The sequence below is a fragment of the Hemicordylus capensis genome, chromosome 3, assembly GCF_027244095.1.
Source record: "Hemicordylus capensis ecotype Gifberg chromosome 3, rHemCap1.1.pri, whole genome shotgun sequence".
In the NCBI taxonomy this organism is placed as follows: domain Eukaryota; kingdom Metazoa; phylum Chordata; class Lepidosauria; order Squamata; family Cordylidae; genus Hemicordylus; species Hemicordylus capensis.
The window spans coordinates 48,630,565-48,774,743 of NC_069659.1; the positions used below are offsets into that span (position 1 = coordinate 48,630,565).

Below are 144,179 nucleotides of genomic sequence, written 5' to 3' on the forward strand. Positions count from 1 at the left end.
CACAGCACCCCTCCAGTGGTTGTTTCTGGTGTCTCCCTTATACTTCCTTTTAGATTGTGAGCCCATTTTGAGCAAGGAACCATCTTATTTTTTTATTTCTGCATAAACCGCTTTGGGCACTTTTATAGAAAAGTGATATATAAATATACTGCTTTTGAACAAAATATTCAGTTTCATTGAATATTCAATTAAAATATTGGTGGTGGTGGTGGTGGTAGAATAGCGGCATCAAAGAGCAGTATTTTCATCCAATTACAGGCATCCAAAAACTTATCTTCAGTTGGTTCCCCAGTATGTAAATCAAACTGCAAATTACACAGCTGTGGCCGTTCATACCTACACACCTCTCTGGATACAAGCAGGGTCAGAACTACCATTGTGGCTCCATATACAAGCAGGGGTGGAGCTGCATGGCTCCATTTTTGAGAAGCTTAGCCAGCACCCAGCCTGGCCAGCTGGAACACGTCTCCCTGCCTTTTAAAGCAGGGAGAGCCATTCCTGGCCATGCTGCAAACAGAATTTGCTTGCAAACGGGGCATGCCGCCCTGTTTGCGAGCAAAACCACACACCCTGCATCTGACATCAGATGCACGGGGCATGGCTGGGGGGAGGGGTGCTGAACCGGAGCTGCCACTGGCCTCCCTACGCCACTGGATACAAGTATGTGCCACCATTTATAAAAATGCAAAATGGCAACTGGTTCTTTCATCTGATGTTTGGAGATAACTCCCCTACAGAACTTTTTAACCCATAAAACACACAGAATATAGCATGCTACAGAAATGCATCACAGTGATATCATTATAATTATTCTCCTTTATTATCATTGTTCAGTTTGAAAAAGGAGCCAGGAGTCACAAGTAATGCTAATTGGCACATTTGCTTTATTTATTTTTTTTAAACAAACTGGGGTTATATTTTCATTCTGGGTTTTTTTTGTTTGTTTTTTTGTGGGGGTTTTTGCTTTGTTTTCTTTTGTCTCCTTTAGTTCATTCCATCATCACATTGAAAAAGGGAGAAAAGAAAAAATGTTTGTTCTTTTCTGTTTGTTTTTCTTAACTCACTCAACAGGTTTTGGACTCCTCAGATGAATGTTAACATTGCACACACACTTGGAACAGAGAGAGAGAGAGGGAGGGGGAGAGAGAGAGAGAGAGCACGTGCGCACTCGTGGTAGGCAGACAAACACACGCACGCGCAGATCAAAGAATTCTGATACAGTGCAAGAATTTTCCCAAAATGATTGGATCATCATTACCAAAAAACTCGCCATAACAACACCAAGAAACAAAATGTTTAAGCCACACTGTTTGACTGGGATTTTTCCTGCTTTTTTTTTCTTTAAATGTTTGCCACACAGAGAGAAAAAAGGTTAAGTGGGGGAAAGAGGGGACAAGGAGGACAGACAGACTCACAGGCGTGAGTGGGAAAGGGGAAAAGTGGTACAAGGAAGGGAGGAAAGGAGGGAGGGAGGGGCAACAGGGAGTCATTTCTTAATGTTCAGGCATTTTCTTGGTCCGCCTTGCTCTCATCTTCTTTCACTTCTTCCTGCTGGGCACTTTCAGAAGGTTTGGTTTCTTCTACAGCATCTAGGAGGTACAATGCAAAACTGTAAGGAAACGTGTGGATTAAAGTTCATGGCTCTTGTTATGAAGAAACTGGAAGGCATAAATTGCATGAGGTTTGGGAAGTTCATGTTTGCTGTATCTAGACTGTCCCAACTGTAAATAGTTTCACATTGAGCATGTTCTTGCTTCCCTGTCTCTAACCACCTGGCCTGATGCCTCACCCACTCCCTTACCCTTTCTAGGCACTGCTATGAATGAAATGAGGGTTTTAATATAAACAAGGGGTTATAAACCCAAAGCGGCAGGGTGATTCATTACCTTGAATGAATTAACTATGCTAAGTAAAATTAAACAGAATACATGTGATGTGACTGGCAAATAAGACTGGAAGCAGAGGGCATTCACAGCACCGCAAACAAATTAAGCAACCAGTATCGGTGTTGTATAGAAAAAGGAAGGAAGGGAGCAATAGTGGTGTGCCCGGACCCATCCGGAGCCATGGAAAAGGCCTCCGGACCGGTCCGGAATTTGGCCGGTCCGGCAGTCCGGCAGTGGGGGGGAGTGTCACTTTAAGGGCAGGGGGTAGTACTTACCCCTCCCGCCGCTCTTCCCCCTCCGGCGCTTGTTTTTAAACAAACATTTTTGGGGCAGCAGGGTTCCTCCCTGCCGCCCTTGCCCCCATTGTTGGCTGCAAAGCTCTAAAGTAAGTAGAAGCTGGCGCTACGCATATGTCACATGCACACGCCGCATACGTCACACACACACACACACACGCCGGCAGCAACAATGGGTGTGCGCACGCCGTGCCGGGTGCATGCGTAGCGCCAGCTTCTACTTACTATAGAGCTTTGCAGCCAACGATGGGGGCAGGGGTGGCAGGGAGGAACCCTGCCGCCCCAAAAACATTTGTTTAAAGACGAGCGCCGGAGGCGGAAGAGCGGCGGGAGGGGTAAGTACTACCCCCCCACACCCTTAAAGTGACACTCCCCCAGTGCCGGACCACACCTCCGTGGTTGCGTGCACATCCCAGGGAGCAACTGAGATAAAAGAAGCCTGAAAGTAGTCTGGGTCAAATAAGAATCCAGTCAGAGGAGCCCAGAGCAGTGAGAGAAGTTAAGTCTCCCTGAACTATAGCAAGAGGGCATTTCTTGCATTGGTACCATTTACAGCTCTCCTAATGCATAGTAGTTCTTTAGGAAGCCCCTTCATTTTGCTGTACAGAATTCATTCAAGGCAGTTCATCTGTGCACATAGGAATTATGATGTTTGTTCAAAATATACAGATATTTGTCTTGCTCCAGCAGGGCGCCGCATTTTTTTTTTTATGGCTTTGTAATTGTTGATTGTATCCAAAGAAAATAAATCGTTACTAAGCACCGATGAAGTCAGTGTGATAAGCTAGTCATGACTACTTTAAGTGCCATTAATTTCAGTGGGCATTAATCATGACTAATTTTCTTTGGATGCAATCCAGTGTTTCCCAGATGGTGGTTTGTGGTAGAATTGTAATGCATTACAATGGAGCTGTTTGCTCCATATCTGGACATCAGACAAGCTTTTGCTCCAAAAAGAACAGTAATTTATTGAAATTCAGTGGTAGAGCACATGCTGTGCATATAGGAAGTGCCACGTTCAGTCACTGGCATCTCCAGATATGGCTTGGGAAGACCTCTGTCTGAAACTTTGGAAAACGGCTGCCAGTCAGTGTAGACAACATTGAGTTAGATCAGGGCTGCACAACTTTGGCCCTCCAGCTGTCACTGGACTATGATTCCCATCCACACTGCTGGCCAATAGTCAGGATGAGGGAAGTTGTAGTCCAACAACAGCTGGAGAGCCAAAGTTGTGCAGCCCTGAGTTATATGGACCAAAGATCTGACAGCTCCCTATAAACACTTCTTTTCAGAATCCACTTTTTAAAAAACCTCCCCATCCATTCACAGCTTTCGCAAGCTCTACATTGCTGCTTCCCACCTGCTGCACTATTAAACCAGAAATTCACAGTCATTAAAGCTTATCTGAGAGTTGCATGCCCCTCAAGAGTAAAGTGCTGCGAGGTTCCAAGCACTAACGCTCCGAGAATCACTGTGCAGTAGGGATGAGCATGATCCGGTTCGGTGCTCCTTTTCTGGAGTGCAGAACCAGTTTGGAATGCTGGCGTTTGAGCCGGTTCAGAGGCAGGGGGCACTTAAGGGTCAGGGAGGGTGCCCTTACCTCCCCCCCCCACAGGCACTCTTCCCAAAAGTGTTGGCGTGGGGCTGCAGCATACCTCCCTGCAGCCCCGGTCAGCATTGTACCAGAAGTGGACAGTGGACAGGCATGCCGTGCGCAGAAGCATCAACCACTTCTGGTACAACGCTGACCAGGGCTGCAGGGAGGTACACTGCAGCCCCACGCCAAGGCTTTGGGGAAGAACGCAGGTGGGGGGAAGTGGCAGGGGAGGTAAGGACACCCTCCCTGCCCTTTAAAGGACCCCCTGCCTCCCAGGAGTGCACAAACTAGTTAGTGTACATTCCTAATGTGCAGACCTCTAGGTAGATAAGATATAAACTACAGCACATACACCGATTTCCTGGCATGGTTTCTGAAGAACACCTGCTGCTCGGTGCATCATGTGTTTCCGTCAAAGGGCAAGGATGGTGTACAGAACCATTTATCAGTAAATGAACGAGTGCTATGAAGAAATACAGCTGTAGTTGCTATAAAACTGAGCCAGGCAGGAGGGGCAGCAGTTCTGAAAGAAGGCAGCGGTCCCAGCTGCCTTCACCTATGCTATGCGCTAATGGCTTGTAGGCTTTGCTCCAAGTCCTTCTAGTGCCCTACATTGGTGAAATTAGGTTGAGTGGATTTCCGGGTAAAAGACAGTCTCTTGGGATCTGCCCAGTTCTCTTTGACTTGCCAAGATTAATTAAATTGGAGCAGACAACAGCACATTGCCACTCATCTTTTTCCTTTTTTCTTTTTGGGCTGGTGGCTTTTTTGCTTTTGCTTTTGCTTTTGTGGGGTTTTAAAATTATCAACCACACTGCCAGTGAAAATAAATCATATCAACACTCTGGATTCCTTATAAGAGCCTCGGGAGATTTGTCCTAGACTGTTTTTATATTTACTGCTGACACCACTCACTCAGAAACAACCATTTAATTCCCTCAACATTCTGCATCAACCACTTGATTAGCTTGTGACATGTTCACCTTGACCTTTGCACTGGCTATTAAGACAGGGTCTGGTCTAAGAGTAGGTAAGGCAGCTACTTTGCTGAAGCTAAGCAGGTCTGGTTCTGGCCAATGTCTGGATAGGAGACTGCCTATAAACCCCATGTATGCTGCTTTGAAAGGCAGAATAAGGACATAAGTACAGCCCTGCTGGATCAGGCCCAAGGGCTATCTAGTGCAGTATCCTGCTTCCCACAGCAGTCCACCAGATGCCTCTGGGAAGCCCACAGGCAAGAGCTGAGGGCATGCCCTCTCTCCTACTGTTAATCCCCTGCAGCTAGTGTTTAGAGGCATCTTACCTCTGAGGCTGGAGGTGGCCTATAGCTAGCAAGACTAGAAATCATTGATAGACCTGTCCTCCATGAATTTGTCTAAGCCCATTTTAAAGCCATCCAAGCTAGTGGCCATCACCACATCCCGTGGCAGAGAATTCCTTAGCTTAGTTATGTACTGTGTGAAAAAGTATTCCTTTTGTTAGTCCTAAATTTCCTGGCAATCAGTTTCATGGGATTAAGGAATAACAAAATATAACACTGGCTGACATCTTGACTAACAAATCACTGGTGCAACAGGAGAAGCCCTGGTGTAGCAAGAGTTCTTGAAGAGTTCCAGACTTAACATTGCACATTTTGTGTGTTTGTGTGCATGCATGCATAAGCGCAAGGGGGATTTCAGTGACCTCCCCTCCTCTAGAAGCCGGATGTTACTCAAAAATATGTCCCTGAGGGCTGCATGACCCTCAGGAACATATTTTTGCATGGCGTAAAGCACTTCATGAGGAAGAGAAGGTCATTGAAATTTGCCCCCACCACTGAGGCAGCAGTTAGCTGGATTTTTCAGAAGCACCAGTGCTTTTCCCTTTGCATTGGTGCTTCATTAGCTAGGTTGTCAGCCATTTATTCTGCAAAACTCTCTCCTGTACTTTGATAGACTTAGTTTAGGAGGCTGAAACCTAAAGAATGACAAATCTAGCAACTCCCACTAACACTTTAATCAGGATCCCCCAAAGGCAACAACATGGCCAGAACAAGGACAGAGATTTACTGGGGGTAGTGGATCATAGATTGAGTGGATGGCTAGGGAGCTGCCCATGTTATTGTGATTCTGCAGTCATGTGTTTGCAAACATCAAGGTAGGAAGAGGGGAGAATGCTTGCGTGGGAGCTGAGTAGGATGTTTTTTCGCCCACCCTTGGTAAAATGTTGGGGACATAATATGGGCTGGCCACACACCTGTCCTATCCAGCTCCCAGCTCCCACATGACCGCTCTTCCCTTCTCCAGCTTGATCTTTGCAAATACTTGGCCACTGATTGGGAGCATGCACAGCTCTTCTACCTTGGCTGAGTGCTCCTCTCCGACCCGTTTTAGGATTATGAGAACAGTCCTACTGTTTTCTTAGTTGATCACTATCATCTGGGTTCCAGATGTCTTTTTAGTCATGGTTGCATTGCACAATGGGAGGATAGTCTTAGAATGGTAAGGCTACTGAGTCATTCTCACATATACATATGTGGTCTTGATGTAAAATAATATATCTCAGTATTTAATGGGAGAACAGTTAATAGTTTGATGTAAATAGATTTTAACCCTTGTGCACCAAACCATCTATAACTGTATTCTAAAGGCAGCCCTTTTCAGACATTGAGGCTATTCTCACGACCAGCAAAAATCGGGCTAGGAGAGCCTAGCCCGATTTTTGCTGCTCATGTAAACCACCGGGCTCGCAGGCCCGTGGTTTACAAGTGGCTAACCTGCTTGAGAAGCCCTCCCCTTAGCCCATCTGGGGTTAACGGATCATGTGCTGCTGTGGTGCAGCTCTGCGCTGCGGCAGCTCACAAGGAGACCCCTGACCGAGAGGTTAAAAAGCAGCTTCCCGGCTCAGGGGTCTCTTCAGCATGCTTTGCGTGCTCACGCAGGGCATGCTAGAACTTCCGGGGGCTGCGCTGTCCCGGAACTCCCAAGCCCCCGCCGGCTCCATGATGGAGTCGGCAGTTGGGTGGGTGGCGAATCTGGCCACCCAGGCAGGGCTTGCTGATTGTCTGTGGGTAGAGTGGGCTTAGCGGGAAATCCAAGACCTTAGAACTATGACCATGCAAGCCAACATTACTGCTGCTTACATCAAATTTTCCTCTCAGTTTTCTTTGATTCAATATTATCTGAGTCCAAGGTAACTATAGACAAGCAGGACTTCTATCTCTATCTAGTTTGATAAAAATAAAACTGTGCTAAATGAATATTACCCACTCTTACAGGATATTTCCTTGCCTATACTAGATTTTTTTTTTTAATTGCCAGTGAGATTTTACAGGAGAATCAGCGCAAAGGTAATCTGAAGCATGTTAACATGTTTTTTTTTAAAGTAGGAACTAAACTTTGAATGAAACATTATATGGGAAAATGTCCACTGGGAAGGTAGAGACATTTCCACATGAAGAAAAATATAGAGGGGCAGGACTACAGCTCAGTAGTGGAGTGCATTGTTTGAGTCCCAGTTAAAGGGACTCAAATAGCAGTATTATTTTCAAATGGCATTTAAAATGCCCCAATATATTTCCTATCAACTGTGGAAGAGCAGAGAAGTTTGCCAAAGTTATTTAAAATTGTAGAGTTATTTAAAATTGTACTGTGAAACCGCTAGTCACAGTACTCAAAGACTGGAGCAGATGGTCCATCAGTCTGATCTTGTTACCTTGTATCATATTTATTGTTATAATAATTTTGTTGAAGTACATAAAATAAATTATAACAAAACATACAAAGAACAGCTTACGATATAAGATAAAATTCCCAAATACCCATGAACCATAGGACACGTACTCAATTATAGCAATGAACCTACAGCAAATACAGACAGACTTCGCTAGAAGGCTTTTTTTGCCCAAATTATATTTGAAGCAGCCCATACCTATTAAAGATAAGATGGAACTTGTTTACCAAGCATATATCATTACTGATTAACATAGCACCAGTGGGCAAATATGACCTGTATTGTATTGTTATAGTCTTGGGAATCATAACTCTGCTTTAAGTATCCCTGGGGATTTCATCATTGCAAGGAATGAGCTCTTTCTCATGATTGGTGAGAAAGGGCTACAGGGTCAGCAAAGAGAATGCCTTAAAAAGTGTGCCTCCCTATAGACGATCAATTTCTGTTTGTTCGGCAGGCGGATCGGACACCCAGACGATTGCCTGTTCTGCTGCCTGCCGGTAGCTCGGAGGGTTGGGGTACTGGGACATGTGGCCCCAGGTCAGCCCCCAGAACTCCCATAATGCACTGCGCAAGTGTGTGGTGCATTATGGGGATCCCCCTCCCCTCTCCAAAACTGGCTGGGAGCCCCGCAGTCTGCCAGACCCAGCTGCTGAGCTGAGACAGCACCATCCGCTCCATCCCTTCAGCCTAGCTGGGACTGACTGCCATTTGGCTCCTCTCCTCCCAGAACTGTCACTGGAAAGCAGCCATTCTACCTGGCCATTATGTAACTTCATTATGTAACTGTATGGAAGAGCTGTTTGCTGAATCAATATTTTCTTCTTCCTTCCCCATTCCTTTTTCTTTTTTGCATGTCTCTTAATTGTTATAGAATGTAAACTATCTTGAGTACTTTGGCAGAAAGGTGGTATATAAATGCAGTAAGTGCATGAATAAATTTTACAGCCCCTCCTCCCATCAAAGCTGAAGGTAACAAATTCAACAGTATGGCTGGATTGCTGCAGAGCAAATGCATCATTTTGACTAATTCAGAACCTAACTGGGCAAAGAGGCATTTTTTGCTAACTGGGCAAAGAGGCATTTTTTCAAAGTGTTGGCTATCTTTTATATTTAGCAGGGCGAGAGCAACTGTCCCTATTCAATCCCAGCACAGCCTCTTTCTCAGTGGCTGTTGCTGGTGTCTCCTTTGTGTTTCTTTTTCAGTTGTATAAGCCCCCTGGGACCAGCTTTTCATTCCTTTCGCTATGGAAACCACTTTGACAACTTCCCTTTGGTTGAAAACCAGTATATAAATATTCTAAATAAATAATAAAATAAATAATTGTGGTCTGGCTATTTTATGGGAAACTTTTATGGGAACCTTTATGGTCCAGTCACCAAAATATGCATATTACATGATGGATCATTTCCTGTCTTCCCCACTCCCTTAAAGTTGTTCTCTGGTATATGTATTTTCCTCAGTCTAAAAGAGCACATGGAGGGGGGAAGCTCTTTGTGCTGTCCTGAAAGATGCTTGCTGTTCCCTGACCCAATTAAGCGCTCTCCAAATCCATCGAAGCAACCACCTCCCTGCTTCATTAATCAGAATAGATGGAAGCTCAAATTGATACTCTTCCCCCTCCTTTCCGCCTACTCCTTTCCACAGGAGTAGGAAAAGAAACTCCATCATGTGTCAGGTGTGTGTGTTGTGTGTGTGTGTATTAAATGGAAAGGAAGAGGGAGGCAATGTAGGGCCTGTGCTTTTCTATGTTAAGGGGTTGTGAAGGGGAACTAGAATCACAGCGCCATTGCCAAGCAGCTCTCACAGTGTCTAGACACCAGCTGCCTGGTTGCCATGGAAACCCTCCAACTTTGGCTGATGGGCAAAAGCAGTAATGTCTCTCCAGAGGAATCAGTCAAGGGGCGGGGGGAGAAAGGGAGATGCTCTTTGTGAATCTGATGCCTTAACCCTGTTACAGTGACATTCGCTTTCTGGGAACAGGGGAAAGACAGGCTTACCCCCATGGCTTCCCACACAGCCACCTTTCAGCACAGAGACAACCCCTGACAGCTGCGAAAAATGCCTGGGATTTGCCTCACTGCTCATATCTCTGTGCATCCCCCCCACACACACACCACCACCCACTGTCTCTACTCTCTCTGAGTGCTTGTTTAGTACATCAGAGCTTCCTCCATCGACACAGACACCTTAATTGCACCGAAAGAAACACCCCCAGGGAGGAGATGGCAGACTGTCAGGTGCATTTAGTGTGATTCAGAAGGAAGGGTCTGCCTGAGGAATGCCACCCTCGCCCTCCCCATTTGCTCTCTAGCTTCTGAGAAAATAACACACCACTCAGCCAACAGGAGTCCTATCATCTTGAAGGATTAGTTCAGCGTTGTACTTGCTTTAGTGCCGTCAGCAGGTAAGTGAGCGCATGCAGTGCAGTGGAATGGGGTGGGAGTATAAGGAGGGTGTGCCGTTCAGATATGAGACAAAAGCAGTCCTGTACAGTAAGAGTCACCCTATCTCATGATCAGAGGCTTGGGCAGGAGGGCGCGTGGGGAGGAAGGCTACAGAAGCTTACCTCCCCCGGAGACGACCAGGTCCCAGTTGCTCAGCATGGATCGTGCACCCACACAATCCGCTGCTGCCCCAGACTGTGCTGAGTTGCAGGGGCTGGGATGCATCGTCCCAGTCCACAGAAATCCCACAATGCACTGTGCAATGGTGCGGTGCATTGTGGGAATCAGGCGGGTACCCCTCAGCCTTTTAGCACTGGCTGAAAGCAGTGCTCAACCTTGTTTAACAGCCAGGCTTCATAGCTGGGTCTGCCACTGAGGCGCTACCGGGAGCTGCATGGCTCCTGGCGGTTCTGATGGGCAGCCAAGCCCGAGCTTAGCTGCCTTAGCCCTGTCTTGGCTGCTCATGAGAGCAGCCTTTAGGTTGAGGATCAGCATCTCACATCCTCGGGGCCAAATCTGGCCCCCTAAAGACTACTTGTGGTCAGTGTGGTGTAGTGGTTAGAGTGCTGGACTAGGACCAGGGAGACCCGAGTTCAAATCCCCATTCAGCCATGAAACTTGCTGGGTGACTCTGGGCCAGTCACCTCTCTCTCTCTCTCTCTCTCTCTCTCTCTCTCTCTCTCTACTTTACAGGGTCATTGTGAGGAGAAACCTAAATCTGTAGTACACCGCTCTGGGCTCCTTGCAGGAAGAGCGGAATATAAAATGTAACAATAATAAAACAATAATACTTGCTGGTCTTCTATTTGACAGCTCAGAGGCAAAAGAAGTTGTCTGAACATTCCAAGACATTTTTCTGCCTGAGTCAAAGGACAATATGATACATACACCCATATGTGGATGGGTGCTTAGCCTTCTTGCAACATGTGAACACTCTCAGACTATACCAGCAAGTCAGCCAGTCGCAGCAGCTTGCATTGTGAAGGGAAGAGGAAGAGAGAAAAGATATGTTCCAGTGGGCTGAGGAGAGAAACAACATGCTCCAGTGGGATGAGGAAGTTTCATGGCAGTGGGCAGCCAGGCACTCTTCTGTTAGGGTGGTGGCAGAGGAGCTACTGCTTGCTGTCACCTGTGTCCTCCCTTGTACCCATGCCTGAGGTGACTGCCTCACTCTGCCTCATGGAAGAGCTGCCCCTGGCAGAGAATGGTGGCTATGGCATGGAATGCACTGGCAGTTCACACTGGGCAAGAGGCAGCTGTCTGGCCTATCATCTCCTTCCCTGCACATTTCTTCCAGTAAATCAAATTGCTGGTTATGATTCTAGATATTCTGCAAACTTTAAAATAAAAATTTAAAAAACCAGCACTAATGAGGGGAACTAAGTGTGGCTGCACTCCAAATATCTTATGTGAAATACTTAAAATGTATAAGCCTGCCATGTCAAAAGCATGGGGGTTCATACCAATTAATTATCATTAGGTAGGATTTTCCTCCTACTTTGTTCCAAAACTGGGGATAAAATCTAGGTAAGGCATGCTCATCCTACGCAGCTGATTGACAAACAAGCTCCCTGCCTCCAACCTTGCTTTTCTCTAACACACAATCAAATACCGGGAGCATGCACAGCTCCCGAATGAGGGTAGGAGGCTACGGTATATAAATGTAATAAATAAATAAATACATACGTACATTCGATTCAGCATACTGTTACCCTGTAGCATATGGTTCACCTTCTTTAGTACAGCTACTTGAGGTGTACCTTGCATTCGGTATGTCCACACCAGCCCACTTCTGCACTGTTTGTAAATGTTGCCAGTAGTTTTCACAATCCACACCTAATGACATACTCTAGTGATGCACAGCTTTTAAAAATAGTTTTTGTGTTCCATGTATGGAGAGCACACATTTTTCTGTTCCAATAATTTTAAGACCCCATTGATACAATGACTGAGACACAATAATAAGGATGTGCATGAATAGAAAATTGTGATTTCTTTTGCGTTCATATTTGAACCTGTATCCAACCTGCTTGAAACCAGGTTGATATGATTTGGACTTGATTTGATTCTAATCAAATCCAAATCAATTTGACCTGTGCTGTGTGGGGGGTGGGATGGGGAGAACCTCATTTAACTGCTTTTAAAAACAAAAACAAAGATGTGCCATGGTGCCCCCCCCCATCCCCTTAAGACAAAAAAGGGGCCATGATGGGGTTAGCCCATTGTTTCTTGACTAGAACACTGGTGTTTTTGCATAAAACCCACCAGTGTTCTAGCTAAAAGAACACCGGGTTATCCCTTTAAATGGCCTCCTTGCATCTGTGGTTAAGGGCGGCTCCATGCCTTCTTTCTCAGAGAAATGGCAGGTAGCCACAAGGGGATGATGGGTTGGATCACCACCTCCCCTCCACTGCAGGCTCTGCACAGTAAAGGTAATTTTGGGGCACCCCAGCTCCTCTTTGTTTTTGTTCTTAAAGGCAGTTAAATGAGGCTCTATCCCTCCCCCCTCACCCCATATAGTAAAAATCAAATTGATTCCGCTAGATTCAGTCCAAATCTGGCTGATTTAATTCAACTTCAGAACGAATCACCTCTTTTGGGGGTGATTCAATTCGAAGTAGAAACACTCAAATCAGCCAGATTCTATTTGCAAATCCCTACACAATAATCAACGGCTTATTTACCAAAAAACTGTGAATGTGAGAAATGCTGCAAAAGAGACATGAATATGAACTGCATCAAGGAGACCTTCTGATTCAGAACAATCTACCTATCCTCTGTTCCTTTGTGTATGGAGATGAAGTGAGTTAGGGACTCCTGATGAATCTTCCCTCAGAGAGAAGCATCTGCATGATATTTCTACCAAGAATAGATTCTGACTTTACCACCACCACAGCTGGAAAGTATTTTGCACATTGAACAGCTTGAATATGCAGGCCTGGATAAGTTTCCAGCTGTGGGATGACATCTGGCAGCTGGCAAGACTAGGTTGCTTGTACAAGGCGTTTAAAAGCTATTTCTACCCCATGTGGTTGCTTCATGCAGATCATTTTCTCTAGTCCTTTGGAGTGTTCATTTTTAAACTCTGAAAGGTGCCTGGAAAGAAGTACATAAGGACTTGAGCTGAGGCAGCTAAGATGGATGTTTGAGGTTCCTACTTTTCTTCATTTTCCCTAGTAGCAGTGATTTGAATGCAGCTTGAAGAAATGGTATAGTCCCAGAAGAATGTTACACAGCTTAATCAGACCTGAGTTTGCCATTATGGCTGGGATTCTCAAATGTGGGTCTGCAGATGTTGTTGGACCACAACTTCTATCATACATTGCCATTGTGGAACTCATGTTTAGGAACCCCTGCTGTGTAAGACATAAAGGCAGAGGTGTTTGCTGTGGTATGCTTTCCAAATCAAGATGCTCAAAAATGGTGTCTGTCTGAGTCCAAAACTAAAGTGAAGGTAAAGTATGCCACCTAGTCGGTGTCAACTCCTGATGACGACAGAGCCCTGTGCTTGTCTTTGGTAGAATACAGGAGGGGTTTACCATTGCCATCTCCCATACAGGGGTGTAACTATAATAGGGCAAGGAGAGACAGTTGTCTGGGGACCCACTGCCTTGGGGGCCCCCCAGAGGCATCACGTGACTGACTCCCCCAGCCACGCACCCGCCCGGGCTTCCTTGAGTAGTATTCATCCTCCAGAACTGATGTGAGTGTTAAGACATGGAGCTACCAGAACAGCATGTCTTTCTCTAGTACCATTAAATGACTTGCATCGTCCACAATTTACAAAACCTTTTAAAAAATAATTTAGGATGATGTTCTATTGTGGCACATAGGTTATTTATATAAAATAAATTTTACTATGCTTTTTGTTACCACTATTCAGCCTCATTTAAGATTTCTTTACTTCATGAGCTGAGCTTCAGTGAGGGGGGGCATTTTAAAATCTTGTCTCTGGGCCCACTACAACCTTGTTATGCCCCTGCTCCCATACAGTATGAGATTATGCCTTTCAGCATCTTCCTATATTGCTGCTGCCCGATATAGGTGTTTCCCATAGTCTGGGAAACATACCAGCAGGGATTCGAACTGGCAAACTCTGGCTTGCTAATCAAGTCATTTTTCCACTTTTCCATTACGTAGTGCTGCCCTATTAACTTACTGAAGAACTTAACTGTCATGACAAAGAAACAAATTATTGAGGCCTTGCTCCAAAAAAACATTTCCAGTTTCAGTAATCCCATAGTCAGTTACAAGACGTTTATATTTACAGTACATACAAAACATTTCCCTTATATTTAGCAAGCAGACAGCAACTGTCCATATTCAACTCAGCATAGCATTTCTTCATTAGCTGTTTGCTTGTGTGTCTCCCTAATCTCTCTTTTTAAATTTCAAGCCCTTTGGGACAGACGCCCAACTTTTCATTTTTAGCCTACTTTCTTTAAGGAAAGTAAGCTTATGAGATCACCCGGCACTCTGTGTGTGTGTGTGCCCCCTTGTATCCTTGTGTGTGTCCCCATGCTATCAACTTTGCAATGCCTGGACCAATATGAACAAAAGTGGGTACAGTTGTAGGGACCCATAGCGACACCTCATAGTTTATGATTATGTGATCCACGACAATTCAAGATGGTGGATGTTTAAACATTTGAGGTGCAAGTGGGCTAACTTGTGATCTTCCTAACCAATTTGAACCAGATTTGATACAGCTGTAGGGACACATAGGGATGGTTCAATGGTATAGTATAGATAGTATAGTATAGATAGCTCAATGGTATAGATGTTATTTGCCCTGATTCAAGATGGCAGAAGCATGAGCATTTGAGGTACAAGTGGGCTAACTTGTAGACTGCCTAACCAATATGGACCAAATTTGGTGCAGTTGTAGTGAGTGACACAAAGGGATAAGCAGCATAGTTTGTGATGGTGTCATCCACTCCAATTCAAGATGGCGGACACATGAATGTTTGAGGGGCAAGTGGGAGCTGATTTGAACCAAATTTGGAACAGTTGTAGGGACACATAGGACCACCTCGAAGGCATAGTTTGTGATGTCATCCACCCTGATTCAAGATCGCATATGCAAGAACATTTGAGGTACAATTGGGCTTGTGAACTGCCAAACTGATTTGGACCATATTTAGTCCAGTTGTAGGGCTAGTGAAAGGAAAGTAGACAGATTAGTTCTTACGAAAACCACTTCTACTTGCTATGAAAACTGCTTTGAGAACTCTTTTTGTTGAAAAGTAGCATCTTCTTCTATATTATTATTATTATTTCTTGTTTACACAGTCAGACAGGTGTTATTGACTGGTTTGTTTTATCCTGACATCGAGTCCTTCCCAAGGACCTGGGATGGCTGAATTTTATCATCAATACTGTTGGTTATTATAGATATCGTCGCAAAATATAGGCTGTTTCCAATAAAGTTGCTTTTTGTAATTGGCTGTTGGTGATTTCTGTGGCCCCTATGGTGTTGAGGTGCTCTTCAAGTTGTTTTGGAATTGCACCTAGGGTTACAATTACCACTGAGATTATTTTGGTCTTTTTCTGCCACAGCCTTTCAATTTCAGTTTGTAGATCTTTGTATTTTGTGATATTTTCTATTTCTTTTTCTTCTATTCTGCTATCCCCTGGTATTGCTATGTCGATTATTTGAACTTGTTTTTCTTTCTTCTTGACTACAGTTATAACTGGTGTATTGTGTGGCAGATGTTTGTCTGTTTGTAGTCGGAAGTCCCATAATATTTTTGCATCTTCATTTTCAACTTTTGCTCTTATTGCATTTGTTCTTAGTGCCTGTTCTTGTGCAGCTAGTATTAAACCCACTGTTTCTTTCTTCAAGTTGCCATTCTTAAGCCATTGGTGATGTCTGATTTTCCACTTATATTGTGCAAATATTGACCATGCAGTGGCTTATTTTTCCATTTTACTGCTCGGTTCTCGACTTGTTCTTTCTTGTAGGCCTACTTTGTTTCATTGGTGTTCGATAGTTTCGCATTATTGACCATTTGAAGTGCATCTTCTTCACTGTCCTTGATATATTCTTCAAGGCCTCTTTTCTCCTCCTCCACTGTTTGATGGACTTGCAGCATTCCTCTTCCACCTGAGCTGCGAGGGAGGTATAGCCTATCTACATCACTGCAGGGGTGCAGAGCATGATTGATGTTCATGATTTTCCTGGTCTTCCAATCTAGCGTCTCTAGCTCTGCCTGGGTCCAGTCTATTATTCCTGCAGTGTATCTGATAACAGGTATAGCCCAGGTGTTTATGGCTTGTATGGTGTTCCCGCCATTGAGTTTGGACTTTAGGATTTTTCTAACTCTCCTGATGTATTCACTTCCAATTTTTCTTTTAACTTCAGTGTGTGCAATATTATCAGCCTGGAGAATGCCCAAGTATTTGTAATGTTCTTTCTCTTCCAGGTTCTTGATGTTGCTTCCATTGGGCAGTTCTGTTCCTTCTGTTTTTGTTATTTTTCCTCTGTTCATTATTAATGCAGCACACTTGTCTAGTCCAAACCATTGCTATATCACTACTGAATATACAGACAGTGTTTAGCAGTGATTCAATTTCTGACTGGGACTTTCCATACAACTTCAGATCATCCATGTACAGCAGATGGTTGATTTTAATTGAAGTTTTAGATGTTTGGTATCCAAGGCCTGTTTTGTTTAGTATTTGTGAAAGTGGGGTCGTGGCGATTACAAACAACAGAGGGGATAGTGAGTCCCCCTTGGAAAATGCCTCTTCTAATGCTAACCTGTCCAAGTGTCTCACCATTGATTGTTAACTGTGTACTCCACATGCTCATTGCTTTTTAAATATATATCTGAATGTTTTTGCTGACACCAGTTGTTTCTAAACATTTTAGTATCCATGTGTGAGGCAATGAATCAAAGGCTTTCTTGTAGTCAATCCATGCAACAATTAGATTGGTTTTTCTTCTCTTGCAATTTTCTAAAATCATTTTGTCAATCAGCAGCTGGTCTTTTGTGCCTCTGGTGTTCGGACAATTTCCTTTCTGTTCAACTGGAAGCTGCTTATTAGTTAATAAGTGTTGCATTACTTCATTTGCTATTATTCCAATTAATAATTTGAACATGGTTAGCAGTTATCGGTCTATAATTACTTGGAACTGCACCTTTTGCTGGGTCTTTCATGATGAGATGAGTTTTCCCAGTTGTTAGCCATTGTTCAATATCACCTCCTTGCAAAATGTGATTAAACTGTTTTGATAGTTGTTTATGAAGGCTTGTTAGGTCTTTAAGCCAAAAGCCATGCAGTTCATCGTCGCCTGGAGCAGTCCAATTTTTAATTTTCTTTGCTCTTTCATTTATTAATTCTGGTGTTATTATTAGATCTTGCATTTGTTGGTTACATTTTTCGACCTCTTTCACCCAGCCTGGTTTTTTTTATTATAATCTATTGGATTGTCCCATACATTTTCCCAGAATTGCACTGTTTCTTCTTTATTTGGTGTTTCTAAGTTTCTTGCAGTTTCTCCTTCTATGCTTTGGTAGAAACATCTCTGATTCAACTGGAATTGGAGATTCTGCCTGTGTTGTGTAATTCTGGCTTCGTATCTGCTAATCTTCTTTGACACTGCTGTTCGTTGCTGCTTTATTATTTCCAGGACTTCTCTAATTTTCCTTGAATCTAGGTGGTATTTTTGGATCGGATACTGTTTGGTGTTTTCATTCTTCAGCTTCTTGTCTTTCATATCTTTCAATTTACTAGCATCTGATCTAAGCCTGGAGATTTTATTTTCTAATCTAATCTTCCATTTAGGTGATGTACTACTTTCTTTTTTTACAGGTCCACTGATCTTATATCCGAGCTCTTGTGTTGTTATTGTTGCTGCACTGTACATTAGTTGGTTTGTTTCTTGCAAATTATTGCTTGTTATTTCTGCAAGTGCAGCACTGACATCTTTTAATGCCTGAGCAAGTTGTTTCTTGGCAGCTGTTTTTAGAGCTGGAAGTCGAACCCTGATAGTTGTTTGCTTCATGTGCTCAGTTATTTTTTGCTTTGGTTCTTGTTGCTTTTCTGTTAAATGGCATTCGGGTTTTTGAAGTGGAGGCAAAGGGGAGGTTGCCTGGTTTTGATTTCGAAACAGTTCAGCAACAGTGGCATACTCTATTTCCAACACCTCCTCCACCTGCGCCTGAGCAACTTCTTCAGTTGGTGGCAATTCTTCTTCCATATCTTGAGCCTGTGTTGCTCTTTGCAATTCTTCCAGCTCAACCCCTGTGAATACTTTATTTCTTATTATGAATCTTCTCTGGTCTGCTAGCCTTTGTTCAGTTATTTCTGTATCTGGATGCTTCTCTTTCCAAATTTGGTACATTCTTTTTAAATAACCTCTTCTAGTTGGACTAGACTTGTAATAGCAGATCATTATTTCCTTGTTGGCGTTTTTCATATATATTTTTCGGTTAAGCGACGTTTCTTCCAGTAACCTTGCAGTCTCCAGCCCTGGTTGCTCAACTGAAGATCCTGAGTCCTGTTGCCCACTTGCCACCAGATGTCCAGGGACTCCAGCACCTGGCGTGGTCCTTGTTGACCCGGGCGACGACTGTTCCGGTATAGATTTATTAAAGTAGTAGTAGTAGTAGTAGTAGTAGTAGTAGTAGTAGTAGTTGTTATATTGTGAGCACTCCTTAGTAGGCCTAGAGGATAGTGCCATGGAAACAGGATGTAGGGCACACTCTATCTTTACTCTGAGATTATAGTGATCCAATCAAGGAAAAATGAGATGATTGGATGGGTAATAAAATTGCTTCTCTCCTCTTTTTTCTTTCTAATAATTTATTACTGTAGTAAGTAAATATTCAAAATAATGTTGCAGTCCATTTTGCCTTACTCTGTACATCCTTACAGTTTATAACATAGCTGTTATAAAGAGTTTTGGCTCTATCTCTTGAATCAAAACCTGCCAGCCCTCAAATGTAATGTTAAAGTCATTGGATATTTCTGAAATTCCGCCTGCCTTGCTGACAAATGATGACCCATTTGGCAGCAAATTCAACCAAGCTAGAACATCAAAGATATATCAATAATTTGCAGAGAAATAAGAAAATATATCACATCAAAGATAATTCGCAGAGCAATAAGAAAAGTGTAACAGTGTATATCAAATTTCAGATTGTGCAAACTTAGTAGGATGTACTTTAAGAATCAGACAGAAAATAAGCTTGTTCACACAACCATCTGGGGGTAGGTAGAAGGGCATGGCCACTTCTACCACATGAGTTCCAGATGACTGGGAAACTCAGAATACACACAACTGAAGCTCTGGTAGCAGACTTCATTGAATTCAGAAGCTGCAAGCCCCATTCTGCTGTGAATGGTTCTCTAGACATGCCCATGCCTTCCCAGCATTCACTGTGCTGCCAGAAGCCAGGGAAAACCCCATAATGGCAGCAGCTGCTCCCTGCCAACTGCTCTGGCCATGAAACTCTATGCAGGGGTGGACAATGCAGCATTCTGCCAAGTGAAAAGGCTGCATGCACCCACATGACTTAGGGGGGAAAGTAGGAGAGTTTCTTTTCTTCCTACGTTAGTTAAGAGCAACCTAGGTTATCCAGATTTGAAAAAGTTGGGTTGGAGGGATTCCCATGGCTCCACATGAGCCTGAATAGCTGGATTTACTGCCTCCTGCTGCCCTGAAAATTGATGGTCGGGAGCACAGCCGTAAGGTCTCAGACTTCAGGTGTCCTTCACAGCAATTTGACCCTCTCCTGTTCCTACAGTTTCATAGCTACCTGCATTGGTTCCTAATATCTATGACTTCTCCACCTCCAGCTCAGAAGAACTGGCACTGTTCTCTTCCTTAGCTTGATTTCAAGGTATTTTCAAGTGCTCTGAAAGGGGCATAAAGAGGCATAAAGGAGCATACAGAGGCAGGGACAGTCACATTTGGATACTAAATTGAACTTTGGGATATGGGTTGAATTTATATCTGTAATTCAAAATGGAGAGCTTAATTATATTCTATAACCCTCTCTCCCCTCATAAATATGTTACTGCTCTGATGGTCCCACTGACCTTACTCTGTATTCAGTTGTACTGTTATCTCAAAAGTAGGGCTATGCAAAATGTTTCAATGTGAAAATGTTTCAATTTGAAATGGGCTGTTAACTAGTAACAGCAGCAACACTTGTTATAGCAAGGAACTGGAAGAACAAAAAGCCTCCTTCTATTAGAATTTGGTTTGTAAAGATATGAGATCTTTTAGTGTAATACAAATTGTCAGAACATATCAAGGAAGTTTATCTTAAATTCGATTCATATTGGTACTTTTCTAGTAACATGGTTGCCCTTTTAACATTTTATTGACAGAAGTAAGATTAACTTGTAAGAGAACGGAAAGACTGCAGGCTATTTATATGTTGTAATATGGTTTAAAATCTGATTCTATCTATGGATGGGTTCTTGATCTAACGGGATTTTTAAAAATTACATAAAGTTGTGTATCTCTATATATCTATGCCATTTAGAGTTATCTTATTGTTTTTGTAGCATGTGTAAATTTGATAATTTGTGAACTTATTTATAATGGATCTTTTTAGTGTTGATTTAATTGAATACCTGTTTTTGAAAAATAAATGATTTTAAAAAGCAGCTGAATAAAGGCTAAGAAGTTTAACTTCCAGTTTTTGCTGCGCATGAGAACCGCCAGGAGCTGCCTGGTTCCCGCCAGCGGCCCAGTTGCAAACCCTCTTAAGTAGCCCACCACTTAAGCTAGGTTTTGGGCACACGTGCACCCCCAAACTGGGCTAACTGATGGTGTATCTACCGCAGCTGCTTGCAGCCATGGCAGACACATTTGGAGGGGGGGCTCCCAGCACTCACATGGCGCATTATTGGGGCTCCGGGGGGGTGGGGCACCACATGGCAGCACTTCCCTGCACCCGACTCCCAGAGCTGCCAGGCGAGCCACAGGCAGCCCGCAGGAGAGCCACCGCTCATCTGAGTGGGAGATCCACCCAGGGAACCGCTTCTGATTGTCTGTGGGGAAGGTCAGTAAAACCCTCCTTCCCCGCAGATAGCCCTCTAGCTCTTCACACAGATCATGTGAAGAGCTTCACTTAGTCATTCTATTCCCGCCCCCCACTTTTATTTATGTTGCTTATTACTGAAGACCTTTTTAGGTTGGGTTTTCACAAACAGAATGTGTTGTGGTTCTGATTTGTCCAGCACATTCCATACAATGTTATCCTAGCAAGCACTTCTGGTTGTGTGGAGACTGCTGTTTGCTCACACTGCTAAACTGAGTTGCTAGGACACCCCTCTCCCTGCAAGTGCACATACTTGTGTGAGTGCTCTGTGGAATGCGGCTGTATGAGTGTTAATGGCACTCATTGGGTAGTGGCTGAGTAATCATTCGGCACCAGCAAAATGTCTTTTGCTTATTTTTGTGTGTTTGTTCAGTTCAGCGCTTCAGACCAAGTCAAGCCAAGCCTTCCTAAATGTTAATGTGTGGCAAAGAAGTTGCAGCTCCTGAAAACAAGTTCACCCCATCCCACTCTACAATAACACTTTTTAAAGAAACTGTATGTTATCTTGAGCCGTGTTTCTTTCCCTTCCCTTCCCTTAATAGCATCATCATTAGAAAGAGCAGTCAGTGAGGAAAGGCTCACAAAATAATTGTGCTGCAAAGGTTTCAAGGATAAGCAAATGCAGCAGACCTCTGTCTGAACTCCAGCAGCTGTAGTGACATAGCAATATTTTCTAATTATACCCACTTAATAGCTACACTATATACTATATTTTCTCACAATATGTACCAATTACTAATCTAACCTTCCATCACGGTGTACCTAATTGTCAGCCAGAACACCATTTTGTCTTTATAACAACATATTGGGCCTCTAAATCCTAAGCACAATAGTATTGGGAAACTAAGAATTTATGACATATTAAAAAATACAGATTCTTGCTTTCTAAATGGACAAATATGGCCCAGAAGTTTAATAGGTGTGCCTGCACATTACACATATTATCTTTAAAAAAAATAAATAAATCTGCTTTTGCAGGGAAATTAGAAGGAAGCAGGACTCAGTCTGGCACCATTTTTAACTCTGAAAAGCTTGTATGCCTAACTGCCTAATTGCTTTTTGAGCTTCAGAGAATTCAGTAAGCAATACAGAAGTTCTGTGGGGAAGAGCATCTCAGTATCTCAGAGAAAACTAGGTGTGCCTTTGGACATAATTCTTTAGATAGTAAGGTAACACCCTTTTAAAATGAATGTTTACAAACATTTTTAGTAGGGTATGCCAGTTTGGTTTTTGCTGCTTGATCTTCAGTAAGGAAGGGTTCCAACAACACAGGAAATGGTGAACCACTGGTTGCTGGTAGGGATGTGCATGGAACCGGCTCGGAGGCCTTTTATGGGCCTCCATACTGGTTTGAAGAACTGGCGATTCCTCCAGTTCAACAGCAGCAGGAGTCTATCTTTAAGAGCGGGGGAGTGTGCACTTACCCCTCCCACCACTTTTCCCTGACGCAGGAGTGTCAGGGACTTCCGGCCAGATCTGGCTAACGTGGCAGCAGGGAGGTACACTGCCGCCCCGATTAGCTGTTTTTTAAAAAGGGTGCCGGGGGGGAGCTGTGGGAGGGGTAAGTGCACCCTCCCCCACTCTTAAAGTGGCACCCCCCAGCTTTCGAGCCTCCCCACTGTGATTCAGTGCACATCCCTAGTTCCAGGTTGTCACTGTCACTGTCGAGATCAACTTCTGGTGTTGCAAGGACTATGCCAACATTGGGTGTGTTGTCCAAATCTGCCAATGCCGGCATGTTCTGCCCTATTTGCAGTTCCGAACCTTACATCTGTACCCCACTTCTTTCATATCTTTGTTACAGAGGTCAGGTTTGCAACCACAAGTAGGGCAGAACATATCAACACTGGACGGCTCAGACAGCACACCCTATTGTCAGCATAGCCCTCTTGACAATGGAAGTCAGGCACAGCAACGATGACCAGGAACCAGCAGGTCATTGTTTCCTGTGTCGTCTGAACCTGCCCTAAGTATTATTTCACAGAACGTAGAATAAGCACAACTTATTTCACTTGATAGATATTTGAGATACATTAGTAGCTACCCCTCACTGCCTTTGATCACCACCTCTGAACATTTGCACAAATACAGTTTACATACAAAGGCATGACTGCAAATGACCTCTTTCTTGCAGCCATAGGGTACTTTCCATGCCCAATGTGTACTAATTTTATGTTATAAATGACTGATGATTATGGAATAGCTCTAGCAAGGTACAATGCTGTGGTTTCTAGAACAAACACATGAAACATTAGAAGACATCTGAACATATGGAACACTTGGTCCTACAGCAGAGCTTCAAGGTTCTACAGCAGAGTTTCACTAGCTGACACTGACACAAATTATTCTGGGTTGAATTAAAAGCTTGCTGCATTTTTCAAACATACATCTCACATTATAACTTTTAGGTGGGAATTGCAATATCCTGAATTTGTCTGCCTGGTGTGCCAAGCAAGCAGGCATAAGGGGCAACTGCCTTTCCATTGCAGTCTTGTTTTAATTGGCACACAGGCTTTGTACAATAAAAATTCAATTACTTGATTAACAAATTCAGTGTTGGCATGAGAGCTCTAGAAGGCCTGAATGAGCACAGTGATGGCTGCAACTCCTTAATTATCAAATGAGCACATACATTTTTTAAAAGCCAATTTCCTCCATTGTTTGGAGTGCCAAACAGCAGAGGGCACTGTTGCTATTTTCTCACCAAATGAATGCCTAAATTGGCTGAACCACACCATAGCATTTGATGTCTGATGTTTATGATGACTGGTAGCTCTGAAATTACTGTTCAAGAGTTTAGACTCCAGCACTAATCAGCCAGTCCTGCCTCCCAATGCTAAGGAGACAAACAAACTGGAGTCATGGTTGCCGTCTCTGCTGCCAGAATAATAATCACAGTGCACTAGATTCCTATCTGAGGACAGTAAACCAGAAGCAAGTTCACTTCATCTATGTAGAATTACACTAGGTCTAAAATAAGTTTCAGTAAGAGAAGAGTGGACTCTTGTCTGGACCAAGCCATTTATATTCTATTATTACAATGGACAGAAATGTAACAAAGAGATCTCTTCCTCCTGATAAACAGACAGGCTGAATTGAGTGGGCTTCCTCGCTACAGTGTAAAATGGGCAGGCCAGCCTAGGCTAATTATCCACCTAACCAACATATGCTATGATGAACTCTAATTTCTTCAGGGGAAAATATACCAAATCTCCCCTACCTACCCACCTGTGCTAGGACACACTGTAACAAAATACACTGAACTATCTCTTGTCATGTTTTTGCCCATATTTGCAGTCCCAGACACAAGAATGAGAATACATTTCCTTATTACGACCTGCTGTGAATCTATCCTCCATACGTTTTATCTATTTCTTTCTTGAGTCTCATGACATTGTTATTCTTCACAGCTTCCCATGGTAATAAGTGGCATGGGTTAATTATGTGCTGTGAAAGAAAGTACTTCCTTTTGGTTTTAAACCTGCTGCCTAACAGACAGCTCATGAGCAATGTAAACAGAATGCTACAGAAGCATCATTATTTTATACTTAAAATGTATGATTATACTCAGTCCCTGCTTTTCCTTGTGAAGCTCATGGCAATTTACATGGGGCCCCCAGTGGTCTTCTAGCTTGGCACACAGTCATCAGGTCCACTGTATCTGCTTCGTTTTAACAATGCTAGAGCAACATGTGTTCCCAGATCCAGAACACAGCATGGCTGGAAAAGGGGAAAGGTTTTAAGGAGGTGACCAGCACAAGATTATGATCATGTTTTTCTCCTGGGTAGGCAAAGGTAGGACCATTTGACAGAAAATCCTTAGTAAGATGCAAATAATGTTTAGGAGACTATGTAGTCATCATTCAAACTACAATATATTTAATACAGTAAATGCTTTCTGCGCTTTATGTCACACACACTAAATTCATTGGCCTATTTGTTTACACTGTCTTGAGACATAAATAGTACTTGTGATATGATCATGCAGCCCTGATGATGTGTTAATAGAAAATCTTATCTCTGCAGAGAAAAACATCTAAAATGACATCTAAAGTGACATCTAAATGGTATCTTCATTTTACTGTGCTCTCTCTCTCTCTCTCTCTCTTTCTCTCTCTCTCTCTTTCTCTCCCTCTCTCTCGCTATTCTCCCAGGGAATCAAGTTTTCCAGAGATCACTCTAGGCAGCCTCAGCATGACCTAAAATTTGATTGTATCAATATGTGTTCATTCCCTCATCCAAGACTTTGATCTAGTCAGAAAGGATGTACTGCTGAGTTTCTTTTTCTCAGATTTTGATTTACTGATGATAGTGATGACAAAATGGATTCTGATCATCCTTTGATAGCTGAGTGAAGTAGAATCAGAGAGCCCCACTTCACACCACACATTGGTATGGGTATTATTTCCCTATGGAGCAGTCCCACAACACTGAAGAATGTGTGTGAACATTGTGGCCATGTGGGTGGAGCCATGTGAGTCTTTCCCACCTTGTCAGCAACCACTCTCCCAGTGGGATGCTGATCAGGAGGGGGAAATTCATTTAACTGATTCTGCCTACATCTCTGGAATAATCAGACATTTCCCAGTGTATGAGAAGGGAGTTGGTTACCTTAATTTAGGGTGAGAGATGGCTTGCTAATAATCACATTATGTATGTATGTATGTATGTATGTATGTATGTATGTATGTATTGAAAATATTTATGCCCTACCCCTCGAGTACACTACTGCTCGGGGTGGCTCACAACAATAAAATAGATACAATGTAAAATAAAAGTAATAAAATTATCCAGATTAAGTAAACAAGTTAAAATTCAGGCTAAAAACCACAATCAGTATTAAGTTTCAAATTAAAAGTTATTTTAAAAGCTAAAAATTGAAAAGTTATGGAAGTTAAAGAATCTACCAGATATAACCAAAGAAGGAGCATTAAAAAGCCTCTTTAAAAAGATGTCTTTTAGTTGTTGTTTTTAAAAACACTGAGGGAGGTAGCATGCCTAAGCTCTTCAGGGCAGGCTTTCCAAAGCCGAGGGGCCACAACTGAAAAGGCCCTGTCTCTTGTCCCCACCAACTGGATCTCTGTTAGTGGTGGGGCCATGAGCAGGGCCTGAGATGATGAGCAGATTAACCTTTTCTTTAAATAACTCCTTGTAGTTCTTCAGTACTAAAGAACTGTCTCAAGACCTCTTGCTTTGCTGCTTTCTCACCAAACTGGTTTTGTTGTGCTATTTGGGACTGAACTGCAATTCTTCCCCTACAAAAATGCTATGCTATGTTTTATTTCTAGTGAAAGGAAACAATGGGGCTATCAGAGCCAGCGTGGTGTAGTGGTTAGAGTGCTGGACTAGGACCCGAGTTCAAATCCCCATTCAGCCATAATACTAGCTGGGTGACTCTGGGCCAGTCACTTCTCTCTCAGCCTAACCTACTTCACAGGGTTGTTGTGAAAGAGAAACTCAAGGATGTAGTACACTGCTCTGGGCTCCTTGGAGGAAGAGCGGAATATAAATGTAATGATAATAATAATAATAATAATAATAATAATAATAATAATAATAATAATAATAATTATTATTATTATTATTATTATTATTATTATTATTATTATTATTATTATTCACTTGCCCTACCAGGCAGGCAGGGGAAAGGCTTCACAAAACTTGCCTTCCCCCCAGATGAGCATTCAGAGCCTGGTGGAAGCACACTCTGCGCTCCCACACAATCTTCACTGCTCCTTGCAGTGCAAACAAGGGCAGATCACTCTGAGGTTGGGACTTGTTATCCCGGTATCCCACAGTGCACCGCATGTGCTGAGTGCAGTGTACTGGGGGATTCCTTCAGGGGACGGGCATTCTAGTTGCCCATCTCTGTGCCAGTGTAAGCTACAGCTTGCGCTGATGCAGAGATGGGTGACTAGAACGCCCGTGCTGACGTTTGCACTGACATACCATCCCAGGTGCAGGGTTAGGGGTGTATTTGCACCCTTAACCATGGCTAAGAGCCAGGGTAGAGTGCTGGGTTTGGTGCCACAGCATCACCAGGATCTGCGCAGATCCTGGCAGTTCTCACAGACAGCTTTGCTTCCTAAACCTGGGCTTGGCTGCTCGTGAGAATAGCCCCAATATATTTCCTTCCACTTGTTCATTCTGTGTGGGAGTAACAACTGTCTATGTTTAGGATTGAAAGCTACTGTTCATCCAAAAAATAGATGGCTTCTCACACTGGTCATGACATTGGATCTCCATTCTTCCCTAAATGTCCTTCTAGTAAGATCACTTCCGTTCTTAGTGTTTTCTTCTGTTTCATCAGCCATTTCTGGCTGCTTTCCAACCACTCTCTAGTTGCACTTAACCATCCATATTATCGTTTTTAAATTGCTAGGAATATTGCTGGGATTTATGCACCAAAGTTTTAAAAAATGATATTGCTGGCTTTTAAAAAATCCTAAGTGAGTAACGGTTGCCTTTTTTTGCTAAGTAGCACACAAATGTGCAGCTAGGCTGTTCTTCCTGGCTTACATTCCGCAGAGTGTGGTGCTGTTCCAAGAGCAGGGCAACATGCCGGTTCTTGCAACTGAGCAAAGAGGCACCTTTTCAAGTGGTGATTCTCTTCTTTTTAGCAGGAGGAGAGCAACTGGCCCTTTCCAAACCCAGAATTAGAAATGAGCTTATGCTCTCTTTGCTGCATCCAGCACAGTGAGAAGGGAAAACACATCACAACTGCGGGATGTGCCATCATTCTCTTACTATTGCAATGAGTGCCACACAACCGAGGAGCGTGGAGGACTGGGGGAGGAAGGTGTGAGCGAATCTGCAGCTATCATGTCTCTCCCAGTGTGTTGAGGTATTCAAAAGTGCATGATAGAAAATCAGGTTATGACTGCATTAACCTCATTTACAGTGCTGCTTAATGTATCAGCAGAGAAATGCTAGGCTACCTGACTGGCTGGCATGGAAGCTGTGCCCTGTGACCTAGAACCTCCGTAAGAGGAAGTTGGCTTATTGAATTACATTGAGGTGAAGCCATTCTTCACATAATGCTTTATTATTCTGTCACATGATCCAGAGCCGTATCCTCGAGTTAAACATAAGTTCCAGAACTGAGCCCTGACACAAATTAAGCTCTGTGTACACACCCATGTATAGTGTGGCAGATCCTTATGAATACAATTTCATTTCCCCTGCCAGATATTGTTGTCACTTGCCCAGGCACAAAGGGAGTACTGCTAATACTAACATTTGATAGTCTTATACACCCACTTGCCAGGTTTATTAACTGCTACACCCAAAGGCCCAGAGAGGGAATACTGAACTCTTGTGCTGAATCATAGAAACCCAGGTGTGAAAACATCATAGTAATTACTCTGAGTCATGCTAGCAGGTGCATTTAATTAGTACTGGCCAAACTTTAGGGCTGGTGAAAGGAAATGAGGACGTATATCAAAAGAGACGAAAAACTCCAGGTATAGGCAATACTGACATTAAGAACATAAGAGCAGCCCTGCTGTATCAGGCTCAAGGCCTATCCAGTCCAACATCTTGTTTCACACAGTGGCCCACCAGATGCCTCTTGGAAGCCCAGAGGCAAGAGCTGAGGGCATGCCCTCTCTCCTGCTGCTACTCCCCTGCAACTGGTATTTAGAGCCATCTTGCCTCTTAGAGGCAAAACTAGTAGCCCTCAGACTAGTAGCCAATGATAGATCTGTCCTCCATGAATTTATCTAAGCCCTTCTTAAAGCCATCCAGGCTTTAAGAACCTGTCACCACATCTTGTGGCAAAGAATTCCATAGGTTAATTATGTGTTATGTGAATAACTACTTCCTTTTGTAGTTCTTCCCAAATTTCTTGGCAATCAGTTTCATGGGATAACCCCTGGTTCTAGTTTTATGCAAGAGTGAGAAATATTTCTTTATCTCCATTCTCTCCACACCATGCATAACTTTATATCATGTTGCCCCTCAATCGTCTTTTTTCTAGACTAAAAATATAAGAGCAGCCCTGCTGGATCAGGCTCAAAGCCTCTCAAGTCCAGCATCCTGTTTCACACAGTAGCCCACCAGATGCCTCTGAGAAGCTCACATGCAAGAGGTGAGGTCATGCCCTCTCTCCTGCTGTTACTCCCCTGCAACTGGCATTTAGAGGTATCTTGCCTCTGGGTCTGGGTCTGAGATTTTTATATGTTGTGTATTTCACTACCAACTTTGTCAGCTTATTTTTCTTGCAAGACCACCCCCCCACACCCCTTTAATAGCTGTGCAACAAGCAGAGTTTCAGTAAAAGTATTTCTTTTCATACATGCTTCAAAAAAGTTCTCTTGCTAAATTTCTGCAGCTGTTATGTTGTTCAGCAGCTCTGGCGATGGCAGGGGGACACCACTCATTGTGCAGTTGCTTTGGATCTAGGGCTGTCAAATGTGCCCACAGCTTACCCCTGAGACTACCTATGTTCCCACAGACATCATGGCAAGGGCACAGCAATTCCCTTGGGACCAACTCAGGGAGGAGGGAACTCATGGAAGGCAGGATGCCAAGAATCCCCCAAACCTGGAGGTGGCTTTGCTGGTAGCCACAAAAATAAGATGTGGCCATAGCCCACCCCACCCAGCCCATCCTGACTAGATTAAGCCACAAGCAGGCAATGTTGTGGTGAATACAGGGGAAGATTCACAATTGAGCAGATTTGTGCAGAGCATACAGGCTGCCAAGTGGGGCTGGTGGCATGGGGCCAGAGGAACACTGAGTTCATCTCCTACATGCCTCTGCCGCCCGCCGCCCAACGGAAAGGGGAAGGGGAATGAGAAATCAGGGTAGGAGCTAAACTACTTACTGGACCTGACAAAGGAGACAATAATGGACTATGAAATATATGCTACAGTGCATTTTTAGCTTTTAAGTGCTAATTGAACAGGTCTCTTTTGCTACACTAAGCTAACATTTTCTATTAAAAAAAATAGCAAGGTCCCAGGACATGGTTTAAGGGCACATGCTACAGCTCCCTAACCCAGGCTAAGGCTGAGCTGGTCTAGATCTGGTCAGTGTCTAGCTGAGTGATCACCTGAGAACTCCAGGTTGATGGCATTCCAGCAGGGAGAAGAATTGGAGCTCCATGATGGAAGAAAGGGGTGGGATATAAATATAATAATACAGAAAAACAAATTAATCAAAATGTGGGTGCCATAGGGGTATCTTTGTTTTGTTTGTGCTGTGAAAACATTGGATTTTCCAGCAAACAACCTGCAAGCTGTTCTTGTCTGGCAATAACCCCTCCCTGTCCAACTGGCACTGCCTGGCTCATCTGCTTTGGAAATTTAGAAAAATGTGCTCTGTATGCACTGTATTGCCTGCTTTTAATCTGGGGCATGCTTGTATTCAGAATTGTATGCCACACCTATCAGGTCGCTTGGCCACACTTCCTGCATAATCACAGTCATGTTGCATTTTCATTGGTGAAATTGGAAGGTATGTTCTTTAGCAATAATGAGTGCTGTGCCTGAGAGAAAGGAGATTCCATGAGTGTCATGGGCACTTATTAAGGGATCCAGGGGCGATCTAGGAAATTACAGGTAAGCTTAACATCCGTTCCAGACAAATTGATGGAAAGCATCCTCAAGGATAAAATTGTAAAACACATAGAAGAATAGGCCTTGCTGGGACAGAACCAGCATGGCTTCTGCAAAAGTAAATCTTGCCTCACAAACCTTTTGGAGTGCTTTGAGAGTGTCAATAAGTGTGTGGCTCAAAGTGATCCAGTTGACATAGTATACCTGGACTTCCAAAAAGCTTTTGACAAAGTTCTCCGTTGCTGCCCCGAGGCTTTGGAATGAGCTCCCTGGTGAAATAAGAGCCTCCTGATCTCTGACAATTTTTAAAAAGTCTTTAAAGACACATCTGTTCACAAAGGCTTTTAACTGATACTGTTTTGATTGTTTTTAATATCGTTTCAGAATATTGCTTTAAAAATTTTAAATTGTTGTGTCTAAAATTTCTTGTGTTTGTTTTTAACTAATGTTTTAATGTTGTTTTTATCTTCTTGTGAACCGCCCAGAGAAGTAAGTTTTGGGCGGTATAAAAATATGTAAAATAAATAAATAATAAAAGTTCCTCATCAAAGACTCCTGAGAAAGCAGTCATGGGATAAGGGGACAAGTACATGTGTAGATTGCTAACTGGTTGGAAGACAGGAAACAGAAGGTAGGGATAAATGGAGAGTTTTCACAGAGGAGGGAAGTAAGAAGTGGGGTCGCCCAGGGATCTGTACTGGGACCGGTGCTTTTTAATTTATTCATAAATGAACTAGAAGTAGGGATAAGCAGCGAGATGACAAAATTTGCAGATGATACCAAACTCTTTTGGGTAGTGAAATCCAAACTGGATTGTGAGGAGCTCCAAAAGGATCTCTCCAAACTGGGTGAGTGGGCAACAAAATGGCAAATGCAGTTCAATATTGGCAAGTGTAAAGTGATGCACATTGGGACAAAAAATTCCAACTTCAAGTATATGCTGATGGGATCTGAGCTGTCGGTGACGGACCAGGAGAGGGATCTTGGGGTTGTGGTGGACAGCTTGTTGAAAGTGTCAACTCAATGTGCGGCAGCTGTGAAAAAGGCAAATTCCATGCTAGGGATCATTAGGAAGGGGATTGAAAATAAAACAGCTAATATTATAATGCCCTTATAAAAAACTATGGTGCAGCCACACCTGGAGTACTGCGTACAATTCTGGTCACCACATCTAAAAAAGGACATTGTAGAACTGGAAAAGGTGCAGAAGAGGGCAACCAAGATGATGAGGGGCCTAGAGCACATTTCTTATGAGGCAAGGATACAACACCTGGGGCTTTTTAGTTTAGAAAAAAGATGACTGCGGGGAAACATTTTATAGAGGTCTATAAAATCATGCATGGTGTGGAGAAAGTGTATAGAGAGAAATTATTCTCCCTCTCACATAACACTAGAACCAGGGGTCATCCCATGAAATTGATTGGCAGGAAATTTAGCACCAGCAATTGGAGGTACTTTTTCACACAATGCATAATCAACTTGTGGAATTTTATGCCACAAGATGTGGTGACAGCCAACAACCTGGATGGCTTTTAGAGGGGTTTGGATAACTTCATGGAGGAGAGGTCTATCAATGGCTACTAGTCAGAGGGCTATAAGCCACTTCCAGCCTCAAAGGCAGGATGCCTGTGAGTTCCAGTTGCAGGGGAGTAACAGCAGGAGAGAGAGCATGTCCATAACTCCTGCCTGTAGACTTCCAGCAGCATCTGGTAGGCCACTGTGTGAAACAGGATGCTGGACTAGATGGGCCTTGGGCCTGATCCAGCAGGGGTGTTCTTATATTCTTATGTTCTTAAGGTGGTTCCCATAAGCAGACTAACCCAGGCTAGGGCAACCCAGCCTGGATTGGGCTGCTCGTGTGGGATGTCGGGATCGCTCCTGAGCCTGGCGCTCCCGCCCAGCCTATACTGGTTCTTAGCCGAGGTTATTCCATTCTGGCTCTTAGCTGAGGATAAGGGTGCAAGTGTACCCTAAACTCCGTACCCAGGGTAATGTATTTGATCAGATTGCTTGCAGCTCGAGCAATCACAGAGATGGGTGCCTAGAGTGCCTGTCTGACAGGGGAATTTGCAAACTGCCTAGAGAATCTAATGGGGAGTTATATAAATGTGATCAATAAATATATAAATCTCTTAGACATACCAGTCGCTAATCCCATGTGTGGCAGCTCTCGTGAGAGTTCGCGCACAGCTGCTGATAGAGACGGGGATGTGCTAAAGAAAGAATATGGCGGTGGTGGTTGTGGCTGGCCAGCCAAAGAAAACAGCAGCAGCCGGCCAGCCATGGCCAGCGACAGGCAAGCAACCTCGTCCGGCTGGCTGATCGGCTGCAACTGACAGGTGGCAGGCAGGTGGGCAGCCAGAAAATAGTGGTGAGGGCTACTGCGGGGGTGGGCGGTGGAGGTAGGAGTTGTCGGTGGGTGGGAGGCACAAAAGAAGAAGATGGGGATGGGCAGACGGGGAAGAAGAAGAAGGTCGCTGCGGATGGGCAGGGGAGAAGAAAAAGACGGCGGGCAGGGGGTGGGTGGGGAAGAAGATGGGTGGGGGGAGAATGTGGTGGGGGTGAGCAGGAAAAAAAGCAGCGATGGCAGGGGGTGGGGGAGAAAGTGGCAATGGCAGCGCTGAACTAGGAGTGCAGATGCTCTGTGCTCGATCAGCTAGTAAATATATATTCCAGCTAACACTGCTGTCGCTCTCTCCTTGTTATAAACATTTTGCACATTTTTTTAACCTTTTCTACCAAGTCTCTTAGGGTGGCTTTGGGTGTGCCATTTACGATGTTAGGAGTTCACTTATTTGCTGAGGGGTGTAAAAAGAAACATCAAAGTTCTCACACAGCAGAGTATGTTCTGGTGGTAAAGTTCAGCGAAAAAGATTATTTGCAAACAGTAGGCTGAGTTCAAAACACCATTAAAGATTTATTAAGGAACTAAACATCACATACTAAGAGAGAGCCACCGAACAACATTCAGGCACTAGCCTTCAGCAACAACTGGACATTTCTAACTAACTGACTTTTACTGAGCAAAACAGACCTATCAGGCTCATCGTGCCTCTAGTGGCCAGAAGAGGTTACTATAGTGCTAAGAGCACTACAGTATTCTTAATGCTAACACTCCTTCTCATTGCTTGAGCACCAATGAACAACTACCATCATCTCTCACAATGCAAGAAAATTATATCTTGGCAAGTGCTTTCTGAGTACCTATGCTAACATCTTCTCCATTGGGCAGTATTTAACTCCACAAGACGCTTTCCTTGTACATCATGTACCTAATGGTGTTTTGTGTCAATATGCTTTGTTCTGGGTTTTGTCTTCTCTGTTTGTAAAAACAAAATACAACTTTGATTGTCCTCAAACAATTCAGTTGGTTTCGGTTCATCAGCTCCAAATCTTGCAACAATTTGTGTATCTATGCCATCTCCTGGCCAGCCTGAGTGTCTGACACATATTCCACTTCCATAGAGGAAAGCAATAGTATTTTGCTGTCAGCTGCACCAACAAATTGCTGTACCTCCATAAAATAGCAAGTATCCACTTGTGGATTTACAATCCGTTTTGTCTTCTGCCTAATCTGCACTCACATTTAGCAATCTGCACCCAGCAACTGATTTAGCTTTTTTCCCCAGGCTCTTGTTGCTTGATTTAGACCATGAATGCTCTTTTGGAGCTTACACACAAGTCTATCCTTACCAGGTTCCTTGAACACTGGCGTTTGCTCCATGTAAATGACCATAGTGATATTCACTATGTAAAAGTGCAGTTTGACATCCTACCCAGGTTAGTGAAGCCCTACCTGGGTAGGGCTGCTCATATGCATTACCAAGATTGACCTTGATTCCAGCATCACCCTTCCAGGTAGCCTGGGTTGTGTACCTGACATTTTGCCTGAGTAGAAGTGTGTGAGTGCGTCCTTCTACCCAGGTAAACAGTTGTGTGTATGCTTGGGCTGCACATAACCATCATCACTTTACCAGCTCATCACGCAATGTACTGTGGGATTCACGGATGCCAGAAAAATGAATCCCGGCCTCCATTGATCCATGCTGCATGGAGCTTGCAGATTGTTTGGGCTCGTGGCGGTGTGCCAATTATTTTGCCAACTATCATCTGGGGGAAGGTAGGTGAAACCCTACCTTCCCCCCTGCCTGCCCACCCACCCTGTCAGTCATGAAAATAGCCTTACTGTGTAGTCCTGCATCTAGCACCATGCATCTGGCCACTTCTATTAAATACCAATTCTTTCTTTCAGCAGTACCATTTTGTTCTGGAGTATATTGCATAGTCATTTGATGTTCAATGCCTTCCTTTTCAGATATTCCGTTATCTCATTGCCTGTATATTCACCTCCATTGACTGATCTCAGAATCTGAGGCTTCTTTCCATAGTCATTGCAAACTCTTGCAACATACTCCTTCAATTTTTCAAGTACTTGGTTTTCAATAATCAATAAATACATTTATATCTTGAATAATCATCTAAGAAAAGTGACAAATACTTGTTTCCCACTGATCTGCATGGACCCACAAATATCACTGTGTATCAGCTCAAGAGGTTGCTGTATCTCTCTTTCTCTGTGTTGAGGAAAGGTGAGTTTAATTCCCTTCACCCTTACACAGCATGTATACTTGGACTCTATACAGGTGAAACTCGGAAAATTAGAATATCGTGCAAAAGTCCATTAATTTCAGTAATGCAAATTAAAAGGTGAAACTGGTATATGAGACAGACGCATTACATGCAAAGCGAGATAAGTCAAGCCTTAATTTGTTATTATTGTGATGATCATGGCGTACAGCTCATGAAAACCCCAAATCCACAATCTCAGAAAATTAGAATATTACATGGAACCAAGAAGACAAGGATTGAAGAATAGAACAATATCGGACCTCTGAAAAGTATAAGCATGCATATGTATTCAGTACTTGGTTTGGGCCCCTTTTGCAGCAATTACTGCCTCAATGCGGCGTGGCATGGATGCTATCAGCCTGTGGCACTGATGAGGTATTATGGAAGACCAGGATGCTTCATTAGCGGCCTTCAGCAATTCTGCATTGTTTGGTCTCATGTCTCTCATCCTTCTCTTGGCAATGCCCCATAGATTCTCGATGGGGTCAGGTCAGGCAAGTTTGCTGGCCAGTCAAACACAGTACACTGTATACTTTTCAGAGGTCCAATATTGTTCTATTCTTCAATCCTTGTCTTCTTGGTTCCATGTAATATTCTAATTTTCTGAGATTGTGGATTTGGCGTTTTCATGAGCTGTACGCCATGATCATCACAATTATAACAAATTAAGGCTTGACTTATCTCGCTTTGCATGTAATGCGTCTGTCTCATATATCAGTTTCACCTTTTAATTTTTCACCTGTATTACTGTGACTTATATTTAGGCCTCTGGCTGGATCCTCCTTCTCCACTTAAAGAATTGCATTGGAGTCTCTGTGTCCCATTTTTCTATGCCATAAAATAAAGCATGTGAACACTGCTTTACAATTCTGGCCTCTTTATCTATACAATCCGCTTCAAATAGGACACTCTCTAGCAAAGTTCCTTTCATAAGTAGCTCACCTTTATCTGTGATAAAACATTGTTTTTCTTTGAATTTCACTTCATTCACCTCTGACTGCATTCACATATAACATGGAACCAGAGGGCCATTGGACCTACAGTTCTGCTCCCCAGCCCAGCCCAGCCCACACTCTCCTGCCCAAATTTGGACATAATGCAGAGTAGGCCCTCTACAGTCAGGAAGGGCTTCCTTCTTGCTTGAAGGAGAACCTACACAGCCAATCACAGCCAGAGAAAGGGAGGAGCTTCAACTCTGGTTGAAGGGAACACAGCCTGAGGTTCTGAATTTGGATGCAATGCAGGCTGAGTTGAACCTTGGGTTGGGGAGACAAAACTCACTACAACCCAAGGGTTCAAATTGGAGTTCCAGAGTGAAAACCTCAGGTCATTCGCATCTTGGAACTGGAGTTGTATGCACGCAGACAGATTGACATTCTCTGGCCCCTTAAACTCAGTTTCTGCATTACGTATGAATACAGCCTCTGTAACATATTTAACTGACATAAGACTGGAATCAAGTGTGGTACAAACAATGTATTCTCAATAATCAGTTTCACTGTTTCTCCTTTTTGCAGTTTGCAGTGTACACTTACAGAACCTCTGCCTTTAGCAAACATCTGCTTCCCATCTGCTAGAAAAATGGAAAACTTATAATTTGTGGCCAACTTAGTAAATCTTTTTCTTTAATCAAATTTCTGATTGTACCTGAATCAATAAAAATTCCAGCAATACATTTTGTAGAACTAGTTTTAAATTGTTCTCTGTATTTGCAGCTTATGTTTTATGATTTTCAGACTTATTCTCTCATTGCTTCCATGCATTTTTCTTAGTATGCTTAGGTGACTCACTCCTCTTGAAATCCTCCTTTATCTTTGCAAATTCTTTGTTCTGGGGACATTGATCATGTGTCTGGTACTCCCATAGACAAAACACTTTTTGTTCTTTTGATAAATTTTAAAAGCATTTTCTTCATTTGACTTTAGTTGCTTCCCTTTCTGCACAAATTAATGTCTTTAATTTCTGCACAAATTAAAGTCTTCCAAGCAGTTTATTACAAACTCCAAACTCAATTTATCTTTTGCTTCTAATACATTTGCAATAGGATCAAAATAATCAGGCTGTTAAATAACAATCCAATCTGCACCGTATCAGACAAAATTACTCCCTGTGCTTGCAACTGTCATGAAGTCTCCAACATCTCATTTACATGCTTAGACAAATAATCACCCTCCTTTAGTTTCTTATTACACATCTTTATAACTTGATGCACCTTGGACATAAATGACTTTCTTTCATACAATTTCTTCAGAGTCTCTCACATGTCATTTGCATGCTGTTTATTTCTTAAATGTACCAATATAGAGTCACTCACCAATGAACAAATTATCCTGGTGGCTTTAACATCTGTACTGCCCACAGCCTGCCTGTCTTCTTCTCTGACAGGGTGCTCGGTGTGTAAGACCCTGCTGATTCCATGGCTTTTTAGGAGCATCTCCATTTTGAAAGACCACAGCTCAAAATCTGGACCTTGTAACATCTCAATCCTCTCTAACCCTTGACCTGTCTCCATGGGGTGGGGGTGGACCTTATTTTCTTATTCAAGCTAATTACTTTGTTCACCAGTCACAGACCTCTGGGCCCATAATCCTATAAAGAAGTGTGAGAAGAAACATTAAAGTCCTCACACAGCAGGCTATGTTCTGATGGCAAAGAAGTTCAGCCAAAAAGATTATTGGAGACAGTAGGGTGAGTTCAAAAAAACAAACAAAGATTTATTAAGAAACTAAACATCACATAATAAGAGAGAGCCACTGAACACCATATTCAAACAGGCACTAGCCTTCAACAACTGAACAGTTCTAAGTGACTCTAACTGACCAGGACAGACCTATTAACATCTCATTATGCCTCTAGTGGCCAGAAGAGATTATTGTGGTGCTAAGAGCAATGCTTTTGATTTCTCACTTCTAACATTATTTACATATGTAATACTCAGAATCATCCTGAAAGCAGCTGGCGCTGACACAAGGTCAGTTAAACAGGGTTAAAGGAGTGCTTGTTTAACAGCCAAATTTCATAGCCAGGTCCGCCCCTGAGGCGCCGCTGGGACGCGGGCTTAGCTGCCTTCGCCCTGACTTGGCTGCTTGTGAGAACAACCTCAATACCTACAGATCTCAAACCACTTGCTCTAGAGTTGCTGTTCTGAAGTCTACTAAACCATTTTGATAAAGTGAACGTATATTTTTCTACAATAATAAGGGGTTCTAGATTCTTTTAGCTGGAGAAGATATCCTATATCACAAGCTGGAGCAGAAATTATGCCACCTTCTAACATGCTGCTTCTGCAGCCCTGTGTGTTGATATTTTTGTGTCTACAAAGCAAGTGCAATGTTTTACAAAGAGATAAACATATACAGTGTGAATGGCTGAAGACCTTTCCAAAGCTTATGGAAGTATTATACATGTTTAGAAGAAAACTGGCCAATTGGGGAGAGTGATTGGGGGATTGCTCTTCTGACCCTTACTTTCACAAATTTGAGAATTCATTCATTCATTCATTCATTCAACATATCTTTATACCACCCAAAACTTACATCTCTTGGCAGTTTACAACAAGATAAAAACAAAAGTAAAACATTAGTTAAAAATAAACGCAAGAAATTTTAAAAAAGAAATTTAAAACACAATTTGAAATTTAAAAACAATATTCTAAAAATAACATTAAAACAATCAAAACAATATCAGTTAAAAGCCTGGGTGAACAGATGCATCTTTAAAGACTTCTTAAAAGTTGTCAGAGATGGGAAGGCTCTTATTTCACTATGGAGCGCATTCCAAAAGCTTGGGGCAGCAACGGAGAAGGCCCATCCCTGAGTAGCCACCAGATGAGCCGGTGGCAAATGCAGAAGGACCTCTCCTGATGATCTCAATGGGTGGTGCAGTTCATAGCGAAGAAGACATTCTCTTAAATACCCAGGGCCCAAGCAGTTTATGGCTTTATAGGTTATAACCAACACTTTGTATTTTGCCCAGAAACATATCGGAGCCAGTGTAACTCCTTCAATACAGGAGTAATATGGTGTCTCCTAGATAATCCAGAGACCAGCCTGGCTGCCGCATTCTGGACCAGCTATAGTTTCCAGACTATGTACAAGGGCAGCCCCACATAGAGTGCATTGCAGTAATCCAGTCTGGAGGTTACCAGCAGAAGTAACACTGTTTTGAGGTTGTCTATCTCAAGAAACAGATGCAGCTGGCATATCAGACGAAGCTGATAGAAGGCACTTCTGGCTACTGCCTCAACCTGGGAGACCAGGGAGAGGCTCGGATCCAGAAGCACCCCTATACTGTGTACCTGTTCCTTCTGGGGAAGTGTAACCCCATCCAGAACAGACAGATCAAAATTGTCTTTTGAGTTTTGACCCCGCACAATGAGTACCTCCATCCTATCTGGATTCAGTCTCAGTTTGTTATCCCTCATCCAGTCCATTATCAACTCCAGGCAGGCATTTAGGGAGGTTATGCCCTCTCCCGATGATGCTGACATGGAGAAACAGATTTGGGTGTCATCAGCATACTGATAGCACCCTGCACCAAATCTCCTGATGATCTCTCCCAGCCGTTTCATGTAGATGTTAAACAACATCGGAGACAATACGGAGCCCTAAGGGACACCATAGAAAAGTTCAGATTTTGAAGATCCAGTCTCCAAGGGACACCATCTGGAACCTGCCCGAGAGGTAGGAGCGGAACTACTGCAGAGCAGTGCCTCCCACCCCTAACCCCCTCAGACGCTCCAGAAGGATACTATGGTCGATAGTATCGAACGCTACTGAGAGGTCCAAAAGGACCAGCAGAGTCACACTTCCTCTGTCCATTCCCAACTAGAGATCATCCATCAGGCCGACCAAGGCAGTCTCCACCCCATCACCAGCCCGGAAGCCAGTTTGAAATGGGTCCAGATAATCAGTTTCCTCCAAGACTGTCTGGAGCTGGGAGACCACCATCCTCTCAATTACCTTGCCCAGCCACGGAAGGTTGGAGACAGGCCTGTAGTTACTCAGCTCTGAGGGGACCAAGGTAGGCTTCTTCAGAAGCAGTCTAATAATTGTCTCCTTAAGACTAGGAGGCATCCTACCTTCCCTCAGAGACACATTTATAATCTCTACCAGGCCTTCTACAACAACTGCCCTGCCAGATAGTATAAGCCATGTTGAGCAAGGGTCAAGAGGACAGGTGGTGGACCGCACTGTTCCAATCAGCTTGTCCACATCCTCAGGAGTCACAAACTGGAATTAATCCAACCTAACCACATAAGAGGAGTCGCTGGATACCTCCACATCAGACACTGAAGTAATTGTGGAGACGGAATCTAAGTCAGCCCGAATATGAGAGATTTCCCCCCCACAAAGAATTCATTAAACACATCACAGTGGGTAATTGATGGTTCCAGATTCTGATTAAAGGGAGGAATACCACATACTAGCCCTCTCACAACCCTGAATAAGTCCGCCGGACGTGAACGTGCAGATGCAATACGGGCAGAAAAGAATTGCTTCTTTGCTGCACGTATCACCTGAGCATAGGTCTTCAAATGAGCTCTAGGTTTCAATCTGTCATATTCAAACCAAGTCTTTCTCCACCTGCGCTCCAGTTGTCTACCTTGCCGCTTCAGCCCCCGTAGCTCTTCCATATACCAAGGGGCCAGTTTTGAAGCGGGTCGGAGAGGACGCTTAGGAGCAATCATGTCTACTGCCCCGGTGAGTTTGCTGTTCCAATTCTCCACCAGGGCATCAACAGGATCGCTGGCAGAGCCAACACAGAATCCCTCCAAGGCTTCTTGAAATCCGATGGGATCCAATAACTTTCTAGGGCAGACCATCCTAATAGGTCCCTTGCCCCTGCGAAGGTAGAGTGTGACTGTGAGTCCAACCTTAACCAGATGGTGGTCCGTCCATGACAATGGGGAAATCACAGGATTCCCCACCCATGGAACACCACCCTGATCAGAGTGAAAGACCAAATCAAGCGCATGACCTGCAATATGCATTGGTCCCAAGGCCACTTGAGATAGGCCCATAGGCGTCATGGCCACTATGAACTCCTGAGCTGCCCCAAATTGGTCCCAAAATGAACATTGAAGTCCCCCAGCACCAAAAGCCTGGGGGACTCCAAAACCAAACCCGAGACCAAATCCATCAGCTCAGTTAGGGACTCTGCTGAGCAGTGGGGCGATTCGTACACCAACAGAAGCCCCAGTCTATCCCTGGTCCCCTAACTTAAGTACACACATTCGATATGGTCTGACACTCTAACAGGGATCCTGGTAAGGGAGATATTATTCTTGTAGATCACAGCCACTCCACCTCCCCGCCCCTGGTCCCTCACCTGCTCCTCAACAGAGTACCCTGGAGGGAGAAGCTGGTACCACACTGGGCCCCCAGCCTCCCGCAACCAGGTCTCTGTAATACATACCAGGTCGGCACCTTCATCCAGAATAAAATCATGGATGGTTTCTGATTTGTTCTGGACCAACCTGGCATTACAGAGTAGCAAGGTGAAGTTCCAAGGGTGGTCGGCACTGTTCCGCAAGGTCAAAGAGCTGGCAGGACAGCCGGAAGGGAAAACAGCTAGTCAATTTCTATGTTGCTTTCCCCTGTAATGGCCTGCTGACTTGCCAAAGTTACTTCTTCTGTTCCCCACCACGACTGGAATGGCCACCCCACAGTCAGTGGACACACCCCTGTCTCCCCATCTCCAAGTAAGCCCAGACACATTCTAAAAGATTCTCACCAAGGACTAATTAAAACAGAAGTCCCATTATTAAATTTGTGAAATGTTTTTCTGGAATGTTCCAATAACCAGATGTTCTTAGCCTGGCTCAACTTCTGCACCTGGCAGAAATGTTTTGCTGTGGTTCTTTCTGCCTTGAAATAACTTAGTGAAACCCACATAATAAAGTACAGAGTGCATAACCTTGACTGTTTTCTTGGATTTGCTCCTCTAAGCACAAAATCCCAACAGATACTCTTAACAGCTTATAGTTTTCAACTGAAATGTCCAGCCTATTAGATCCTGGTATTAAGGGATTCTGTAAGTGCTGTGCACATAACCATCACTATTCTGCACACAGTGGGCAGTCAGGTCTGTACAACTTGTTATTAGTGCTGCCTAGCATGGCCAACATCTGTTCCAAAAGGTTAATTCTGCTTCTCTAAGAGCTGCATGGCAAGATATAGGTCAGCAAGTGCAACTTTTCCTATCACAGTGTTCTCCAGCCTGTAATACAGCTATTACAGGCAGGAGTACACTTAAAATCCAGGTGTTGGCATCCTTGTTATTGGGCACTAACAGCTATGTTGTGGTATTCCCACAGAATAAAAAATAAAAATAGAGTGATATTTTAATGATATATATAATCTAACACAGCAAATTGGAATATGGAACTTTCAGTGAGATGAAATCTGGGACCCTGATGAATGTTCCGTTGATTGGTTGAACTGTGGAATGCAGGCTGCCTTTGAATACTGACAATTGGATCTAGAGCATCTAGGGGGGAAAGGCAAATGTGATTGAAGTTGACATAGTTTTGTTCTTGTAAAATAAAATTTAAAAAGAGGACTTCATTGAGGTAAGTGTTTTTTCTTAGTTTTAGTAATTTGAGAGAGATAGTGCCCTGATCACAAAACATTTAACAGTTCAGAAGTTTACAGATAGCTTCAGGGACCACACATTTCTAATTTCCCCCCGAATAAAAATTCTAATTGCTCCAGATTCCAAAATATCTGCATGTTTCTTAAAAGTGTTATACAGTACAGCTTTTCTTTGAGTAAAAGGTAAAGTGTTCTGTCAAGTCAATTTTGACTCCTGGCGCCCACAGAGCCCTATGGTTTTCTTTTGGTAGAATACAGGAGGAGTTTACCATTGCCTCCTCCCACACAGTATGAGATGATGCCTTTCAGCATCTTCCTATATTACTGCTGCCCGATATAGTACCAGTGGGGATTCGAGCCGGCAATCTTCTGCTTGTTAGTCAACCATTTCCCTGATTAGAAAGGCAAAAAAGGTCAGACTGGGAATGATCCCAAGGGTGAGATATATCATCATCTGTAGAGCAGAAATCTGAAGTCAGATTGGTTGATAAGCTCTGGAGGGTTTCATGTCCCTTGCATCATGTGGCATAGTCTCCTCACTTGCATTGTATTGGAGTTATTCATTTTAAAAGAAGGGGTTCTCAGATGTTGTTATAGTGAGCTTTCCCAAGGCAAGAGCACAATGGTTTTTGCCTTCTGCTACAGATAAGTTGTTTTTCTGACAATCCTGACCTTATTCACAGCAGAAAAGTAGCAAGAAATAGGACTATGTGATGTAACTGAGAATTCTTTGGAGACGTCATACCCATTTCCTTACTTGTGCACCACCAAGGTTCATGGATTAGAATGAAATTCATTACTTTAGTTCTGCTGTTGATCCCCAAACAAATTATAATGCAATAACTGTCACCACCTGTTAAGTATCACAGCAATAGGACTCCGCATTACCAATTCAGCTTTAGGCACTTCCATTTAAAGAGCTAGGATTGCATTGCCAGTTTCTACCGCAACCTGTTTTCTACTCTTGCGAATAACTTTCTCAGTAGCTTAGCAAAAAAACAAGTCATCTACAATAGGTAAATGAAGCCCATTAAAAACTACCCAGATCTGAGCACTGATCTGATTTAACAAGAGTTAGTTTTGTCAGTTAACATGCTCAATAGACCACAGATTTGGACTCTTAAAAAACAATAAAAGGAAATGTCTACTCTTAACAGATGAAATGCTCTAGACATGTTATAACCAGATATTATCTTATGTTAGAAGTTAAGATATTTTACTCAGTTCAGGTGATGTGTGAAGTTAGAAATCATTTCCCTTCTTTGCTTCCCTGGGAGAGAGCTTGCTTACATTAGCTTATTCAGAAGCACAAACCAGTTTCAGGACCTTGAACAGCACAGGCCCAGTTTAGGGCACAGGAGCTGGACACCAGCACAGGAAATGTTTCACCCTTTCAAATTTTCTTTCATTAAAAGAGAGGGAATAAACATTGCCAGGGGTTCAGTCAATCCCCACATCCTGCTCTGAGGAGTTCCTAGGTTCCCGTGATCCTAAAAACGTTGACCAAGCCAATCAGAGATAATCATCTGAAGCTGGCTTCTCAAAGGATTGCAATTAATATGCAGGGTTCCAAGAGGGAATTAGAAAATTCTGGCTGAGTTCAGACATAACAGGGAACCGGAGGTCGCTTTACCTCCGGTTTCCTAACCCAAACATCTGAATTCAAGGAAATTGAGTTTGTGTGGCAAAGTGAGCTGCAGTTTCCCTTGCCAAACTCCTTTCTGGACCTTCGGTCAGAGTGGTATTTTGCTGCCGCAAACTCCATTTCTGTGATGCCAGCGTTACATACTAATGCTGGCACTGCATTTTGGGCCCAGCAGAACTGGAGCTGAAGGAGGAAGCTCCTCCTTCACTCTGGCCTGATTGGCTGTGTGGGCTGTCCTTCAGGAAAGAAGGAAGCCTGCACAGCCGGCTCCCCCACCTCTCTGCACTTTCGCTGACTGCAGAGAGGCAGCTCTCTCCAGTGTCCAAATGCAGATGGGAGAGCAGGAAGAGGGGCACGGAACCGTGGGTCCATTGGACCGGCAATTTAATGTTACATCCGAAGCTGCCAATGAAGCTGTTCACATGACAGCCAAACCCAGACTTGGGTAGCCCTGCCTAGGTTTGACTGACCATGTGAAGCCATGTGAAGCCCATGTGAAGATCTGCTCTGCAAGCCCAAGTTTTTAACCCAGGCTTTAACCCTGGTTAAAGGACCCAAGCGCACCCTTTACCCCAGGTACAAGGTCATTTGTGTGCTCAGGCTGCACTAGAGCGCCTGACTCATGTGGGGATCCCCCAATGTACCCTGCTCATTGTACAGTGCATTTTGAGATTCCTGGAGGCCAGGACTCATTTTCCTGCCTCCAGTGATCCACACTGCTTAGAGCAACGTGGTTAGTGTGGGTGCATGGGCACATGCCAAAGAGGAGAGTACCAATCATCTGGGGGGAAGATAGGCCTTCTCCCCATCTGCCCTTGCCACCCATCTTGTAGTTGTGTAAAGGTAAACTAAAGTGTGCCGTCGAGTCGGTGTCAATTCCTGGTGACCACAGAGCCCTGTAGTTGTCTTTGGTAGCAATAGCAATAGCAATAGCACTTACATTTATATACCGCTTTATAGCCGGAGCTCTCTAAGCGGTTTACAATGATTTAGCATATTGCCCCCAACATTCTGGGTACTCATTTTACCGACCTCGGAAGGATGGAAGGCTGAGTCAACCTTGAGCCCCTGGTCAGGATCGAACTTGTAACCTTCTGGTTACAGGGCGGCAGTTTTACCACTGTGCCACCAGGGGCACCAGGGGGTAGAATACAGGAGGGGTTTACCATTGTCATCTCCTGCACAGTATGAGATGATGCCTTTGGACATCTTCAGTTGTGTACACCACCTTAATATCTGCCTAGTTAGAAATATAGCATATAGCCAAGGACATAGGGGTAAGATTTGTTTGTTTGTTTCTTTGTTTGTTTGTTTATTCAATTTCTTTACTGACCTTCCAAAAATGGCTCAGGGAGGTTTCCACAGAGAAATAATAAATAAATAAGATGGATCCCTGTCCCCAAAGGGCTCACAATCTAAAAGAAACATGAGATAGACACCAGCAACAGTCACTGGAGGTACTGTGCTGGGGGTGGATAGGGACAGTTACTCTCCCCTTGCTAAATAAAGAGAATCACCACATTAAAAGGTGCCTTTTTGCCAAGTTAGCAGGGTTTTTTAGCATTATCCACTGTGGTGCTCAGTTTGTTGACCAGTGACCACTCATATTAGACAGGAATGAAAGAACAGCCCTTTGCAGTTAAGTATGCAGGGAAGATATGAGGATAAGAACCCTCCTGATGTGGAACAAGAAGGGCTACATGACCAGGGCAATTTCTTGGTGAGAGACATGACCTTTACAGTAAAATAGACTCAACTTACAGTAAGTATAACCATATTGTAGCAACACTCCAATATAGAGCTGTGGCATGCTTTTTTCACCCCTGAATAAAGAGCAACCTATGGAAATAGATGTATTGTAAAAGAAACCAACAAACCAGAGAGAGATCCTGTTGACCAGCCAAATGGATTGGGGCTGATGCCATCAGTATGCAGTTGATTGGGATTTTTAAAATACGTTTCTCTGTCTTTCATGGTATCAGGCTTCATACTCCTTGGAACTAGTGAAAAGGGGCATTCTGCAGGGGAAAGGGGGTAAGGAGGGAGGCTTGAAGTTTCAGTTTTGTGCATTGTCTATTTTCTGCACTATATTAAAAATTGTCAGGAGCCAGAGTGGAGGTAACAATACATTTCTTGCAGTTTCTTACCATTTGTAATGCATCTCCCATTTACCATTTAAAAAAACACCCCTGTTAATAATGACACAAATGCAGGAAACAGACAGGCACATGTATTTCACTTACTAAGAGTACTGGTGGCACTGTGTCTCTTTCAAGATATACAATTAGAAGGGCCAGGGAGAAAGCTTGTGATGTCCCTGAGAACAATCAGCACTTTATGCCAAATGTGCTCCTATTCTTCTATACTGGAAGAACCTCTGATCAGGAACTTCTATCACTCTTTGGAATGAAAAAATACAGCCCGCTGGAGGAAGGATGTCATCAATATATTCATGCTTAAGAATAAAACCAAATAATATTCCTGAACAAAAACAAATAGGAAAGGACACGTAGAGAGGAAGCAGATATATCACATTGGATTTCATTAACCCAGAAATTAATGCAGGACTAGACAAAATGTATGTTACACTAATTTAAAGTGTAGGTGCATGTGCTGTCAATGTTATAGAAAACTGGTGAAAAATAAAATTACTGGATTGCACATTATAGTTAATCCACCCACTGGTGTCACAGGGGATCCAAGGTTTGCTCACAATACAAATCTGTGCTTGGATCTAAATGCAAGTGGAATGGCAATAGGTACTGAATTTGCTCAGCTACAATGAGAGAGCTTTTAACTCTCAGATGCTCTCAGACAAGGGCCACATTGTCTGCTTCTCAGATCTAATTTCTCTAGATACATTTTTTACATTCCAGGTGACTTTGGTTCCCCTAGGCAATTCTATATCCGCAGGTAATACTCCAGCTTGTTGAAAATGTTAACTCTTTATCATTATCGTGTTTCAAAAAAGAGAGAGTGTTTAGGTTTGGAAACTATCTCTGGAGATTTGTTTTCTCTAGGTAATTGAAAGGAGAATGGAGAAGATTATTTATAGCTCCTGAGATAGAAGGACCCTAAAAAAAGTTCAGGTATGTAGGAAGGAAAAAGGAAAAGAAACCATGTTTTCTTTAAACCCTGTGGTAGCACAGAGGAACAAAAATACAGCTTCCCATTTTTCTAAATAAAATGATACTTCATTGGCTTTAAACATGTAGTTTCACTTTTGCTGGTATACTTTGTCTTTCTGATATGACATTGTTACTCACATGAATATTGGCATCCCCATATGGTAGCCTGGCCTTCAAGTTTTCATCATATGGGGGACTCACCATGACATCCAGAGCCACCTAATGGCGCAGGGGGGAAGTAACTTGCCTAGGGAGCAAGAGGTTGCCGGTTTGAATCCATGCTGGTATGTTTCCCAGACTATGGGAAACATATATATCGGGCAGCAGCGATATAGGAAGATGCTGAAAGGCATCATCTCATACTGCATGGAAGATGGCAATGGTAAACAGAAATAGAAGGTGATACAAGAGGAGGAGCCACCTAATGGCACAGTGGGGAAATGACTTTAATAGCAAGCCAGAGGTTGCTGGTTTGAATCCCTGCTGGTATGTTTCCCAGACTAAAGGAAACACCTGTATTGGGCAGCAGCGCTATAGGAAGATGCTAAAAGGCATCATCTCATACTGTGTGGGAGACGGCAATGGTAAACCCCTCCTGTATTCTACCAAAGAAAACAACATGGCTCTGTGGTCACCAGGAGTCAACACCAACTCAATGACACAACTTTACCTTTACCATGACATCATTTCTAATCACTTAAAAGCAGTACATTAGGGCTGTTCTCATGATTGTCATTAGGGCAGCAGAAGCTTCTTACCCTAATGTGGGAGCCATGCACACACTGTGATGACTCTACATTCCAGGTAGGAGGAGGGGGAAATGCTTGTCCTAAAGCTGGATATGGAGGCAGCAGACAGGAGCAAGGCCAGAACTTGTACCCAGCCGCAGAGTGAGGGTGGAGGGAAATCACTCCCCGCACCTCTCGCCTCTGTACCCAGCTTCCGTACGAGCATTTCCCCCTCCCACTACCTTGCTTGTAGAATTCTCACAATGGCCAACAGGGAGCATGCCCAACTCCCGAATTAGGGTCAGGGGCTTCTCCTACCCTAATGCCAATTGTGAGAACAGCCCTATTGTGAACTTGTGATAAAGTTTCAGTGACTTGCAGAATAATAATATCGTCAAATTATGCTCACTGGACAGGATAGAGTCACTCCTAGATCTTTCTGTGCCAACAGAAAAAAGGCTGCTCGTTCTGTGCTGTGCCTCTGGAAAAAGGTTTATGCTGGCACAGCAATACCTTTGCACTGGTGAGACATTATCAATGAACAGAACCCTTATGCTGGCAGGAAATCTCCAGCACAATGGGCAAAAAGTGGGCAGAGTGGGGATATGATCTGTGAAGAACCCAGTTGGAATTCTGTGTTGGCTCAGGGCTCAATCTTGCCTCCTCTGTGGCATAAGTTATGCTTACAAAATAAGTGGCATGTTAATTAACAGCCCACAATGACTACCTTCCCCCATGCTTCTCCTCCACTTAGCTGCAGCACAGAATAACATTCCAATTGCAGCCAATCACAGCATGCCACTAAGAATCTATTACAGCCAGTGAAGGAACCCTGATCTCATGTCAGAAGATGAGTGGCATGGGGTTGCATCACTCTGTCCTAATGTCCATGGAACTTTTTTAAAAATCATATTTATACCACCTGATATGTCGATCTCAAGGCAGTATACAAAATTTAAAATATTTAACAGTCACAAATTAAAATACATGACAATGAAAACAATAAAATAAAATAATTATTAAAACAAGCGTTTAAAATTATTACAATTAATTCTAATTAAAAGCCTGATAAAACAGGAGAGTCTTGAGGGTTTTCCTGAAAACAGAGACGGAGATACTCTTATTTCAGCAGGGAGCTTATTCCAAAGCCCTGGTGCAGCCCTGGTGCAGAGAAAGCCTGGTCCTGGGTCGCCACAAAACGAGCCGATAGCAACCATAACCGGACCTCTCCAGAAGATCGCAACAGGCGGCAGAGATTATGACAAAGGAGGTGCTCTCTCAAATAGCCTGGACCCAAGCCATTAACGGCTTTATAGGTAATAACCAGCACTTTGTATTTCACCTGGAAACATATTGGCAGCCAGTGCAGTTCTTTTAAAACCAGTGTTATGTGGTCCCTTCATGTTGTCCCAGAGACCAACCTGGCTGCCGTATTACCAATTGTAGTTTCCGGACTACATACAAAAGCAGCCCCACGTAGAGCGCATTACAGTAGTCAAGCCTGGAGGTTACCAGCATAAGTAGGTACCACTGATTTAAGGTCACTCACCTCTAGAAATGGACGTAGCTGATGTATCAGCCAAAGCTGATAAAAAGTGCTCCTGACTATCCCCTCAACCTGAGAAACCAGGGAGAGCTTTGGGTCCAGGAGTACTCCCAAGGTGCATACCAGATCTTTCAGGGGGAGTGTAACCCCATCCAGAACAGGCAGATATAAACCATCTTTCAGGTTCCAGCCCCTCATAGTCAGTACCTCCATCTTATTTGGATTCAACTTCAGTTTGTTATCCCTCTTCCAGCCCATTACTGTCTCCAGGCAGGCATTTAGGGAAGTTAAGACAAAACTAAACATTATATGGGAGATTCATGATTGAACTGGTTTTTTCTCTCTTCATTTTACTGAAATACAGGTGTATTCCCAATTTCCACAGGGAAAACAGCAGCTTGAGGGAGGTAATTTTGATTGTTAAAAGAGGGGGAGAGGTCTGCATTTCACAAAGCTCCTGGACCTTTTTTATTATAAACCACCCAGAGACATTAGTTTTGAGTGGTATACAAATATATTAAATAATAAACAAACAAACAAACATGGTTCCCAACTAGGGGTGTGCAAACCAGACTGGTTTGAATCCCAGTTCGACTCAAACCAGCATGGTTCGAGTGGTCCAGGTTTGAACCAGACTGGCCCTCCAAAAGGTGGTGCTGGTCCAAGTTTGAACCAGACCAGTTCAGACCAGTTAAGAGGGGTCTACACATAAAGGGGAATCCAGCAAGGATTCCCCTTTATGAGTAAAGGGACAGAGGGGCTTCCTAGATCTAGAGGGTGTGCGAGGGGAACAGTACTCCCTCTACAGCATGCACACACACGTGCGTTCTCTGATGTCTGCTTAGTTAATTTTATATCCCACTCCGGTTAAATCCGGAAGGCCCCACTCTGAATGCACATGTGCACACAATGCCTTGATACTGCCAACCAGAACAAAATTCATTCTGCAGAGATGAAAATAATTAGAGGGGCCACTGGAGGGAAGTCAGGGCTACTTACTTTCAGCAGTGGCAGCAGTGCTGGTTGTGGCAGTTCTCCCTGCCGACCCCCTCCGGCTTCCTCCAAAGTAGCCTGGGACATCTGCAGCCCAGTCCGGGTCTTCTCCGGCCCGGTTTGAGCCTTTGCATGTACACGGAGGCCCGAACTGAGCCGGCAGCTTGGTAAAGGAGTGGGGAGCACACTTGTTGAGACCACACAAGGGAGGGTGAGTGGTGGTGAGCAGTGGCGTCAGCAGGCACACCGGCTGGGTAAGCAGCTTTTTGCCTCTCTCACTGCCCCCTCTTGGCTAACCCTTACCATGCCGAACCAATTTCCTCGAACTGGGCTGATTCATTTCAGTCTGAAATTGAACCTCCGCATCCAAGGTGAACCGGTTTGGCACAAACCCTTTGGGCCCACCCCTAGTGAGCACTCCTGTTTTCCGATCATGTGTAAGTAAAAAACAAGGTGGGAGGCTTGGGCAATAGTCTTCTGTTAAGCGGCAGTAGGGTAGGAGGGTTCTCTCCTAGCCAGTAGCTGTACCCTCCTACTCAAATGCTGTTTAGCAGATGATCACTGCTCAAGTCTCCAACCTTGTTTTTACTCACACACAATAAAAAAATGGGAGTGCACTCAGCTCCCGAACTATGGTAAGACACTTCTCCTACTCTATTTGTGATTGTATGAACTTGATTAATTTGTCCTGAGTTTTATTATTTTGCTTTATTGTAAGCTGCCCTGAGGAGCAGTGTGATGGAGAAGCAGGATAGAAATAACTTAAATAAATGGTTTAAACATCATAGCCTTGTCTTACCTGTTTTTCCATTGGTAAACCTCCCAAAACCCTACCCCATTCCCACAACTCTTTGCCAAGCCCGAACTCCCCCACCACTTCTTGTCCATCTAATATAGACTCCAGGTCCTTTGGGAAGCATCTGTGTTCTTTAAAGCACCTAGCACCTGGTATGGAATATACTGTATCATTCTTATAGAGGAGAAGTAATTGGATAGGCAGTTCAACCCTTGCTGCTTAATGAGTCTGAAGACACCATTTTAAAAAAGAGGCTTAATAGAAAAACATTGGATGTCCTAGAAAAGGGTCAATAAAGAAGGATTGATGAACAAAAATTTAAAAGAGAAGAAACTGGCCTAAATCTTATCTACCAAAAAAGAAAAAAGGAGGAACTGAAGAATCGTGATCATTGCTATTATTTGTTAAACCACGTAGTTGCTTCATGCTAGCCCTTTTGCAGATGACATCATTATTCCCGAAAGATAGGACAAATCAAGGGAGGACATCATCCACTGCCAATGTCACCCATGAGATCATGTCCTTGGATTAGAAAATTGAGGCAAGAACCATCATAACATTCACTCTAGAGAAATATTGTTGCAGATATGTAGGCTGACCTGCATTTACACTTTGTAGTGGCAGTAGCCAAGTGTGCCTTGGAAATTAGCCAGTCAATGATTATTTATTTTTGGCAGCCTTTCACCACCAATGACAGTGTCAGGCTTTGCTCAACAAAATGATAATGTCAGCAGTTTTCAGAGAGAGTGCCAGACCTCTCAACAAAGTCTGGGAACAATTCTATGAAAGGTCAAGCTTCACCTTTCAGAATCCAAACCATACTCATTATTGGGATAGGTGGAAGTTGTTTAATTGTCTCTCCAAAACAAAGCAGTTAAGAAGCAGGGGAAGGACCATAGTTCAGTGGTAGAGTGCCTGCCTTGCATGCAGAAGGTCCCAGGTTCAGTTTCTAGAGTCTGGGGCTGGGGAAAACCCCTGCCTGGAACCCTAGAGAGCTCCTGCCAGTATTCAGCTCGATGGAACCAGGGCCTGCCCACCCATTAAAGCTGGCTAAGTGCCCACTTAGGGTGCAAAGCCGGCAAGAGAAGTGATGGTGCCCCAACTGCCCAAGTCACCCACTTGGGGGCCCTCCTGGCCACAGTGGGCAGGAGGGCGGAAGGGCAACAAGGAGCACATGCCTGCCCCACTCACCACCAGTACCCACTGCTTGGCAGCAGCAAGGAGGTCAGCCAGGCAGGCAATGGGGGACTCCCATCCATTCACCCTCCCTCCTTGCTCCACTGCAAAAGTGGTGGGTGGAGGAGGTGGGCAGGTGGGAGGGTGTTCCACATCACCCACCTGCCCACTCTCCTCACCACTGCCGCAAAGCAGTGGGTAGCAGCAGTGGCAGCTCAGAGGGAATGTGCACACTCCCCATTGCCTGCCCACTGTGGCCAGTTGGGCACCTGGACAGGTAACAGGGGCAGTGGGTGCTCCCCTGAGCTTTGGGCCAGCCCTGGGTGGACTAATGATCTAAGTATAAAGTATCTTCATATGTCCATTTGGGTTGTCACTGTAGACTATGTGTTCACTTCCTCAAACATGTTGAGGCATAACAGAGTAGCCTCTTATTCTTGTGGCCTTTTTGGTTTCTCCCTTCCCTGCAAAGACCTATGATTAACATTCTCTTTTGGGGAGTACTCTCTCCATCTGAGGTAAGATTAGCTTCCACCAGAAATAAGGTATTTTTGATTTTGGCACCTCAATTACGGAATACTTTCCCAAAGGAAATATGTCAGATCTGCTATGTTGCCTCTTTTAGAAGAGCTATGAAAACTTGAGTTGCTTGTCAGGCATTTTGACTTGTAAGCTGCAGGGCGCGGAAGCTATTTCAATATGTTGCCTCCTGTTTTATGATGATAGAGTGTTTAATCATTTATATTTTGAAGGGATTTTAACAGTTTTGCTGTTTTTATAATTGCTATGAATCACTTTAGGGACTATGGTCAAAACATATGGAACAAATCTGAGAGTGAGTGAATACATAAATAAATAGATGTATATAGTTTTTCAGTGCACAACATACATTCTGATGGTATTTGTGAACCCTGAAAGCTGGATAGGTTACTAAATTGAAGACAAAGATTCAAGGAGTGGTGGGAACAGATGTTGGGTAAAGGCACTGCCAACCCTTTTCTGCAATGGCAGATAAACTAAAGAAGATATAGGGAAACATGTTTGTCAACTAGCATAAGGGTTGGTGCTACTGTCTCTGTTCTAGAGCAATGTGTGTTGTGCCACATGTGCTCATCCTGACAGCCTCTTTCCATTATCATCACCACCAGGATGAGGAGAACCTCCATCATCATAAATATCAGTGATACTGGATTTGCATCACCACCCATAAAAGGTGGTACTCCTCAGAAAGCAGTTCTTTGAAATGGCCCCAGATCTGAAAGGACCTGTATCTGAATCAACAAAAGTGCAAGTTAGCAGCTGTACCTCTTGGAAGGGTGGCACTGTAACCTTTCCAACTAGCAAAAGAAAGTAAGGGGAATGGTGATGGGGAATGGGCTGGTTGCAGATGAGAGGAATTTCCTAGATTGATCCCTAGAGTCAGTGGCTGACATCCTGACTAATGAAGTGTGTGTACCAGGAGACTCTTTGGGGACATTCATTCATTCATTCGATTTCTATACCTTCCAAAAATGGCTCAGGGTGGTTTACACAGAGAAACAATAAATAAATAAGATGGATCCCTGTCGCCAAAGGGGTCACAATCTAAAAGAAACATAAGAGAGACACCAGCAACAGTCACTGGAGGTACTGTGCTGGGGGTCGATAGGGCTAGTTACTCCCGCCCCGCCCCCCGCTAAAGAGAATCACTGCGTTAAAAGGTGCCTCTTTGCCAAGTTAGCAGGGGTAGACATGCCAGAAGCCCTTGTGCAATTCCCCCAGTCCTCTTGCACACATGCTGTCGTGCCAGAAGGTTAACACTTCTGAGTGCTGCTTATGCTCCAGAAGTGCTATGAAGATTGGAAACATGTTGCTGACCCTCCTTGGTGAGTCACTGGTGAGTGGAATGCCATAGGCCAGTATTTCTCTATCCATGATCCATGGACCACCAGTGGCCCGCAAGTACCTTTCTGGTGGCCCATTGATCCTGTGCCCAGGATCTTCCCCTATACACCACTTTTTGGTTTTTTTGCCACAATTCATGTTCCCAGCCCTGCAAGAACTCTCTCATCAGACTTCTCATGAGAAGAGTCCTCCTTTCTCCTCACAAACAGCAATATGCAAAACTGTGGGAACTTGCACAGCTCTTGTGAAGAGAGGCTGCAGCACACACTTTAAATCTTTGTTCCACTTCCATAACCTGCTGTCTGATTGTCCTGCTGCCTCATCCGGCTTCTTCAGTTGCCACTGCCCCAGTCGTCTCAATTGATGAACGCTGCAAACCTGGGTGCCACTCCCACTTTTTGCTATGTACTGTTCCTCTTTTTTGGACCTGCTCAGTATTTGGATTTTGGGGAGGTTGGAGGGAGACTGCTTTTCTTTTACCCTTAATTTCACTACTGTTGGACGGGCAAACATTGCATGCTCAGAATATTGGATCCTGGATATTCTCTCTAAAAAATCCAAGTTCAACAATTAATGTAATTGCTGAACTTGGATTTTTGAGAGATTGGAGGAGAGGGCATTGCTTATCTTTCAATCTTTGCATTTAAGGCTGCCCTCTTAATGTTGTGTAAATATAAGTTATGTGCTTTGATGTGCTTTGAGTGGTCCACAAGCAAATTTCAAGTGTTGGATGGTTTTTTAAAAAAACCCTTTGAGAACCACTGCTGTAGACATCTATTGCATTGTCTAGATCAGAGTTTCTTAACCTTGGGCCCCCAGATGTTGTTGGACTACAACTCCCAGAATCCCCAGCCACAAAGGCCATGTCTGGCGATTCTGTGCGTTGTAGTCCAACAACATCTGGGGGCCCAAGGTTAAGAATCCCTAGTCTAGATCATCCCTTTCCATCAATGCAAGATGCATTACCTAAGGCATCCACAGGAAGGAGCTAGGCTGTGGAAGAGTGGGAGTGGTAAGAATATAGAACTGCCCCTTCCCTGAATATATTCCACTTTCTACAATGCACAGCAAAATGATGAGCCACTTGCCTGTAACCAGCTATTGAAACTTGTTTCCAACAACTCACAAAGCAGTATTGTGAGGAGGGGGAGGGGGAGGAGTCTACTACCTACAGGCAGAGAACTAAAAATACTCAGTCATGGGGATGGATAATAGAGGTGGGATGCAGGAAAGAGAACACTGGGGGACTGAGCCATGATGGGAAGACTGACAGCTGCATCCCACTAAAAAAATGGATATCCATGCTTCTCAAAGGATGGGGTGCAGTCAAGCTTTATGGAATGAGTATACAAAGTTGAACAGTACAAGTAAAAGATACTGAGAAGAGCTTCCACATGCATATGAGATAATTTAGTTTTCAACAACTAGCAGGGATAGGTGAAGAGGGATGCCCCATGTTGAGGCTGTCTATACTTTCCTCTCTCTTAGCCCTTCCCACTCAGGTACATGAAACAAAACTGTTGAGAGTGGAATTCATTCATTCATTCATTCATTCATTCTGTTTTACTCCACCTTTTGTACCACAAAATGACATTATCAGTACAGAGGAATGTTTTATTCCCATCGCTGTTTTATGATTCTATGAAATATGCAGACTTTGTTCACTTAAAGCCAATTAAGCTGAACAAATATTAGAATCAATTTTTCTAAGCAACAATCAGTTTTCCACTTATAGCTCAATCAGCTAATCAATGTTCCACTATTAGTGGAGCATTGTTTTTCTTTAATCAGCCCTAACAAACACATTGGGGGTGGGGGGTATGCTGACTTTTCTGTGGTTTTGCTACACTGAATATTCACTGGAATAAAGTATAGGTTCCATTGCAGAACCCATAAGCTAGAATTCAGCTACATGAACTGGGGCATAATCTCCAGGCAGGCATGTGCACTGTTCAAAGAGTCAACATTGAAAGAAAAGATGAAATATTAGATGGAACAAATGAAAGATGTGCAAATTCTCCCTGAGAAATTTCACTAGTATTTATAGAAATTCCTCCTGAAATTCTAACAAAAGGTTTTGCCTTAAACACTGAGTAGAAATTCAGCGACAACTCTAAAACCAAGTCATATGCCATCCTAAGGTATTTTACCTTCCTTATAATGACCTATGTTACTGTGACTTTTACATCCTTTATAAGTCATAGTCAGTTTTCGTAATGCAATGATAACTGGCATGCAGCATATTAGGACTGCCACACTTGCCTTACAGAGGATGTCGCTGTAAGTCCTGCAGTATGAGCCTGCTTTTGGCTACTTGCTTATTCAGACAGCTACAACACTGGAATATTGCAAGAAGAAATCAGTGGAGAGTCACACAAGGCTTGCCATAGTTGGAAATGCACCATCTGCACCCAATGTCTCTTCATGGACTATATTCCACAAGCCATTTCCTCTGGCACAGTTCCACTGAGCTTAATGGTACTATGCAGGATTAAATGGGCTCTGCTGCCTGTTTTGACATGCCTATTGATTGCAAATGCCCTGAGCATCTTCTCCATCCTCCCTCCCACCTCCCTCCCTCCCTCTTGTAAGTACCAAGTGCATTCCAATTTCTGCTCAAAATAAATAACTGCTGGCAACCAGAATCATTGCATTTATATATTTATAAATACAACCTCTTTGTCCTTGCTTGTTTAGCTCACCCTGTTCAAAGTTTTAGATTACTAGCTTTATGGTAGAGGAGACTCTGCTTTCTCATGAGATTTACAGATCCATTTGGCAGATTCAAAATCATCTCTGGCCTGTTTCCATTGCAGTAATTTGGAATGAAGTCAAAGAAAAGCATGATCCAAGGAGAATGAATAGGTTTCACTTTGGCTACCCACCTGCATCCCCTGATCTTTTACTATTTGATTATTACTACTTGGCATGAGAGTTTCCCCAAATTCAGGACTTGTAGATATTTACAGTATACGTGTGTGTATGTGTGTGTGTGTGTGTGTGTGTGTGTGTGTGTGTGTGTGTAAGGTCACAAGCCAGCATTCTGAATTGCACCTAGAAATACACTAGTAACTGGTACAGTTGATAGAGTAGTGGTGTGATGTGATCAGAACATCCTGAATTTGTAGACTCTTGCCACCATATTCTGTACAAAGTTTCCGAAGGAACTTCAAGGACAGCTCCATATAGAACACATTGCAGTAGTCAAGATGAGAGGTGACAAGAGCATGAACAACCATAGTCAGGTCCATCCGAGTTACAAATAAGTACAGCTTGCACACCAGTCAAAGCTGGGCAAACATACCTGGGGCCACAGCAGACAACTGAACATCCAGGAGTAAGGCTGGGTCCAGAAGAACTCCCAAGCTGTGAACCTGCTCTTTCAAGGGGAGTGCAACCCCATCCAGAACTGGGAAGCAACTCAGTTCTTGATCAGTTCTGACCAGGTGCAGTCCTGTCTTTTCCAGATTTAATTTCAGCATGTTCACCTTCATCTAGCCTATCATCAACTCCAAGGACCAATTAAGGACAGCCACAGCCTCTCCTGCTGGGGATGGTAATAAGATGTACAATTCGGTGTCAGCAAACTGACGAAACCCCCATGTGAACTCTCTAAATGGTCTCACATAGATGTTAAAAAGCATGGGGGACAAGATGAAACCCCATGGGATACCACAGACCAATAGTCCTGAGAGTCCTCCAGTACCACCTTTGGGATACTACCTGTCAGGAAGGAATGGAGCACTGCAAGATAGTGCCGCTCAGCCAACCCAGTAGTCCAGAAGACAATAGTATTGAAAACCACTTAGAGGCCCAGCAAAGCCAAAAGGGATGCACTCCATCTGTATAGCTCCCAATGCAGGTGATGCACTAGAGCAGGGCTGCACAGCTTCAGCCCTCCTGCAGACGTTGGACTACAAGTACCATCATCCCTGGCTATTGAATTCAATGAACCAAGGAGCCTGTCAGCATCATCAGGTTAAATATGAAGAGGCCATAACCATAGGATGAGAACCTCTTAGGACATAATTTTCATCATTTTGTTGGCCTGGGCATGCTTGCTTTTTTCTGCAAATGGCAAACATGGATTGGGTAGGGATGTGTGAAAGGGTTCAGTATCAAACCTCTTTGACATCGAACAGGGCCAGTTCAGTGGTTTGATACCGAACCACCCTGATACTGGTTCAGGTTCAGGGGTTCTTTTTTATTATTATTTTATTATTATTTAATAATAATAACTTTTTAAAAAGAAAGAAATCTAACTCACAGCCACCACTCTGGGGGCTTGTTCATGGCCAAGGGGTAGAGGGGTCTCCAGAGGTTCCCCCTCCCCCCAGCCTCCATTTATTCACAAATGGCCTGGTTCAGGCAGTCTTCGGCCTGTTTTGGTCCTCATCTCCGTGTCGGCAGCCATTTTGGAGGCCGCTGCGCATGCCCAATGAGCCTCTGCATGGTCTGGGTCATGAACCTTAAAAAAACTCCCATAGAAGCTAATAAAATCTTTTCCCCACAGCAAAATTCTCTCTCTCTCTCTCTTTCTCTCTCTCTCTCTCTCACACACACACACACACTCAGCAAAAAGAATACAAGCTAGTCAAGGCTAATGAAGTTATTAAATTAATATCTTGTTTGCCCCTTAGAGCCTATTTACATTATACACATCTATTGATTTTATACCAGTTTGACTATCATGGCTTCTGCCACCCAAATCCTAGAAATCATAGTTTGATACTCAGGATCACTCCCAGAACTACAGTTCTAATGGTCTGGAATAACTACTACTTTAAAATTGTGGGATAGAATATCTGCTACGAATTTCTATGCTGGTTTTGAGTTTTGCAACTCAGTCTCCTCTTCCAGGTTACCTACATACCAAAGCCTCTTGACTTGCCAGACTGCCCTTTCATCACAAACCTCCTCCTGACTTTGATACCATCATTTTTACATGATTTATTGCATGATCCATCATTTCAACAATGTTGATTTTTTTTAAAAGATCATGAGATTCTCTTGTTGAGGAATACCCAATCCTTGTATGGACACTTCATGCTCCAGGCCATAAGCTGGTGGCCAGAGGCATATTTTGCAAAGTAATACAACCTCCACATGGGTGTCCAGGCTCTGAAGTGCTGTCAGCCAGAGCAGAGCATGCAAACAGGGAAGACTGTTAAGAAAGACTGTTAAGGAAGACTGTTAAGGAAGACTGGAAGGAGATTAATATCTCTATTTCTCACATTGTTTTTTTTAAAAAATATTTTATTATTATTATATATGATATAAAGACACGTTTCCCCCCAACTTTTGGTAGGTATGGGATGGGTGGGGGGAAAGTGCCTTGTGAGTTCCATCTTGACCCATGGGCTACCAGATGGTCACCCCTGCTGGAGTCGTCTAACCCTATGAAAGCAAATCCCCTTCCAACTTGCCTGCTCTGCTTACCTTGAAAGTGATCTCCCATCAACAGCCAGTAGTGGCTTCATCATTTCCCTAATCCCCATTCCCAGTGGAGTCTTCCTCTCCACTCTATTATGACTTAGCTCTCTTCCCTGCTATCAGCATACCTGTCTTCTCTTCGGTTTGACTACGCTCTGCCGTATCTGTTTGGGGTTGCGCTGTTGCCTTGGCAGTAGCATCCTCTGCAGCAGTGGGGGTAATGGCAGTGGTGACAGTGGCAGGCACATCGGCTTGTTTAGGTTCCTCCTTGACTGGGGCTTCATCGGCCTTCAAGGATGGTGAGTTATCAGTGGACGCTTTAGTGGCACTTTCCGTTTCAGTGGTGGCAGGAGTGGGCTTTTCCTCTGATGGAGCAGCAGGAGTAGTAGCCTTGGGGACTGGTTGTTCTGAACCAATGTCAGCCGTGCCCTCCCCCTTCTTCTCATCTGCAGGGGCATTTCCCTCTTTGCTGCCCTCAGCAGGCAGGGCATTCTCAGATGGAGCAGCTTCTGTAATAGCAGCTTTGCCATCTGCCAGACCATTGGCAAGAACCTCTTCCTTCTTCTCGCCAGCTTCGACATCAGTAGTTTGGGCATCTCCCTTCTTCTCCCCCTTGAGCTTTTTCCTTGTTATGTGTCCACGGAAGCTAGCCTGAATTTTGGTGGCTGCCTTATGAGCTTTATCTTCTGGTTTGATGCCATCTTGTTCGATCTTTTGGTCAATGTCATCATTTTTTTCAACCTTGAGGGGGGGGGAGAAAGTGAGGGGAGAAAATTAATTAGATATCTCTCCACCAAAGACATCTAGTGAAAAGTAGCCAGGGTGTTTGGACAACCAAGTTATATGCCACCTTGACTACAAATTACAAAAAGCTGTCATACATGTTTTTAAAACAAAACAAATAAAAGATGCATTAGCATAAGGCTCTAAAAGTTACACCAGGTTTTTCTTTTCCTTGATTGTCATTCTTGGTGAAATAAAACTCACACATATGCAAACATACGGTTACTAGCATACAAGTAAAAAAATCAGGTGGCGACATGCCACTTCCATATAGATATTTATTGCAACTTAAAATCCTAAGGGAGTTATTGTATACCTACTAAGGAATATGAGTTAGTCACCCCATAACAGCATCAGCACACACTACCATGTGCAGAGTTTCCATGTCAGCCACCATTCCACAATCTACTGTGCTGACTCTGTGTTGACTCTGCCATTATGTTCACTGCAGGCCATGCTATGCAGCATTCTGTGACTGGTCAGTGCAATCTCAATAATTGTTAGGAACTGCAGGTGAGGTGCCTTTTTTCCTCCCCAGCAATGCTAACCTTGCCCCAAGATACCAAGATTCAAAAAAAGAACTAATACCCATGGGCAAGGTGCGCATGACAGTGGTGACACATACTTGCCACAGGGCTGTGGATCATGCCATGAGCATGGTCCATGTGATACCCTACAGTCTGCACTGTGCACTCACTAAACATGTAAAAAGCCTCTGGTTAGCCCTGAGACCCTGAATTGCAACAACTGTTGATTTTGACATTGCATTAGACTACAAAGATATATATTTTAATCTCCGGCATCTAACATCTAGTTGAAACAATGTGAGAAGTGTTGTCCATATCTAGAGAAGATACAGCTAAGCTTGACAGTATCTTAGTCTTTCACAAGACTGTTCCTTCCCAGTTTAATCAGAATTTTAATCAAACAATCAAAAGAGTGATATCCAAGAACTTTCCATCAGCTAAAGGGAATTATGCATCCTGAGCACTTTTAGGTTGGAATTCTGTGCACATTTGCATGGGAATAAGTTCCACTAAATAAAGCAAAATACACTATATACTAGGGATGTGCATGAGGTGGGGGGAATCCTTTAAGGGGCAGGGAGGGTGCCCTTACCTGCCTCACTGTTCCCCCCCCCCACCAGTGCTCTCCCCAAAAGTGTTGCTGTGGGGCTGCAGCATACCTGCTTGCAGCCCCGGTGAATGTTGTACCAGAAATGGCAGAGCACATGTGCGCGCATTTCCAGTATGATGTTCACCGGAGCTGCAAGCAGGTATGCTGCAGCCATGCTGCAGCCATGCACCAACACTTTTGGGGAAAGCACCAGTGGGGGGGGGAAGCGGCGGGCAGGTAAGGGCACCCTCCCTGCCCCTTTAAGGACCTTCCCGCAAATCTCCAAACTGGCTCAAACGCTGGACTTCCAAACTGGTTCGGCACTCCAGAAAAGGAGTGCCAAACCAGTTCTTGCACATTCCTACTATATATCACTTTTAACAAAAGTTCTTGAAGCAGTTTACATCACAGAAGGAATGAGAAAATGATTCTTTGTCCCAAAGGTGCTCACAGTCTAACACACACACACACACACACACACACACACACACACACACGTCACCAGCAACAACCACTGTCTGGGCTGGGCTGGGCCAAACAAGCAAGGATAGCTTCTCCCTCCCCCCCTTCTTAAAAACATTTATTTAAAAGGTGCCCCATTGCCCAGTTAGCAGGGGTAATTCTCCAGTACACAAGCATGAAATAATAGCACTGGCAATAGTTTATCTGTCTTTTCATTGTAACTGTGATGGGTGCAAAATTTTCTATCCATGTAGACTTCTTATTTGTCAACTTATGGTTTTTGCTCATACGAGAATTTTACTACAAAGGTTATTAGGTTCATAGGCTCCAATCCTATGCAAACGTACTGGGGAATTAGTCCCAGGAGGACTTGCTGAGTAAGGATGCTTAGCACACAATGCATGGATGCTCATATTTCATATGGTTTTTATGAATCTCTAAGCAGTGGATTTGTTCAACAGGTTTTCTCTGTCAAAGCTTAAAAGCAGCATTAATGTGTTGTGTAGAAAACCCTAAGGCACTTCGAAATACAGTTTTTTAAAGTGAATACTAAGCTACAGGATTTTTATTCCTTTTATAGCAGTCTAAAACACACACACACACACACACACAATCTCCATTACATTTCCATGTACTTTGTGATGCATTCATTCTAAGTCATTGGTCAGATGGCATGACACTTTTTATTGCATGCACTATAAGGTGTTGGCCAGGTAACATTTGAAGGTAAAGTGTGCCATCAAGTCAATTTCAACTCCTGGCACCCACAGACATGTACACTGCCAGTATTGTATCATTCAGTAAATCTGTCCTTCCTTTGGGCACTTGTTCACCCAAGAAGACTGCTGTGTAGGCTGGATATTTTCTTTGGTTTGTTAGTTGATCCTCTGTTCTTTACTGGTTTCTAGTGCAACTGTCTCTCTTTTTATTGTTTTATGTGATCGTTGCTAGCAGCCCAAGGGGAACTTGCCCTAATTTTAAATTAACAAATAAATGCTGGCTTACATGTCCTACAGTGTAAAGCGGATAGGGTCAGACCCACTTGCAATGCTGCTGGGCTCTGACACATATGGTGGTGACGCTGCTGCTGCTGCACAAGAGGGTAGTGTCACACATTGCACACTACTTCCATGTGATCATGGAAGAGTCAGTAGTGCTGGCACTGTCATCTTGTAGGGATGTGCGAAGCAGCTCAAGCTCAAGCCAGTTCAGCATTGAACTTGGCTGGCTCAAGGGCTCGCCCCTGGCTCACCCTTGAGCTGAACACCACCACCCCCAGCCGGACTGGAGTGCAAAAACCATTTTTGTTAGAACCCCCGGTCTGGACTGGAGTGTATGTTTGCAGGGATGGGAGGGGGGACTGAACATAACCAGTTCCATTCAAGTCTGGTTCAGACTCAAACCGAACTGGGCATACTGGTTTCATGCTCACCCCTACCATCTTGTGCAACAGCATCACCACATGTGATGGAAGAGGCCAAGAAAGGGACTGAAAGGAAATGTATGATCTACAGTACACACTAATAGCATCTATCTAGTACCAAACATAAACAGAAGTGTGACTCTGATGGTCCTTTTGGATCTCTCGGCGGCTTTCAATACTATCAACCATAGTATCATCTTGGAAAGTCTGAGAGTGTTGGGGGTGGGAGGCACTGTTTTACAGTGGTTCCGCTCCTACCTCTCGGATAGATTCCAGATGGTGTCGATTGGAGATTGTTGCTCTTCGAAATCTGAGCTTAAGTATGGTATACGTCAAGGCTCCGTACTTTCTCCAATGTTTTTTAACATTTACATGAAATCGCTGGGAAAGATCATCAAGAGATTTGGAGCTGGGTATTACCAGTATGCTGATGACACCCAGATCTACTTCTCCATGTCAGCTTCTTCAGGAGCTGGCATATCCTCCCTAATTGCTTGCCTGGAAGTAGTAATGGGCTGGATAATAAACTGAAGCTGAATCCAGATAAGACGGAGGTACTTATTGTGCGGGGTCAGAACTCTAGAGATGATTTTGATCTACCTTTTCTAGATGGGGGTCACACTTCCCCAAAAGGAACAGGTTCACAGTCTGGGAGTACTTCTAGATTCACACTTCTCCCTGGTTTCTCAGGTTGAGGAAGTGGCCAGGGGTGCTTTCTATCAGCTGTAGCTGATATGCCAGCGGCACCCATTTCTCGATATCAATGACCTATAAACAGCGGTACATTTGTTGGTAACCTCCAGACTTGACTTCTGTAATGCGCTCTATGTGGGGCTGCCTTTGTACTTAGTCCGGAAACTTCAGTCAGTTCAGAATGCAGCAGCCAGGTTGGTCTCTGGGTTATCTCGTAGAGACCACGATACTCCTTTACTAATGGAGCTACACTGGCTGCCAATAGGTTTCCCGACAAAATACAAAGTGCTAGTTATAACTTATAAAGTCCTAAATGGCTTAGGCCCTAAGTATCTAAGAGAGCATCTTCTTCACGACGAGCCCCATCGCCTGTTGAGGTCATCTGAGGAGGTCCATCTCCAGTTACCCCCAACTCATTTGGTGGCTACACAGAGACGAGCCTTCTCGGTTGCTGCCCCAAGATTGTGGAATGCGCTCCCTGCTGAGATACGATCCTCCCCATCTCTGGCAATTTTCAAAAAACACCTGAAAACCCATCTTTTCGCCCAAGCTTTCTCAGCTTCCTAAATGTTTTAGGTTTTAATCTCTGGTTTATTTTTAAATTGTTAAATTGTTTTAAGTTTTTGTATGTTTTTAACTTGTTTTATGCTATTGTTAACAGCCCAGAAATGAAGGTTTGGGGCAGTGTACAAATTTGATAAACAAACCAACAAACCACCTTCTGGATCCTCCTCTCTGTGAAGAACCAAGTCCTCCTCCACAGCCATTGTCCTCAGGCTGCAGCTGAGGGTGACGCAAGCAACTTCGGCCTGGGGAAGACAAGTACCTTCTGGACCCTCCTCTCTGACCACTCCCCCCCCCACACACACCCCTTTGTAACTTGTGTATGGTTTAAAAAAAAAAGATTGTGAGCCATTTTGGAATAGGATTATTAATTCTAAAGAATGCTGTAAGATGCTCTGAGCTTTTGGGGAAGAGCAAGATATAAATGTAAAAAACAAACAAACTTCAAGCACTTAATTGCTTGAAAATGGTAGATAAACTTTGCTCTTGCCCTTTACACATGAACAAATGCCATCTTGTGGGTCTCTTTTTGATCTGATGTAGACGTTTCTCTTCCTTTAGTAATTCACCAGTCCTTGAGTAGGTGCCAGCTCAAAGGCATATGGATAAGAGGATGTTTTCCTATTAATGTTGTAATCAGGTAGTTAGCAAAGGGCTTGTGGAAACGCAGAGGCAGGCTTTGAACTCAATGTGCTGGCCATGCAATTTTCAGCATCAGCCCTTACACTGCAGATTTAATACATAACAGACATTTGTTCTTGCAAACTAATATCTCAGAGCTCATTGGGTACCTATTTGCAAGTCTATAATTGCAGACAATTCCCTGGTAAGACAGCCAGGTAGGGGAAATCCTGTATGTGGGAAGAACAGCACACCTGTTTAAAGTCTTGCCTGATAGCATTTTGAAATAAGCCACACCTGCCATGGAGAAAGAGACTGGTGTCGGTTTCTGTGGGGGGAGGAGCAAAAGCTGGTGTTTTCCCCTAGTAACTAACAATCAGGAAGTAGCACTAAGCCTGAAAGCTTGAAGCAGCTATATGTTCTGCAGGCAAGAAGCTGTCAAAGGCCAGCACCCAGGTAGGGAGGTGGACACATTAAGTCACAGATAAGAGATTTGGGTAATAACACACAGGAAAACTGCAGCAGGCCAGGAAAGCAGACACAAGCAATTGCAATAGTAGTTTAGTATCCTCAGAGCCAGTCACCCCAATCCATCGAAGGAGATATGCGTGAGCATGCTTTTTCATATGTCTCATTTGCTGGATCAAGAAATGTGGGCATAATTCTGATGTGCATCCAAATGCATGCCAGAATGCACACCTCAGTGATGCTGATAATACTCCCTATTCACATTGCATCACTTTCAGTGGGATGTGCTTTCAAATCTAGTGCACTAGTCATGTGTACCTATTTGGTGGATTCCAGAGACAGGGCCTTTCAAGTGGTGGCACCACAACTGTAGCATTCCCTCCCCAGGGAGATGCAGGCCCCCATGCTGACTTCTAAGCAAGTGGTAAACACATTTTTTATTTCACTTATGTCTTTTTAACTGACAGACTCTTATTAAGACAGATAGACTTTTTCTAAGGCAGATGCTGTCAGTGTGGTTTTATACTGATGGATTTTATGCTAGGTTTGATACTGGTTTTAAGGGTTGTTTTTTAAAAAAATTCTGCTGTTTAATGTTGGTAAAGTCTTTGCTTCTTTTTATCTCTTCTTGTACACTGTCCTGTAGAAAGGCTGCCTGCCTTTCTCATGCTCTGCATCTCTGCTCCCTCACATGGCTCAGGTGGTGGGCTGCTCAATGCCCATCGCTGTCACATGTGCACACACTGATTGTGCAGGTGGAAGCAGCTCTGCCGGCTGCTCACCAAGCCTGGCCTGGCCTGGCCTGGCCCGGCCCCACTGCCACAGCCACTCTCCTCACAGGACTGGGAGGAGTCTTGGGCAGGCTGCACTCAGCCCTCAGCCCCTGGCTGCACCTGGGAGGAGATCCAGTGGGCTGCGGGTGGGTCATGCTCAGTGACCTGGCACAGCATAGGCCAGCCACAGGTGGTGGCCACCTTGCACATAATTGAGAGGATTTGGGGGGCCCAAGGGCTGTGGGGGACTGGACCTCCATCTGAAGGTCTGGGGTGAAAGGCACCTCTGGGTTCACATAAGTATTAACAGAGTGTTACCTGAAGGGCAACCTATACTGCACAGGTGGTCTGGCTGTGCTGCATGTTTAGTATAGCCGGGGATGACTAAACACAGGAATTATAAGTCAAGTTCCTACAATATCAAGTTAGCTTTAAAGAGGAATCATTCATCTGGGCACTTTTAAAATTAATCTTTTGGTTTCTGAACATTTTAGGATCATCTTACATTTTAGGAACTTGAACTATAAGAAAACATTAAGAGGGCAAGGTCTGTAACCTCATTTGTTGAGTTGTGGCAGTCCTAAGACAGAAGGTCACCACTGATCTAAAATCTTTCAGACAAAATATATCACATATATTCCCTAGAGTTCTCTCTGACCTATGCAGAGAAGAAACAGCAATCTCTATTCTCCTCTGCCCCCTAACCCCCTCCTAGGCATATCTGCCAAAATGACTTGCCATTTTTTCATCTCTGTTAACTAGGGCTGTGCAGTCATAGTCCGACAGACATGTTGGGCCGACATGCCATCTGTCAGGCATTGCTGGAGGAAATACCATCATGACAGTTGGAGAGTACCCCAACATTCAGAACCATTGGAAGACCCTCTGCCATCATACCAGAACTGCATGGATATCCAACATGGCTGTCTCCTATCATTCATGAAATATGTCCATTAAAAGCCAATGACACATTACCCAGAATTCCTGGTTCTGGGTAGTATATACTAGCCACTATTACTAGCATATATTAGTATATTATTAGTAGTATATAATAATATACTAATAGTATATACTAGGCACTGTTTTGACTCCCTGCATCAGTCTACTGTGTGCACTCGTGTGGCTTTACGAATAGATATGCAGTAACCATTTCTAGTCTAATTTCATTATCTGCCATGTGTTTTGTTGTTATACTGTTTATTATATTGTTATATTTGTTCTAGCGGTTTGGTTCCTGGATATCCGAAGGATCCCCAGGGTTTCTGCCCATCCAACAGGGTCAGGAAAGGGGGCTTTGCAAAGGGCTATTGGGCATGCATGGCAGCCTCCAAAATGGCTGCCGCCACCGGAGGAAGGGCTAGAATGTCCAAAAAATGGGCCAAACTGGGGGTATGTTTTGGGGGCACAAAACCAAAGAAACTCTTACTTGAACAGAACTGAGCAAACCAGTTTTGTGCACACCCCTAGTTGTGCATGTGGAGCAGGGCCTTCTCTGTTGTCCCCAGGCTCTGGAATGCACTCCTGTTGGGTGTCCATTCTCTGATGTCTGTGGCTGCTTTTAAAAAAAACACCAGAACTAAATATTTTTTATTTGTTCAGGCTTTACCCCTTAGGTGTTGGCAGTCTCTCTGCTCTCCTACTACTCTCTTTTCATCGTTTTTATGGCTACTGCTTTTTGTGCTTTTATGGTTTTTATTGTTTTTAATTGGTTTTAACATTTTAATGTGATTTTAATGGAGCTTTATTGTATTTTAACTTTTAAAAACTGCCTTTTTAATGAAAGGAGTTTTATGAAAAGCGGTATAGAAACTGAATAAATAAATATTAGGACAACATCCCTTCTATCTATGGTGTATGCAGAGTCAATGATGAAAGGTAGCAGTGTATTTCAGCACCAGGTACTACTAGCGGGAAACCAAAAGGACTAGGATCATCTTCCCATACTCTAGAGGTGGTCTTTTTATTCCTACAGCCATAAGACTATTCGAGTCCAACGTGTTGGCTCATTTGCTTTATGGAGCTCAGCTCGGCCTTTATCCTAACACTCAAGCCTTAGAAACTGTGCAATCTACATTTCTTAGAAAGCTATTTCAGATACCACAGGGCGTTCCTAATGCAGCTTTGAGAGTGGAGGCAGGTTTGATCAATGTTTAGTCTAAGAACTGGCATTTAATATTCAAATTGTGGCTTAAAATAAACTTTAATCCCACTGGATTGCTACCGCTTATGCTAGCAGATAACTTTACTTCTTACTGGGAAATGGAAGTTAAAAGGAAATTGTTCTATTATGGGTCCCCCCCCCCGCCCAGTTATTGCTGACAGTGAATCTTGATCAAACTAGCCTGGTGCTCACCCAAAGAATTTGTGACGTAGCGTGGCAATCAGATAGAAGTTCTATATCAAGGAGATTAATGGTGGGTAACCAACTTTTGAATATGAAACTTGGTAATTATTTGGATAAGCTTACAATAGCAAAATGCCCTGGAGCTTTTACACTAGCATGCTTTGATGTTCCACCTTCTGCTGTGTTTGAGGGTAGGATTTAAAAAGTCCTTATGCAGAACAATTTTGTCCTTGCAAGGCAGGAGCTATTGAGACACTATCCCATGTGCTATTATACTGTCTTAACAACTTACTGTCTCAGGAAGAAATGTCAGTTTTGCACACACTCAGTGACATACTTCGGACACACAATATCTCAGAGTGGTGTACATCTCAAAACAGACTTGGTAAAATCTCTTTAGGAAGCACCAGAGACACACAACAAGGATGCACTTCACTCATTTTTAGGACTCTGTGAGTATTACTCTAAATTTGTTAGACAATTTGCCTCCAGATTTGTATCTTCTTTTTAAAAATTATGTAGCATTTAACCGGGATGCATCCTGCAAGGCCAGTTTTCAGATTATCAAATCAACCATTGCTGAAAGCCCTGCTCTCACTTTTTTTTTTTTACACCAACAGGCACCCTATTGTAACCACTGATGCAGTTGAATATGGCTTAGGTGCTGTCTTGACCCAGCAAAAATGGGACAGGGAACTTACAATTGTCTTTGCTTCCAGAGTGCTTACTGCTTAAGAGATGTTGTATTCTGACATTGAAAAAGAAGCTCTAGCATGTTTCTGGGCAGTGAGGCAGTTCAGGACTTACCTATGGGACAGAAAATTCACTTTATGGTCAGACCATAAACCCCTATCTGCTTTATGTACTACTCGGGGGTCAAGTTGCTCTAGTCTGGACATAATGGGGCCTTTTGATAACCAGCCTTCAAAACAAACTTTTTTTTAGCTTCAACAGACACATCAGCTATGTCCATTTCTGGAGGTAAATGACCTTAAAACTGGTGCATATGCTAGTAACCTCTAGGCTTGACTACTGTAATGCACACCCTCCCTTCAGCTGTGCTTGAAGGGCATTTCAGAAAGATCCCACTCGCAGAGCGACAATGCCCCTGCAGCTCTGGGCAGATTGAAACAACTTAGCATGTCCTTCTGCACTGTTTGTATTACAGAGACATTTGTTCTTCCTTTATCCACCCATTGCTATGCAAGTACCCAGGGCATTCGAACCATATATATGTCTCTATGCTGCTTTCTGACTCTAAGCGCGCTATTACATACAGCATTGCCAGGTTCTGTGTGACAACGTCCAAAATCCATCGGTCGCTGGTAAGCAGTGGGTCCAAGCAGCATTAGTCTGACTTTCTGCTGGCTCCTGCATGCTATAATGCGTTCATCCAACACAGTGCACCATCCGAAAGACTTGTGCTTCTCCCACTTTTTTGCACTTTGGTTTTACACTTTTTATATATAGTTAAATATAAAACCTGTATTTATCACTTAGGCTTTTATACGATTATTCCTTTTATCCCTTGTTATGCCTTTTATACCTTTATGTCTCTTGTATACCTTTTTATGCCTTTTATGTTATTTAATGCCGTTATATGCATTTAAATGCTTTTTAATGTTTTCTTTTGCCTTTTAATGTATTGTTATGCATTATACTTTGCACCATGTAATCACCTCCTGTAATCACCCCCTATGTTTTGTGCTGGTCTATGACCCTAATAAAGATGATTGGTTGGTTGATTGGTTGTCAACTGTAATGCATTCTTTGTGGGACTGTCTTTGTACATAGTCTGGAAACTGCAGTTGGTACAGAATGCAGCAGCCAGACTTGTCTCTGGAACAACCCGAAGGGATCGTATAACACTGGTTTTTTAAAAAATTGCACTGCCTGCTGATATGTTTCAGAGCGAAATGCAAAGTGCTGGTTATTACCTATAAGAACAGTCCAGCTGGATAAGGCCCAAGGCCCATCTAGTCCAGCATCCTGTTTCACACAGTAGCCCACCAGATGCCTCTGGGAGCCTACAGGCAGGAGTTGAGGGCATGTCCTCTCTCCTGCTCTTACTCCCCCGCAACTGGTACTCAGAGGAGTACCTTTGAGGCTGGGGATGGCCTATAGCCCTCCGACTAGTAGCCATTGATAGACCTCTCCTCCATGAAGATATCCAAATCCCTCTTAAAGCCATCCAGGTTGCTGGCTGTCACCACATCTTGTGGCAGAGAACTCCACAAGTTGATTATGTGTTGTGTGAAAAAGTACTTCCATTTGCTGGTCCTACATTTTCTGGCAATCAGGAACTGAAGAGGAATAGGATCTTGCCTCCAGTTTTGACCTTGCAGATAAAGGTGATGAAAGTAATGGACAGTGCTTGGTATTAGAAGACTAAACAGCTCCTGTGTCTGAGAACCCAGGACTTAGGAGAAGTGTTCATGCCAGGAGACCACCTAAAAGACTTTGTAACTAGATTTTAAATCAATTTAATGTTTTTTTGTTATAAAGGAGAAGGGTGTGTTGTATTCACTCTAGCAATCTTTTATGTTGTGTTATTGAGAAGTTTGTCCCAGTGGTGATCCTGTAAGGAGTGGGGGTAGAGTCAGAAAAGAAAAGAGAGGAGAAGGAGAAAGTGGAGTTGTTGCTGAAAAAATCTTTAGTGAAATCTACTTAAGTTTTCTTTGTTTGTATGAAGGAAGCAGCTATAAAACAAGGGGTAATGCTTCAAGATACAGCTAGGACTGGGCTAGGGCAGCTTACACCAGGCTTGGCTGCCAGTGGGAACTCCCGGAAGGCGAGCATTTCCTGGTGGCACCTTGATGGCAAACCCGGCTAAGACACCGGACCCTTAAATGAGGTTGAGCACTCCCTTAACCCCATTTACTTGGCCACTGAAACACTAAAGGGTGCCTACTCATCGCTGGGGGGGGGTTGTCCCCAAAATGCATCACACACTTGCATGGAGTATTGTGGAATTTCCCGGGGCCAGGCCAGTGCTTTCTGACCTGGGACAGCAATGGAATGTCTGGGCATGTGGGCCGCATGTCCAGACCTGGCAGCAGAATCATCTGCAAGAAAGGCAGGCTTCTGCAGCCTTCCCTGCCACTTGCTGGCAAGCCCATTCATGCAGTCCTGAGAAAAGGCTCAATGACTGAGAAGTGCAAGAGAAAATATCCCACCAACTGTTTCCACTGGAGTTGTAGAACATGGACACTGTGAGGGCTTTGCCGCAGCTGGCCCTCAGTCTAACCATCCGCTGCCACCAAAATAAGATCTTTAGCTTGTGTGACTGGTTCCACTCTCAGTCAATGAACCCTCTGTCTTTCAAAAACAATATCAAAATTCAGTAGTGTGGTAAAAAATATGGGCAGGTACACATGAGGTAGGGCTAAAATCACAGAAAGAGACACCAGTAAAATCATATCTAAACAAGAACAGGTTTACTATTATAACAGGTTGCAAAAAAAAAATTAAAAGTACAGAAACGAATAATGAAGAGTTCAGTTGTCAAGAGTACAGAGTTCGAAATACAAAACAAACAACCTTGCTAGCCTTCTCTCCCAAGGTCTAGCAGGTTCTAGTTGGACCAGCTTCCCCACCACTACCTTCCCTAGCAGTTTCAGCCCAACCCTACCTTGCTGGTGTTCCAGTCTTTTGGCTCACACAACACTCAACAACACTCTCATTTTCTCTCACACAGAACTCTTCTCCCACCAACCTCCTTCACCTGGCTGTTCAACCCTCCCTTTTATCTATTTCCAAAGGGATACCTCAACCAGTCAGGGAGTTTCTTCCCTCAGGCCACCAGAATCTTCTGTTTCTGCCTGGAGGCAACCAATAACAACACATTGTAACGTTCCCTCCAAAACTATGCAGCAGACAACTTTTACATCAGACATGGCTGTAGGTTGCTACCTTTTAAACCTAGAGCCTGGAGTGGGCAGGGCCTGGCGGAGACACAGAACAAATTAAAGAAAACACATCACAAAACATAATGGGAAGTAGGCATTCCTTTACAGACGCATGAGGCAGGAAAAATCCTTTTACACCTTCTGATGTGTGGAAGCAATTTAGCACCGAGAACATTTTCGCTTAACCCAGCTAAATGGTGTGAAGGCACCAGGAGAGAAGATAGCGTGTTCCATCTCCACCTTTCTGCAGCATGGTAACAAGATTCCTTTATGCCAGAACGAGTGTTGTTCTGATGGTCAGAGCATCCTCGTGAGATGCAAAAAATAATATCCATTTTCCTGGTTCATCTCCCATAGGTACAATAACCAGTTGCATCTGTAAATGGAGCTTGTATTTCTGCCTCCAAGAGTTTACAGCCTAACTGGTGTGGTTCAACCTTCGTGATATTATTGATGGTGACATTTCTCCCTTTTAAATTGCCCACACAGTCTATGGGAATAGGGCTAGTATTCCACAGTAAGAACTCCATAGTTATTGATTATGCATTCATAAATAGCAACTCACTGTACTATGTACACCAACCCTCACTTTTACATAAGAAGAGTCTAGTTGGATCAGACCAAAGGGCCATCCAGTCCAGCACCCTGTTTCCTACAGTAGCTGACCAGATGCCACCAGTAGCCCCATACCAGTGCCTATGCCTAAGGCAATGCTTATGCCTAAGGTAAGTGGTAAGGCCCTGTGTGTGTGTGTCTATATCTTATTTGCATAACTTATTCCGGCAGCAAAAACTGAACTTCTGGCAGCATCATTTGTATGTCATTTTCTGCTTTGTAGAATTATTTGCTCAGACTACTTAGTCAGATCTCTCTCCCTATCTACTTTTAGATACCAGATGAATTTGCTGCTGTTTCAGCATGCTTTTGGCCTAGGCAGTGACTAACCATCCATTTGCCCCTCCTGTGAAAATTTGCTTGACCTATATTTTGTATCTAGTTTCATATTTTTTTACTGTTGATTTATTGTTAGCCATCGCGAGGGTTTGAATGGATGGAAAAGTGGGGTTAAAAACATTTTAATGAAGAAATAAAATGATTTGGGATGCTTCTGTGCAGATATCTGGACTGATAAATAAATAAAATGATTATGAGTGCTTCTCTGCACAAATCTGAGCTGATGGTTGGAGAACAGCAGGGTTTGGGTGGCGGCAGGAAGGTTGCCTGCTGCTTACTCGAGGAGAACCCTGGAACCAATAATTTAACAAAAAGTGACTGAATCCCCACTATCCTAATCTGGATGTTTCGACCTTGAACCTTGTGTTGCAGTGCCAAGTGTGAGCTACTGCTGCCAATGGTTCGGCTTGTAAATTCACTCAGTCTAATGAATAGGATACTTCAGCAAAGTATGAATAGATACTTCAGCAAAGTATCTTCCCCACTCCTGTTTTATTGGTGCTACTTTTTTTATTTATGTCACTGGAAATAGGAGCAATTAACTTCAGAGGTAGTGTTTACGGGTTCGTTAAAATCAAACAAACATCCCAAGCAATTAGGGAAAGGGGAGGTGGATTAATTCCCAGTGGATGGGCTCAGGCGGTGCAGCTGGTGGTTCAGTCCTGGCTAGGCAACAGCGAAAGTGTGAGAAGTTTTCCCTTCCATTATAGACAAGAAGGGGCCATGCCCTTTCCTCCTCCTGCCTGAAGAAGCCCCCCCCCCCCATAAGCTGGAAGCAAGAAGTCACAGAGAAAAGAAAAACATAAAGAAAGGGGGGAAATGAGAAGAAAAAAGAAAAGAGGGGGAAAGGAAGCTGAACAAAAGCAAAACTGGAAAGAGACAAAGAGAAAGAGAAAGAACCAATAGGATGAAGGGCTTACAGAGACAAGAGATGTTAAAGAGAGGGAACAGAAATTGGATACAAACCTGTCCAAATCAGAAAAAGCCATTGCTGCTGTAATTCAGAGTCCAGCTCCTTTTTCCTAGCACAGCATGAAGCATTAACATTATTCCTAACCACCACCAGCTGCCTTAGTCCCAGGATTGCCATGATCCCAGGGACCTCCACATCCACATTTTCTCGGACTGGCGGGTTTTTTCCTTCTAGCATGGCTGGCGGCAGCATACCTCTGTGGAATTAGCCTTGTCAGGGAGGATATTGATTTGGATGCTGATGTGTTAATACATGACTGCTTCAGGCAAAGCTTCCTTCCTTTCCTCAGTCCAAACAATAGACCGAAGGACCAGCCTGCACTAACCAGCCAGGAGGTGTGTCTACGGCCAAACATGCTATGGAAAGGGATTAGGCAGGGCTCTTCACAGAGGGAGAGATGTAGTTTCTGTATTACTCCTTTCACATTTGAAGATATCCTAATATTCGTTTAAAGCCATAACATTGGCTACAAAGGATATGGCCAAAAAAAGCCAATAGAACAGACCTTATCTGCACAGTAACCATTCAGACATGGCCTAAGAACATTTGACCATGCTTTGATAAGCCAAAGAAGAGGGAGAATAGCACACAACATTGCTTTGTTGTCATCCCAAAATGCAGTTGATCTTTTGTTCATCTTACAAGAAATTCCTTTTCAGCCTTTGTTGTGACTGAAATTTTTCATATATCAAATAGAGACTTGCTGGGTTGTGTGTGGATAGAATTTTTAAGGAACATAAATTTGGTTCAGGGCTTAAACATAATTTGGACATCTGTAAAAATACGGGTAAATAAGCATGGGGTAAATCATGCCCCCTACATAGTACATAAAAAGCTAAATGTAAAAAGAAACACAAAGCGGACACCAGCAACAGCTGGAGGGATGCTGTGCTAGGGTTGATTTTGTGGGCCGGTTCAAATAATACTGCCCAACTGACCCACCCAATCACATGGGAAGGAACATGTGCTTGTATGTCACACGCCTATCCAACACACTGTCCCACCACCACATACTATTGGGGCAACAGAACATCCAAGCCAACCCTCACAGAATTATGTGGAGATGGAATAGCCCACTGGGTAAAGGTGGGACATGCATGCACGTGCTCTGGTCCATGTGATTTGGCAGGCCAATTGGATGGTATTGTCTAAACCAACGAATTGCTTTTACCTATATCCAAAAAATCATTTTACCTATATCCAATAAAGTACAACATGTATTGTACTTCTTATACATGTTTTTCCAAAACGTTGGAGAAAATGTGGAATGTATTTCCATATGAGGTGGGAATGCAATCTTATCAGCAGGATTTGGAGCAACTCTTTGATGAAATTAATAAAATTATGCACTATAGATTTGCACCGACAGTTAAATTACTGTCATTAGCTATTTTTTGGACACTGTGCCGCAAAAATTGTTGTCTTTCTTATGCAAGACAAGAAATAGCTCATTAGCAGAAAAGTCAGGATTCCCCCACAATAGCAAGATGGTATCAACAAGTATTGTCCTTGGCAATAATGGACAAATTAACAAAACAAATTTGTGCCTATAATAAGCGAGATGACTCAGACACTTTTATGGATGATTGATATCTATTCATCTCATTTGTAAATAATGAGCCATTAGTTAAATGTTTCCCTGAGAGACATATGTGATTCTGGTCAAATATACTGACAATGTAGTATTCTTTGTTAGTGTTGTGTGATTGAATTTCAAGCTAAATCTCATTATAGTGATTTAATGATTTTGCATCTGTCATTCCATGCTTTTGTTACATGTTTATGTGTTGCGGTTCATTCAATTTTTCAACCAAAAATTGTATGAAAATGGTTTCCCCACTCCCACCCCTGGTAAATCATAGTATATATATATATTGACAGTAGAACCAAGCCAGCCTGCCCATATGTGTTTAGAAATGTGTACAAGCAAGCACAACTCTCTCTTGTTCCCTTTCTCCTAAATATGTGGTGACTGGTTATCCAAACTGCCTCTTCACATCCAATATAATAAAACCCTAGGGTATCTGTGTCTGTGTGTCTGGGAGGTGTTCTGCGCATGCGTGGCTGCGCTTGCAGCCTGATTGGCTGGCGCACGCGGACGGAGAACAGTGGCGGCAGCGGCGGTGGCGGCCTTGGCCGCTGGTGGGCCTGGCCTGGCAGTGACAGGGACAGGCTGAGGAGCCGAGGCGGTGGGCCTGGCCAGGCAAGGCGAGGAGGCGGCGGGGGAAGCCGGACGAGGCAGCGGCGGGCCCGGGTGGCGGCGGGCCCGGCCAGAGCCACGGGCTCAGCCAAAGGAGGCAGTGGGCCCGGCCAGGAGGAGGTGGCGGGGGAGGCCGGAGAAGGCGGTGGTCCCGGGGGAAGCCGGAGCCCAGGGGAAGCGGGCCCGGGGGAAGCCGGAGGAGGCGGCGGGCTGGCGGCCAACATCGGGCTCCGCGGGCTGGTGGCCGACATCACGCGTCTGAAGGAGCCCGAGCTTGGTGGCGGCGGCCTCTTCCTCCTTCTGGCCCCGCTGGAGGCAGCAGCCAGCCAAGAGCTGCAGGCGGCCGAGCTGGCCTGTGGCCGAGCTGGCTCCTGGCAGCCAAATTTCAGTTGCCAGTTGCCGGAGGAGGCCCGAAGGAGGTGAGGCTTGGCTCTTCCTTCTCTTCATGGGGGGGGGAGCCCCATTGCCACTGCGCAGGGCTTGCTCCCGAAGAGAGCAGGCTGCTGGGGGCGTCGAGGCCTCTGTCTCCCCCTTGGGGGGGGTGAGAGGGGATGCAGCAACGGTTCTTCTAGCGCCCGTTATTGTAATGGGCCTAATGTGACTAGTATAATATAAAACCCATTTTACTACTTTGCATGCAATTAGGAGAAGTAAGTGGCATGCTGGGAGGGGGAGGGGGAGGGGGAGAAGAAAGCATGGCACTACTCACTTGTGGGTAACAAATTTTAAGTGTGCCGCCAAGTCTATTTCGACTCCTGGTGCCCACAGAGCCCTGTGGTTTTCTTTTGGTAGCATACAGGAGGGGTTTACCATTGCCTCCTCCTGTGCAGACGATAGCTTTCAACATCTTCCTATATCACTGCTGCCCGATATAGTACCAGCGGGGATTTGAACCGGCAACCTTCTGCTTGTTAGTCAAGCATTTTTCTGAGGAATGGGGATGGCATCCCAACTTGATGGTTGTCAGCCTTCTCATGCTTCAAGATAGGGCCAATCAGATTTCAGATATGTATATACTATGCTGCGCCAGCCACATACAACCCAGTTCCAGTCCTGTCTCACTTCAAGGCGGTCCATGAGCTGCCCAGTCTCTTCTAGCTTCTAGCTGTCTTAGGCTTGTTTTTCCTTGGTTATCTTCTACCTTTTCCCCTGTTCCCCCTTTTCTTCTCTGTGTGCGAAGGTGGGAAGGAAGTTGCGTCCTTTTGATCCTTCCCTGTTTACAAAACAAAAACAAACACACATACACACCCCCCAATTCTTTTCCTCTTCTTTCTATTCCCCTTTTGGGTTTGTGTCTCCCCACTTGTCCCGCTCATGGAGTTTTCACATTGCGGCGACATGCTGAAGGGCACCCTTTCGGAGGGCCCCCTCTCAGAGGCCATGCTGGCACCCGTTTCTGCAGTGTCTGGGGCCACTGCTGTGTGCACCACTGGGCTTTCTGAGGGAATGATCGCTAAAAGCTCTGAGATGGCTCCGTGCCTAGAGCTTGTTCTGCCCTGAAAAGCGGCAAAGAAGACCAAACACTTAAAGGTCCCAGGTGTAGCCAAAAAGAAAAAGAAATGCAAGCTGGCCTCCAGCGGCACTCCACTTAATGAGAGGCTTCAGCTACAGGGAGAACGGATGCAGCTATCACCAACGGCAGTCTCTGAGATTCCCACCCAAACCACGGTGGCCATTTTGGTCTCTCCTCAGCCCGTGCCTGTTTCTAAGGCTTCGCCTTCGGTCTTGCTGCTCGCTGCTTCTGTACTCCTACGGGGGTGCGCTCAGAAACACCTGAGACTATTACTGGCCCTAACCATGAGGCTTTGTCAGCCAGTGAGTTGCAGTGGTTGGGGGACTTTGTTTAAAAAAAAAACACAACAACAACGTTTGTCCCTAGTGTCTCCTTTGTTGGAACGGTTGGGTTCTTCAGGGCAGGTAGCTGCTGTGGCTCCCCCACCCCCTGGGTGTGAGGGGGCTGCCTTGCGGAGGGGATTGGCATCTGAAGCCCTGGCTAAGCGCCCTAGACGCCCTTCTTTTTCTTCTTCCCCCAATTCTAACCCACTCAGAAGGGCTATTCCGCAGAACGAGCGGTCTCAGTTTTCTGTCCCCCCTAAAAGGAGGCTCCATAAAAGAAAAAGAGTGCCACTGTTGTCCTCGGATGAGGGCATTAGGGCACCTAAATGCCCCTAGTGGCTCCTCTGCCAGCAGCAGCCTCTTCTGTTGTTATTGCTGCGCCTCCACCTCATCGCTGTTTCTTCTGACACAGAGTCCTCTGAGTCAGAAAAGGAAGAAGGGGAATTGTCTGATGAACAAAACCCTCCTTCAGAGAAACCCAGCTCTTCTCGTTTGTTTTCCTTGTCAGAGTTCAAAGTTTTGTTGGCCAAAGCGAAAAGAGTTATTAAGGATGTGTCTCCTTAATAGGGGTTCCTTCCACATCAGGTTTAGATCAAGAGGTTTTCCCCTCTACTTCGGCTTCAGCAGCCATGGTTCCTTTTCTCACTCTCTTCAAGGATGTAATCTTAGCAGAATGAGGGGTGCCTGTTACCACTAAACCTGTTTTGACTTTTCCTAAGAAATTATATACTCTGCTGCCTGACATTATGTCTTTTTTAGCTGTTCCCGTCATAGATGCTCTTGTGGCGCAATTGCTGTCGGGTGTGTTGCTGAATAAGGAAGGCAATGAGTTTTTAAAGTCACCTGAGGAGAAGAAGGCAGATCACCTTTTATGAAAAGGTCACAAGGCCTCGGCCACTTTCATTCTCCTTTTGTGAGACACTATAAGATTCCTTCCTTCTATGATCCTCAGGGGACTGTTGGAAGGACAATTCTGCAGCATGTGGTCTAGGCATCTGCTCCCCGCCCTTGATTATATTCAGCTTGGGTACGTCCCATCAAGTTAGGATGCCCTCCCCATTCCTCGGAAAAAGAAACATTGGTAGACTTACTGTGAACTGTTTTTTTTCTTTCTTCGAGGTATGGGGGGGGCATCTGGCCCTCCCGTGGATGCTGGGAAGGGAGTTGTTTTCCTTGGGTGGCAGAGCAACTCTCAATGTTCAAGATTGTGCTATCCCTGTTCTTTCTCTTCTTTTGGAGGTCTCTGGATTTTCCCTGGTTCACGTTTCTTCTGTTCTTGTTCATTCTGTTTCTTTGGTGGTTGAGCCAGAGTTTTTTCTCCAGTGTGGAGCTACAGGTTTTTCACTCACAGTCCCGGAATTGGGTTGGGTGTGGCTGGCGCAGCTTAGTATATACAGATCTGAAATCTGATTGACCCTGCCTTGGAGCATGAGAAGGCTGACAACCGTCAATTTAGGATGCCCTCCCCATACCTCGAAAACGAACAGTTCATGGTAAGTCTACCAATGTTTCTTTCCCCACTGTGCCATTAAGTGGCTTACCCTCAGATGATTAGAGATCATTTCATTTATCTGCTGGAGTCCACCACAGGTCAGGGTAATTCCTAGGGATAGGTGCCACTTGAGAAGGCATCAAGGTTTCTGGTTCAAGGAACTACTCTCTTTACCTAAGTCTTGAACAGGATTGAACGAAAGTCTACTTTTATCTTTAACCCAGCTCCCTAGCAGCAGAAGGCTAGGTGGCATTTTGGGAGACCACAATGCCTTGCAGAAATGCATCAGGCAGAAATTCATCAAGGGCATTTCGAGCAGGTAATTGGGAAAGTTGCACCTGTTGAATTTCTGGAGGTAGTCCTCCTCAACTCAATCTCAAGCTGAAATACTAAGGCAAAGTGAGGGTGTATGGCAGTTCATTTCTAACACCAGCATAATATTCAAGACTGTAAAAAGTCTTTACAGCTCATATACAGCTCAAATTAAGCACATTAATTTGTGATTTCCATGCTTTTAAAAGCACAACGGAAAATTGAAAATATCTCAGTCTCACCTTAAACTAAAGGGTTTTTTTTATTACTGAATATATCTAGCATACTAATAATAAGAGAAACTGTTACAAACTAACTGCAGAAAATAATGGAATGAATAAAATAGGAACTTTGAACTGAAGCACCTGACAAATCACCATAGAGCTTTTTAAAAGAATGATTCTTTTTAAAGAGTCTTAAGATTACACCACTAGGTATTCATTTCCTGTCTTCAGAAATGGCATGACTTCGGAGTTGGGAAAGTAGACTAGGCTTGTATTCCTCCACATGTATTGCCCTATAGTGCTAGCTAATTTGGGAATATGGAAATTCTCTAACCTAGAGAACATTTATCTCTCTATATAGATACAGATACTCTAAGGCGTACCTGTGGCTAATCCCATGTGTGTCAGCTCTCGCAAGAGTTCGCAAGCAAGGGGAGGGGGAGAGGAAAGCGTCGGCAGTGGGGAACACAAGGGCAATGAACAGGCCAGCAAACGGGCGGGTAGGTGGGAAGAGAAAGCAGCAGCAGTGGTGGCCAGGGGCAAGGAGAGAAAGTGGAAGCGGCGGGGGGAGAAAGTAGCAGCGGCAGGAGGGGAGAGAAAGCAGCAGCGGTGGGAGGGAGAAAGCAGCAGTGGGGGGAGACAGCAGCAGTGGGGGGGAGAGAAAGGGGTGGGGGGAGAAAGTGGTGGGGAAAGAAAGTGGTGGCAGGGGTAAAGAGAAAGCAGCGAAAGGGAGAGAAGGCAGCGGCAGCCGGTGGGTGGGGGGGAGAAAGCAGTGGGCAGCCAGAAAAAGTGGCTGCCCAGGCAGCCAACCAGAGAGAAAAAAACATTGGAGGGGGGAGAGGGAAGAGGAGGGGGAAGGGCTGAGAACGAGGGGCTAAGAACAAGGGAGTGGGCCCAAGAACGAGGGAGAACTAGAGGCAAAGATGCTCTGTGCCCAGGCCAGCTAGTTTATTTATTTAACACATTTGTATACTGCCCCAAAGGCAAGTCATGGATAGAAACTGAGGTATGAGATTGTGCTTGGGCTCCAACCTGGGATATATTTGCATGCATAGCAAATTTTGTCAGTGTGTCTCAATTTCCCAAGTGATAGAATCAAGAAAGCTTCTTCCTGCTGGAGTTAGCTGTGATTGTCACAGTATGTGGTGTGTTATAAGTTCCTCCAACAAAGAACAAAGGCTTTGCAGAAAAAAATCCATCACACAGTAGTCATACATCTCTCCTCATTTGATTCTAGTGTTGGCCATCATTGCATCTTTATTTATTTATTGTTAAATTTATATAACACCTTTCATTAAAACAATCTCAAGGCGGTTTACAGCAAAATTTAAAAACAAGCTGCCTCTGTTGAATTTCCCACTTTCATACAGCTATTAAAGGCACAGAGCAGCAGACAAGAAATAGGCACTCTGCACTTCACAAAATACTGCATGATATGCTAGTCCATGAGCACATATACTCCGTGTAACATCAGACCAGTGTAGCAACTCTGTTGCCAGGGAGAAACCATGGCAACACAGCAACCCCATCCACCACAACCACCTCTAGGACCAGCAGATGTCAGTAAGTCCTGAGTCCTCTTGGTATACAGAAGAAGAGTGAAGGTGGGGTTGTTTATTTGTTTTATATTCTGGCTTTTCTTGTAAAAATTCAATGGTTGTAATGGCCTTGAATCAGCTTGCTTCTGATCCCAGACATTGGTTTCATTGTCCAGTTCAATATTTTCTCTCTGTGGGATGTTTGTTCTTATCCCTTCAATTCAAACTGTTTAAATAAAAAGCATGAAATCAGCCAGAAAGATGTTAGGGACATTTGATGACAAAGGTGTGAAAGGATTATGAAAGGGAGATAAGGATACTGCAAAACAGCTAAACGAATTATTTCCATTGGTCTTTATTGTGGCAAATGCTAGACAGATACCCACTCCTGAACCACTTTGTCCAGGAAGGGCATCTGAAGAATTAAATCAGGTAAAGGCAAGATGAATTCCTAAAACTTCATTGACAAATTAAAAATAACAAGTCTCTGGGTGTGGGCAATGTACACAACAATTCCTAGGGAGCTCAAATGCAAAATTATTGATCTTCCAACAAATGTATGCACTGAAGTAATGAACTTTACCAGAGGAAAGTAGCCAAAGTAATAGCAGTTTTTTAAAAATAGGGATCCATGGATGAAGCAGGAAATTACAGGCTTATTTGTCTCGCTTATGCCCCAGCTAATCGGTAGAAAGCATAATTAATGCTAGAATTATTAAACATATAGAACAAGCTTTGCTGATGAAGAATCAACAAGGCTTCTGAAAATGAAAGTTTGACCTCACAATATTTTAAAATCTTTAACAAGTATGTAGATAGGAGTGATGTAGTAGAAACTGCATTCTTGGACTTCCAAAAAGTATTAAGACAAAGTCCCTCATCAAAGGATCCTGAATAAAGTTAATAATCATGGGGAAAGAAGTCTGGTTCTCTTATGAACTGGTAAATGATTAAAGAATATGAAGTAGGAATAAGATTAGGAATAAGAACAAGAACATAAGAAAGGGCTATCTAGTCCAGCATGCTGTTTCTCACAGCGGCTCACCAGATGCCTCTAGTAAGCCCATGAGTAGGAGATGAAGCCATTCCCCCTCTCTTGCTATTGCTCCCTGCAACTGGTTTTCAAAAGCATAGTACCTCTGAACTGGAAGGTAGGATATAGACATAAAGACATAAGAATAAACAGATTTTTTCATACTGGAAGGATATTACCAATGGGACTCCACAAGGGTTTGTATTAGGACCATGCTATTTAATTTATTCCTAAATTATCTGGTAACAGAGGTGAGCAGTGAAGGAGCCATGACATCAAACTATTATGGATGGTGAATAGCCAAGCAAACTATGAAAAGTTTCAAAAAATTATTTCTCCATAGACTTAGTGAAGGGGGAGGAAATGGGGCAAATAAGATTCAATGTAGTATAATGTCTCTATCTCACACACACTCACACACCCTAACTTCATAGCTGCACCGATGGGACTTGCAGTGACTAACCAAGATAAGGATCTTGAGGCTGTGATAATAGCTAAATGAAAAAGTCAAATCAATATGCAGTACGGGGGGTGGGGGGAATCCATAATAGAGATTATTAGGGAAAGGATTGAGTATTGAATAAAATGACCAGTACCAAAATGCCTTTATAGTGCAATCTATAGAAATCTATAGTGCAACCTCTTTTAGTATACTGGGTATGGTTTTAGTCACCCCATCAGAAGATACTGTAGAGTTGGTAGTGGCACAGAAAAGGACAATCAACAAGATCACTGGGTTGGAGCATCTTCCCTATAATTTGTATCTTACATTTGAAGGGACCTGTACCCAGATTCACTTGTATAATAAATGCAGGTACAATCATCACAACACAAAATTTACATTTGTTCAGACATCTAAATGCAGGTGCAACATAATGCCTCTGGGGCTTTGGTCTCATCCAAAAGGGCCCTTCTTGTGTTCTGTCCTGGTGAATTACTGAAAAGTCCATGCCCTCATTATCACACACATTAATGTAGCCATATTTCTCATTAGGATTTATGCCTCTGTGCCAGTCTGATTATGCCGTTTTCTCTTAATCTCTCTTCAGAGATACTGTTTTGATAACTGAAGCCATACTTGCTCTACATAAATGAATGAACAATCACCCCAGCAGAAGGGGCTAATGAAACACAGGATGCTTACAACAAGAGTAATTAGGCACGTTGTTAACTTTTTCAAAATAAACATGTGTGCTGAGCAGTCTTCCAAAAGGGAACAGGGAGTCATGAACATAAGGCCAGAGCTGAAAGAAATTACCACACTGCTGGAACCAGAAATGTTAAATTGCAATGGTAATAACAGGAGATTCCTTAAAGACTACTCGATCAATGGGGTCATTTGCACGAATGAACATCTACCCTAAAAGGGGCGCAATGGACATTTCAGTTCAGAAAATGAGGAGAGAAGACAATGTCTGAGGTTTCTCTTTGTGCTAAATTACACGTTATATGTTTTTGCTTCACGCTATGTTTCATATTATGCTTTGCCTTATGTTTCATTTATGTTGTGTTATGTTCTGTGTGTTATGTTGTGCAACCTTTTTGAAACTTAAATAGCAGCTGAGTGGGAGCTTGAACAGAATCAGGACTTCAGTGTGATGGTGGAGTTTTTAACCTTTTCTCTCCACTGTGGGCCCAACCTGCATCAGGCCATTTGCAGCTGTTCTTTGTCCTGAAAGGAAAACAGCAGCCACAAAATAGATCAGGATTGAGACCATGGTGATGGGCGGGGGCGGGGGACAGGATGAAGCCTCCCCACACACACATACACAATTCCAATACATATAGATCTCCCTATAGGTGTTCTTTATGTTAGAGAAATCAATAAACCAGACCAAACTTCATGTTTTAATTTAATGTAGGGGGAAACCTCCACTGTCTTTCAATTGTACAACAGTTTTCTTGGCATCTGAGCCACAACTCTGGACCTCAACAAAATACAGTAAACATCACTCCAACCTCCTCACACATCACACATAAAACACTCTGCTTCTCAAATGAAACCATAGTTCTATTAAAAATAAAAGCAATTCTGCCAAAGTTCCTTGGTCCCAATTCAAAATTTGCATTATTGGAAATAGGAGTAACAGTTGGCAGGTTACGAAGAACCAGGAAGACAGAGACTTCCCATCAAATAAAATGGAAGGCAATGTTGGCAGACAAGATGCACTGTTTATTATGTCTACATGTACAAATGTGCATTTAGATTTCCTATGCTTGGGTGCTGGAAGAGAGAGCATGGCTGCAATGAGACAGGGACCAGTGAAACTAGAGGCAGTCCAGCTAGAATAACAAGTGGTGCATACTGGCTCCAGCACAAGGGCAGAGTGCATCAGGCAAGGAACAAGCAGCATGTGCTCTGCCCTTTTCCTGGGACCAGCATGCACTACTGCTTTATACAGAGACTAGTATTTTTAAGCCCGTTATGATAACGGGCGCTAGCTTTCTATCCCGTCTTTTCTGTCTCTCTCTCTCTCTTTCTGTCTCTTTTTTCCCCCTTGTCCCCTCTCTCTTTTTGTTTTTGTTGTTGTTGTTGTCTCTGTTTTTGTTCTTCCTTATTTTGCTTATACTTTGGGGGGGGGGGTTGTGTGGATGAATAACGGCCAAAATGGCCCATGAGAAGGTGGCCGCCCCCGCCTATCGCCCTCCCGCGCACCCAGCTGCCGGAGCCCACCTTACCCGCTCCAGCCCGAAGGAGAAGAGAGGAACTCGGGAACAGAGCTATTCTCTGTGTTAAGCTGCTGCCCATACTGTCGCAATGGACGCAATAGGCGTCCTTTGCGTCCATAGCGGCAGTTTGAGCAGTGACTTAGCACAGAGAGGAGCTCTGCTCGTGAGCTCCTCTCTTTTCCCTCGGGCTGGAGCGGGTAAGGTGGTCTTCGGCAGCTGGGTGGGCGGGAGGGCGATAGGCGGGGGCGGCGACCTTCTCATGGGCCATTTTGGCCCTTAATCTTTTTGGGGGGGGAGCGGGGAAGGTGATTTTGGGCAGCTGGGAGGGAGGGTGAGCAGGCGGGGGCGACGGCTGTGAGCGGGCGGGGGCCTCGTTGGCGGCTTCGCCGCCACCTCGCCCAGCTTCCCTGTCCCCCGTCTCGGTCTTCCCCCGCCGCCATTGCCCTCGCCTTTTTCAGGGCGGCCGCTTCTGGTTGCCTCGGCCTCCTCTCGCCGTGCCGCAGCTCATGGCCGAGGCGGCGGCTCTGCCGCCGCCTCGGCCACTTTCCCCCGCCGCCACACACCGGCTAATGGCCGCCCGTGGCTGTGGGACACTGGTGTCTGCAGTCCTGTGTCCCTTGGGCTCTTCTGGGCCTGCGCTTCGCGCAGGCCCAGAACAGCCCAGGGAGGCAGGGACGCAGATCCCCAACATTCCAAAGCCACGGCCACTCACTTAGCCTTTTATTATATAGGATGTGGGCAGCCTCTACATTTGCTTGGCCAATTCCTGTGTCTGGCTGCCACAGCACAAGGCGCAGGAGCCTTTTAGCATGAAACTTGTCAGGTGTTGATGCTGGGGAAAGCATGTGGCAGCAAGAAGCTGGTGCACATGTGGTGAGAAGGCTCACCCAGAAGGTGAGCGGGAAGAGCAGGGGTCAGTGCCAGACTGGACCAAGAGGAAGAAGGAGACAGCCAGGATGGAGAACATCAGGAACAGCACTGGAGGGGAGGCTGGGATGATGGCACCAGGTAGGTGAGGGACACCTGGGGTCCCTCAGTCACCGCCCTATGGCACACTTGCTGCCTGAGGGCATTACCTCACCTTGCGTCATGGGGGAGCTGCAATGTGGAAAAGGCATAGATGAAATGGTGGAATAATTGGAAAACACATCTCCTAACTCAATACATTTAATCATACCTGCTTAATGGATTAAACACGTGCCAGTTTCTGCTGTATATAACATTTGGTGCTAGTGTTGGAGAACAACATCCAAATGGCTCTTTTGGGGTAAAATGTCATTTTTGTTGCTCAAGTACCATATCTAATAAACTTGTTAATTTTTACCGAGGTTTAAATCCAACAAAATAATCATACATAGCATCCAGACTAGTTAATTGTGAGTAAACAATGATTTCTCACTGAAATCAATGAGACAAGCTACTAATAATTGGGTAATCCAAAAAGCTTTGATTTAAGATTAGAGTTAAGATGTTTTACATTTTCACCCATGCTCTAAAAAGAATGGGAATTGCAAGTTAAGGTGCCCATCTTAACTTCTGTACCATATAAGCTGTAAAGACTTTGTACAGTCTAGTATATGATGATGGCTTTAGAAATAAGGCTCCATGCACCCACACTTTGCCTTGGTCTTTCAGATGGAGATTAGGGTGGGGAGGGATGCATCCAGGCAGACATTTAAAAGGTGCAGCTTCCCTAATCACTTCCTAGAGATGCCCCCAATGAATTTCTGCCTCATGCAGCTCTGATAAAGGCAAAGTGTGGGTGCATGGAGCCTCATTTCTAAAGCTATCATCATATACCACACTGTACAAAGTCTTTACAGCGTATATAGTGTGGAAGTTAAGATGGGCACCATTTCTGTTCTTATTAGTGCACGAGTGAAAATGCAAAGCATCTTAACTCTCATCTTAAAATGAAGGTTTTGGGATTACTGAATTTCAGGGTATTTTAAAAAGGGAAATCTGATTAGACCCTATGGGGAAGAGCTTACCCATGCTGGTTAAGTGGAGTCTTCCCTTCTTAGGCAGTATTCTTCTGCTGCAAAACCTCTGTGTTCAAAGGCAATCTGCCACCACCTCATATGCCACCACAAGGCCCTGGTCATCTCGCCTCTGCCTTGCATTCACTGGTAAGTATAATTGCCACCTCATTGCTGCCATACATGCTTTCACAATTCCATTCACCAGCCTGCCCCCACTGCCTCATATAAGCTTTAAAGGACCCCTGTTACCTTGTCACCAGCTTGTGCTTCCTCATAAGTATTCACTCCAGCTTGAGTTCTCTTGCAAAATTAATTGCCATCTGCTTGCATTCTCTCACAAGTCCATACACCACTCCACCACAGCAATGGAAATAGCGCTGGGGAAAGTACAATTCCCAGATGTCCCCATGTGCTTTCCCAATGTCCCTGTGCGAATTCTCAGCCCCATGGGCTCTACTTCCTGCAGAAGAGGCCTCTCAGCACTGGGAATGCACAAAAGATGGCCACAGTAGAAGCAGCACCAGGGAAATGCTAAAGATTCATTGGGATTACAGCAACCAATGATCACCCCTAGTAGCCCACACTTGCTTGTTAGAGTTTAAGAGTCAATTTTTTAACTGCTGCATCTTAGTCACTTTCTGCACCAGATCTGAAAGGGTGGTGTCTCCTAGTTGATGCCTGCCAACTTTCAGGCAGATGGGGGGGGGGGTGGATTAGATTTTATTACCAAGAGAATATCCAGAATATATACTGTTAAAATGATGAAACAACTCCCCCATCTTAATTATATTAACAGAACTGTGTGTTTTATAGCTGCTTCTCTCCCAAACACAAAGTAATCTTATATAAATTTAACTAAGAGTTTATTTGGATACAACTCAATTTTCTCCTTCTTTTCTCCTTCTCCTTCTCTCTTTTCCTTTCTGACTCCAATCCACACATTCTCCACAGGATCCCCACTGGGACAAACATCTGAACAACAAAACATAAAAAATACTGGATAGAATACAACACATCCCTCCTCTTTATCCAAAATGTAAAGCTCAGAATTGAACTGATTTTAAAATCAGTGACAAAATCTTGAAGTTTTTTACGTGGTCTCCTGTCATGCACACTTCTCCTAATTCTTGCGTTTTCTGGCACAGAAGCTGTTAGCGATATTCTTTCTGGTAAAGAGGATTGTCCATCACTTTCATTAGCCTCCTCTGTGAGGTCAACAATGGAGGAAAGATCAAAGTCCTCTCCAGTTCCTCTCTCAAGAGTAGACTCCTCATAGACTCCTCTTTTCTCATAGTATGCATGCTGGAAAGTCTCAAACTGTTCGAGACTCTCCAGCATGCATACTATGAGAAAAGAGGGAAAGGAGTCCATTTCTTTCCATCATCCATTATGACAGGATCTCCTTGGAATTCAATTATTTCTTATGTTCCAGCATATCGGGAACATCCCTTTCTCACTTTATAAGGCAGCTGTACTCAAACTCCCCCACCTGAAATGTTTGCTGTTTTGCACCCTGTTTCTCATCCACAAACAACTTTTATTTTTATTTTTATTTTGCTTTTCCCTTATGAAATCATGAATCTATGCATCCTCAGGGTAAGATGGGATGGAAAGCCCTGACAGTTGTTGCCATTGTGTACATTTGGTGTTAGCTCTGCATCCTCTCAGGAATTCAAAAGCTGATTTTCCTGTAGTGAAATAAAGTGTAGTTCGATAAGCAAATAAGAGTTTCACGGATTGCCTCTTTCCAGGATTGTTATTGCATACTATCCAGTTGGTATAGAAAGCCCTGACAGTTGTTGCCATTGTGTACATTTGGTGTTAGCTCTGCATCCTCTCAGGAATTCAAAAGCTGATTTTCCTGTAGTGAAATAAAGTGTAGTTCGATAAGCAAATAAGAGTTTCACGGATTGCCTCTTTCCAGGATTGTTATTGCATACTATCCAGTTGGTATGGAAAGCCCTGACAGTTGTTGCCATTGTGTACATTTGGTGTTACCTCTGCATCCTCTCAGGAGTTCAAAAGCTGATTTTCCTGTAGTGAAATAAGGAGTTGTTCGAAAAGCAAATAAGAGTTTCACAGATTGCTTCTTTCCAGGATTGTTATTGTATACTATCCAGTTGTAAACTTTATTTTACTAATCTGTTCATTCTTTCCACTAAGCCATTCCTTTGAGGATGGTACAAGGAAAGAGTCTTGTGTCTTATCCCATGGTTATGCAAATATTGCTCCATTTCCAATGAAGTAAGCTGTGTCCCATTGTCAGTCACTATTTCTTTAGGAAGACCTTTCGCAAAAACTGCAGCTATGAACTGGTTCATCTTGTTTTTAGTAATGTTGTCAGCAAATGAAACTTTGGACACCTGGAACAGTAATCCACTGTCACTGTAACAAAACTTTGGTTTGTGAGTTGGTTAACATAGGTGCCATTATATCCAGAGCAACTTTTCCCCAGGGACCACTGGGATACTCTAATGGAATCAAGGGAGGTGGGAAAAGTCATGCGATTTATCAGATAAAGCACATTTTCAATGACTTTGTCCATACCTGGCCACAAGAAAATTTCTCCAATTCACTTTTTAGTTAGGTTTGTGCCCAGGTGAACTTCGTGGGCAATTTGATCACTTTTGCTTGTAAGGAGGTTGGCACCACCAAATGATCAGTCCTCAGCAACAGCTCTTTGAGAAGAGACAGCTCACACACTATGTGCATGTATGGTTGAAGATGGTCAGGTACCTTGTTTTTGTGTAGTAAATAAAACATTAGCTATGTAAGGCTTAAGTTCAATAAGCACTTGATTAGCACTGAAGGCCGCTTTCCATTTAGAAGACGTGATCATTCCATGAAGCAATTTGCACAATTACTATTCCTTCATTCTCATCTGTTCAGCCTGGCCTTCCAGGGTTTTTAAATTGTTTTAAAGGGTTCTTAATGTATCAGGTTTTTATAAAGTTTTGAATTGTTTTATTTTTTAGCTGCTTTATTGTATTTTAAAAGCTTTGTTTTCAATCATTGATTGATTTTAACTGTTTTATGGTATTTGTGAACCGCCCTGAGCTATTCTGTAAGGGCAGTCTAGAAATTGCACAAATAAATAAAATAATAATAGAAGTGCCAAGAGAAACAATCTGCAGTTGTATTCTGAAGACCTGGAAGATATTCCACCTGGAAATCAAAGTCCATAAGTCTGATGATCCATTTGGATATTCTTGGGGTGGCTCGACTTGATCCCCGAGTAGTAAATAAAACAGATTAAGGTTTATGGTCACTGTAAAGTGAATTTTCTGTCCCACAGGTAAGTTTTCAATTGCCTCACTGTCCAGAAACATCCTAAAGCTTCTAGCATGTTGACAGAATACATCTTCTCTGATGCACAAAGAAGCCTGGAAGCAAAAAAAACTGTAATTTCCCTGTCCCATTTTTGCTGGGTCAAGACAGCACCCAAGCCATATTCAGAAGCATCAGTGGTTACAATAGTGTGCCTGTTGGTGTCAAAAGAAGTGAGAGCAGGGCTTTCAGCAATGGCCAATTTGATAGTTCGAGAAGTAGCCTTGCAGGATGCATCTCAGTTAAATGGTAGGTTCTTTCTTCTTCTCCTCCTTTTTTTAAAAAGAAGATGCAATGGAGCAACTTCGGAGGCAAATTGTTTAAAAAATTTAGAGTAATAATCACAGAGTCTTAAAAATGAGCAAAGTGTATCCTTGTTGTGTGGCTCTGGTGCTTCCCGATAGCTTTCACCAAGTCTGTTTTGGGATGTACGCCACTCTGAGATATTGTGTGTCCCAAGTACGTCATTGCGTATGTGCAAAAATGAAATATCTCTGTAGAGATAGTAAGTGTGTGTTGTTGGAGTCTTCTGTCAGTTTAGCATCATGCTGCTCAATGGTTTTGCCATACATGTCATCCTAAAAGTAAGTCATTCCATCCTTAGTTCAAAAAATTGCAGGCATCATTCTTTGAAATACCGAAGCTGCAAAGGCTAATCCAAAGGACTGTCTTTTGTATAGAAAAAGACCTCTGGGGTAATGGAAGCTTTGTATTTGTAATAACTTTTGAGCAGAGCAATTTGATGATAGGCCGAAGATAACTCCAAAGTTCTGAATACTGAGGCCTCTTTCCAAGTAAGCAGCATTTCATTGATATTGGGTAATGGATGACAATTCACTACCATGCTGGGGTTCAGATCTCCTAAATCTACACACATTCTAAGTGTACCATTTGATTTCCTCACAAGAACAAGAAAGACCCATTCTGATAAATCAACAGACTCTTTGATGTCAGCATGCTGTAGTCTTAAGAGCTCTTCTCTAAGCGGTTGGTGCAATGCTATGGGTACGTTCCTCACTTTGTGTTGTACAGGTATAGCATTTGCCTTTAACTGAATTTTATGTTTGAAATGTATAGCAGTGCCAGAAGTATCAGAAAAAATGTCCAAGGAATCAGCAATCATATCAGCATATGGATGCTCCATCATCTGTAATATGGGTTCCATGCTATTTGGGTCTAATATGATCTATAGATCTATATCTATATATTTGGATCTATACACGATCTATATATATATCTATATATACGATCTTTCTGATGTTTCCTGCCCAATATTGAGACTCCTTTTTGTAACACATACACTTTCCCTTCTTCAGTACATCCTTTGTATTCCAGGAAAGTAGTGAAGTGTCCATTTATGGCAATAAGGGAACATCCATATCCCCATGGGTGGTTGTCTGAAGGGTGCAGGTGCAGATCTGATGTAGTAAGGAGTTTCTTGTAAAGTAGATGGGAAATGACAGTCTACAGCAGGCATCCCCAAACTGCGGCCCTCCAGATGTTGCTGAACTACAACTTCCAGCATACCCAGCCACAACAAATTGTGTCTAGGGATGCTGGGAGTTGTAGTTCAGCAACATCTGGAGGGCCGCAGTTTGGGGATGCCTGGTCTACAGAGAACCAGAATCAGCCAGCATCTGTGCTTGCACTTTGCACCCTCCTAGCTATCTTGATAACTTTTTCCAAGATAAGCTTCTGTTCCAATAGCAGTTTTTCATGCAGTTTGGAACAGTTTGTTTTCATAACAATCTGATCCCTGATCAGTTCATCAGTAAAGCTGGTAAACTGACAAGTTACACAAGGCATGCAATGCTGTGACATACTGATAGATAGATTCACCAGGCAGTTGAGATCTAAAATAGAACTTGTAATGTTCAGCAATCATATTCAAAGTAGGGTTGAAATGATCATCTAAGACTTGAAGAGTAGCTACATAAGAATTGGCATACCCTTCCAAGGTGGCAGGAAAAGGCAAATGAGTATATATTCTTTGGCCTTCAGGACCCAGGCAGTGAAGCAATAAAGCCTGCTATGCTGGAGTAAAATCAGGGCTCTGTGATTGCAAAGATAGGACTTTTCCTTTCCGACTCCAACCCCACCTACCTGCCCCGCCCCCCCCCCATGCACACACACACTACAGGATTCCCATTGGGACAAATTTCTAAACAATAAAACATAAAAGATATTGGATAGAATACAACACTGTGACATAAGGAAAGGTTCTTTGATAGGAGTTTTCTCCACCATAGAAGTTCTCTCTAACTGGACAATACATTTTCCTTTCTATTGAAAAACTGCTGACTTTGATCAGTATTCTTTGGAGGTGCTGTAGTATCTTGAGCCTTGTTTGGCAGAAGTGCCTCTCGAGACTAATAGCATTATAGGCCTCAATAACAGGGCTGGGCACATAACTGATTTTCAAACTCACAGAATACCATGCCCACTTGAGTAGCACAAATTTCTTTTTCTTTCTTTTTTTCACAACACACAGTTATTAAGGGATATTTAAAGTCTGCACACTTGGCAACACGCCACTCAGCCCAACAGAGTGATCAAGATGCAAATTGTTTTCAAAGCTCTGTTTTGACTGAAGTTCTATAGATTATCTACCAAATAATATCATCATGTGAGCTCAAACCACAAGGTAGAACTCCCTGACGTTGAAGATCAAAAATTTTGTAACACCTTCAACTAAGTTGCAGTGTAAATTTGCGGTTGCAATTTTGTAACACCTTCAACTAAATACCAGTTGCAGGGGAGCAACAGCAGAAGAGAGGGCAAGCCCTCACCCTCCGCTTCTGGGCTTCTCGGAGGCATCTGGTGGGCCACTGTGTGAAACAGGGTGCTGGAATTGATAGGATGCTGGGCCTGAACCAGCAGGGCTGTTCTTATGTTCTTAAAATAAAGTCACACTCCCCCTCCCACCTGGGGAGGAAAAACAATTAAATGAAATTAGTGTATTCAGTAATAATGGCAGTGCAATCCCACTTCATGATTATTCAGCAGTGAACAAGCACACAACAAGAAGCAGGTAATTTGTGTTCACTTTAAATCTGTACTTTATTTCCCCCCCTTAAAAACAAACACAGAAACAACATTGATCATTAAACTAAAAATAACAAATGCTTTAATGGCCATGTCCAAAATGATAGATTCTCTTCCCAGAAATTTCCCATGAACCTCACAGTTCTCCTGCTTGGTTTAATTTCCTTCAGGATGGTGTTATCAGCAAAATAGTGGTAGGCCTTAAGCCAATCTGACTTAAGGAGTAGGCCTTAACCCTCTGAATTGTGCCTTTTTACCATATATAGTGATTCATATTCTGCTTTATGAGCTCCCTAGAGAACAAAAGTCTCCCAGTCTTGAAACCCCAAGGCTTTTAAGGAATAGACACCCATAAGAGCCCATATATCTCCCCCCACCTTCCTTCACTCAGGACACACAGGCTTGGAGCAGCAGCCCTACCCCCCCCACACACACACACCTTTACAGGGCCTGTTTTCTGGCTACAGTTGAGCTCTGAGGAGCTGATATGAGCTCTTCTGGCCTTGGCTCTTCTTCTTTTAATAAAGTTTTTAATGATAATTTTTGTTGTCCGTCTCTTTCCTTCTGTCTAGAAAGTAGTGCTTTTAAAAAGTTGTACACAAGTGATGTAGCCTCTGACCATAGAGAGAGTAGATTTCTTTCCTTTATGCCTTAGGCATCTACTTTTTTTTAAAGGCCTCCACTTAATGGTTAAAGGCTGATAGGATATTATTATTATATAAATATAAATATTATTATTATTATTTATTCTATTTCTATACCGCCCTACCAAAAACGGCTCAGGGTTGTTTACACAGAGAAATAATACATAAATAAGATGGATCCCTGTCCCCAAAGGGCCCAAAAGATAGCGGCTTATTCAAAATAGTCTCATTGAAATTAAAGGGACATTAAAGCTAAAGTGTGCCATCATGTCGGTGTTGACTCCTGGTGACCGCAGAGCCCTAAGGTTGTCTTTGGTAGAATACAGGAGGGGTTTACCATGGCCATCTCCCACACAGTATGAGATTATGCCTTTCAGCATCTTCCTATATCGCTGCTGCCCAATCTAGGTGTTTTCTATAGTCTGGGAAACATACCAGCGGGGATTCGAACCGGCAACCTCCAGCTTCCTAGTCAAGTCTTTTTAATTTCAGTAGGATTACTTTGAGTAATGTCCCTCATTATATCAGTAGCTATCTCTTTCTTGCTTTATTTTCTACAAAGTACAAATACGAATATGACAAATATTTATATACCGTTTTTCAAGAAAAGTTTCCCAAAACGGTTTACATCCCCTGCTAACTGGGCAAAGAGGCACCTTTTACCGTGGTGATTCTCTTTATTTAGCAGGGGGAGAGTAACTGACCCTATCCACCCCCAGCACAGAACTTCCAGTGACTGTTGCTGGTGTCTATCTTATGATTCTTTTTAGAATGTGAGCCCTTTGGGGACAGGGAGCCATCTTATTTGTTTGTTATTTCTCTGTGTAAACCGCCCTGAGCCATTTTTGGAAGGGCGGTATAGAAATCAAATTATTATTATTATTATTATTACATAGAAATGAATGAATGAATGAAATGGCTAAAATGAGTCCCTGTCTCCAAAGGGCTCACAATCTTAAATAGTAATAATAATAATAAGATAGACACCAGCAACAACCACCAGAGGGATGCTGTGCTGGGGATGGATAGGGCCAGTTGCTCTTCCCCTGCTCAACAGAGAGAATTACCACTAAAAAGGTGCCTCTTTGCTCAGTTAGCAGGAGAGACGAGGGATTACTGGCATTTGTTGTTTAAATATACTAAGGGATCTTATGCACTTTGGGATGCTGTGGCTAATGTCAGATTCTTTGAGAACAACCTGTGTGCCGAGTGTCGGGGTCATGGGTCTACTTCACAGGATTTCAATTATTCTCCCCTCAACTATATGAATTTCAATTATCTCTCCTCTCCCACAACACCATTTTTCAGGGATTGTTTAACTGTTCCCTCATGAAATGGAAGCAAGTCCTACTGAGTTTAATGGAGTTTGCTTCCTTCTAGATGTGCATAGAACTGCAGATTCAGTTACCAAAATGCTGCTGGAAAAGGCATGTGTACTCCAGCCCAGCATCTTCTTTCTCACAGTGCTCAGCCACATGATTCCAGAAAGCTCAAAAGAAGTGCAGCAAGGAGATCCCAGAAACCATTCCCACCCAGTGCCAACAAACTATTATTGTGGTGCAGACTGCCCTTGTACATGGAGATTCTACATGAGAGCCAAACTGCCTGTGATGGGGGCTTCATTTCTTAAGTAAGGCCAAGTGAAGCTTCCGTATTCACTGACAGTTTGTTTCTGATGTAGAAACGCTATGTTCCCAAGTTGGGAACTTTTCTAGTTGAGAAGTGGTATATAAATTTTCTTGATAATAATTTTACTTGTATGAACACTTATTCAAGGGTATGTTATCTAAATGTTAACAAATGTGTTCTCTACAGGTAAGAGAAGCGTGAATTCCTAATTAAAGGTTTCTAAAATCTTTTATAGCATCAAAGCCTTTAGGCCAGAAGTAGCCAACAGCTCTCTAGTTGTTATTGGACTAACAGCTCCCATCATCCCCAGAAATAATATGTTGCACCTGGGGCTGATGGGAGCTATAGTCCAACTACATCTGGAGAGGCTCAAGTTGGCCACCCTGCGTTAGGCTTTGGAAACATTCTTTGGTCTGAGACTTGCCAGTCACTTTTTAGGTTCTCCTCCCACATTATTTAATGTGTTTGTTTAATGTGTGTTCGAGAGCAGTCTGCACCAGAATGATGGTTTCTTGGTGTTGGGTGGGAATGGTCCTTAGCATTTCCTTGAGGTTCCTTCTTCAGAACTTCCAAGCATGGGGTCCTTGGTCCCAATGCTATACATTTTTACACAGGAGTATGCCGGGTTTACACAGCAAAATAAATGAAATAATGGTTCCTTCTCCCAAAGGGGCTCACAATCTAAAAACAAGATCAAGGGAGACAGCAAAGAGCCCCGGAGAAGACACAATGCTGGAATGAATAGGGACAATTGCTCCCCTCCTGCTAAATATAAGAGGAACACTTAAAATGTGCCTCTTTGCACCTGGGACTGATGGGAGTTGTAGTTGACCACCCCTGTTATAGGCTTTGGGAAATACTCTTTGGTCTGGGACTTGCCAGTCACTCTCTAGCTTCACATTAGTGTGTGTGTGTGTGTGTGTGTGTGTGTGTGTGTGTGTGTGTGTGTCTCCCCACATATTTTCCCCATTTAACTGTTGGAGAATATGACATAAAAGATCCTATTAGACTACTTAGTTTAACTAAACGGGGCCACATAAACTATTGTCAGAGCAGAATCAATGAACAATTCTGAACACAATGGATTAATTTCAACAGATGGATTCCCTACCACAGCGTTTAAGCAATCTGCAAGCTAAAACCTGATGTGATTCATTACAAAAGGATAGCTGACAATTTGGGGGACTTGTTCCTTCTCACAAATTTAGGAGGTTTTTATAGATTAAAACATGGAATTGATTTGGGATCACTTATGAGAATTATTAGCATTATGCATCCACATCAATGCCATTCCCCATCAAAAAGATGATTTAATATTGTGGGATGGGTAGACTTACTATTAATAAAGGTCGGTTGTGGGTTTGGTTTTGTTTTTATGCAAAAATCACAGACAAGAGAGAAGAGGGGGGAAGGCAAAGCAAAGCTGCCATTTCAACCCTTCTGCTTGAGATGGGAAGCAGCCTGCTCTATAGAATATATCTGGTACGCTATTCCTCTTTTCACAATTCCACTTCCTCTCCCTTTTCATAACCAGACCAGCAGCATGTGAGGGAGGTAGGAGGATTGACAATGGGTCAGACAAGAGCACCACGTGTCACCACCACAAAGGAGGATTAGGAGGAGGGAAACCACCTCAGAATGACTTTTAACAGAGCTGTAAAGAAATGGTTAAACAGAAGCTTGTTAAAAGGGCATCTAATACGTTTCAACAAAATGTGATTGTAAAATAACATGGACATTATCTGAAGTATGCAGAGATGAGTAGAGTTCAGACTTCACTACAAACACATAATCTCTGGGATTCTCTGCTGTGTCACATAGGCAGTTGTGCGATACCAATCCTAAATCAAGCATCTATGGAACCCCTTATTGTCTAAATAACTCCCCAGGGATGCATTAGACTGCTGCTATCAATATTATCAGAGTAATTCTCTTTGCATTAAGAGGACCTTATGGCAGAGTCAAACTACTCCAGTTCTATCCACAGGAGACCAGAATAGTGACAAGTAGGCAATGAATTTGCTTTGGGTCCTCTGTTAACTTAAGTGATGTGGCCAAAACCTTGAGTGAGGGCTACAACTCTGTCCAGGGCTATATAAAACTATGTCCAGCTTGTCAACTGGAGCATGTTCCCTAGCAGTGTCTGTACTAAGTGTCAACTGGATCATTCATATTTCAACCAATTACGACCATGCTCTTATCTTTCTCATGCTTTTACACTGAGACACAAGCATTTTTAGTGTCACAAGAGTTTGAATTCATCACAATCATAATGGGCTAGATCCGGACTTGTTAATCATGTCTAAGCACCATTAAAATAAATGAGACAAGTTAGTTATGACTAATTTAAGTCCCATTAATTTCATTGGGAGTTAGTCATGACTTAACTTAGATGCTGTTCCATATGTGGGAACCCCTGCTAACTGGACAAAGAAGCACCTTTTAAGCACCTTGCTATATTTAGCAAGGGGCAAAGAAATACAAGAAGCCATAAGAACTTTTTCTCTGTGTGAGGCCCAAAGTCAACTGGAAAGCAATAAAGAAAGGTTAATGGGGCAAAGTGCTAAGAATGTGAGTGGATGAATGAACATTGCAGAGAAATGAGTTTGTCCAACTGCCAAATTAGTTAGGGCAGAACTATAAATATAAGCAAATAGATATTAATTAATAAAGGGGCTATCAGCAAATAATAACTTCCACTGTTGGTTATTGCTTCCATTGAAGAGAAGCAAATTTTCCTTATGAATGCCATCATGTATATCTGAATCCCTGGGTTATCGCTTCATTATTACAAATAATGTAGTGTAATGTCCTCAGGCTCCATTTGTGTTGCCAATTTGTATAATCAGACAATACAAAATGGGGTGGGGGACCTTCTTGGGTCAAATATTACCCAGATATGTGTACATTTCCTTTATGAAATGGAAACTCAAAAGTAGTGATGGTGAACAGGGCTCTCTCTAACATGATCAGTTTCTGAGCTTCCCAATAGCATGTGGCTAGGTGGTTTTGGAAAGAATGCTAGTTGACCCCTGTATTGGTCTCCATCACCAATACAGTTTGTTCATTCTCAGGATGCTACTAATATAAGCCAATGTTCTAAAAGCCAGAACATGTACTGTGATTCTCCTAGGATAGAATTACATCAGGCATTTCCTTTGACCATAGTGCCAGACACCATCCAATTGTAATGTAGCTTTTTTGGTGCTTTAGATTAGCTACAGTTTTGTTAATAGTGAGTGGAGGGGAAGAGAGACATTTCAGAGGACTGTGCAAAAGTTGTGGTGTACAAAAAATATCTTGTGTTGCCATGTTGCTTTTGGCATCAATTACCATGAGATGTTAGAAGTACAACCAGGTAAAATGAGTGAATAAAGAGTTGATAAAACTTATAAGTCCATATTGGTAGTCCCCTAGCATCAAGTATCTATTAGGTTTGCTCTAGGAGTCAAGAAACCATCACAGCCACCTGGAAAAATCTTAGAGTAGTCAGTGCTGAGTCAGTAGAAAAGACACTGGCTAACATTTTAACAATCTGCATATGTGGCCAAAAAGTCCATATGTGCAGCAGATGCAGGCACTTGCAAGCGCAAAGGGGAATTTTCACCAGTCTTCCCCAGAGGCGTGTCTAGGGGAAATAGCACCTAGGGCAAGCACTGAAATTGCCCCGCCTGTTCAAACATCTGACACCCATCTTTCAGATAATTTTACCATTATATCAGCTCAAAAATACAAGTCAAGCTCGTTAATCTTGTAATATTTCAAAAACTATTTAGCAGTGGACGTAGCCAGACCAAAAAATGCTAGAAAACTACAAATTTCAGTATGCTGGGGCTCATGAAATACCGAAATACTATATGGAGGTGTACTTGGAAAACTAAACAGAAGTGCCTGTCTAATTCTCTACAATGCATTGTAGCATCACTATTTCATAAGTTTTAAAAATAAATGGAGAATTTGATTTTTCCCAGATACTCTGAAAATAATTAAAGGATATGCAGAGTAAACTGTGTCACTGCTTGGAATATATTCTAGTATTTCAAAAAGACAGTTCAAATGAGAGAAAGAGAGCCAGAAACTCCCAGTGGGCCTTAATATTAAGGATTTCACACTGATTCAAAGACAAACTCACCATTAATAGCCATATTATTAAGACATCATACTTAACTCACTTATCACAAGAAGCAAAGTAAGAGCAAATGAATACAATCCTAGGTCATAAGCTTCAGCTCAGTATTCACAAGCCCTGATTCTCTATACATAGTGCCAAACTAAATATGTGTACAGTGACTTATATTATATTAAATTTTTTAAAAGATTTTTTTACCTGTAGCCCCTTTGGGGGGCTTCCTAAAGGCTGTGTGTGTGTGTGTGTGTGTGTGTGTGTGTGCAAAGGTTCCCCTCCCCCACTGGCCTCTAGGGCCTCACAGGGACCATTGGAGCATGTGTGGGGGCCATTTTTAAAATATATATATATATTTTAAAAATGGCCGCTAAAAACAAAATGGCCACCGCACATGCTCAAATGGCCTCTGTGATAACTGGCTTGGCCTAGGGCCTCACAGAGGCCATTTGAGCATGCGCAGTGGCCATTTTGTTTTTGGTGGCCATTTTTTTAAAAAAATTAATTTTAAAAAATGGCGCCTCCCCTTCAAGTGGCACCCGGGGCATGTGCCCTTCCTGCCCCATCCTAGATACGCCCCTGGTCTCCCCTTCTCCTGGAAGTGTTCTGTGCAATGCTCAAATATTGTTTCTGAGGATCATGCAGCCCTCAGGCTCATACATAACACAGAACACTTCTGGGCAAAGAAGAGTTCAGCTAAAATTGTCTTCCTCTGACTGCTCAAGCAATGGTGTTTCAGAAACAGAAACACATCTGCTGCACATGCTTCTTCTGGGTACACACACACAGCATTAGTCAGGATGCTGGCTAGTATCTTTTCTACTGACTCAACATTGAGATGATTCCAGGTGGCAGTAATGGCTTCTGGATTCCTAGACCAAACCTACCGAATAGCTATGTTAGTGGACTACCAGCATGAACTTACAAGTTGTTATTGGTTGGCCACTGCACTGTATTCAGAGTAAGTTAGTCTAGGGATATGCGAGTGGGTTCAACTTTGAGATGGCTTGCCTTCAAACCACTCAACTCAACGAGGCTCAAGTCAAGCCAATCTGGACCTGCTTTGGCTCGAGCCAGCTCGAACCTACTGGTAAAGGGGAATCCAGTAAGGATTCCCCTTTACCAGTACAAGGGGCAACTAGGGGACTTAGCTAAAGTGAGTTCTAGTGGACGGGGAAGGGGTTTTTTACCTTAGAGGGGCCGCCACCAGCCTTGGGTGGGCAGGGGTGGTGGCAGGGACTCCCCCCACCCCTGCCGGAGCAGGCAGAGCCAGTTCGAGCCTGGTTCAGGCCCCGTACAGACCTCTGCATGTGTTTGCGGAGGCCAATAAAGTGGCTTCTGTGCATGCGTGGGACCAATTTTATTGACCTCCATGCATGCACAGAGTCCCAAAACAGGCCCCAAATGTGCTCAAACTGGCCCTGCCTACTCTGGTGGAAGTGGGAAGAGCACCTGCTTCCGCCACCATCCACCCCCAAGGCCAACATTGCAGCCGGTGGCACCTTTAAGGTAAAATAATTACTTCCCTCCCTCCGCAACTCACTTTAGCTAAGCCCCCTGGTGCCCCGTTCCCGTTTACTGGGGCGAAAGGATTCCTTACCAGATTCCCCTTTACTAGTAGTAGAGCTTAGAGCCTACCCAAACCAGGATCAGTTTGAGTTTTCACAAAACCAGACTGGAACCAGTTCAGCTCAAGTCCGGTTTTATTCAAGCTGAACCAGATTTTCTGGTTTTGTGCACATCCCTAGCTAAGTCCCATCAACCAGTATCCAGCACAGACTTCCAGCTACAGAAGCAGAGCTGGGGATCTGCAAGAATCCTCCAGCATCCCTCTATTGAAGGCTTTTTTGCACAGTGAACCAGGCATGGAAAGGGAGGGGGAGCAATTTTTGCATCTCTCCCCTCCTTCCAAACACCCTGTCCACTTGTATAAATATGTTTCTGAGGGCTGTGCAACCATCAGGAACATATTTATACAACGGCAAAGGGTTTTTGGAGAGAGGAGAGAGACACAAAAATCACTACCCCCTCTGAGCCTGGTCCTTGTGGAGTTTTGTTTTGTTTTTTTAATTAATCCATTCTTTGATCTAGGCCAGCTTTTGAATGGTGCTTTAGTGACTTTTATCCCAGTCCTGGAGTAGAGGCGGGCTAACAACCAGCCAGCTTCAAGAGCACTGAAAGCAGACTGCATTTGCCTCAACAAACCATTAATATTCCTGATTTTACTCCACGGCCTTGTCCTTGTATACCACACCTCTTCCCTCTGGATTCTACAATCCTGCACAAAGAAGCATTCAGCACAGGAGCACTGCCGTATCAGCCATTGAAATTAATGGAACTTAAGTCTGGATCCTGCTCACTATTAGGATTTATTTGGAATGGAACAGAAAAATAAGACAATCATTCTCATAATTCAGTTTGACTATCCCATCTAAAACAAAAAATGTCATAGTTCAGGAAGGATATCCTTTTAGGAAACAAATGAAATGATCAAGGAAACAAACAGTGTTTCTTAGCTCAGGAAAAAAATTGAGGGCATGGTAGAGGTTTTAGAGAAACATGATTGGTGTGAAGAGAGTAAATAAGAAACAATATTCTCAAAATAAAAAAGGTCCAAGGCCATCCACAGCAAATGTAAGACAAACACAAGGAATGACTTCTTCACACAGCAAATAATTAACCTATAGAACTCATTTTCACAGGACATTATTGCTTTAACAGATAATATAAGTTCACAGAGGATAGGTCAACTGAAGGCTACAATTCATAATGTCCAAATTGCGACATCCATGTTCAGAGATCACAACTTTCTGACTAATGGGGATTAATTACAGTGGAGAAACACTGCCATCAGGCTGTGCTTGTAAACCATCATGCTGCATATATATCTGGCTGGCCATTATCAGCAAACCAATTGCTGGGCTGGATCATTGGACTGCTGCTCTGTTCCAGTACAGGAAGTCTTACATCTTCATCCAGTTTCAGCCCAGTCATCCCAGAGACTGACACAAGGGTGAGGATGCCAGCCCTTTTATGTCTGAACTCAAGGAGGAGTGGACCAGGGTAGATGGATCCAGGTGAAAGCAGAGAGGTTGATTTGGCATCTTTGGGAGGAGAGTTGATGGCAAATGACCCTGAAATACAAGTGAATTGCATCTGCTCATTTTACTAACTACTGGTTAGTAAACAGACACACAGTACACACAGCACAGCATTAGGTGAGTGGTATACGGGTCAGAAGAACAAATCCGATGCAATTGCACAAAAGTGTTATTGCACAACTTTCTGAAAAATTGCACCAATGCAATTGCATGGCAGTGCAGCCATTGTTTCCAATGGCCACACAGTCATTTTGGCAGTTGCACAAGAGTGCTCTTGCCCAACTGCATCAATATCATTTTGTTTCCAACCCATACAGTGGTGCAAGCGGTGTGCAAGCCCACCTAGCACTGTGCTGTCTGTGGGCCCCTGTAAGTTTGTGCACAAGAAATAATAATATATTCTTTCCCTGCTTATCTCTGCTTCCACTTCCCTCCCCTTTTTCTGTTGTTTCCCCTGTGCCCTATTTTAGATGCTGTGCCCACTGTGACAAACAGGTGTCTTCTCATTACTTATAAAGTGCTATATACACATATAAACAACCCTAGGCACTACGAAAAGTCTGCAGATGTAATCACATATGTGGTTTTAGTCCAAGAAGGATGAAAATGGATCGTTCAAAGAAGCAGGCCATAAGAAAAACAGAAGTAGAAGACAGGGCATAGCAGAGAAAAGAACCATCCAGCGGGGGGGGGGGGGGGGGTTTGTTCAGCAACCGCAGGAAGTATAGTGACCTGAATGAAAATATGAATCAAATATAAAGGCAGGGGGAGTTGGAAGGAGAACAGATGGACATGCAGGAAATGAAGTGCAGGAGTCGACAGCACTATTAACTTTTTTCAAGAAGAACAAAATCTTTATTGCACTAAAGACAGTTAAATCAATATCTTCCTAATGTTATTTTCCACATAAGCAAATGGGTGTGCTTCCCCACAGGGATGTTGCATTATCATGAATGAGAAGGATGAGTTGCCTGCATAATGGCAAAAGGAGGGGGAGATGCTGTCTATGAGACAAAGGCTAACCAAATAGAAATTGCACGATATACTGGATGCAGAAAGTTCTGAAGCAAATAAGGGTACCAATAATTTAGCCCTCGATCCCATGACAACCATCTATAAGGCTTAAGAGAAGACAAGTCTCATCCTGCCCAGTCCTTCAGAGGACAAAAGATCAATCTTCCTTCCTTCTCGTGTCTAATGTGTCAAAGCTCTCAATAGGATTTATATTTGCTCTCATTTGGTATGTAGTTTAGGGCAGAAGTTCATGCAGTTGTGAGAGCCATAGTAGAGCTTACAAGTCCAAAAGTATGCATCAAAGATAATTTGTGATATCAGTTATTGTTATTTTTTCCTTCCTGTTTACTTAGGTTGCTGACCTTTAAAACCCTATAAAGTTGTACAGTTAGGGACCTGGGGCCCAAAGGACCACCTTTTCCTGTATGTTCCTCCCCATATGTTGTGGTCCACATCAGAGGCAGGTTTATTATCCAGATTTATTAAAAGTACAACCAGCATCTGCTAGAAACTGGGCCTTTTACAGGGGTGGTGAATGACTTCCGTGTTGAGTCAAGTCAAACTCCCTGTTTGTATGCCTTCAAGCATCTGACCAAAACATGGCTTTTAAAGAAATATTTGAATACTAGTAGGTAAGGCCCATCTTTTACCAGGCAAAATCATTTTCTACACTGCTATGGATGTTCAAGAAATGAAATCCAGGAGGCCCTCAAATATAGCTGGGGTTCACAGAAACTGAGATATTGGAGTGTTTGACCTAATCAAAAAAGTGGGATTAGGTTCCTTAGCTAAACAATCCACTCTTGTGGCAAGAGTGGATGGAGCAGCCTGCGTGTGGGGAGACTAGCTATTTAAACTTTAAACCTCCCTGTACATCAGCTGAGAAGCGTGGGGAAGTGTAATGTTTAAATAGCCACTCCCCCTGCTTCTCAGCTGATGTGAGGAGAAGTTTGAAGAAGTGGCACAACAGGCAAGAGTGGATGGAGCAGTCTGTGCCTCTTGTGCCACTTCCTTAAAACTTCCCAGTGCCGGCTGAGAAGTGGGGAGAGTGGCTATTTAAACCGGATACCAATTTAGTTGGGCGGCAACAGGGGGGGGGTTAGAAAATGGTAAATAACTGAAATTACCCCCCATAACTAAATTGGTATACAGGGAGGTGACCTTCCAATGGGTGAAACTGCTATTTAAGGGTCACTTGTATATGTCATAGAAACATATAACATATATGTTTTTATTATTTTTTTATTTATCAATCACACTTCTATACCATCCAAAACCTACATCTCTGGGCGGTTTACAACAAACAAACAAACAAAGCTAAAACATTAGTTAAAATAAATGACAACAAAAAACTTAAAACAGTAGTTAAAACAAAGTACATGACATAGTAAAAGTTATAACATTACAATATAAATTTTTAAAACAACATTTTAAACGATGCTAAAACTGTTAAAACAATATTTAACTAAAAGCCTGGGTGAATAGGTGTGTCTTTAAAGACTTTTTAAAAGTTGTCAGAGATGGGGAGGCTCTTATTTCATCAGGGAGCGCGTTCCAAAGCTCTGGGGCAGCAGCAGAGTTATTAGCAAGCTTGCAAAAAGAAAGTAAATAAATAGTTTAAGATTTGTAGGATTTCAACTGCAAAGTTTATTCATTTTATTGAATAATTAGAATGTTGGAGGATTTGAATCATAGTACATTTTAATCTGAGAAAAATCTTTGGCTTCTCTTAGGGATGATGTCATTGTGACGTAAGAGATGAAAGTTTTGGATGGTATAAAATATGTTAATTAATTAATTAAGATAAATTGTGACATTATTGATCTGATTATTGAGTGTTAAAAACCTGTTGAGAACAATACCAATTAAAATATGATGGTTATATTCAGAATTTCTTCTTTAAAATTAAAAAAAGAAAACACCCACCTTTCCCCCAGTACATGCCAATGTAAAAACTAGTGCATTCAGCTAATTTCAGTAGCAGGATTGTGTATGCAAAATTTGTTATCTGTAGGTCATCAGGAGGTATGACTTTATTTCTCACTATCACAAACCAACCAACCAACTCTTCAAAATATGAGATAGGTTCATTATTGCTGTTTCAATAACTTGCACAATGCCTATGGATGCTGCTTATTATTTTATTGATTCATGTGTTTTAAGCAGCATGAGAAATTGTTAGAAGAAGAAATTACATGAACAATATAACCGTAATATTACTGTTACAGAGAACCCTCGCTCAAAAGAACTGTGGCCAGTCTGTGGCCTGGAAGAACCAAGGCGAAGAACCAATTAAGACATCTACCAAACAAATGCACCAGTCTTAGCTCTCCATCCCATTCCCTCTGTCTCTTCCTTGCATTTCAATTTTTACCTCCCACCACAGCTACCACCTCTTGCCCATCTCTTCCTCGCTATATCCTACAAGGATGCCACATCTCTGGCAGTATTATATATCCAATAATTAATGTTTTAGTAAATTACTGGGTTGAAAAATCGTGAGGCTCTTTTTCCTTCACAAAAGACTCTCATTGAAAACATTTGTGACCTTCCATCTGAGAATTCAAAATAGTTATGCAAATGTTTAATAAATTCAAATTCCCCATGCGAAGTAGGTAAGCATCATCTCGGATTCATAAAAAGAGATTGCCATGAAGGAAGAAATGTGCTCAGTGTGGCAACTATCAGAAGGGAAGTCAAACTGGGATGTGAATCTGTTGGGGGCCTTAAACTCTAGACCTGGTAGTTTAAAAAATGGACCATCTAGCTCACTGTCATCTATTCAGCAGACTTACAGTGCAGTGTTAAAAAAAAAAAGGACAGAGCTTGATAGAGTTTTTCATTCTTTTCCAGGTTTTGTAAGGTTTAGGAACTCCCTCAGCAACAGGATGCATGTGCTGACAATCATCATAATCTTAAACCCCTGGCATGTGTGTTTTTTATAGATGTATCCTGTCCTTTGTAGCATGATTAGCAACTACATCCAACAGCAATGAGTTCCATAAATGTTATGCACTTTGGCCCCTTCACACGTAACAATAGCAGCATGGCAGATGTTTCCCTGTGGTGCAGCCTCATGTGGCTGGATGCTATTTGCAATTGACACAACATTGTGGCTAGAATCAATCACATGAGTCTTTCTCACCTGATCAGTTACTGTCTAGGAGGAAGAGTCTGTGAAAAAGACTCATGCAACTTACCGAACACCTGGGATTGCACCACAGGAAATGGGCTCCCATCTCACTATTGTACAACAATGCATGCAGGAGTATCAGACTCAGAGTTGGGCCGTGGGCAGCCACTACTGGATAACCCACAGTTTAAAGTTGGGACCGATGTAATCAAGCAGACTAACAAGGAACCAGGATCAGGGAACAGGTCAAGAGTTCAAGTCAATGCCAGGGGCTGAAGTCAAGCAGACAAACCAGGATCAGAAAGCAAACTGAGAATTGAAGCTAAAGCTGAGCAGACAATCAGGGATCACAGAGACAATCAAGGATCACAGAGAACTACACACAACTTTTGATACTGAGGCAAGGCCTTAGTCAAACAAGAAGTTTTTATATCCTTCCTGTTCATGTTCCAATAGCTAGCCTGGCGAGGTGGGGGCTATCCAGAGCCTGAGAGCTCTAGATTCAGGTAAGCCTGTTGCAGTTCAGCCACCTGCCATATGAGGCAGCTATATAAAGAATCTATGGCTCTCAGCCTCAGGACAGGCAGTTCATGACAAGGGGAAAAGTGGGGGAAAGTGGCTTACTATAAACTGCCAGTGAATTAACTTCATCCTATAAGCCTCTATTTCTAAACTGATATGAAACAGTAAAACCCCATTTTCTTCCTTCTCCTATAGTCCCAAACTGCACATAATCTTGTACAAAGCTATGTTGTGGTTTTTGCTCCAGAGTGTAAGGAGATCCAGAGTCTGGATCTCCCATCCAAAGAGCTTTAAGGAGGACTCATGAACACCTAATTTCTACCACTGAGTGTTGTATTTCAACTGGGCTGGAAGCTTCTTCCATCCAATCCAGTGCAGATTCCTGCCATCCTGTGTATTCCATCCCTTGTGTTAATTGTCAGCCCTGAAGATTCTTGGGGAAACCTTTTGGTTCTGGTCCAGTTTCTTAGAGCTCTCTATACTTTACCCAAATGGCTCTGCCCCTACCCTTTTATCTCCTCCTCCTCCTCCTCCTGTCTAGGTCTTGCGAACCATGTGTTTATTTCAATTTTGAATCCCTGCACATATACCCAGCTGTGTGGAATCTTTTTTCATATAATTGATTCTACAGTTTGGAATTTCTTTATCTCATTTTTTCTAAAAGCTGCACATATATTGCTGCCATTTCCTGGATCTTTGCAAGTTCTCAGTATTGTTTCTGACACATTCTGTAATACTTGGATCTTTCGGGTTATACAGAATTTGAGTTGTCAGGTGTCCCCAGAGGTGTCTCCCATTTAAGAACATAACATAGAACATAAGAACAGCCCTGCTGGGTCAGGCACAAGGCCCATCTAGTCCAGCATCCTGTTTCACACAGTGGCCCACCAGATGCCTCTGGAGAGCCCACAGGCAAGAGGTATGTGCATGTCCTCTCTCCTGCTGTTGCTCCCCTGCAACTGCTATTGAGAGGCATTGTGTCTCTGAGGCTGGAGGTGGCCTATAGCCACCTGACTAACAGCCACTGATATACTTGTTCTCCATGAATTTATCCTTTTAGAGCCATCCAAGCTGGTGGCCTTCACCACATCCCATGACAAAGAATTCCATAGATTAATTATGCGCTGTTTTAAAAAGTACTCCCGCTTGTTGGTCCTAAATTTCCCCACCTTCAGTTTCATGGGGTGACCCCTGATTCTAGTGTTGTGAGAGAAGGAGAAAATTTTCTCTTTGTCCACTCTCTCCACTCCATGAATAATTTTATATACCTCAATCATGTCTCCCCTTAGTTGCCTCTTTTCCAACATAAAGAGCCACAGCTTTTCCAACATAAAGAGCCACAGCCTAGCCTCATAAGGAAGGTGCTCCAGGCCCCTGATCATTTTGGTTGCCCTCTGCTGCACCTTTAGTTAGTTAGTTAATATATTTTTATACTGCCCAAAACATGTGTCTCTGGGTGGTTTACAATTACCTTTAGTGCTACAGCAACTGTTAAGTATTCCTGCTTTGATGCTCTGACAAATGTGGTTCAATCTGCTTTCTCCATCTGCTGATGTAGCTTGATGATTATGGAAAGTCATACTACAGTTATGACTTTAGGCCCAATTCATGCATTGCCCTTTGTGGCATCATAGCTCTGCAAAATGCCTCTTGTCTGTTGGGATTCACATTCCACCAATAAGATATGCACTCACTGCATCAAATGAATTATCCAGGATGCATGTCTAACTTTGCCCAGTTAGGCCCCTGCTAACTGGGCAAAGAGGCACCTTTTACCGTGGTGATTCTCTTTATTTAGCAGGGTGAGGGTAACTGGGCCTATCCACCCCCAGCACAGTACTTTCAGTGACTGTTGCTGATGTCTATCTTATGTTTCTTTTTAGAATGTGAGCCCTTTGGGGACAGGGAGCCATCTTATTTGTTTGTTACTTCTCTGTGTAAACCGCCCAGAGCCATTTTTGGAAGGGTGGTATAGAAATCGAATTATTATTTCTTGTTTACACAGTCAGACAGGTGTTATTGACTGGTTTGTTTTTTCCAGACATCGAGTCCTTCCCAAGGACCTGGGATGGCTGAATTTTATAATCAATACTGTTGGTTATTATAGATATCGTCACAAAATATAGGCTGTTCCCAGTAAAGTTGCTTTTTGTAATTGGCTGACGGTGATTTCTGTGGCCCCTATGGTGTTGAGGTGCTCTTCAAGTTGTTTTGGAATTGCACCTAGGGTGCCAATTACCACTGGGATTATTTAGGGTGCCAATTACCACTGGGATTATTTTGGTCTATTATGTATGTATGTATGTATGTATGTATGTATGTATGTCAGTGCTTGAATTACATGGAGACAGAGGCGGCCGGACCACCTTCATTTACTATGATAGCCGCAGCTACTAGGAAGCTGCAGGGGGTATAATTTATTTGAAACTGGAGAAGTCAATGGTAGGCTTGTAAATGTTCTTAAGAGCCCTATACTTTCCCTTCCTATAATTCAAGCATTGGGTTACTTTCCACATTGGCCCTATGCATTCATCTGAACTATTGGTATGGTTGGGAAGTAACCATTCAGCCTGTGTACAAGACACACACCATGTGAATGTTGCAACTTGTACACAGTGAGCACTACAGTTTTGAGCCTGGCTACATGGCGTGCTTCTTGTCATGGTAGCCATGCTGCAGTGACAAAGCATGAATAAAATATCAGTCTTAAAGACATGTATTTATTTAAGGACTGTTTCTTAAATTTAAAGGTTGTCTCTTTTTCCAGAACCTTATAACAGAATGTTGTAGCTCCACACAACTCTAAAAAGCAGGCCTCACCGCTCCACCCTGCACCTCAGTTTTGAACTGCTGATCTGGCAACCCAACATACACATGGCCAATAATCATCATCACTAGGAGCTGTGAGGATATCTGAAAACTAGACCTCTGCAGGAGTCAGGCAGAGATGATCTGATATGCAACAGTCTTGTTCAGAAACAAAACAAAACACCAGAGTATGTAGACCCATTCTAAGTAGGATATCAAAAACTTTCAGCTTGCACATGCTATCCCACAGCAGCATGAAGGAGCCTGCAGGTGGTAAACTCACAGATCATGGGAGAAAAAGAAACCTTTGATATTGTATGCTTCTATGGTGTGGGGGAAAACAAAGCCCAGTATTTGTGCATAAAGATCACACCATGGGGCAGGAAGAATACCCACGTTCCAAACATCCTCACACTGTGAGACACTGGGACTCTGTGAGACCCTGCAGCTTATATACAAGCCCACTGCAGGTTTGAGGAAGCCAGTTATTTAAATACATCCTTGAGAAAGGGACAAGTCAAGCTTTTGGCTCATCTACACCCTCACAACTGATAAGGCTGATGGCCCAGGTCAGAGAGGTAGTAGTAGTAGTAGTAGTAGTCATAATAATAATAATAATAATAATAATATAATAATAAACCAGTCAATAGAACTTGTTTGACTGTGCAAACAACAACAATAACAACAACAACAATAAAAAACTTTATTTTTAGGTCCCCCCTTAAAAAATTGTCCTCTGGGCGGCTTACAACACAACATTAAAACATGAGCTAAAAGCAAACAATAAATCATAACAGACCAAAAAAGGCGGGAGGATACAAAATACAATTAAATAACAATTTAAAACATTTTTTAAAAAAAATCAGTTACAATCACATCAAAACATTTAAATTCTAAAAGGCCTGAATGAACAAAAAGGTCTTTACTTGGCATCTAAAAGAACAAAGTGATGAAGCCAGGTGAACTTCACTGGGGAGGCTATTCCATAAATGGGGTACAACCACTGAAAAGGCCCTCTCCCTAGTATCCACCTGCCTCACCTCATTTGGCAGGGGCACCTAGAGGAGGGCCTCCAAAGAAGGCTTGCGACAAATGGGTTTCGCTGAGCATGTGCCCACCAGATTCCTGTCCCCTACAGTAAGGGGTATGGAGAATACCCTCTTATTCACTAATCACAGGGAAAAGAGGTCTTTGCGATAACACAGACTAGAGTGAAAACAAGATGAACAGGGCACAAGACAGCTCCTGTCAAGGAGTTGAGTACAGAACTCAGAATCTGTGGACTCGTTTTGGGGACAATCATGTCATCACATCCTTTTACAGCATCAGGTTATACTCATCCTCTCTGTGTGGTGTTGATCCAAGTTTCCACTGTGAAGAAGTACTGGGAAGATCTTTCAAATTTTGAAAATCTTCCCAACATGGGACAAAAAAGCATGCATCTCCATTTAAAAGATTGCTTTCCCTTCAACGCACAACTAGTCTAGGAAATACTGTTTATTTCTAATAGCAATGCTTTCCAGGTGTTTCTTGAGATGACCTCAACCTGTTGAGGCATATTTTTTGCCTTATGCAATGTACTTACCGTATTGCAGTTATGGACAGTGATGAAAACACTGTATTGGTAGGGAAAGGATGATATATACCACTAACTACAATAGGTGCCTTTTCCTTTATGGAATAATTGCTTTCAATTAAGCCTCATGGCAAGCTCATAGATGCTGTGGGGGATGGGTTATATTAAGTGATTTATGAACAATCAATTTCTATAATAACCAAGAAGTTCAGATGATTAGAGGGGAAAGGAAGTGAGGGTGGAGATCTTCATGCAGTATCCGATTTAAAAGTAATCTCCAGAGATATCCATGAGAATCTCAAAAACCTCAGCCACAAAAAACGCTCACGTGCTTAAATTAAAAGTTTTGAAAAGCCACATGATATGTCATTCTTAAACACAAACTTCAGTAAGTGATTTTGTGGTTGGTGCCATCTGATGCAGTCCTGCCAGTTTTATTGTGGTGGTGTTTTTATACCAGACAAAAATCAGCCTCAGATGCTTTTTCTTTCTAGAAGGATAATCACTTCACCCCACCCCCTTCACTCTCTCCACTGACCCAGCATTTAAAGGCACAGACACACCTTGCCAGTTTGCAGTTTCTGCATTATGCAGCACAATTAAGGTATTTTGAAATGAAGACCCAAATTCCCTGAAGCAATCAAATCTCCTTGCTTTGCTTACTCCTCTCTTTCTTTCCAATATTTGCCTCTCCACCTTCCTGCTTTCCTGGTATTAAGGCACTGCCCTATCTGGCTGTAATTGCTGAAACGGTCCCCTAACACTTGCTCCCTCTCTTAAGCAGCATCTTCCTAGACACAACAGCCCAGGCTGCTCCAGTGGAAGAGGGAAGAAATGCAGGCTCTCCCTTCCTCCACCTCCTTCTTGTACCCCCTCCCCTTCCTTTGATTTCATGGGTGTGGCAGGGTTCAAACCTTGCTTTCTCTCAAGCGGAAGCAGCGAATAAAAGAAGCATGCCCTTACAAATGGGACAATCTGGTTAGCATTGAATCAGTACCCACTCATCCCATTACTGACCACTTACCCACGCGGTATTGGTCTGTTCCAACATACAGTACAATACAGAAGATGTATAGCATTTCCCTCATGCAAGATATTCACAGCCTATTTCCAAGCATTACAGCAGATAAACTTTAAGATGTTAATGTTTATCCTGTTCCCAGATCCAGGCTCTCAGTTTGCATCTTCAATACCTCTCACAATTTTAAGGAGGTGTTTTAAAGATGTAATATCACAGCTATGGGGATGTTAAAAATCTGGGTCACACCTCTGCAAGGCCAGTGAGGTATAGTGTTTCATTCTATGCATTCTGATTACAGGCACAAACTGCAAACACAGGTTCTGGAGGTGAGGGAGACTGCAAGATTAAACCCATCTCTGTTATTAACGTTAATTATCATCTTCTGTATATATCTGTCTAGTACTTGTCATACGGATAGGGACACACCAATATACATGATCAACAGAGATGTGCACACATACACATGTACATAACACTGCAACCCTACACATGTCTACTCAAAAGTAAATTCCACTGTGTTCAGTGGCTATTTCTCCAGGTAAGTATGCATAGGATTTCAACCTAAGTTCCTGCCACTCCCACTCAAAAATTTCTACTATTTGTCCTTTTGCAGGGAAAAAAATATGCAGGAGGGGATTCCCTACATTGTAAGGAAACTTGCCTGTTTTTCAGAAACAACAGATTATGGCCATTTCATAACACTTCTGTTATTTTGCTCTTCTGTTCTGCATGGTTGTGGAAATAGACAGAAAGGACAGGATGGGGTTGTGAAAGGGATTCTTTCTGTTCCTAGTTTAAGGTTTTGGGAATAGCTTCCAAACTTTGTATTTGTCAATGTGTTTTGTGAACAGTGTGTTTTGTGAACTCTGTGTGTGGGGGGGGGGGTGTGAGAGAGAGAGAGAGAGAGAGACAGACAGACAGACTGTAATGTGATAATGCATGTGGGTGTAGGTGTGGGTGTGTCTGAATAGAGGTTTGCACATGTGTGCGGTAATGTCTATGTGTATATGGATGCATGGGTATGAATGAGTGGATATGTGCATGGGTGTGTCTCTTTGTGTCTGCGAAACTATGTGCATTGAAGTGTGTGTGTGTGTGTGTAAGTGTAATTGCCGGATGTATGCTTGAATCTGAGGACATGTACCTATCTACAGGGGTGTGCAAAGGGGTGTGGTTACTGGGACTATGCCTGTGCCTGTGATCTATCAGCTTATCGACAAAGATTTGTAAATATACATATGGAAATTGGGGGGGAAATTTAATACGCTTGTAAGGAGTGATGTGAGCTGAGTTGTAGCCATGTGTTCTGCAGTTCAGCCTTGCAAAGATGATGAAAATGGGTTTCACAATCTATTACTTCCAACTCCCGCAGAGGCTACTACCTTATGTGAAAATTTGCTAAGCCTCTCCACTCACTGCTTTTTATTTTTGCCTTTCCCCATGCCTTCTTCCTGCTCCCCTCCCCCTCCTTTTCCTTGCCCATATGGCTACTGAATGTGGTCTATTGACTGACTGCAACATGTTCTGTGTCCACTTCACTTCAGGTTTTCATGAATGTATCACCAAGTGGTGAGTGTCTGAAATGTGCATGCTATTGCAAGTGGGGTTTCCCATTCACCAACCCCGCCCTAATGCTCTACACCAGCATCCCAACATACATGTTGGCTCAGAAATGTATTCTACATCTTAATTTTCAGACACTACATTCTAGTGTATGCCTAAACCACCATAGCTTCAAGCAAGATTGCTTTTTTCCTTCCTTCCTTCCTTTCTTTCAGAATACTGCATCATAGTATGCTGAGTTAGGTATACTGGAAGCAGCAGCCAGATGCAACACCAACATTCTATCGAGATTACTCTTAGACCAGGTTTTCATTCTATAGATATATTTTAAGACAGCCTTTTGCAGACATCAGAGATCAAAACTCTGTCCCAGTTTGAACACCAGTTCAAATGAAATAAAGTGAATCCACCTAGATCTTCATAAAGAAGCAGGATTTACACTGTGGAGCAGTTTGACATAAAAGGTGTGTCAGAAAGAGGAGAGGAAGCTATCTGAGGATGGTCCCCCCCCTCCTTTTTTATTTTAGTCATCTTTTTTTTAAAAAAAATGATGAAAATGAGATGCCTTCTCCTCCTCCCCCCCCCATCCCCACTCCCTCAAAAAACCAAACCATATGGGACCAATAAGAGATTAACTGGTTTCCACCAACTTCATACTATTCCATCCCATCGGAGCTCAGAGCTAACAGAGGCGTGGTCCTCTGTCTCTCTCCACCAGCTGGTGAACAGTTGTCCAAGTGCTCCTCGTACGGAAGGGACTGCAGAAGAGGGAACCCCAAACCACTTCCCTTCTCTCCCCTAGCAGCTAATTACATCCCACTTAATAAATTGCCCCTGTCACCCTTAAAAGAAAAAAAAATGTATTCTCGTTCATGCTGCTCTAAAGAGAAGAAATCACCACCCTTCTCTCTAGCTCTCTGGAAGAGCATGCACTTTAGTCTCTATCATAGCAAACCACAGAAGGCACCCTTATCTCTTTCAGGGTGCACTTGGTATCTTTGGGAGGGGGGTTGTAAAAGGAATCGCTCCCCCTCTTTTCAAGGCAGAATCACATTTGAGTGTGTCTCTCCCTCCTCCCATCTCTATCCACACCCTCCAAATCCAGACAGCCCTATGCAATGCATCTTCCCATCGGTTTTCCTTCCCCCCCTAAAGGTGTTTGCCTCAGGGGGAGGGGGGTCTCCCCTTGTGTCTCCCCAATTCAAATCATTAGCCAGCTTCCCACCACCACCACCACCACCACCAGGCTCCAGCGGCAAACCAAAAAAGAAAACACACACCCCTGCATTCATGGAAGGGGTGTGATCTGAGCCTTCAGTGGAAAGATTTTAAAAGAATTGCAGAGGAGACCGCAGCTTAGGAGCAGTTAAAAATCTTCTCCTGTCTCCTGCACAGATATTTATGCGCACACACAGAGTCAAAGCTAACAGTCTAGGAACGTTCTCAGCAGAAAGAAGTATAAAATCTTCAGCTCTACCTGTTTTGTTCTTCTCATACAGCACAGCATGATTGTATTGTCCCCTTTCTTCCTTGTTGTTCCTTCCTTTCCTTCTCCTCTCTCCTTTTTCCTCCTCTCTCTCTCTTATCTCTCCCCCCACCCTCTCCACTCCCTCCCTCCCTCTTTCACTCACACACACACACACCACACACACACACACCATACACCAGGGCAGTTAGTGGCAACTGTGAGGTCCCCAGCTATTGCTCATCACACATGCTCCCTCCCTCCCTCTCCCTCTCTCTCTCTCTCTCTTTCCCAGAATTGTTCACTGGCAGCTCTCAGTGACTAGTCACTTCCCCACCCCCCTACCACCACTATCAAGGCAACCACCCCCTCTCAGTCCTCTGCCAACCTCATGAATATTTAAACGCATCCAATCTGGACCCAATTACCCTGCGACTTTCCCACTGTACAGAAATGGTTAGCAAAAGGGAACATTGCAGATTGTTCAAGGGGGTGTGGCAAGGTATGGTTGTCAGAAGGCAGCTGTATTTCTTAGTGACTCCTTTTTTAAAAAAGCATCTCTTCACATTAGAGTAGCCTCTCTCTCTCTCTCTCTCTCTCTCCTGGAGCACACATGGCTACATCAGCAGAGATTTGTGTTAAGAAAACCAGTAAGTTTGTTTCAGATGCATTCAGTATGTTACAAGCACATGTGATATGGCATGATTTAGACTGAAACGCATAGTCTAAAGGTAGGCAAAAAAAACCCCACCGGTTCCTCTCCCCAATGTCTATATATGCAAAAGTACATGCACATTCCACAAACACACATATAACATCCTCCTAGTAGAAAACTGTGAAGTTTAATGAACAGTGATATCACACTCATGTTTAAAATGGTTACCTGGTTTTAAAAAAATAATAATAATTATTATTATTATTTATATGATTTTACTAGATATCAGAAAATATTTTTGTAGCACCTAATTCATCAGTGTTTGGTGGCTTTTTGTAGGAGAAACATGTAGTTATGTATCACATATATTTTCCATAGGGGAAATGTGTGTCACACACACACATTCATGGAAATATTAATGTATGCATCATGCATACATTACCCTTAAGATTTACAGAAAAATAATCACAGTACACAATTACACATGCCTTCTGAGAATTTGAACAGAATGACTAACTCTGGAAATTCATGGATCTAGGCCAGGAAATTCATGGAACTGAGCCATTTTAGACTTCAAATAAAATCAGTCCTTTCACGCCCACCCCAGTGAACCTATTTCTTAAACTTTCCTAGCTATCAGTATTTGTCACTGAGATCTTCTCACTTATCAGTGTGTTTGTCAAGTGCAGTGGCCCAGCTCCAAAGTGGACACTAGTAAGTCAACAAATCTAGCTAGAATCCAAAGTAGAGTTGGATGCACTTACAGTGAGTGAAATCAGTGACAATGTCAGGCCCAATGGTGTGGCTTCTTCATCAACTGCATTCATCAGAGGGCACATCTATACTACATAGTTAAGCTGGGTTAACAGTCATCAGGGTTGGAGCTATAATTGAGCCCAGCTCCTGGGAAATGCCTGGCTCACCCCTCTCCCCTCCCCCCACAACTCTGACCAGCCTCATTCCCAGCTGGCTTTGTTGTTGGCTGGTGTTTTCTTGGTTCTCTCCCCAAGCGAGGGAGAGAATGAAGAAAATAACCAGTCAACAATGTAGGCAACTGGGAAATGAGCTCCAGAGGGCCATGCAGGCCCTTCCAGGGTGCTGGTCATGCTGCTCTGGGCTCCTTGGAGGAAGAGTGGAATATAAATGATGATGATGATGATGATGATGATGATGATGATGATGATGATGCAGGGGAGGTGGCTGGCACATGTGAGGGGCCAACAGAGAGAGGGATGAACACAAGTGCACTCTCCCCTAGCTGCATGCCTGACAGTTATTCTGTCTCCTGGTAATTAGTCATGGTAATTAACAATCATAAAACCAGTGATTAGCTACACATAACAACATTGCATCCAGTTGCTATGAACCAGATATGAGCAAGAAAGCACTCCTGGTGCTACTAGCCTGGTCCAAGCATGTTGTGCAAAGCAGCCAAGATCACTTCCCTCTATTGAAGATCCAGCAAAATATAGCATTGACCTTTTGCACCGATAACCCTAATGACCACTAGGGGCATCAGGAGTAGAGATAGTCAGTTAGGGTCTCCTTCTCTTTCCTGTTTATCTCTGCCTCTATGACCCAACAGTGAATAGAATGTACTCAGGAGCTTTCAGGAAGTGACTTTCCTCTCCTCCTCCTCCTCCTCTTCCTCTTCTTCTTCCCAGAATGCTTCTATTGGTCTCTCTCTGACCACCTTGTAGCTAGCAGCTAAGTATAGGTCTTTCCCATCATCATGTACTTCTAAATAAAGCAGATTAGTTTAAATGAATCTCCATGCTTATCATTTACAAATGTTGCCCCTGAGACCCTGATAACATCTGCCATAATGGGAGTGAGTTAGCTCCTGCAATACTCTGCTATGTATATTGAAGTAAGCCTTCCCATAAACCCATATGGGTTTGGGTACCCCAGGCTCAAATTTCAAATATTACTTACTACTTATCACAAACACCCTCCAACACCCAACTTAAAATCTTGCTTGTGAATATTGAGTGGCAAGGGAAGGTCCACCTGGCATGGGCAGGTTCACACAACATGCTAGGACTGGAAATTGTGGCTTGAGCCAGGAGCACATGCTTGCTGGAAAATGGCAGCTTGTGGACTTGCTGTGTATCATGTGAAGTTGCCCAATGTATGCACTGTAGTTGCACACCAAAAATCAAATTCAGCATTCATAATTGAACAAATAACAAGTTTTGCTGGTTTCACCTTTAATTCTAAATGACTGGCCATTTACACTGGAAATTAAGCCCTTCTCTTCTCCTAGTGGTAGAATTGCATCTGTCACATAAGAACATAAGAACAGCCCTGCTGGCCCAAGGCCCATCTAGTCCAGCATCCTGTTTCACACAGTGGCCCACCAGATGCCCCTGGGAAGCCCACAGGGCATGCCCTCTCTCCTATTGCTACTCCTCTGAAACTGGTATTTAGAGGCATCTTGCCTCTGAGGCTGGAGGTGGCCTATAGCCCTCAGACTAGTAGCCGTTGATAGACCTGTCCTCCATGATTTTATCAAACCCTTCTTAATGCCGTACAGGTTGGTGACTGTCACCACATCTTGTGGCAGAGAATCCTAGAGGTTAATTATGCATTGTGTGAAAAAGTACTTCCTTTTGTCAGTCCTAAATTTCTAGGCAATCAGTTTGATGGGATGACCCCTAGTTCTAGTGTTATATGAGAGGGAGAAAAATTTCTCTCTCTCTACTTTCTCCACACCATGCATGATTGTAAGACCTCCATCATATCTCCCCTCAGTCATTTTTTTTCTAAACTAAAAAGCCCCAGATTCTCTAGCATTGCCTCATAAGGAAGGTTCTCTAGGCCACTGATCCTCTTGGTTGCCCTCTTCTGCACCTTTTCCAGTTCTACAATGTCTTTCTTGAGGTATGGTGTCCAGAACTGCACACAGTATTCCAAATGTGGCCACATCATAGTTGTGTATGAGGACATTTTAACATTACTAGTTTTATTTTCAACTCCCTTCCTAATTATTCCAAGCATGGAATTGGCCTTTCACAGCTGCTGCACATTGAGTTGACACTTTCAATAAGTTTTCCACCATGACCCCAAGATATCTCTCCTGGCAGCTCAGATCCCATCAGCGTATATATGAAGTTGGGGTTCATTGTCCCATTATGCATCACTTTACACTTGCCAATATTGAACTGCATTTGCCAGTTTGTCTCCCACTCACCCAGTATGGAGTGATCCTTTTGGAGCTCCTCACAATCATTTTTGGACTTCTCTTGCCAGAAGAGTTTGGTGTCATCTGCAAATTTGACCACCTCGCTGCTTATTCCAACTTCTAGATTATTTATGAATGAATTGTAAAGCACCAGTCCCAGTACTGATCCCTGGAGGACCCCACTTCTTACTTCCCTCCATTGTGAAAACTCTCCATTTATTCCCTCCATTGTGAAAACTCACCCTCTGTTGCCTATCCTTCAACTAGTCACCAATCCACACTTGTCCCCGTCAGGGGCATAGCAAGGTTGGAGTGGGCCCAGAGACAAGATTTTAAAATGGGCCCCCCCCCCCCCAAAGTCCAGGGCCTCCGCACACCCCAGGCCCCCAAGGATTTAAGTCTGATATTTCAAAATAAGTATGCTGCCTGCAAATACATTTCACTGAATACACACACACACGTCACAATATATAGTGATATACATTGAGTACTATACATTTGTATTACTTTTAATGCCTAGAACACACTAGAAAGATGAATTATTAAAATGGGCCCCTCGCTGCAGATTAGCAAAGGAGACTTTCAACCATGCAGGGTGAGCCTATGTTTGTTTTCTCAGAATTCTGAACAAATTCAGTCAAGTTTGATTGCAGGAGGTTTTTCACAGGAGGCTTTTAAAGCCCTTTAAGACACATCTCCTCTGGAATAGAGGTGCTGCATTCACATGTTGGCCAGATTTACCCTGAAGTCCCTGCAAGTTATTGGGGAGCAGTTCACACACAAGAAAAATAAAATAAAAGCACCACACATGCTTCACAGTTCTCACTCAGACCTTCTGGGTTGCAAAACAACTTGAACATAAGTGCATTTATAAATGAATGAATGAATAAATAAAATTAATAAAATACTGTTCCAGAAGTTTTTGCAATTTTCTGCCATGAAACAAGCCACTTATAGGACTTTTTAGATAGTTTTTTTTAAGTCAGCAAATTTTCCAAGCTGTTTCAAAATAAATATTCAGAGACTTCTCGGTCCCTCCCCCCCCCCATATCCAAGCCCTATGGCAAGCAGATCCCTATATATGGGGGCGGGGCGGGAAAGGTAACCACAAAAAGGAGTTCACACTCTACCTGGCAAATGCTGGTCTGGGTTAAGCAGGGCAGCAAGGGGTCTTCTGCTGCAGAGAACACTCTGGCTGCCTTCTCCTTCCTGGCTTGCTTGGGCCCTACTCGAGTTCAGGCTTCACTGCGGCCTACACGGAGGCCTCCGTGGAAGCCCGCCCACCCGCCGATCAGCTGAGAGGCGGGAGAAAAGGAGCTCTTGGCAGCTTGCCTGCTGCTTCCATTGCGGGCCAGCAGAACAAGCAGGAGAGACGGCGAAGAGGGCAAGTGGCTGAGAGGCTATGGGGCTGGGCAGGGGGCAATGGGGAGTCACATGAGGTGCCTCTGGGGTGCCCCTCCAGGCAGTGGGGCCCCCAGACAACTGTCTCCCCTTGCCTGATTGTTGTTACGCGCCTGGTCCCCGTATCCTATGACTGCTAGGTTTTTTCAAGAGTCTTTGATAAGGAACTTTATTGAAACCTTTTTGGATGTCCAGGTATACTATGTCAATTGGATCACCTTTTTCCTCACACCTGCTGACACTCTCAAAGAACTCCAAAAGCTTAGTGAGGCAAGATTTACCTTTGCAGAAACCATGCTGTTTTTTTCTCAGCTTCTGGGATCACCTTCTGGGATCATCTTTGATAGGGCTTTTAAACTGTTGCAACCTTTTGTAACTTTTCAAAACTTGTTCTTAAGTTATATCTCCAAGTCCATTATTTTTCTGGCTCTTAAGATCTCTACCATTGTCTTCTAATTAAAAAGAAATATAATAGTTGATTAAAACAGTTCACCAAGTCACACAAGTTCTCTTCATTTTTCAGCAGTAGAACATTATCTGGTATTCCAGATGTTGCCTATCTGTATCCCATTAATCTTTATGTTGAATGGATTTCCTTCCCTTCCACTATATGAACATTTATAATGTCCCATAATGTTGTAAAGCAAAGGAAACAAGTGGCCTTGTTAGCATAAAACCTATCTTTCAGATGTGGGAAGAGGTTACAATTTCAGCCTCTTCATATTACCACACATTCTGTCTTCATATGTAGAATTATTTACACAAGCAAATAAGATCTTGAGGACTATAGATGTGCATCATGGCCTCCCAAAAGCATAGCAATTATGCTTTTGGCCTCCCAAAAGCATAGCAATTATGCATAAAAAGCGATCCAAACTTTAGGAAACAATGACCATATCTCTTTTTGTTCCTATTTGTCTTCAGAGTCAATGGCTTGTTTCTTCAGATAGCACAGCCAAACCAAGGTTTGACTGTCATGAACAGGTTTCGGGCTCTTCCTCCTCCTCTCCCCTTACATTATCCAATTCCTATCTTATATTCTGGTTTATAATAAATATCATTTGATGTGATTTTCAAATGGAGCATTGTAAGGTTACAGCATAGCATATTTTTGTCTCCAAACCAAAATTGGAAACCCAGTTCAAACCATGGATCTTCCATTGCAATTAGATCTTTGGCCTTGATGAGTAAACCATGGTGGGCATATTCATTCTAGACTTATGCTTGGATACTTCACATAGTTGGACCATTGAATGAGATTTGTAGCACCTTGCAAAAATCTTAATATACATGATTATTAATAAATTGCTTGATCTAGATTTAGACTCCACAGTTATCTCAATGTCAGGTGCAGAAGTATCCAGCAACTCATCTTGTGTGGTTAGACTGGATCAATTTCAGTTTGTGACTCCTGAGGATGTGGACAAGTTGCTCGGAACGGTGCGTCCTACCACCTGTCTGCTTGATCCTTGCCCAACATGGCTTATACTATCTGGCAAGGAGGTTGTTGTGGAGAGCCTGGTGGCAATTATAAATACCTCTCTGAGGGAGGACAGGATGCCTCCTTGTTTAAAGGAGGCAATTATTAGACCTATTCTTAAGAAGCCTGCCTTGGACCCCTCGGAGTTTAATAGCTACAGTCCTGTCTCCAACCTCCCGTGGTTGGGCAAGGTGACTGAGAGGGTGGTGGCCTCCCAGCTCCAGGCGGTCTTGGAGGAAACTGACTATCTAGACCCATTTCAAACTGGTTTTCAGATGGGCTATGGGGTGGAGACTGCCTTGGTCGGCCTGATGGATGATCTCCAATTAAAACTTGACAGAGAAAATGTGACTCTGTTGGTCCTTTTGGATCTCTCGGCGGCTTTCGATACTATAGACCATAGTATCCTTCTGGAATGTTTGAGGGAGTTGGGGATGGGAGGCACTGCTTTGCAGTGGTTCCGCTCCTACCTTTTTGGCAGATTCCAGATGGTGTTGCTTGGAGACTGTTGCTCTTCAAAATCTGAGCTTTTATATGGGGTCCCTCAGGGCTCCATACTGTCTCCAATGCTTTTTAATATCTACATGAAACCGTTGGGAGAGATCCTCTGGAGATTTGGTGCTGGGTATTATCAGTATGCTGATGACACCAAAATCTATTTCTCCATGTCAACATGGAGAAGGCATATCCTCCCTGAATGCCTGCTTGGAAGCAGTAATGGGCTGGAGGAGGGATAACAAACTGACACTGAATCCAGACAAGATGGGGGTACTTATTGTGTGGGGTCGTCACTCGGGAAGCGATATTGATCTACCTGTTCTAGATGGGGTCACACTTCCTCAGAAGGAACAGGTACACAGTCTGGGAGTGCTTCTGGATCCACACCTTTCCCTGGTTCCCCAGGTTGAGGCAGTGGCCAGAAGCACTTTCTATCAGCTTAGGTTGATACGCCAGCTGCGTCCGTTTCTTGAGGTTCATGATCTCAAAGCAGTAGTACACTTGCTGGTAACCTCCAGACTTGATTACTGCAATGCACTCTATGTGGGGCTGCCTTTGTATGTAGTCTGGAAACTACAGTTAGTACAAAATATGGCAGCCAGGTTGGTCTCTGGGTCATCTTGAAGAGACCATATTACTCCTATATTACAGGAGTTGCACTGGCTGCCAATAGGTTTCCAGGCTGGTTATAACCTATAAAGTGCAGGTTATAACCTATAAAGCCCTAAACAGCTTAGGCCCACAGTACTTAAGAGAGCGTCTTCTTCTTCATGATCCCCATTGTCCACTGCGTACATCAGGGTAGGCTCGTCTGTGGCTACCTTCATGTCATCTGGTGGCCACCCAGGGATGGGCCTTCTCTGTTGTCGCCCCGAGACTTTGGAATGCACTTCCCATGGGAATAAGAGTCTCCCCATCTCTAGCAGCTTTTAAAAAGTGTATAAAGACCCATCTTTTTACCCAGGCCTTTTAGCTTTTTAACTTTTTAAATCTTGGATTGTTTATTGATTTGTTTAAAATTGTTTTTAGTATTTAACTGATTTTAATGTTTTGTTTTTTGTTTGTTGTGAACCGCCCTGAGACCTTGGGTTGGGGCGGTATAAAAATGTGCTAAATAAATAAATAAATTGGACCTCTTCTTTTCATTTCAACAAATCCAAACCTTTGCTCAAATGAAACTTTTGGCAATTCTTTTGACTCTGACTTGGATGGGGGAGCAAGATGGCAATGGCTAACATCTCAATTCCCAAGCTCCTGCTTCTATCTGGGAAAAGTCCTACCAGCAAGAGCCTTCCCTTGGGTGGGGGTGGGGGAGAGCAGGGAACAAAAAACAGCTGTGGATCAAAAACTTTCTCTCCCCCCCCCCCACACACACAGAAGCAGTGATGGGAGATTTGTTTACTATGGATACCAAGAACAGATTCAAAGTCCTGGCCATGGAAGCTCACACACACAAGGGGAGTGTTTCACACAAGTTGGCACCTCAGAAGACTGATACAAAACAAACTACCTTGGAACTGTCTCATCAAAGGGCCGAGCAAGTATACTCCTTCAAATAGGGGGCTGGGGGCCTTATAGCTCCCAACCACACACCTTACTCCTCGCCCGACCTCGTCACCCAGCAGCTAAGTGATGCCTGTTTAATTTCTGCAGAGTCCTTGATAATTATTTTGGGGCAACTAAATGAAATCAGAGGGAAAATAGAGAATTTAACACAGGCCTTTGCCCATTGCACTGCTATGAACCAACAAGGGGTTGAAAGTTCAGCCGACGTCAACAGCTCCCAGTCAATTCCTCCCTCTGTTTCTGACTCACTACACAGGATGTGTCCTGAAGTTTTTGGAAATAACAGAGATATGAAGCTACAAAGAATTTTGCAGTCCCTCAGAAGGACTCTCATTTATGGGCAAGAAAAAAATATTCTTGCCTCCCTCCTGGAACTTTTAAAGAAGCAAATTGGATCCAAAGAGTTGGAGAGCTTTCATTTCCTGCCAACTCAATCAAATCAAATTTTATCATAAATGTGCATTGAGGGCCTTAGCACAGTATTGCAAGGAAGATCTGCTGGAACTTAATTATCATAAAACCTGAGGCTGAATCTTGTGATAATATCTGGGATACCTTTGAGTTTGTTGAGGCTGATGATATGGACAGGATTCTCACCAATGTGGGCACAACAACCTCTATCCTGGACCAGGGTGGCCAGAACCTAAGGGGTATACTCGTGGGTCAAATGGGCCGTAAGCCAGAATTTGGCTTTTTAAAAAGCTAAATCTGGCCACCTAGGCCTGGACCCTTGTCCTTCCTGGGTCTTTAGGGCTGCGAGGGGGAATGTTCTGTCCTGGCTTCAGGAGACAGTTAATTCCTCCCTTTGGGAGGGGTTTGTTCCATAAGCCCTTAATGAAGTGGTGATCAGTCCTCTTCTGAAGAAGCCTTCTCTCGACCCTGATAATCTGGATAACTATTGTCCAATCTCCAGTTTTCCTTTTCTTGGTAAGATTCTGGAGAAGGTGGTTTGTGCTCAGTTGATGAGAGTCCTGGAGAAAACTGATTTCTTAGTTCCTTGCCAGTCTGGTTTTAGGCCACAGCACAGCACTGAAATGGCATTGGTCACCCTTTTGGATGTCCTGTATCATAACCTAAATGTGGGAAGTACACCTCTCTTGGTTCTTCTTGATCTTTCAGCGGCCTTTGATACCATTGACCATGCTATCCTTCTGGAGTGCTTAAGTGGGATGGGTCTTGGGGGCACTGTTCTTCAGTGGTTCTGGTCCTACCTCACTGGGCAATTCCAGTCGGTGTTGATTCGGGTGAGTGTTCTGTGCCCTGGCCCCTTTCTTGTGGGGTTCCACAGGGCTCTATCCTTGCTCCCATTCTCTTCAACATCTACATGAAGCCACTGGGCCTGGTCATCTGTCAGTTTGGGGTAGTTTTTCATCAATATGCTGATGATACTCAGCTTTATATCTCTACCCCTGGCCAAACAGGTGATGCCACCCATGTGATGACTCAGTGCCTAGCAGTTGTCAGGACCTGGATGGGCCAAAACAAGCTCAGGCTCAATCCTTCCAAGACCGAGTTGCTCTTATTCAGTTTGCGATCTGGCCAATTACCATGTGTGAGTTTATCTCTTGATGAGGTTGAGCTTCCCTTGAGAGAGACAGTTCATGATATGGGGGTCCTTCTGGACTCGCAGCTTCTGCTTGAACAGCAGGTGGAGGCCATGGCCAGGGGTGCCTCTGGCCAGCTTTGGCTGGTTCACCAGTTATGGCCTTTTCTCAACTGGCAGGCCCTGGCAACAGTAACTCATGCCTTTGTTACCTCTCGTTTGGATTACAGTAATGTTCTCTACCTGGGGTTGCCTTTGAAAATGATTCAGAAGCTTCAACTAGTCCAGAATGCAGCAGCCCATCTCCTCATGAGTGGCCGTAGATTTGATAGTGTTACACATTGCTAGTGTTTGGCTCTCCTTATAATTGGTGTGGGTTTTCCAAATTTGGGGGGCTGTTTATGAACATTTACAGTTTCATAATTGGCAGTTATTCTTATGTCTAAATTTACAGTGTTTGCTTGAAGTTATAACTGTTTTTACGCAAATGATTTATATGCAAACTCTATGATAATGGGGAGGGGTTATATTCATGCAATTATATGGGCCTATAAGTGGTGGTGGTTTGTTTAATGTGGTTACTTATTGATTACTAGCAAAATGCTAATCTAGTCCCTGGCCTCATTGAAAAGGGCTGTAGAAATGTTGATTTTTCATTAGGCTTTTAATTTACTTTGTTTTTAGTCCCCTGTTTTAAGTTTAACTTGATTTTTATAATTTGTGTTTTAGCATGTTGGACCAAATATTTTCATATAACTGTTTATGGGTTTGTTTACCTTTTTTGTGAGCTGCCTTCTGATGTATTGTACCCCAGAGGTAGGAGGAGACATCCTATTAAACTCAAATTCAAATAAAGTAATAATTGTATGTCTGCTGGTTGCTGGCAGGAGGAGCAGGCTGTTCTGCGCCTCCTTTGCCCACTTTCAAGCCCTGAATAGAGAGAGCAGGGAACTGTTTTGAAGTGCATGCCACTATCAGGCTTATTGGTTGTGACTCAAATTCAAATAAAGTAATAATTGTGTGTCCGCTGGTTGCTGGCAGGAGCAGGCTGTTGTCTGCATCCTTCGCCCACTTCTCATCCCTATAGAGAGAGCGGGGAACTGTTCTGAAGTGCGGGGCACTTGAAGTGCGGGGCACTTGAATTGCGGGTTGGGCTTTGTTTGTGAAGAGAAATCTGGGAACTGCTTTGAAGTGTGGGGCACTATCGGGTTTGTTGGAGAACAAAGAGAGAGCAGAGAGCTGCTTTGAAGTGTTTGTCAGAGATTTGCATTGAGTTGTCTCTTCAGTGAGTCAGCCGTGTTGAGGTGTCCCACAGTGAGCTGGCCGCAGAAATTTGTCCTATTCCCTTGTAGGGTTGTGCACAAAACTGGTTTGCTTGGTTCGGTTCGAATTCAAACCGGGAGGGGGAGGTTCGGTTTTGGTTTTGCTTGAACCCCCCAGTTCGGTTTGAATTTGAACTGTTTTGAGCCAGTTCGAACTGGTTCAACCCTCCAAAAGTGGGTGGGGTGGTAGCAGGCACCCATGGGTACCTACCACCCAACCCCCAAAGCAATTGGACACTCGTATGATTTTTTATGAATTTTTAAAATGCTATTTTATTTTTTCTCATAGGGTATAATGAGACTCGAACCAGCCCATTATTCTCTATTGTGGAGCACCCATGGGTGCCAACAACCACCCAAACCCCAAAGCAATCAGACACTCCTATGATTTTTTTAATGAATATTTGAAATATTTTTAATTATTTTCCTCATAGGGTATAATAGGACTCGAACCAGCCCATTATTCCCTATTGTGGAGCACCTAGGGGTACAAAAGTGGGGTGGGTGTTAGGCGCCCCATCCACAAAACCCCAAGGCAATCAGACACTCCTCCGATTATTGGTGAATTTTAAAAGTATTTTTGAATTCCTCATAAGGAATAATGAGGAATATACAGCAAATGTGTAGTTTCACATTGGGGGTGGGGGGAGGAGTGGCCTAGAGTGGAGTGTGGTGGGTGGTAGTGCCCAAGAGGGGCAAGGAAGCTACCAGAATTATTTGAAAGGAATTGGGCAAAGGGCTGATTTTAAAGTGATTTGTGAAGTTTACGTGTCTTTAAGGTTCTTCTCCATAAGGAAGAATGGAGGTTTCAGCAGCCCCATAACTGCACTTGGGGGGTCCTGGGGTGGCCCAGGACAAGTGGTGGTGTAGTGGACAGTGGGTGCCAACCACCCACATGGGTTGCTAACCCATGGGGTACTGGGTTTTGTTGTTTCTGAGTAGTTCTGGGCCAGGTGACACACTGTAGATTCTCTGGTAGCAAATGAGAGTGGATTCATGGTGGGGTTTTTTAACGTTTCAAATCCCGCTCTTCCTCCAAGGAGCCCAGAGTGGTGTACTACATACTTAGGTTTCTCCTCACAACAACCTTGTGAATTAGGTTAGGCTGAGAGAGAAGTGACTGGCCCAGAGTCACCCAGCAAGTATCATGGCTGAATGGAGATTTGAACTCGGGTCTCCTCGGTCCTAGTCCAGCACTCTAACCACTACACCACACTGGCTCTCTTGTTTGCCATTGAAAGTCTCATATGCTACCAGTGAATCTACACTTCTTTGCCCAAGACCTTGGAGAACTGCTGCAAGTAGGATTTTCAGTTCATTTGGTGAAGATTTTCCCTATATGCTTACATCTACTGAAAACAAGACAACTTCAGGTTCTTCAGCCTATTTTTCCACATGTGCTTTTGTCTGGCCACCTCTCTTCCCTGCTGTATAGAACACCAGTCAAGTTGGGGAGGGTCCATGGGAAAAACAATCCAAATCAGTACAAAGCACATACATATCTTATTTACAGCTGGCCAATTCCTGGGCTTCTCCTTTCTGATATTTTATTTGGTGATGAAGTTAAACTAGGTCACAGGCAAAACAAATGCTTGTGACAGCATTACAGTGGGGTTTTTTTAATCATCACAAACTCTAATTCTGGCACAAACCTCCAAGTTCTAATTAGGAGATACACTGAATAAGCAAAGGGAAATTTCAGTACAACTCAGCTCAGACTCTCAAGATGTTCACTTACTGTAGCAAGGAAACTTTGGAAAACAATACTTAGTGGCTGACATCCTCACTAATGCAGTATGCGCACTTTGAGGGACTGCAGGGCCCTTGCAATTCCTCTTTTACCCTGGCAGACACACTGTTGCCCAAGATCCATTAGATTTCGAAGCACTGCTCACAGTCCAGAATGGTTTTGCAGGATCGGAAGCAGGTCACTGAGAGTCAACAATGTGTTTCCAATCTTGCAGAGTCCTCCTGGAGTAAGTGGAGCACGGGGAACTCTATTGCTCTAGTGCAGGGGTGCACAACTCGATTGCCATGCTCTTGCTTGTTCTAAAACTCAATAAAATATGAGAGTCCTCCCCTACCTCAAGTCAGCAGTGCATACCAGAGAACTCAGGGGTGGATGGAAGTGCCATACGCCACACTAAGCTTTAAAGCAGACAGAACTTTGGGACACAAAATGAAAGACTGTGTTGGTGAAAGACTGTGTTTGTGAAGAATTCAGAGAGAAAGTTATGTGATGCTGAGCATCCATTGGCTGAGAAACAGAGGCAACAGATTTATAAAGGTCTGAATGGAGCCAAAGGCAGAGAAGAACATATATTTGCCACAAAATGGTGAAAGACACCAAAGGACAGTGTCTGGAGACAGAGGCGCTCTTAGCCACGGACCTTGGGGATCTAGTCCATGGCCTCCTGCCTTGGGGGAGGGGGGCTCAAAGGGGGGCTCTATCCTCCTCAGAGCCCCACAGGTGCCCTGTGCCCACCACACCACTGCCCTGCCACTCCAATATTTGCCATTTGCACAGCTGGGTGGTGGTGGTGGAAGGTGAGTCAACAGGCATCCCCCATTGTGGTGGTGGCAGGATGTGCCTGTCGCTGTCACCACCATGGGGAGAGGCCTGCTCTGTTCAGCTAACCCCCACCCCCCGGCTGCGCAAATGGCAGATATCAGCACGGCTGGGCAGCGGCAGGGGCAGGGCTGTGGTGGGTATCACAATTTTTTTTTTTAAAAAAAAAATTTAAACCCTTTAAACATAGTTTAACTACCTTGGGCCGTTCTCAGGAAAGACAAGATAAAAATCTTGATAATATACATATTTATTTATTTATTGTTGAATTTATATACCGCCTTTCATTAAAAACAATCACAAGGCGGTTCACATAGAAAAAATTAAAACAGGATTATAAAAATTACACAATTAAAATATTATGCTAAAATATAAAAACAGATCTAATTTTAAAAAATTAAAAAATACATACATAAAAATAACCATACGCTATACAAAGAAGCAACAATGGAGACAATCTCATAAAAGCCTGAATAAAAAGCCAAGTCTTCACATGCTTTCTAAAAGCCATGATGGAGACCGAGGAGTGAATAGGCATTGGGAGAGCATTCCAAAGTTTGGATGTAAAACAATAATAAAACAATAATAATAATGCTGATGGAGATGAAATCAGGTTTTCTATTTTTAACATCACATTTAAGTGCCCTGAAGACTGATCAGTATCTGAATATTTCTGTTATGAAATTCAGGTTCATCAGAGGTGCTCCTAGGTAATCTTGGGGCCTGGACCTAAAGGCCTTTGGAGCCCCCCGCCCTGCTACACGTTAAGCATAATCCCCCTACACACACACACACACACACACACACACACACACACACACACCATGACACATGCAGCATTTTTAACACATGGGTTCTTAAGGGCACAAATCGCAACTGAACTCACAATAATGTAAGAATACAAAACAGGTATATTTATGCAAATATGCATTAGCAGAAAGTTTCAACACACAACTTAACATATTCACATTCCACATCGTTCTTTTCCCACTCCCACCTCTGTCTGTGAAGCAGAGATTACGCTCAGCTGCACAACACAGCACAGGCGGGCAACAAGGTGACCACACCGCCCAGGACAGATTAAATAGGATTTGGGGACCACCAGGGGGTGTAGAGGCCCTGGACTTCAGTCTGGAAGTCCAGGGGGCAGAGCACCTCTGATGTTCATCATATGCAGTCTAAGGTGCATAGGGAAAGGGGGAAAGAAAGAGGGAAGATTCAGGAAAATACAACTTAATAGTTTGAATATAAAAAGGCAGCTGCCCATTCACCTCCCGGTCACTAATACTGTATCGCTCCAACTCTCTCAAGTCACACTCCAGCTTGCTTTTGTTTCACCTGAGAAACCTAACACGTTTGTAGGCCAATTCTGTTCTACTTAAAGTAATCTGCTATCCCTCACCACTGGGTCCCACTCAAGTGTGGCATCATCTCTTGCAGACATACAGAGAGATGTAAATGGATGGAATTAGTCCTTAAAAGAGTGTTTTGCCTTAGGAATTTTAGACGTTTGTTCTATATAGGAGCCTGACTCAGACATTATATTGTACACATGTACAAATGTCTGTACACCCGTACATGTGTGTGTTTGTGTGAATGACTGTACCTGTGTTCATTTTAAAAATGAGCCTGGATAGGAAGTGCACACTGTAAACTCGTACATAACGTATGAATGGGACTAGGGCTATTGTAGTGCAGAGGCTTAGATTTATGCTCTGGCAATGCACACTGCAAAGAAGCAGTTCTTTTCTTCCCACTTTGCTCCTGCAAGCTCATATCCAGTGGAGTTTTCTATGGCTGTGAGAGGGCTAGTAGATGCCCCTCCTCCCTTAAATGAGAATCTGGATCCATCAGTTACCCGTTGTGACTTTATAAATGAGTTTTTTGCAGATACATTTTCTTGTATTCAAGAGCTGAACTAGGCTCTACAGTCTAAACTCTACTACTGTCCAGTCTTACTGCAGCGTCTACAGTGGAGGTGTCCATAAGCTCCTCTTGTATGGTTAAATTTAATCAGTTTCAGTCTGTGACTCCCAAGGATGTGGACAAGCTGCTTGGGACACTTCACCTTACTACCTGTCTTCTTGATCCTTGCCTGAAATAGCTTATATGATTTAGCAGGGAGGTCACTGGAGAGTGTCTAGTTAGAATAATTAATGCTTCTCTGGGGAAGGGCAGGATGCCTCCTTGTCTCAAGGAGGCTATTATTAGACCACGGTTAAAGAAACCTGCGTTGGATCCCTCCATGGGCGTAGCGTCCATTGGAGGAGAGGATGCAAATGTCCCTGGATCCGGAGGGTCAAGGGGCCCACAAGCCCCCCCCCATGTACCCCCACGGTGGCACCCCACCTGCCACCAATTCCCATTTACCCTTGGAGGTGGTGGTGGTGCCATGATATCACAGCATGTGATGCAATCTCTACTCCATGAGGAGGCCTGTGCACAGGGACAAGAGAAGCCGGCACCCTGGTCTGGGAATGGGGAGGCCCATGTGTCAGCCAGGCAGAAGCTGGCATGCCGAGAAGCCCACCCACCAGCCACTGCCACAGGCAGAGGGGAAAGAACAGCATGGCAGGGCTGGAAAGTAGGGGGTGTGCCTTCAGCGCTGGGGCACGCAGGGTGTCCCCAAAACAACCTTGTCCCTGGGCCGCCTGGAGTCTCCCTATGTCACTTGATCCCTCAGGGTTAGGCAAGTATATGCTTGTCTCCCGTCTTCCATGGTTGGGCAAGGTGATTGAGAAGGTGGCGATGTCTCAGCTCCAGGTAGTCTTGGAGCAGATTATCTGGACAGATTTCATACTGACTTTTGGGTGGACTATGGGGTTGAGACTGCCTTGGTAGGCCTGTTGGCAGTGTTCCCTCCCTCCAACAAGGATTCCAAAATGTTGTTGACTACAACTCCCAGCATCCCCAGCAGCAGTAGCTTTGGCTTGGGTTTATGGGAGTTGTAGTTAACAACACCTGGGAATCCTTGTTAGAGGGAACACTGCCTGTTGGATGATTTTCTATTAGGAATCAACAGGGGGAGTGTTACTCTGTGGATCCTTTTGGATCTCTCAGCGGCTTTCGATACCATTGACCATGGTATCCTCCCGGATCATCTGAAGAGGTTGGGAGTGGGAGTCACTGCTTTACAGTGGTTCATCTCCTAACTCTCAGGTAGGTTCCAGATGGTGTAACTTGGAATAGTTGCTCTTCAAAATGAGATCTATTGTATGGGGTCCCTCATGGCTCCATTCCATCTCCAATGCTTTTTAACATCTACATGAAACTACTGGGAGAGATAATCAGGGGAGTTGGTACAGGGTGTTATCAATATGCTGCTGACATATAGATCTACTTCTCCATGTCAGCTTCATAAGGAAATGGCCTAACTTCCTTAAATCCTTGCCTGGACGCAGTAATGGGACGGATGGGGGAGTACAAACTGAAGCTGAATCCAAGCAAAACGGAGGTAATCATTGTGGGAGGTTGGAACTTAAGAAGTGGGTTAGAATTTGAAATGGTGAAATTTGGAGTTGCAAGCATGGAAAGTCCCCCAAGGCATAGCATGCCTTCCAAGCATGCAGACTAGAAAGTCTCATGACACCAACAGCTGCCCTCTGATTGGCCACAGGGGAGCAGGAGGTGGACCTAGCCTTGCTGAAGCTTCTCTAGCTTCAGGATCACAGAGTGTGCTTTGCAAAGTGGCATGCCCATGGATAGCAACCCCTGTGCCCATAGCTTTCTATCATTTCCATGTGAGGCAGGGCCGACTGGGTCCTGGTAGCTAGGCAGAAAAGGTGAGTGGGTTCAAACAACTAGAGACTCCAGTTAGGAAAGCTCTCCTCCTACCTTGGTTAAAAGCAGGATAGGAAATTTGGGTTACCCTGCTTTGAGCAACCTCAGCTGGAGGGATTTTTGTGAGTTAACACAATCATGTATACCAAGGTATCCTGCCTCCTGCTGATTGTGTCAACCAGCCTAATAAATAAGATGGTTCCCTGTCCGCATAGGGTTCACAATCCGGAAAGAAACATTAGGTAGACAGTAGACACCAGCAACAGTCTTTGGAGAAATGCTGTGCTGGTGTTAAATAGAGACAGTTGCTCTCCCCTGCTAAATATAAGAAAATCACAACTCTGGAAGGTGCCTCTTTGCTCACTTAGTAGGGATTTGCTCCAGAGCTCTGAAATTGTTTCCATTTTTATAATTAAAGTGAGATTATTGTACCTGTGTAGTCTGTATGACTGGCATAACTAAGCAGAGACAAGTTTTGGTGGGTTACTCTGGTTTGGAGCATTCTCAGCATTGCTTATCTTTAACCCTTTAGCTACATAGTAGAATGAGAATGTCTGGTTTTGGGGCACATTCCTCTTGTTTTATCCCTTTATTTATTTATTTATTTATTTATTTATTGATCAAATTTATACCCCACCCAAACTTACATCTCTGGGCAGCTAACAACAATTAAAACACATATAAAAGTTAAAACAGTTCAACATATAATAACACATATAAAAGTTAAAACAATACAATAATTTAAAAACCATAACATTAAACAAATAGTTTTTTAAAAAACCTGAGAAAGCTTGGGTTAAAAAATGGGCTTTTAAGTTTTTTAAAATTGCCAGAGGATCTTTACTCAGCAGGGAGCGCATTCCACACTGTGAAATGGAATTGCCCTGACTGCTGAACATAAATTTTGAAAACAAAGTAGTTTCCTCATGGAAAAGAATGTCCTACCAATGTAAAATCCATTTATTCCCCACCCTTCACCAGAAAGCAAGTGTTTTCCTGTGAGACTGGGAACCCATGTCTTTAACATGATGTCAAACAGCAGCCACCTTCACATATCAGTGAAATATACAAAAACCATGTAACAAAGTCCAATAAGAAGCCAAAGAAGTGTGGCCTATGACCTTGTTGCATGGGGGAGGAAAAGTAACATTACATTGTTGCCTTGGCAACAATTACAATGCACACTTTTCCTAGGTGCACTTCAGGAACATGCATACACTAAAAAAAAAGAGAAATAACTCTAAAGCCCGGAACGTTCTATCGGATTTTCCTTTATTTAAGCTATTACAAATCACACTTGTTTTCAAATCCCAAGAGGGGAAGTTCACCCATCAATCTGTCTAAGTTGTTCCTTGTGTCATAACTTCAATTATTTCTCTGCAGAGTCCTCTCTCACTATATTGAAAGTTCTCTTCCTTCCTCTTCTCATATTCCCTTCTATCTGGCCGCCATCTTCCATGCATTATTACATCTCATTCCATGGGGCAGCTGGCCTTGATTAGAAGCTCTTGGCAATGCCTTCCTGGACAAGTTCTATAGATTATTCTCAAATTGCAAGCAAGAAAAAAAAATTGTGAGGAAGTCAAAGAGAAAAGAAAAAGAGCAGTTGGGGAAATATTTGTGTAACATTCATTTGAAAGGGCAGATTACTGAATCATTGGTGCCCTTCAATGCAAGCCATGCTTCATATATATTAATAAAATTATTAATTTTTGTGGAATCAGCATCACCAAACATGGTAATGGCAGGAGTGTGTGCATCACATAAAGATCTGATGTGTGCATAAGTTGTGTTCATACAGCACAGTTCACGATTTAAGCTTAATTTATTATGCTTCCCTCTGGGTCATTTTGACAGCCAACCATGAGCCTGCTTTGCCTTAATAGGCATAAAGACAAGATTTTTACTCACCAGCTGTTCATGGCCTGCCAGCTCATTCTTTTATATGCTCTTTGCAATGGACATGGGGGGAAATGGCTTCATGACACTGGTTTGGGAATAAATTTGATGGGGAAGACCTGGTCTCAGAAAGGGATTCACACCGATCCTGACTTGTAGCCTACCTCCATCTTAGACACTTTGAATAGTTAATATTCATTAACTCATAGTAAAACCTTGAATACTAAAGGTCAAATTAAATGAAAGGGCTTTTGACAAGATGCTCACGTTTGGGCTCTAGAAGCCACCAGAGAAAGAAAGTTCTGGAGTATCCAAACAGTTGTTGCCTTGAGTTTTTTCATGGTTTTATTCTGGCTGTCCAATCAGTTGGTTTTTCTTTATAAATTTAAGGTTTATACTGTCAGTAGTGCACTCTATTTTAGTTAATTTTCCCTGGTGTATAGAAAATTAGTATTATTTTCCCTGGTGTATAAATTTTCCCTGGTACATATTATGGACTTCAGGTGTTAACAATCTACAAAACCCTTTTTGAGCTGAAATGGAAGGGTATACCTGAACACAGGATCATATCAAGCCATCTCATACTGGGTCAGATGATTGGTCCATTTAGGTCAGTATTGTCTTGTTGTGGGTTGCCTTAAATAGGGCTTTTCACACCATTAGTATTTTGATTCACCTAAAGCTATTCAGCTAGCCAGAAAGTATGGCCATATCAAACAGGGAATATAATACAACAACAACAACAACAATAATAATTCGATTTCTATACTGCCCTTCCAAAAATGGCTCAGGACAGTTTACAAAGAGAAATAACAAACAAATATGTAGGTCTTAGTTACCTCACCCCAAGTCCTGCTATGCTGCCTCATCGTGGTGGTGGGGTGGTGAGGGTGTTCCTGGGAAGGATGAGCAAAGTACGCCAGGAGGTATACTCTCATAGGGTCACCCAAAGTGCAAAGGTCATCCCAGCTGCCCAGCTAAAGCAAGCAGGCACCTATATTGGGCAGCAGCAATATAGGAAGGTGATGGATGCGGATGATCACTTCAGTGACAACATCACGATCAGTTACCCCTGCTAACTGCGCAAAGAGGCACCTTTTACCATGTTGAGTCTCTTTATTTAGCAGGGGGAGAGTAACTGGCCCTATCCACCCCCCACACAGTACTTCCAGTGACTGTTGCTGGTGTCTATCTTATGTTTCTTTTTAGAATGTGAGCCCTTTGGGGACAGGGTTCCATTTTATTTGTTTGTTATTTCTCTGTGTAAACCGCCCTGAGCCATTTTTGGAAGGGCGGCATAGAAATTGAATTATTATTATATCTTGTTTACACAGTCAGACAGGTGTTATTGACTGGTTTGTTTTATCCAGACATTGAGTCCTTCCCAAGGACCTGGGATGGCTAAATTTTATTGTCAATTGTTATAGATATCATCGCAGAATATAGGCTGTTCCCAGTAAAGCTGCTTTTTGTAATTGGCTGATGGTGATTTCTGTGGCCCCTATGGTGCTGAGGTGCTCTTCAAGGTCTTTTGGAACTGCACCCAGGGCGCCAATTACCACTGGGATTATTTTGGTCTTTTTCTGCCACAGCCTTTCCATTTCTGTTTGTAGATCTTTGTATTTGGTGATTTTTTCTATTTCTTTTTCTTCTATTCTGCTATCCCCTGGTATTGCTATGTCGATTATTTTCACTTGTTTTTCTTTCTTCTCGACTACAGTTATATCTGGTGTATTGTGTGGCAGATGTTTGTCTGTTTGTAGTCGGAAGTCCCATAATATGTTTACATCATCATTTTCTTCAACTTTTTCAATTTTATGGTCCCACCAATTTTTGGCTACAGGTAGCTTGTATTTTTTGCAGATGTTCCAGTGTATCATCCCTGCTACCTTGTCATGCCTTTGTTTGTAGTCAGTCTGTGCTATCTTTTTACAACAGCTGATTAGGTGGTCCACAGTTTCATCTGCTTCTTTACAAAGGCAGCACTTGCTGTTTGTGGTTGATTTTTCGACTTTTGCTCTTATTGCATTTGTTCTTAGTGCCTGTTCTTGTGCAGCCAGTATTAAACCCTCTGTTTCTTTCCTCAAGTTGCCATTCTTAAGCCATTGCCAGGTCTTGGTGATGTCTGATTTTCCACTTATATTGTGCAAATATTGACCATGCAGTGGTTTATTTTTCCATTTTTCTGCTCGGTTCTTGACTTGTTCTTTCTTGTAGGCCTGTTTTGTTTCATTGGTGTTGAATAGTTTCGCATTATTGACCATTTGAAGTGCATCTTCTTCACTGTCCTTGATATATTCTTCAAGGCCTCTTTTCTCCTCCTCTACTGTTTGATGGACTTGCAGCATTCCTCTTCCACCTGAGCTGCGAGGGAGGTATAGCCTATGTACATCACTGCGGGGGTGTAGAGCATGATTGATGGTCATGATTTTCCTGGTCTTACGATCTAGCTTCTCTAGCTCTGCCTGGGTCCAGTCTATTATTTTTGCAGTGTATCTGATAACAGGTATAGCCCAGGTGTATTATTATTATTATTATTATTATTATTATTATTATTATTATTAATATAATAATAATTATTAATATAATATTATTATGTTATATAATAATATAATATAATGTAATTATATATATTATATAATTATTATCATATTATTATTATTACATAATAATATAATATAATATAATATAATTATATATATTATATAATTATTATTATATTATTAAATAATAATAATAATTATTATTATTATTATTATTATTATTATTGTTGTTGTTGTTGTTGTTGTTGTTATTTCATACTGCATGAGAGAAGGCAATGGTAAACCACTCCTGTATTTTAACCAAGGAAACCACATAGATAGACAAAATTGAATGATTGTCAATGTAGTGCCGGATGATGGGCCCCTCTGGTCGGATGGTACTCAATATGCTATTGAGGAAGAGCTGAGGATCTCTCAGAGTATCGATGCTGTTTATGAGGCGGTTAGACTAAAGCCTTTTGGATGTCTAGCAGCTGGTGTTGCCATGTGGGAACAGAAAATCCGAAGCTGCAAAGACAGAATTACAATGGGAATGTGGAACGTAAGAAGCACGAATATGGGAAAACCCGACACAGTGAAAGATTAAATGAATCGACTACAGATTGACATCTTGGACACAGTGAATTAAAATGGACTGGAATGGGACATTTTCAGTCAGAAAATCATACCATTTACTACTCAGAACACGAAAGCCAAAGGAGGAACAGTGTTGCTTTCATAGTCAGGAAGGATATAGCAATGACAGTACTTGGGTACAATGTGGTCAGTAACCGACTAATATCAATTAGATTTCATTGACAACTCTTTAACATGACAGTTCTTCAAGTCTATGCCCCAACAACTGATGCAGAAAAAGAGGAAGTTGATGAGCTTTATGGAATTGACAGAACATGCAAGCAAAATGTGATGCTGGTGGTTAGAGACTGGAATGCCAAAGTTGGAAAAGATAAGGAGGAAAACACAGTCAGGCCTAGGAAACAGAAACGAAGCAAGAGAACAACTTATTAGTTTCTGCCAAGACAATGATCTCTTCATTGCTAACACATTCTTCAAACAACCAAAGCGGCGCCTATACACATGGACATCACCAGATGAAGTACACAGAAATCAAGTTGATTACATTATTGGTGCAAGGAGGTGGAAGAGCTCAGTTATAACTGCAAAGACATGGCCAGGGGCCGACTGTGGAACAGATCACGAACTGCTCATGTGCAAGTGCCATGTCAAGTTAAAGCAGAAAAACAAAGCTATCCAGCTTCCACAATATGATCTGGAGAATGTTCCCACCATTTTCAAGGAGAACATCAGGAACCACTTTGAAGTTAATTGATAGGGAACCAGAGGAACTGTAGAATGAAATCAAAGAAGTTGTTAAGGATGAATGTGAAAAGAGACTGCCAAAAACCAAGAAACAGAAGAAAGCAAAATGGATGTCAGAACAGACGGTGGAAATTGCCAAGAAGAAGAGAGAAGCCAAAGTCAAGAAAGAGAAAGACCTCAGGAAGGAACTTACGAGTAGGGAATTTCAGAAAGCTATTAGAAGAGTCAAGGAGCAATACTACAATGACATCGGTAAAGACCTTGAGGATGGAAATAGACATGGAAAAACAAAGCAAGTTTTCCAAAAGATCTTTGAACTCAGAGGGAGGTTCCAACCTCAAACTGGTATGTTAAGGGATGTCAAAGGACAGATAGTAACTGATTCAGAGAAGATCAAACAGAGATGGAAGGAGTATACTGAAAATCTGTTCAGCAGGGATGTCAACATCCAAGATACTTGTATGAACCTCTAGTTCATACTTGTAAGAACCTCTAGTATGGGAAGATGAAGTTAGATCAGCACTCTGGTCATTACCAAGTCGGAAGGCTACAGGAATTGATGGAATAGCTACAGAAATATGGCAGGCAACAGAAGAAAAATCAGTCAAGGCTCTAATAAAATTATGCCAGTAAATTTGGAGAACGACACAGTGGCCAACAGATTGCAAGAGGTCAGTCCACATACCCATACCAAAGAAAGGAGACTTAACAGATTGTGCAAACCATCGCACAATAACCTTAATTTCACATGCTAGCAAAATAATGCTCAGGATCATCCAATGCAGATTAGAGCCCTACGTGGAAAGGGAAATGCTGGATGTTCAAGCTGGTTTCAGAAAAGGCCAAGGAACAAGAGACATCATTGTTTGCACGCTGGATAATTGAGAAAGCCAAAGAATACCAGAAAGAAGTCAATATGTGCTTTATTGACTACAGAAAAGCCTTTGATTGTGTCAACCATATCAAGTTGTGGAATATCCTTAGGGAAAAGGGCATCCCAGAAAAAGGGCATCCCTTCTCTCATGAGAAACCTATTCACAGGACAGGAAGCCACAGTCCAGACTGAACATGGTGAAACAGGCTGGTTCCAGATCAGCAAAGGAGCAAGGCAAGACGGTATACTTCCTCCTTCTCTATTCAATTTATATGCTGAACATATACTGAGAGAAGCTGGATTGGAAGAAGATAGGCATGGTTTTAAAGTTGGAGGGAGAAACATCAATAACTTCTGCTATGCTGATGTAAAGAAGACTAAACTAATGACAGCGGGTACAACAACCAGCCTCAGAACTGATAATGAAGACACTTAAGTGGTAGATAGCTTCTGCCTTTTAGGATCGACCTCTAACAGTAAAGGATCCAGCAGTCAAGAAATACGCCACAGACTAGCACTTGGTAGGATTGCAATGAAGGCCTTGGAAAGGATATGTAGATGCTGTGATGTGTCTACACCTACAATGATTAGAATCATTTGGTCAATGGTTTTCCCCGTGATATTCTATGGATGTGAAAGCTGGACTTTGAAGAAGCAAGACAGAAAAAGCATTGACACTTTTAAACAATGGTGCTGGAGAAGACTTTTGAGGATACCATGGACAGCCAGGAAATCAAACCAATGGATCATAAAACAAATCAATCCAGAATTTTCACTCAAGGCACAATTGACCAGGCTCAAACTATCCTACTTCAGACACTTTATGCGAAGACCCAGCTTCCTTGAGAAGTCCATAATGCTGGGGAAAGTTGAAGGAAAGAGAAGAAGAGGACAACCAGCAGCAAGGTGGATGGACTCGATTATGACAGCAATGAATGTACCACTGAGAGACCTTAAAGGCCAAGTTAAAGACAGATCATCCTGGAGAGAATCTATCTATGTGGTCACTAAGAGTCGACACCGACTTGATGGCACTTAATCAATCTTAGTTCACATAGCGCATTGCAATGACATTTTTTTTTTTAAGAACTCAAGAGGAAAAGCCTATTCACACAAGCAGCCTAACCTAGGATAGGGCAGCCCAGCCTGGGTTGGGCTGCTCATGTGCAGTGCCAGGATTGAGCCCAGTCCCAGTACTGCCCTCCCACCCAATCTGACTTTTTACCCCAGCCTATAGCCAGGGTTAAGGGCACATGTTCCCTTTACACAGAGCCAGGTGGCAAGAGTGCCTGGCTGAGGAAGGATCCCTCAATGCACTGCGCTCCTGGCACAGTGTACTGGGGGAGGCCAGAGACTTCCTCCTTCGGATCAGTGGCAGAGCCTGTCAGATAAATTTGATCATGTGAAGGGAGGCAGGGAGGAGCCTGCCTCCCCACCAGCCCTCCACCCCACCAGATATGTTGGCCGTGTGTACTAGTTTACTTCTAGTACTTTGAGTAGCACATTTTAAAACACAGAACATGAACAATAAAGCATCAAAACAAAATTAGTTACAAAGGGATTTTTATGAAAAGTAACTCCAAGAAGCTTAATTTAAAATACCATCACAACTATGCTCAAGCTGCAAAGAATCAGGTGAGGTGCTGAAAGTTCTCCATTTAGAATTTACTCATATCAAAATTTCTCATGATCAAGCAGAAATAATAACTTAGAGAAATACATCAACATTCCAATTCTTCTCATAATAAAAAAACAGACTGTCACTATAACCTTGTTTGTTCCTTCTTTTGATCTGTTGTTACTACAGCTCTGCTATATAATTAATTTGTTTCATGTAGATATAAATTCCTGTACTAAGCTTTATATTTAAGCAACAGAAAGCAACCAGACAACTATTATACCTTGAAAACATCCTGAAAAACACAAGCATGATGTTTCAGGTGAAAAGGTTACAAGTAAGAAGATCAGCTGTTTCTAGCACAGAGCTGAATTAAATGACTGAAGGAAATTCTAAAGACATTCTACACAGACTGACAGCAATTCTCTAGGATTTCAAGCAGCCATCTTTCCCAGCCATATTTGGATACAGAA

General features: G+C 43.3%; 1 protein-coding gene and 1 long non-coding RNA gene across 2 annotated transcripts; one reads left to right on the forward strand and one right to left on the reverse strand.

Annotated features, from left to right (window-relative positions):
• Positions 1 to 798: 798 nt before the first annotated feature.
• GAP43 (growth associated protein 43) lies at positions 799 to 117,740 on the reverse strand. The gene is made up of 3 exons (XM_053311907.1): positions 117,467 to 117,740; positions 60,243 to 60,855; positions 799 to 1,589 (listed from the first exon to the last, which is right to left on the reverse strand). The coding sequence occupies exons 1-3, from the start codon at positions 117,494 to 117,496 to the stop codon at positions 1,501 to 1,503; spliced, it is 732 nt and encodes a 243-aa protein (XP_053167882.1). The 5' UTR covers positions 117,497 to 117,740; the 3' UTR covers positions 799 to 1,500.
• Positions 9,356 to 11,301, forward strand: LOC128351891 (uncharacterized). The gene is made up of 2 exons (XR_008320101.1): positions 9,356 to 9,898; positions 10,752 to 11,301. It is a non-coding gene; the product is annotated as an uncharacterized LOC128351891 (long non-coding RNA).
• Positions 117,741 to 144,179: the final 26,439 nt, after the last annotated feature.

What these genes read in the sequence shown, in the direction of transcription:
- GAP43 (XM_053311907.1), bottom strand. Translation starts at nt 117,496, where the DNA reads ATGCTGTGCTGTATGAGAAGAACAAAACAG. An exon ending in GTATGAGAAGAACAAAACAG is followed by an intron (nt 60,856 to 117,466) that starts GTAGAGCTGAAG and finishes CCCCCCCTCAAG; the next exon opens with GTTGAAAAAAATGATGACAT. An exon ending in TCAAACCGAAGAGAAGACAG is followed by an intron (nt 1,590 to 60,242) that starts GTATGCTGATAG and finishes TGTACCTCCTAG; the next exon opens with ATGCTGTAGAAGAAACCAAA.